Raw genomic sequence first — 144,179 nt, forward strand, 5'->3', positions numbered from 1 at the left:
ACAGCCCCAGTGTCCCTGACCCCAACTCCGTGTTTGCCCTGAGCTCCGCCGCTGGGAGTGTCGGGCCCAAGGCAGGTGTGCTGGCAACAGGGACACGGAAATGGTCCCATGGGATGGGAAGAGGAGCTGCAGCCTGGCCCCACCTGGGCTGGACATCCCACTGGACACGTGGGCAGATGGGGACTTTCTCTTCGCTGGGGCAAAGGCTCCTGATTCCCAGGGAGGAGCCGGGTCGCTGCTGCACCACAGGGCAGTGAGGGCTTCGTCCTGGAGCTGGGGACTTCCTGGGGTGCCTCTTGGCACTCACATGTCCTGTAATGAAAGTTACTGCAAACATACGACGGAAAAGGTAGGACCACGGCAGACTGAGAGCCTTTGGGACCGGGGCGGGGCTGCGTCCCCTGAGCAGCACCTCCCGCCACGGCACGTGGAGCAATGTCCCACAGAATGCCCTGGAAGGATGCCATGCACGTACACGCCCTCTTCGGCTCTTCCCGAGCCCCTCACCCCACAGTCCGGGTCGGGGGTCCCTCGTCATGCACCTGCCTCGCCTCCGGGCCAGAAGCAGCCGGGGTGGGTCGCAGGCACCGCCAGCGGGAGGCCGCGTGGACGGCGCGGGTGTGCCCGGGCGCGACCCCCCAGCACCCCTGGCCCCCGCCCCGGGCTGGGCGCCGTCGGGGCGGCTGGGAGAGCCGGCAGGGAGGCGGGAGAGACCCTCTGGCAACTGAGGGCGACGCTGCTCCCGACCAGGAATTCATCCCCGAGACTGTGCTCGAGGCTGGGCACAAACGCTCAGCCGCAGGCCGGGCCGCCGCGCTGTTCGTGGCACCGAGGGACCGAAACAGCTTACGTGCCTCGTGGGGGGTGTCTGAGGAAGCCGTGTCCTGAGTGTCCCATGGTGCTGCACGGGTGGCATGAAGCCTCAGCCCCAGTCACCACGTGAGACTGTGCCACAGTGCACGTGTCGAGTCACGGTATGTCCTCGAGTGAAGAAAGTAAGTGACAAACCCACAGGGGTCACACAATGCCAGTTTTATAAAAATTAAAAAGGACACATGCTATATGTCCTTCAAACTAAATATGGAAAAATATTCTCCAAAATGTGCACCGTGGTGGTGGGATTCTGGGTGGGTTCTTTTATTGATTGCTTTTTCTACATGAACACGTACTGAGGGTGTAAGTTCTAATAGTTATTTTATGTTATTATTATATATTTATTATTTTATATTAACTATTTATTAATATATATTATTATTTATTATATGTTATTTTTTTCAGAGACAGGGTCTCACTCTATTGCCCAGGCTGGAGTTTAGTGGCATCATCATAGCTCACTGCAGCCTCCAACTCCTGGGCTCAAGTGATTCTCCTGCCTCAGCCTCCCAAGTAGCTGGGATTACAGGCACACACGACCATGCTTGGCTAATTTTTAAAAATTTTTTTGAATGGGTGGGGTCTCAATATGTTCCCCACACTGGTCTCAAACTCCTGGCCTCAAGTGACCCTCCCACCTCAGCCTCCCAAAGTGCTGACATTACAGTCAGGAGCCACTGCACCCAGCCTATATATTTTACATATAAAATAATTATGATATTAAGTTATTACAGTAATTTTTGTGAAACCATGGATAAGTAAAAAATTCGTGTTATTTTTGACTGTGAATTCCATATTCAAAACCAATGTAGCACAGACAGCTCGAAATATCAACAAAGTGTTTGGGAAGGATGTGGCTAATGAATGCACAGGTGGTCAATAGTTTGAGAAGTTTCATTCTGGTGATTTTTCATCTTGAAAAGGAGCCACTTGGGAGACCTGAGACCAAGGTGGGTAATGATGAGCTGAAAGCTGTAGTGGAAGTGAATCCATCTCCACCTACACGTGAATTAGCAGCAAGGTTTGATGTTACTATTCCAACAATGTGAGGCATTTGAAACAAATCTGCAAGGTAAATAAGCTGGATAGATGGGTACTGCATGAATTAAATGAACATCAGAAGAGAAGTTGTCTCCAAGCTCACCTTTCTTTGCTGTCACGACATAAAGGTGAATCATTTCTACACCGTATTGCTACGTGTGATGAAAATGGATTCTTGTTGACAATTGCAAGAGTTCGGCACAATGTTTGGATAAAGATGAAGTGCTGAAACACAGTCCAAAACTGAATATTCATCAAAAAATACTAATGGTGTCTATTTGGTGGACCAGCACTGGTATTGTCCACTACAGCTTTGTGAAACCTGGTCAATTGATGACAGCAGATGTCTACTGCAACCAATTGGATGAAATGATGAGGATGAGATTAAGCAGCTGAGATTGGTCAATAGAGACAGGCCAATCCTCTTGCAGGACAATGCTTGACCACATGTTGCACAAACACTGCTCAAACTACAGAGGCTGGACTTGGAAGCTCTCTGTCATCCACCGTATTCACCAGACCTTGCACCCACTGACTACCACTTCTTCCAGGCTTTGGACTACTTCTTGCAAGGAAAAATATTCCATTCTCAACAAACTGTGGAAAACGCCTTTTGGGATTTCATCACCACTCGCTCTCTGGGCTCCTTCACTGCCGGCATAAACCAGCTACTGTTAAGATGGCAAAACTGTGTGGATAGTTCAGGTGCATCCTTTGGTTAATTTTACTGCTTCTTGTTTGAGATACAATAAACTATGCTTTTGATTCAAAATCGGACATTTCATATTTAGTGACTTGATAGTTGTGTTAAAGTCATGAGTGTGTATGTCATGTGTGTATGTGTGTATGTGCAACATGTGTATGTGTGTGGCATGCATGTTTATGTGGTATGCAAGTGTATATTGCTTTGTCTCAGTGTTTGCAAGCATGTGTATTGTGTGTGCATATGCAAGCATATGGGTGCCTGCATGTGCAGTGTGTGCATGCGTGGTGTGTGTGTCCGCATGTGTAGGCATATCATGTGGGGGGTATGTATGTGCATGCCTGTGTGGTGTATGTGCACATGCACACATGGTGTGGCTATGCATGCATGTGTGTGTTCATTGTGTGGGTACATGTGTGTGTATTACACACATCTCTGTGTTGTGTGTGTGTCCATGTGGTACATGTGTATTGTTTTGGGTGTGTGCATGCCTGCACATGTGTATGCATGTGTGAGTATGTGTGTGCATGCCTGTGTGGTGTGTGCATGCATGCATGTGTGTGTGTGTGTGTGTGTGTGTGTGTGCATGTGCTGCTCTGTCTGGGAGGGTACTAGCATCTCCACGTCCATCACTGTCTCACCTGGGCAAACAGTCCTGGTCCCCGAGGCCTATTTCCAGGGCCTGGGTGAGAGTTTGTCCCAGACTTGCTGGCCTGGTTTGTTCTAGAGGGAAAGGGGACGGGGAGGTGGGTTACCTTTAGCTGGGCCCGGGGGTGGAGGGTGGCCTGGGATGCTGGGAGCTGGGAGCTAATTTATAGTTCTGAGAAGGCTGGGCTGCCGATGAGCCAGGAGCAAGAAAACTTGCTTTTCTGTTTATCACCCCAGCTCGGAGGAGCAGAGCATGGAAGGGCCTCAGAAAGCATCCACCTCTACTGTGCAGATGGCGAAGCGGGGGCCCAGAGAGGGCATGAAACTTGGCCCATCATAGAGAGAGCAAGTGACACTGTGGGACATCTAAATATATATATTGTGTGTATATATATATATATATATACACATAAAAAAGGTTTTAAAGTTTTCATTTTAGAATTTTAGTCATGAGGTAGTAAAACATATAAACTCACCAGTTTATAAAAACCAGTTGGATCTAAATCATTTTTTCTGACAAAATGGCATAAGGTTAAGATTTTTTTAAGTAGGCCATCTTATAAAATCTGTGAACCCAATTTTGAGTAAAGCAGTTTGATTCAGTTATCAATATACTGGATTGTACAAACAACAGTTAACTGTGAAAATGTGACTGAAATATGTGAGAAGGCTGAAAACTTATGAGTTTAGAACTCTTATGAGTTCTTCTAACAAGGTCTGACAGTAGTTTCTTGGACTCATTCTTTGTCCTTGAAGATAATAATGTCACCGTTTCCTTTAGTATAGGGAGGGTGTCTTTATAGGAATTTTATACTTTACTTTTTAAAAAAGTATGAATGGAAAAAATATTTCTTAAAAAAAATCTGCTGGTTTTCAAGAGGGTTTATGTTTTTGATAAGCAGTCTGCCAGAATAGCTAAGGATTTTGTAAAAAGAAGAGGTTAGCTAAGGGAACGATTAAGAGGAGGAATTGTAAAAGGGGAAGAAGAAAGTTCCAGAAATAAGAGCCCAAGCTTGCTTTGAGATATTTTGTGGCCAGGCAATCTTTGGGTCTTGACTGATTTTTTTTTTTCAGCTTCAAGGTATCAATGAGATGTGCGTATCTTATTTAGAGTCTACAATTTTATAGCCATGGTCAGCAGAGAGAGACCAAAAAGCCACAGGAGTCTACCCCTGTCAGTTCCCTGTGACCCTTCCTATATGACAAACACCAGGTCAGGGACTTTAACCAGACCCAGGCCCAAATGCCATCACCCAACAATGGGAAAGCTGTCTATTGTTCCAAATCTTGGAGGATCATATTTTATTCTACTTCTCCACTGACAGCCTCTTTTCTCACCACTCATACTGAAAAGTAATTGTCTGCACCAGCTTTAGGTATTCAAAACAGAAACACATTTTCTGATAGAAAGATTTGGAAAAATAGACAGCTTTATTTAGAATCTGTAATTTTATAGCCATGGTCAGCAGAGAGTTCAACTGGCTGGTAACCCACAGGCCCAGGGGTGCCACCCTCAGAGAGCCCGAGGCAGCCCCGGGGTGAGCTCCGCCAGCCCACGTAGGGGCCCGAGTTGCAGCCACACATGCAGGCCACGCGGCAGCAGGGACAGAACAGCCCCGAGTGGCGCGCTCTGGAATGTGTCACCAAGGGGGGGAGGGGGAGGGGGGGCGGTTTCCCGCTGGCGGTTGGGCGCATGCGCAGTGACGGTTCATTCTCGTGCGCACATGCGCAGTTGCTTTAACGGTTCTGGCGGTGCCTGTGGTCGCTTGGCTGTGCTTGGCGCTGCCTGGCCATTTACAGCTGTCAGAAGTTGGAGACCGGGATTTCCCTTGCTGGAGGTCGTGGTCATATCGGGTTGTCCTCACTGCACTGGACTCCCGAGGCGGGGAATAGGCAGGGGTGGGCTGGGGTGGGGTGGGGGGTGAGAGTGGGCTGAGGTTCCCCCGAAGCCGGCAGCCGCCACCATGAGGAAGATCTTCTGCTTCGGGGCAGACAAGGGCGGGCCGCCCTCCGGCCCCTCCAGCCACCATGGCCAGACCAGAGAGGGCCTGGAAGGCGAGGCTGGTGACAGCGCCTTCCTGCAGCCACGGTACCACATCCGGAAGAAGGATCTCGGCCAAATCCACCAAGCTGCCAGCGCCGGTGACGTCGCGAAAGTGGAGCAGATCATTTCTCTGAAGAAAAAGGTCTTGAATGCCAGAGATAGAAAGAAGAGGTAATGGGAGTGGCCATCCCGGGTTGGGGGCCAGGCAGGTGGGGGGGAGACGCCCTTCCCAGACTGGCCGTAGCCCAGGGTCCTGCCGGCGAGGGCGCCCGGCTGTCCTGCCTGCGGGCTCCGCAGCACCTGGGATATGGCACCTGGGAGGGGTCCGGCGCCAAGGCCAGCTTCATGGGCAGCAGCACAAAAACAGGACTTCAGCTGCTTCCCCGTCCACTCATGAATCCCCTTCTAGGACAGCTTCTTGCCAATTTTAGCTACTTAACTAGCACAAGTATACAGGGTGTTTTATTGTTAATGTACACATTTTAAATCATTATGTTATATACCTTATAGAAAGGTACATAGTGAGAGGAATAATAAGTATACTATAAATAATTCTGTGCTAAAACATCTTAACAAGAAGTTCAATATCCATTTCATGCCACTGTACACCTATGAAAATGTGTTCTTTACTCAGGGAACTTAGAAGGAAAATTTGAAGTGGCTGTATGGTACCGTAGTCTTCAATAGGAAGACTCATTTTTCTGAAAATATGAGCTCTTTCTATTTTATCAGTTTTACATGAGCTAAATAAAAGTTATAAGGTTTCCAAATTTTTTAGTTAACACACTCTGTCTCGCTTTTACTATTGTGATGACATGAAGAAAAATTTTGTAATGGAGTAAGACTTGCTCTTCTAGGTATCCAAATGTGCTATGAATTTCCACAAATTAATCATTTATTAGCAGTTGAAGAGATAGATAAATGAATGGAACAGAATAGAAAATCTAGAAACACCCAAATGTATGAAAGAATTTAAAACTTGATGTTGGTGACAAATCAAACAAGATAAAAACTGACGCCTAATGTAAAATTGGGCAAAGTACTTTTTTTGCAGATCTACAAGTGACCTACAAACATAAGAAAAAATATTAAGTGTCCCTGCTAAGAGAAGGATTTTAAGTTAAAAGAGAAATGAGATAACGTTAATCTATCCACAAAGTTTGTCAGAATGAAGACATTAAATACTAATATTAAACATGGAAAATACTTATACTGGTGCTTACAGTTTATGTTGCTGATTTCTTTTCAAATAGACAACTTGGTGGTAACTACATACAAATGAGACTGACGCGCTGCCTGCCTACTGCACTAAGGAGGCAACTGGAACTACACATTTAAAAACTGTATATGCCCTTTACCCATCAATTCCATTATAGTAAAATATCCTCAAGAAATAGAGATCATACAATTTGTTTTTCTCAGCACTTAAAATAATAAGGTTTTAAGAGGAATGCATATGATGGATTTATAAATCAATTAGATTGTGTCCATAGATGGAATAATATGTCACCAGAGAAGGTGGCATAGATACATATGTGTGCTGATATGTAAAGAGTATTTAGGCATATCAAGTAAGAATAAAAGTCAATTTGATCATTATACATATACACACACACTGTGGTCTTGTGTTAGCTTAAAATATGTACACAATGTGATAAAATTTGTTATTTCTGGGCAATTAGTGTGTACGATTTAAAAGTTCTAGTAAAAGTTTGTCATCAAGGATAAAATCCCTGGGAAGAGCAGTAATATGAATCTTGCACAGACAGAAGTAATTTCTTAATTTCTGTGAATTTATTTTAAAATTATTTTGTGGATTGGAATATTCCACCAACTTTTATCCCTTCAGAAGTAAAGGGAATCTTCATCTGTGCTTGAAGATTTTATTACACAGTTTTTTAATGTGCATCTGTTTTGTTATATAATTTATTACTTACATGCAAAAATTTTAGATGAATCATTATAATTTAGGTGTATCATTATGAAAACGAAAAATAGCAAATATAAATGTTACTATTACAAAGGTATTACTTTATAGGGGTTTTCTTTCAAAATATTTAACTCTTGTACTCTGTTTTCTCAATGCATTTATTCATCAAACATACTATGAAGACCTGTTATGTAGCAGACGTATTCTACTAACTTTCAGGACACATCCATCCTTAAAACTTATTTACCTGACCAGGCTGAACAATTTGAGAAATTTGAAATTGGAGGATTAGGACTTAATTTCAGTTAAAGTCATTGTTCACTCCTTTCAGACAAAACCATTTGTGAAGGTAGAAAATTGTAAAAGATGACTTTAACTGCCCTTTTAAAATTTGTAACAGTATTAATTATTAACATTAAACGTTCAAAATATCTGATTCTCACACAGTGTATAAATCTATCTATTGAACAAATGAGGCATACCTATTCATTCGAGTCCTGAGTTTCTTTTGCTCTGAAGTTATTTGAAAATCAAAGTAAAAATTATTTGGTTTTAAAAATTTTGTTATTTCAACCTTCTTTTTCCATAGTACTTTTAAGAACTGAAACTTACATAAATGCCAGTGATATAACTAGAACTTCCATAGACCTATTGTATATGCCCTATTTCACTTAATGTAAGGCAGCATTGATTTTGTGATGTCCAATTATTTTGCTTATCAATGAGATAATTTTTCTGTGCTGCCCATTGTAGTTGAAATAAATCATGAATAAAAGGTGCTGTTCCAGTATCAGTGATGTTAAAATGTGAGAAAATGAGCACCCTAGCATCACTGAAATACAATGTTATCTCTAGTCTTTAAATAAACCACAAAGTAGGTATAATTGCATTATTTTGCTTAATTAAAATGTTATCTTTGTTAAGCAGTAGTAATAATTACATTATGTAACAGTCATTGAGCTGTTATTTGCATTAGGAACTGTTCCACATACTTCATACAGATTCTCATTTGAGCATCACAGTGATGTCCTATGAGATAGCTACTTTTTTTTTTTTGCCTATTTTATTGAAGAGGAAATGGAGGCACAGAAGGGCTAAGTGATACATAATAAGTTTTTTTTTTTTTTTTTTGAGGCAGAGTCTCACTCTGTTGCCCAGGCTAGAGTGCCGTGGCATCAGCCTAGCTCACAGCAACCTCAAACTCCTGGGCTCAAGCAATCCTTCTGCCTCAGCCTCCTGAGTAGCTGGGATTACAGGCATGTGCCACCATGCCCGGCTAATTTTTTCTATATATTTTTAGTTGTCCAGCTAATTTCTTTCCATTTTTAGTAGAGACAGGGTCTCGCTCTTGCTCAAGCTGGTCTCGAACTCCTGAGTTCAAATGATCCACCTGCCTTGGCCTCCCAGAGTGCTAGGATTACAGGCATGAGCCACCGTGCCTGGTCAATAGCTCATAATTGATAGAGCTTAAAGTAGGATGCAAATCCAAGTTGAACTGATACCAAAAGCCAATCTCTTTCTATTAAAATAGGCTGCTCTTTTATTAATCTAGTGAGGAATAGCAGCTAATAAATATTGTACTTTCTTCAGAAGAAAATTAAATATTTGCTTTAAAGGTAGAAGAAAACATGCTGTTTAATATTTATAATTACATGAATCATTGTATATTTTAAGGTAGTGCACTACAATTTCCTAAAAATCTCTCTCACTTTCATAGGACTGCTCTCCATTTGGCCTGTGCCAGTGGCCATCCAGAAGTAGTTACTGTCCTGGTGGACAGAAAATGCAAGCTCAATGTCCCCGACAGTGAAAAAAGGACAGCTCTGATTAAGGTATATAGCAGCCACCTATTGCAGCATGAGACGGATTTCATTTCAATATACACAATAAAAACAAATTTGTTTCATTTAAATGTAACTAGTCGGTGGAATCTTTGGAATGTTTCTTTTGAACTCTTAGAATTTATGATCTATTTCTTGATCTGATACTGATAGGCGGTACAATGCCTGGAAGAGGAGTGTGCCACCATCCTGTTAGAACACGGTGCCGATCCGAATCACAGTGACGTGTATGGCAACACAGCTCTTCACTATGCTGTCTATGGCGACAACCCATCGATCGCAGCAAAGCTCCTTTCACATGGCGCAAATAAAGAAGCCATGAACAAGGTATAGATCAATGAACTGTATTTGAAAAATATCAAACGTTGACATATGTAGCTGTCAATTTTCCATATTTGGAAGCTCAAACATTCCGTGAATGAAAATATTTTGAAATACCTTAATTGTCTTAAAATTTTACTTAAAATGTTTATACATTTAAAGAAGCATTAGAAGATGCAGTTTTTTTTTTATACATTCATGGTTAATATTTGTGAAAACCCTGCATTTGTTAAAGGAAAACTTGTTAACTTTTTTTCAAACAAGTGTTGTTTTTTTTTTTTTGTTTGTTTGTTTTTTCTATTTAGTATAAAACAACCCAGGGGAGCCAAATTTGCCCTGGAAATACACTTTATCTTAAAATTGATAACTAAAGCATTATATAGTAAATGGAATTCTTGCTGCTGCTGCAAGTTCCTTAGAAATGCAATTTATATCAAAGTGACTTATCTCTAATTGGCAAGTCGTAAGAGAGAGAAATGGAAAGGGAAAAAGAGAACAGTCAGAAATATGCTGGCCATTTGGAAATTAGGTAATTTGGGGAAAATACAATGAAGAGTTTTTTGTGTATTTACTTCTCTGTTTGTTCTCAGTTTATATGTTTAGACAAAGTGCTCTTCAGTTTTACGGAAAGTAATTCCTAGTTTGGGAAAGAGTGTTAGGGAGTTGTAAACTTGCCCAGAAATCAGTGTCAGGAGGACTCTGAGGAAAGCAGATTGGCAGTGAATAGGTGGTGAGGATGTGGGAAAGACTTGAGAAGAGGGAAGAATATCCTGCTCTTGCCCAGACAGCCACTTATCCTCCTCTTGCAGAAACAGCCACTTCGACAAGACTCTACTAGAATTTCTTGTTGGGAAGGTGGAAGGTACAAAACTTATAAATAGCAAAATCAAGTTGCATTTTGAGTTTCTTAGTCCCTGTTCTAACCCTGTGCAGCAAGACTAAATGGAGTTTTCAGCAAATGACTCCATCTCTCACTATTTCCTGTTTTGGGCCAGATCTCCAAGTGATAAAGGGCCTTGGCCATGTGAGAGAGACCGGACACTGAAGTGACTGCCTGCTGTGCTAGTGCTCAGCTAGAGCTGTGTCACAGTGACCGGGGAACATTTTTTAACAATCTAGAAGTCTAGGCTCAGCCCTGCAGATTTTAATTTAGTAAATCTAAGAAGGCTTGGATATGTATATTGAAACATTTCCTCAAAGCTGGATGCAGAAGTGTGTGCTTGTTGTCCCAGCTACTCTGGAGGGTTGAGGCAGGAGGATCACTTCAGCCCAGGAGTCTGAGTCCACCTGTGCAACATAGTCAGACCCTCTCTGTAGCCAATAAAAATACTTTTCTTGAGATTCTGATGCATTCCTACTTAACAACCACTGAATAAATAAATATAATATAGAAATTCCCGTGTTTCAAAAACATAAGAAATCTCCAGAAGAATTGGAGTTTGATAGATGCTACTTCCTTCAAATCTCTCCTTTCTAATAATATTAGCCGGACTTTATCTGCCTCTCTCTAGCTCTGTGGTTGAGCAGTTCCAAAGAATATTATTAGCAACATCTATCAGCTTATGGAATAACACCCTTTTCCTGCTGTTTAGCAATCATTCACTGCCAGTCAGAGGGTCTTTAGGAATCTGCTTATGGACAGTCTTTCAATAAGTACTAACGGGCCCTTTCGGGATTTCACATTTCTTTGTTATCATTCAGGTGATTAGTTCAACAAATGTTTACTACAAGCAAGGCGTTCTCAATTAGCACAGTAGCAAATCTTGAATCTTTTATTCAGGTACAGCTGTATTATGGATTATCTCAGTATGTCTGTTAAGTTCATACAGCTTTGACGTAATGAGGATGGCAGTTTTCAACACTTAAAAGCATGAAGTTTCCAAGAACATAGAGAGGAATTCTTTTAATAATTTAGTTTTAGCAGTCTATGAACTAGTTAACCATTTGGGTAACAATCTGGGAAAAATAAACACAAGTAGATAGTAAAGGAATAGATGTTTGAAAAATTCTTGTTGTGGGTATTATAAATCTTAATAGCAATTTTTATTCCATATTGGGGCTTGATATTTTGGTAAAACCTATGACACTAAAGAAAACAAAGATTTCACATGCAAGTACTTGCTTTATACATGATTATTTGGAAACATCATTAGTGAATTTTAGAACATGAGACTATAGTCAAAATGCAGCTCATAAGTAGGTTTACTTTGCCTCGATAAATTGAGTCCGCATGTAACATTTGGGAAACATGCAGGAACCTGGGTTTCAGGCTTCCCTAAAGAGTCAAGCCTATTGTCCCTTGAGCTCATATGTTTGCTGTGCTGTGCAGAATCTTCCCCCTTTATACAAGGTGTATGTTCTCCAGTTTGCTACTGTGCCTATCTAGGTATTTCACAGGCTCAGGACATCTACTTGCCTACCTAAGTATTTGAGAGGACAAAGCTTGTTTTTTAGTATTTTTTGAAATAATTTCGAGGTTTTCAAGACAGTTTATACTTGTTTAGAATGTATGTCATCTATATTATAATATACATTTATCCATTAGTAATATGGTTGAATTTTAGAATATAGAAATTTTTTTTAAAAATCAATTTTTTATTATATATACCATAAAAAATCATCATCCTATTGGAATACCTATAAGCTTTTTAGGTTACCCATGGTGAGAATGCCGAATCCTAACCACTAGACCACCAGGGAACTTTACCCATGGTTATAGTTGGCTAGGCTGTGTGTAATGAAGACAGCATTATATCTTTCTCCTCAGCATAAACTCTATAAAATGCAAATGATTTAATGGCTTCCATTGTGCTAGCAATAATCCATATAGATCAGTATTAGAACTCTAATTGATAAGCCATTATATTTTTATTTCTGATTTATATTTTGCATGAAGTAAAAACCAACTCGAGTACCAATTAAAATAGAAATCAGAATACAAGTGGATTAAAATAAAGCAGATAGGCATTAGCATCCCAGGATCATCAGGATAATTGAGGAAAAAAATCATAGTGAGCCTTCTAATAACTAAGATAAAAATCTGTCACCTTGTCACAGGAGAAACAACATGGACCATGAAATAATGAGTTGAAATTCATTTGAAACCTCTCTCTTTTATTCAGAGCCCATTTCCTTAGTGACCCTTTGGAGAAGGAGTACCTGACATTGGTACCCTGGGGTCCTACACTACTGTTAGAAGAGAATCACATGAGTTTGTATCACCTGGAGGAAACCTCCACATTCACTGGAAAGTTCTTAAAACTGTATCTCTAAAGATTTAATTCTTCACATGTTTACCAAAAAACCTAAATAATAATAATACTTGTCAAATAGAGATCAGGCAAAGCTTGAGAGATTTCTCTAATACTGGACCTATGATGCACAGTTTTGCAGTACTTCTCTAGCCTGGATGGTCATGGAATCTTTCTTTTGGGGTACAGTGTTTAACTTATGGTATCTAAATACTCTTTGGAATATCATTTAAAAAACATTGCTGTAGGTACAATAATTGATATTAATTCAATAAAAATGCTTGAAGCATTTGCTACTACATCTTAAGGTTTGGGAATATGGAGATAAAAAATACAGCCCCTGCCCCCAAGAAGCTCTTGGTTTAGATGGAAAACAATAAAATAAGTACAGCATATCATGGTAAATGTTGTGATAGAAACAAAGATTCTTAGAACCCAGAAACGTTTGAAATGAGTTTTGGAGATGGCAGGAGTTAGCCTGGAGAGGCAGAGGAGGGGAGTTTCTAAGGGAAGGAGCAGAACAGGTGAGTGAGTGGATGAAACTACCTTTCATTTACTTTCTGTATGATACATTTAAGTTCATAGGCTCTTACATCAAATGTTCAGTTCAGTTGAGAAATATGAAATTTTTTGAATGATAAATTGATTTTTCTGTATTACAGGATCACCTCACTCCACTTCTACTTGCTGTAAGTGGAACTAAAGAGGAAATGGTAGAATTTTTGATACAGAAGAATGCAGATATAAATGCAGTAGATAAAATGAACAGGTATAGTATTTAGTGCTTTTTTTAAAAAAATGTGAATGTTATTTTAGGGTAGTAAGAGTCACTCAAGTCAGAATTATTAAATGAATGAGGAGATTAACATAACTGTTGAGAGGATAGAGTGACAAATATCAACACAAATCATCACTTAGATAGAAAAGCAATTATTTGGACTGGGGAACCTAAAGAACAATATGCAGTAGGATTCATCATCTCTTATGATACTGACTGATATTTGTTATTTGTAATCTGATGTTTTTGATCATGTCATCTTATATCACCTAAAGAGGTTTCATATTAGTTTTATTGAAGTGTGGACTTTACCTTTTAGATCACTTTATGACTCAATATTGAACTTCTTAATCCTTTTATAGTATTTTTTTAACTTCTTCTTATAGAATTTTCCTTCAAAAATGCTATATGAAACATAAATAGAAGTTGAAAATCATTTTTTCTTTGGGACCACTCTTTTGCCTTAAGTGCTTTCTTTGAAAAATATTGATGTTAGGTGATCTGTAAAGGATTATTAATTGCTATAACTAGATACTGTAAGTTCATCAGTTGTTTTCCTTTTTCATTTCTAATGTATTTTGATTTTTTCTTTTTAATTGTTATGAGAAAAGGGAGAAAGACCACTTTAAGTGGATAAAATTTTTCTTTAATGAAGACAAGTCATAAGTGGATGATAAAGGGAAGAGACAGCTTTTCATTCACATAAAACCGGGTTTAAATTCTCGCTTTCCCACTTGCTAGGCGTGTGACCTTGGGAACACCACTTCCCACCAAATGTGTATTCTAATATGAGAAGGAGAATAACACTATGCCCTTCCAGGGTGGTTGTGTACAAGTAAGATTATATATAGAACATTGAATTCAGTCCCCAGCACATGCTCATCAACATCATTAACCGAAACTACTATGGCTACTATTTTCACCATTACTACTAATATTATTGTTTAAGCCTGCAGATAGCTCTTACTTAACTGACCCTTAGTTGACTCTGAATTACAGTCTATTATGTCAAAATAGGGAAGACATGGAGCATACTTCATGCAATGCTTTGCTTACTTTAGATAAGTGATCTCAGCAGAGAATGACCAACTTCTACTATGTCATACCTTAATGGGACAAGAAGCTACGTTTTTGTCCCTTCCTTTTAACCTAGGTGGTAATTTCAAAGAGGCACGCTTGAGCACCCAAGATGCTTGTGTCAGTTAGTACATATAAAAGGCTAATTCTATACTGATAGGCAAAATATTCAGCTGGCAATGTATATCAAATTAACATTTTAAATAACTTTATTAAAGTTTCCAAGGGTGAGGTTATCTCTTTGTTATTTTAGAACGGCCCTCATGCTTGCTGAACATCATAACTCACCAAGTATAGTACACCTTCTTGAGGAAGGTATGGATGTTTTTTCTGAAGATATCTCTGCATGGACTGTGAAGGATTATGCCAATACTAGTGGTTTTAATACGTAAGTATTTACATTAAAAAACTAGTGAACACTAAATCAAGGTTTAAAATAATTTCAAATTTTGTATCTTATACATCAGGTGAGATTTCATAGTGTGTTTCAGGTAGTGTTGGAATGGCAGTGAATTAGTCGAATTCATCAGCCAGAAATCAAACAAAAGGCTAAACGAGTTAGAAGTAGTAATGGGTACAGAATTCATCATCTCGAGACTTTCAAGAAACCTTTATCATCAGGGATGGTATCAGCATCACCCATTTCATTTGAAGAATAACTCTTGTGCATGGGATAATATGCCACATGTTTGATCCTTCTAATTAGTTATTTGGGTCTTGAAATGTCTACTTAACAGAAAATGTTGTAGTGTCTTCTGGGGGCTATTTCCTATAGCCTCCTCCTTGAACTTTTCAGGAAATGGAATGGTTCTCTAAATGCAAAGAAGACAGTTGTTTTTACAAGTCTGAGAGAGGGGAATGAAAGAACACTTCAATCATTCTGTTGTTTCATTTATTCTGTTATTCCATTTGACACTGGTCTTGCTGTCTGGAAAGGATTGACCTTTGCAACCAGGATGCCCTTACAGATTCAGATCCCTCAGTCTTCATATGGTGATCCATATTTAGACTTCAAGGCTACATACACATTTTTTGAGTTCGTGCACATATGCTCAACCATTGTTCCTAAATGACCAGTACCCTGCTCTGGCAGCTGGGCCTCCTAGCTATAGCCACACACATAGTGAGCAAAATGGCCCTCCCTCCACACTCAAAACCTTATGTGGAGCCCTCATCTCAGCCTAGACTTAGCCTAGGTCTTTATGGTAAGTTATCCTTTGATGCCCCTGATTGTCTTCCCTCTAGCAAATAGTTGGGATTGTTCTAAACTGTCAGAGAGTTTCAAATATCATTGTAGGAAGACATTAGAACTTCCTTTTTTCTTTGCTACCAATTTGTATGCCAAGGCTCCTTTTGCCTGTGTTTAGTGCCTTTTTTTTAAGTATTGGAAAGTCACATTTCATCCTTCTGCAGAGTAATGGTCACTAACTTGTATCTGGTCTCTCAAGTGATGTGTTTTCCATAATAATGAAAATATCCCAAGCTACTTGGACCTGTACCTGAGGTTTCTTAAATTCTTTCAAATTCTACCTCTTAGGGAAACCATTCATCAGAATTCTCTGAGCTAAAGGTAGGTTAATTGTTTGGCTCTTCTGTTAATACAATACATACATACAGGAGGTTGATTGGATTTAACAGGGCCAAACCTCATCCCTGACTCATCAGTGTCCATATAGGGCTTTGTGCTTGCTTCATCAGCACATATATGAAAATTGAAAGAATATAGAGAAGATTACCATGGTCCGTGCCCAAGGATGACATGAAAATTTATGAAGCATTCCATATTCTGTGCAGTCCTGTGAACATCATTTGACTATTTGCTGACTAGCTCTGAGGAAACAGTGTATGTCAAAGCAAAACAGGTGTGACCTAATATTAAGATTGTGAGTTTCACTAACAAGAAATTTGTGTAAAGTGATGTATGAAATGACAGTGGAGTTGAGTGTTGAGCAACATGTATAATGTCATATGCAAATATGTTGTTGGTACTGGTCTCAGACATGAGAAAATATGAACCAGAATCTCCTTCATTGAATCTAGTAAAAATAAAAGCAAGGTTTTGCCTTCCCCATCACTTGGAGAGAACATGGAGATTAAGCATCTTGCTAACGAAGATCTGCTGGTTCAGAGTTTGAGTAGGTAGAGAAGGAATAGTAGCAGTCCAAGGCAGGTCTTGACATTTATTGATTATTCTGCCTTTGGTGTGATTGATTAGCTCAGTAATGGGGGGAGAGTTATGTTATCTAATTTAATGAGATAATATATTTATTAATAAATTTGTCACAAATTATGAAATAGCTGAGATACCCTGAATTACAAGCCACAAAGAATAGGACAACTAATAATCAAAATTAGGACTTAATAACATTTTCTTGAAACTTCAACATTTCATTCAATATTGCAGCCTAGGGAAAAATGCAGAATGGGTTGTATTTGGGATTCTAAAATAATTTCAGCAATTAAATTAAAGAACAAAGTAATCCATTACTTGACTATTTCTTCAAGCATTGTAAAAATGTTATAGTATTAATATTAAATATTTATAAAAATGTCTATTAAGAGTGACACAAGGAAGAAAAATCGTCATGTTTTGAAGACATTGAGCCTAAGACAAGCAACTTTTCCATGAACAAATAGCTGTTGGTCATAGCACCTAAGACTTCTTTTAAGTTCAGGACACTTTTTGTTATGTCAAGCGTACTCTAGTTTGTTGACTGAACTATGCTGCTCACACTTCATGAGGACTTCACCTTAGTTTTTTATTCTTTAAATCAAAGCATAATAAGTTTGCAGCGCTTACAGATTTGAAGTGTGTGGGCTAATTAAAGTTCTGATATTAGCCCTGATTTTGTTGAAATACTCTGAGAATTTCACATATTTGGTAAATGTTTTCATATCAGCATTAAAATAGTAATATTACTTATTACATTTTTATACATAGCATTCACCACCAAATTTCAGAACATAAAGAAGAAAAGATAACTGACGATCTTTCTGAAAACAGCAATCCAGGTAAGACTTCTGATAGTGAATTACTCTTGGTCTTTCTACCATGGATAAAAAAATAAAGAGTAAGGAAGTTTTGAACACAAAAAGGGCAGTTAAAAAGTCAATGTGTAAATTGTGTGCATATTTTAAAAATTTGTTTCTTAGTAATCTAGAATTCGGAATTATGTAAGAAGTTAATTGTAGGGAGTTTATAATCACAAACAGTATTGTCTAAAAAAAGTCTTCATTTAATTATGGTCCCTAAAATGCTCTATGATATTTTTGTATAAATAATAAAATAGGTTTTAAAGTTAGTATGTTATATGTTTCCTCTGTGGTGACATTATAATCAATTGGATTTCTTATTAAAATGAGTTATTTATATTTTATAATAAATGTTTCTGTCTAGGAAATGAATATTAATTAGAGTTGACCTGAACATTGCAGGGGTTACGGGCACCAATTTCCTGTGTGGTGAAAAATTTGCGTGTAACTTCTGGCTCCCCCAAAACTTTACTAACAGCCTACTGCTGAGCAGAAGCCCTACTGTTAACTTAAGCAGTCAGTTAAAACCTTGTGTATATGTATCATACATTATATTCTTACAATAAAGAAAACTAGAGAAAATAAACCATTATTAAGAAAATCATAAGGAAGAAAAACTATTTACTTTCATAAAGTGGAGGTGGATCATCAGAAAGGTGTTCATTCTCATCGTCTTCACACAAAGTAGGCTGAGGAGGAGGAATAGAAGTTGGTGTTGTTGCTTCTGTGTGGCAGAGGCAGAAGAAAATATGCATATGAGTTGAATATGCATATGAGTTGACCCCTATACTTCAAATCCTTGTTGTTCAGTGATCAAGGGTATTACATAGTGTTTCCTGTCACTAAGGAAGTAATTATCTTTAATACTGGCAATTCAAAAATAGCTTTCTGGTGTGAACAAATAGCAATAAGAACTGTAAAAAGTAGCCAGTGTGCAGTAGTGTCAGAAGAAGATTCTTTTTTAAAGATACTGAGTACAAAAGTCAGATATTCCTTGTTGAGAAGCACAAGTTATCTTACATATTTTTATACTAACGTGGTCTCACTATTATCGACCTCATCCCAAATAAATTGAAACTGCATGAGATATATTTACTTTGTTAAAACAAGATATATATTCTTCTATCTGCCAGATAGCTATCATGATAACAGTAATTTTATTAGAATAGGATACCCTGTTACCATTAGGCAAAAGATTACCATAGTCAGTATTCCAACAGACTTACTTTGGGCTCAACAAATTGTAATAAAAGTACACAAACATTTCACAATAGCAAAAATGGTACTATTCTCCCTAGGTGTGACAACTTAAGCACCTGCTAATCTGAAGTGTACGAGACACCTTTAATTTAGTACGTCTTTAAGAAAGAGCCTTTATAAGTTAGGTTTTGCAAGTTGCAGTAGACAATGATAGATGTAGTTTCAGTCCTTAGGGTTCTCATAATAAAATAGAGCTGTCCTAGGAAGTAATGTCTGTGTTTTTTCAACAGAATTGTCAAAAATCATTTTCAATCATTTACTTTCTTGACCAATTGACAAATAACGCTCAAGAGTCTTTTAGGCAATAAGCATTTTTGTTATGTTACCAAATACAAATGTCTAAGAAATACACTCAAAAGCTTTATATTTTTATTGTCATTTTTATTATTTATTACTTTATTCAGTGCTTGCTATGTGTCTGATGCCCTCTGTGAGCTCATAACTACCATTTCTAATGTACTTACCATGTTACATATGTGCAAGGCAGTTCAAGTCCACAGCAAGGAATTCATGCTTTAAAAAATTGGGTAACATGTCAAGTAAGCATGCCAGGTAGAGTGGCAGAAGAATGATGCTTGGCAGAAGGAACAGCTGACAAGATTGCATGTTTGGCAGAAGGATCAGCAAGTGCAAAATCTGAGATCCATGTGTGAACTTTGCAGGGTGTGTGCGCAGTTCAGTTTTGCTTGTGCAAAAAGCATAAAATTGTAATGGTTGGGAATGAGATGAACACTTAGCTAAGACAAGATTGTGGAAGGCTTTTTAATGCTTCCACACTAAAAAGTAGAAATGGAGAGATCTTATTTTTTAGGCCATGGGAAATTTCTCAGGTTGAATGCATTTGGCTGCAAATAATAGATGACCTAAGGAACAGAGGCTGAAACAATAGGAACCAAGTTGTTTTGGTGGTTCCGTAATGCCACCAGGATCCACTTTGTTGTCCCTCTTTCAGGGGTGCTCTTGGCACTGTTGTGCTTATGGCTCCTTTCCTGGTTGGCTCATTAGCACCAGTTCCAAACACAATGTTCTTACAAGACACTATCTAAAGGTGGGAAGGGCTGCTTTTCTTCATATGTTTTTTGTAACTCAGGAGAAAAGTGGGAAGGATGCAGTGGTCTCCCTGTAACATTTTATCAGGTGGGTCACACCATATGCTCATTTTTAAATCAGTCACTGGGAAACAGATGTAATTACTGTGATTAGCTTAGAATAATTATTTTTCTTTTTGGAGCCAGGGAGGGATATTAAGATGATAAATATCCAAATAGAATTGTGTTTCTCCAGCAAGAGACAAGAAGGAATGGCTACTGGGTAGGGAGCCATTAAAGTTTGTTGTAGTGATTCATTGAAGAATATTGAGCAGGGGAGTCTTAAGTTGGGATTTCAGTTTTAGGGCATTTTGTATATGGTCTAAATCAGGCATGGGCAAGCTTTGTCTGTAAAGGATCTAGTATTAAATATTTAAGGCTGTGTTATCTCTTTCACATCTACTCAACCCTGCCATTGTAGTGTGAAAGCAGTCAGAAAATATGTAAGCAGATGGGCATGACTGTGCTCCAGTAACATTTTGTTTTACAAACGATATGGCAGGCTTGATTTGACCTGTGGGCTATAGTTTGCTGACCCTTCATACAGAGGATCCATAGAAGTTAATCTGGGAGACAAGGCAGCTTTTGCAGTAGTCCAAACCATAGTTTCCTGGTTACCAGTCCTTACACTAGTATGAACCTATTATGAGGCTTTCACCTGTCCTTGGTGAAGTAGTTAGCAAGGTGGGTTTATTCATTTTAAAATGTTGTATTTTTACTGGTATTAGACCTTTTTCATTTGTTTTGCTTAAAATATTTTTTTCATGTAAGAAATAGTAATAATTGTTTCTGGTTTTGGTTCTTCTTTTCCCTGTGAAAGCCATCAGTTAAGAACCCATGCTTAACCTGGAACTATAAACATAAAATGAAGTTAATTAAAACTTAAGAAGAATGATTTAACTTATATTTGCCATGGCAGTGAAAATATAAAGCAGAGACAGAAGGGAGGTACAGTTAATATGATTTAGTGATTACTGAATGTAAAAATTAGGGGGGGAGAGAAATCTCAGATGAGGCATAGGTTTCCGGGTTGGGCATTAACATTTAAACTGGATATGAGGAAGGAGTAAGAATTGTCAGGTGCATAGAGAAGAGCAGCAGATCAACAAGGAAGATGAACACTTTTCTATAAATGTTGAGTTTAATGGATATTCATATAGAGTCTTTTTAGTGTTTTCCAGACTCCCAGAAAGAAAGCCGCTCTTCAGAATAAGTCACGTTGTTTGTATGAAGAGTTTTTAGGCACAGTGTGCCGCTCTTTTCACTTAGGGAATGGTGGGAATCCTCTCAAGGCCAATGTCCCGGATCCCAGCCATGGGCCAGCCTTGCAAGCAGGCCTTCCTAAGGATGGCAGTCTCATCCGTGCTGTATAAAATCTGTTCTGCACAGCAGTTACACCCCAACTTAATTTTTGGTGGTTTTAAAATTTTATTTAATAGCAGATAATATAATGATATAGCATAACATGGTAGTTGTTTTAGTTGCATGATCCATATTAAGTTGCAATGCTGTTTACTTTTTTTTTTTTACTGTTAATGAATGTTTAACAGATATTTGCACATAAGTTACTATGACAATTCAGGCACTTATTATCTGTCCTTTTCATCTGATTAACCTTTCAGTAAAATTTTAGGTAACATAAGTATAATGATTTCAGATTTAACATTAGAATAAAAATTGTCTTTTATGTTAACTACAGGAATGGTTCAGGTTCAACACATCTTATATGAATTCATTGTTTATAATTATTTTATTATTTATTTTCTTGCCAAAGTTACAATTAAAATTATTTGATTTATGTATTTTTGCATATTTCAACTTGGGAGGTGATACACATATTCTGTAACTTTGATGATTAAATATCCCGAATTTTCAAGGTGACTACATTTTGCTACAATACTAATATATGGTAATAGCTGGTTCACTGAATCTTTTTTTTTTTTTTTTTCAAATAAATGAGTTTATCTTAAGAACACCTCTAGGTTCACAGTAAAACTGAGAGGAAGGTACAGACATTACCCATATACTACAGCCTCCTCCATTACCAATATCCCTCCCAGAGTTGCACATTTGTTACAATTGATGAATCTACATTGACACGTCATTGTCATCCAAAGTCTATAGATTATATTAGGATTTACTCTTGGTGCTGTGCATTGTGTAGTGTTAGACAGATGTATAATGTCATGTATCTCCATTGTAGTGTCATATATGGAATAGTTTCATGGCCCAAAAAATCCTGTATGTTGTGCCTTTTTATCCCTCCCCCTTCCCTCCTTATGTACCCCTGGCAACCACTGATCTTTTTGCTGTCTCCATAGTTTTGCTCTTCCCAAAAGAGTCACATATTTTTGAAAAATACCTTAGATATCTTTTTGAATTTTTAAAAAAGTAAAATTCCATGGTAATTAAAGGTATTCACTTAAGATAATTCTTTGTTCCTGATTCCTACCATTTTTTTTTGTTGTTGTTCATCAGTATGGGTTCTGATGACATATGCTTTATGTACTGAAAAAGCATGATTTTTATAGGCATTTGTCACATAATGGGGAGGGTTGAGAAGAATGACATCATGCAGTACTAATAGCACTAACGGGACCATCTTGCTCTGTGAGGTGGGTTCAGATAGACTCTAGCAATGGAAGACGACAATCTCACAAGGTTGTATTTTAGAAAACTGGGAAGACAAAGTACTTCATACTTACCATGGAATTGGAAATGAGACCCAACAGTGAATACTACAGGTGAACAAATATGTTCCTCCCTGATTCTCTTCCTTTGAGGGATGAGTTTGACAACAGTCTACATAATTATAACATGGCTCACAAACTAGATTATCAGTTATGAGGAATGCCAAGAGCGTCACACTGTTTAGCTTTACTTGTAGTGAAAAAGCACTTCTTTTCCTCCCACTATGGAGTTGGACAACTGTTGGCCCATTATTGGAGCTTGAGCAAGTTAACAGTTTTAGCTACATATATATTTTTTCACATCAGAGAGTACTCCTTGGCAACTTATCATCACCTCCCCAGTATTTTGTCTTAAGCTTTCCTCTGAGTATGAGATACAGCTCAGAGTGGATAAGCTCTTGCTTGAGGGAGTGATCAATCCAGTGGTTCTTTCGATGAGAGATAAAATGGCAGTTGAATTTGAGCCTTGCTTGCAACATACATAGGGCAGATAAATAGCTAGAACTAAGTATAAACTTACCAGCATCTGCCTCAGAGTAAGATTAGTGAGAGTAAGTACATTCATCTCTCTTGAGACCTTTTCAACTAGCAGCTGAAAAGTCTTTCAAGGGTCCTTGTCCCAGCCTTGTTTCCTGTTTTGCCTTGCAGAGGAGGTACCATGTTCCTATCCCTAGCTTCACTCAGTGGGGTGTTTTATCCTAAACTGAACAGTTTGAACTGAATCTGGAGAGGCTGTGTTGTGTGATAACAAAATATATACTGTAGTCCGCCCTTATGTGTGGATATGTTCTAAGACTCCCAGTGAATGCTTGAAACTTTGAATTGTACCAAACCCTATATATACAATGATTTTCCTATATATATACACATATATGATACATCCACACACATATATCATAAAGTTTAATTTCTACATTAGGCACAATAAGAGATTAACAATAATAACAATAAAATAGAACAGTTACATGATAGTCTGTGCTGTTATAAAGCCATGGAAATGTGGTCTCTCAAATTATCTCCTTGTACATACCCTTCTTCTAGTGATACAATGATACAATGCCTACATGTTGAGATGAATTAAGTTGAGTAACATAGCAGTTTTAGGCTACAATTGACGTTCTGACATCAGAAAGATGAGCATCTGCTTTGGATGATCCTGAATCGGGAAGCTGCAATGATATTGATATTTGGATTTTAGGAGCAGAGCATCTTGATGACTATTAGGTGGATGGAACATCCAGTTTGGATACACTGGACAAGCAAATGATTCAGGTCCTAGACAAGATGGAGTGGCATGGCTAAAGATTTCAACATGCTACTTACAATGGCATGATGAATGGCATCTGCATTCCACATTTCTAAAATTTTCTACCTAACATTTTGGAACCATGATTGCCCATGGGTAACTGATACCACAGAAATCAAATCAGGGGATGTGATATTGTGAAATATATATGTGGTCTTTGATCTGGTTTCCTGGCATACAACTCCCAAAATTTTTGTACTCTCCAAAGTGATTATCTTTTTGTGTGTGAAGGATTGACTGATGGCTGGCAGCCACCAGGTAGCTGCAGGATGGAGGCTGGTCATCACAGACCAAGGCATGATTAGAGGGTTGGGACTTCCACCCTATCTCCAACCTCCAGGGAGGAGAGTGGAGCTGAAGATAATGTGATCTTCAATGGCCCATGATTTAATTTGTCATATCTCTGTAATGAAGCTTTCATAAATAGCCAAGGACTGAGTTCAGAGAGCTTCCAGATAGCTGAATATGTGGAAGTTGTTCTAGGGCGGCCACCCCGGGAGGGTATGGAATTGCTCTACCCCTTCCCCCATACCTTATCCTATGCATCTCTTCATCCATATCTTTTGCAACATGTTTGCCTGAGTTCTGTGAGCCATTCTGTCAAATTAGTGGAACCCAAAGAGGGTATTACAGGAACCTGGATTGAATCTGATCATTCAGAAGTTCTGGAGGCCCACATTTGTTACTGGTGTGGGAAAAAGCCAGCCTTGGGAACTGAGCCCCAACCTGTGGGATCTGAAGATAGTGATGGAACTGGATTGGAGGACTCTCAACAGGCGTCTCCAGCAGAATGAATTGCTTGATTGTTCATGGGGAGCCCCTGAACCACCACCACATTTGGTCAAAGAAGTCCTTTGTGTTGATAATTGCTGTTGTGGTGTGAGAACATATAGCAGCAAGGGGGACTGCTGTATACTCTGTGATTACATCTCCCAGTCTGTTAGTCCAGAAATCATGCTGTTTAAGTTTGACACTGTCTTCTTACAATACTGACTCTGCTAGTGAGACCAGTTTCTGTCACTGTGGTAGGTTTCAGTTGGGATTATGATGATTGTACACAGCGGTTCACCTGTAGGTATCAAATTTTGAAAAATTCCAGTCTCCCTTGCATTTGATAAATCAAAGGAGGGGAGGCAACTGTTACTAATGTATTGATTGCCTACCAATAGTATCAATAATATTAATACTAGTATAGTCCTCAGGTATGACCCCAAAAGAATCCTTTGTAACAAAGCATGAGTCTTTTTCTTATTTTGGTCCAAAATCTAAAACATATACAAAAGTGTGCATTAATTATTTATGTTTTGTGAAGGTGGAGCCTTGCTGTGTCACTCAGGCTGGTCTTATTTCCGAACCCTTCAAAGGATCCTCTTGCCCCAGCCTCTTGAGTAGCTGAACATATAGGCACATAACACCATACTCTTCTATGCTTTTAATATTCTATATTTGTCTGTTGTTGATTTAAAAATACTTTACTTTTTTTTTAATAGTGGATGGAATTTCTGAAGACTCTACAATCAGGTAGGATTTTGCAGATTTTAAAAAATTGTATGTTAACTAAGGGAATGCAGAGAAAATAACCTAATTTTTCAGTGTTCTATTCTGGGCTGCAGACCACATTATGTGCTTAACATTTCATATCTTCTATAGTCATCACAACTGCTTCTCAAAGAATCCATGCTATTACTTTTTACTGATTAAGTAACTGTGGTCTTTGATCTGGTTTCCTGGCATACAACTCCCAAAATTTTTGTACTCTCCAAAGTGATTATCTTTTTGTGTGTGAAGGATTGACTGATGGCTGGCAGCCACCAGGTAGCTGCAGGATGGAGGCTGGTCATCACAGACCAAGGCATGATTAGAGGGTTGGGACTTCCACCCTATCTCCAACCTCCAGGGAGGAGAGTGGGGCTGAAGATAATGTGATCTTCAATGGCCCATGATTTAATTTGTCATATCTCTGTAATGAAGCTTTCATAAATAGCCAAGGACTGAGTTCAGAGAGCTTCCAGATAGCTGAATATGTGGAAGTTGTTCTAGGGTGGCCACCCCGGGAGGGTATGGAATTGCTCTACCCTTTCCCCCATACCTTATCCTATGCATTTCTTCATCCATATTTTTTGCAACGTTTGCCTGAGTTCTGCCAGCCATTCTGTCAAATTAGTGGAACCCAAAGAGGGTATTACAGGAACCTGGATTGAATCTGATCATTCAGAAGTTCTGGAGGCCCACATTTGTTACTGGTGTGGGAAAAAGCCAGCCTTGGGAACTGAGCCCCAACCTGTGGGGGCTCATGATTATCAGCCTGACTGGATCCCAAATGTGTTTGCTTGTCCTTTAGCATAAATCAAGAGAAACCTGTGCAGTATTGGCATCAAGGTACAGGTACAAATTAGATCAATTTAGAAAGTCAGATTCAGTTATATATTTATTCTCATCAAGAGTTCTTCTTAGAAGTCTGGTTATTCCAAGAGCATGTCCTGATGTATTTGAGAATGGCAGTGGTCCTTCTTTTTAATATCAAAGGTTTTAGGGCAGATCTCACTTCACTGTGGTTATAGGACCATAGGTTTTACATAGGCAAGACCAGGCAAGTCCTAGAGAAGAATTGTTTTACTTTAAGTGAAGGTTCTCTACATATAGGCTATGTTATGTTAATTATTTATTAGCTATTGAGAAGTTCTTTCTAATTGATTTTTCTACTTAATGACTTACCAGTTTAGTTTTCCCATTAGGCTGGTATCCTTGCCTAATCCCATGAACGTTTTTTATTTTCTTTCTAGAATCTTTTTTTTCTCTCATGATTTTCTATAATTTTGTCTTAATATTTTTTTACTTTCTACTTTGCATTTCTTGGTTTTTTATTGTTTTTTTTTTTTCATTTTTTCAAGTTAAATATTCCCTACTTTTCTAAACAGAGAATCCAAAGCACATAGAAATTCATGATTTTAAGGAATCTTAGGGACTAATAAAAACATCCTCTGGTACTTTAATCTGTGTTTAACATCCTGGTGAAGTAGTTGTTTAGATAGCATACCTGAAATTTTTTACTTTGGTAAATAACAAAGGATTGAAACCCAAGATATTTAAGTGATTTATTTGGATATAGTCAGAGGCAGAAATGAGATTTGAACTCATGTTTCTTCTTTCAAGCCCAGTACTGTTCCTTTTTTATCATCCTGTAGGTGAGTGTTTTAATAATAGAAATGGAGAGTAGATCTAGGGAACCCAATGGAAGAGAATAAGAATGAAATTAGCTGCTGAACCCAGTGGCAGTGGATAAGAGTGGAATTAGCATTGGAAGGCCAATTTTGAAGAAGAACAATGCTGGGTTGGAGAGAAATACAGGTTTAAGAAAACATCAGAATATTGGGGCTTCTGACAAGTTTGATAAAGAGAAATCATATGAATGAATGAAAAAGGATGTCGGGATTTATCTAGAAAGGCACATTAAAATAGAGGGATTGAGGGAGTTTTGACCAGGTTGCTGTGTTTTTGTTTGTTTAATTGGAGGAACTGGCAAACTTGAAATTTCTGTCAAAAGATGTTAAAAGAATTTGAGCCACTGGGAAGAGTCTCTGTAGCAGATAGTAATGTGGTATCATCTACTTCCACTCCAACCTACACAGGGGTGGCTTACAGCCCCTTGAGTACTAGGGGGCTAGCAGTTGCTGAATTACATAGGTCTGTGGCCCATGGCACGTGTCCCCTCACCTCTGTCTTTTTTCCCAATTCACTGATGTCTTTCCCATGTACATGTAGAGTAGAGAAAGGGGTAAGATTTGCCGGGAAATCAGTCATGGAGCTGGGGTAGCTGGTAATGTGCCTATCCTGGGAGAGGATGACTGAGACTCGTTTAGCCTGCTTATCAGGATGAGGGAAATAGAGGGTTTCTGCTCTTGGTCATTTGAGCCTATTTTTCAGGAACCTGTGCTGTATTAGACTGAAGATTAAAAGTTTGAAGACTGCCATGGAGTCCTCCAGAAGAAGGACCTGGAATCAGGAGCCCATAAGAAGGTACTTAGATAGTACTTTGGGAAATAGAAGTATGACTACCAGGATTCTCCTTTTCCAGTAGTCTCTCTCCTTGAGTATCTGAGTGTCTATGAAGGTTTTTAAGGGCTTCCTAGTTTATATAGAACTGAATAAGGAATGACCTGTATGGGCAAAATAATCGGGTAATATAATTTTTAATTTTGTACTTTTTCTTGGAAGAATATCCCCAATAACAACATATAATTTTTTTTTTTACTTTTGTACATTTGTCTTTCAAACATTTCAGATGTTTCCTGGAATTCCCTGTATGGTTTTAGAGTAAAGGGGAGATATAGGGCCTTCTTAGGTGCTTTCCTTCCTGAAGAAGCAAGCCTCCCGATTTTCTGAGTTACACAGATTAGTCTTTGAAACAGAGACATGTAATGGAGAAAGGACAGCAGATTTTTCTACCTTGTTTTAGGTTATCAGGTTTCTTCCAGTTCAGGTAACAAAAGTCATGTCAGTCACTAAGTGAACAGACAATTTGTGAAGACATATTATACTTGGGATTTGCTAATATATTGGCGGTCGATATCTGTTATGAAGCTAAAAGTAAGTCTTCATTGACTACTTCATAGACTGTGAGAGGTGGAGACAGAAGTAAGTAACTAGAATATGTCTTAAAACAGAGACCAAATTTTACTAATAATTATATCAAGAAACATTTAATATCTAGATAGCTGACCTTTCATGTTATTTAAATTATTCTGGGTGAGTGCACCTAGGTATAACCCTGTAGATGTTTTTATTTTAAGGAGATAACCTCATTTATTTTTGTTGCATATTTTTTCTCTAAAGGATGTCCACCTACCCAACTATTGATGATTTAAGCAGTGTCGATACCAAGGTAAAGTGGTTTCTTGTGAAATTAATTTTACTACTCTGAATCTCCTTTTGTATAGTATTTTCTCTTAAAATTTAGCTTTGGTTTACATATGACTTTATAATAGAAAATTGGTCAGAGAAAACCATTCTACATAAGTTTGATGAAACCCTTGTGTTACCTCTGACCTGTTGTCTTCATCTTCACCTCTTCCCAATGGAGTGTAGGGAGTTTGGTCCCCCAGCTTAAGCTTCAAGCTTGTGGACTGTACTTGTGGGTACGAATCCACTGCTCCTTACTAGCTTGAGATGGAAGGAACTGTGTTTAGCTATGGGGTTGTTCCTGCTGTCATTGCTTTTAGTTTGTGTGGAGGAGCCAGTTACTGAGGTAATCCTTTGTACCCACGGTAGGCTCTGGTCCACCAGGTGGGGTATACGAATGCCTTAAGATTTGGGAGGGGCTGTTAGCTTCCAGGTGTTGCTTGGACCCTGCTCTCTTCTTAAGTAGGGGGCGGAGCAAGATGGATCACAGCTGGGGTGCAATAGCCTGGTTGTGTGGGCTTCCATGGGGCTCAGAGGTTGCTTATCTGGCCATTAGGGGGAGCCACTGATACAGAGTTGAGAGTGGTCTCTGGAAGATTAGAGGGCTGCTCCTGATGGCAGGTGCCTACTCATGTGATTGCTGAGGCCTCTGGCCAGATTTTCCATTCCTATCCACAAACCTGGTCACTTTCCCCTCTGATTGGTCCACCTTTGTTTCCTCTCCACCCAAGGTGGGCTCTCAAGCTTCCCCACAGTTTGTGTATCTGGCCTGTTGGCATGTGTCTCTGCACGTCACTGGCAGATAGGGGGATCTCCAATTGTACACCGCTTTTCTGCCACTAGACCCCAACGCAAGGTGGGTGGGCCTCTCTACCCCCCAAAGTCACCACTAAAGTGATGCTCCCACTGGGAGAATAATGGCAGCTAAAGGAAATTTTGGTTCAAGCTTAACTCTCTATTAAAGTGAGTGGGGATAGGGACGGTTGCTCTGATTCAGCCTGTGGCACTCAAGGCATTTGGTTTCCACAGGAACCAGTACTTATGCAAATTGCGTCCCAATGGCACAGCCAACTCCAATATGGCACTTCTCAGTGGGGAAGGGGGCATGGGGCTCACCCATAGAACCCTGCTCTCTTGTGCTCCTCCACACCCTCCCAATGGGGATGGGTTCTCACTTGCCACCTGAACTTAGAACTGGATCTCTCCCCCATGGCCCCTGCCCTTCTGTCTGCACAATGAGCAGCTGAACACACCAAGCACCTGTAGGCAGGAAGATCACAAACTGAGGGCTGTGGGTGGAAAAGCGCCCCTGGCACTGAAGCGTGCTACTGAGCACAGAGAACTCCAGGGCTGCTATGGTTTGGGGAAGGGGCTGTGGACTTCCTGCACCACTCTGAAGTTTGGAGTGGCACCTGTCTGTCTGCCTCTCTGAGCCCTGGTGGCAGCTATGCTGACCCAGGCAGGCTCAGCTTGGAATGGGCTCTGGGAGTGCGCTTCTCTGGCCCAAGGCAGGCTCAGCTGGGAGTGTGTTGTTGTGTGGAACCAAGTCACTCAGTACAAGGTGTTTTGGTGGTTACTATGGGGTGGGTGCAGCCACATGGCTAGGAGTTGCTTGAGCCAAAATTACTTCCTGTGATGCCAGGAGTCGGGGAGTGCAGAGGAGATGGCATCTGGATGCAGAGATGCCAACTGCCTTGTCTCTTCTGGCACTCCCCTATTGGATGAGAACCCTGCATCTCGTTGCTGCCCTGAGGCCTCTGGGTGGGGGAGGGGAAAAGAAAACCCTTACCATTTCCCTGGGCTCCAGGACTCCCTGGAAGTAGTTCATGCCCATAACTCCCTTCTGTCTTCCTCTCTCAGCAGCTCAGTTCTTCTTGGTGGTGTTCCTGGACTCCAGTGGTATCTATCCCTGAAGTCTACTTCCAAGCGGTAATCACTCTCTGCTCTCCTCAGTCCAATCCTCAACTGTTCTGCTGGGATGGTCCAGCAAGCTTTTTCTCTAGTCAGCTATTTTGGCTTTCTCCCCAAGGACTCCTATGACTCTTATGTTAGGCCTTTTACAGAATCCCATATTTCTTGTAGGCTTTGCTTGTTCCTCTTGCTTATCTGCTCTATCTCTTGACTGACTTGTTCAATTAACAAGTGTTGTCTTCAAGTACTGAGAATCTTTCCTCTGCCTGATCTAACCTATTCTTAAGGTTTTCCACTGTGTTTTGTAATTCCTTGAATGATTTTTTCATTTCCAGAAATTCTGTTTGATTTTTTTCTTTAATATTTCAGTCTCCTTGGTGTTTTTGTCATTCATTTTTTGCATTGTTTTGGTCCTTTCTTTGTGTTGGGTTTCCTTGTTATCTTCTATTTCATTGAGCTTCCTTATAATCCATGTTCAAAATTCTTTATGTGTCATTTCAATATTCTGGTTTTGGTTGTTACCCATTGCCAGAGATGTGGTGTCCCCTTTTGGGGGTGTCCTTTTGCTTTGATTCTTCATACTTCTGGAGTTCTGTCTCATATTCCTTCTCATCTGGAGCAGGTATTGCTTCTTACTTTTGGATTTTCTTTTGTTTAGAGAATGACATGCCCAGTTTATTCTCTGAACCAGTAGGTGGTGCTTGGAGGTGAGCATCAATTACAGCCCATATGATGAGTCAGTAAATGCAGTAAAAGATGTACAAATTGACTTCACTGTTAGTAGGTTGTGCTTGCCAGAAGGAACAAGCTGCAATGCTTTTTTGAGGGGTCATGTGACCAAGTCTAGTCCCTCAGGAAAAGCACTCTCATGCCCCCAGTGGTTGGAGGAACCCTGGGACTTCCAAGTGTGCCCTTACTTTCTACCACAGCAGTTGTGGGTGGGGGAGTGAGGCTGGGCATGTTTGGCTTGGGTGGTGAACTTGCCATCAAGATGAAAAATGCTATTAACAGGGGTTGAAGATCTGCTCCCTACCTCTGGACAAAGCTGCCAGGGAGGGGCTGAAGTGGCCTCATTCAACCAGAAAGTCTGTGTGAGGAGGCAGGGCTATCTGAGTCCCTCAATCTGGCAGTCTAGAGCATACCTCACTCCTTTCCACCCTCCTTTATTACATGGTTTCTCCCAGGCCTCTGCCATTAAGCCCTCAAACCAGCCAAGCTCCCCTACAACTGTTGTGCAAGCCAGGATGTTCCCTTCCCAGGATCCTGGCCTCAGCTGGAGTGTGGTCCTCCCATGTAAGAAGGGGTGCCCTTAGAGCACACTACATCTAGGACCCACACAGCACTCTCCTCTTTGTCTGTCCCTGCAGGCACCCACATTTCATGACACTTATTCACAAATATTACTTCTGTGCCTCCAGGCAATATGATTGAGACCTGGGCATACATGATCTGGCATGTGGGCCCATCCCTGGGATCCAGTTCTTGACCATACCAGGGATGTGGATGCTGTTCACAAGTCATCCATGGGGTACCCAAGCTGATTCTATGTCCCCCCACCTTTGGTAGTTCCGTGCTTTGCTGGAGTTGCTGGGGAAATATCACCAGGGATGGCTGGCAGACAGGGAGCTCATGGTCTGTGTTACCCCTCTGTCCACTGCAGGACCAATAAGGAAAAGTGTGCACCCTGTTTCCTGTAGAGGCCTCCATGTGGTGGCCCAATTGTTTCTCTTGGCAGCGATGGGTTGGGGAGGGAAAGGAGAGAAGAAGAGTTTGGCTGGAGGAAAATCCACTGTGGTCATCTCCAGCCCTCTCTCCAGGAGGCAGTCTGTCCAGAATGATGGGGATGCAGATTCATGCAGATCACCTGGGACCCACAGGACCCCTGTGGCTCCTGTAGTCTGGGACAAAGTTGAACAATGTCTATGTGGGCGTGAGTAATATGCAATCTGAGGGGTTGAAGCCCTCTAGGGAGGACAAAGGTGTCTGGTGGTAGAGAAGAAATATGGCACCTACTGTCCAGCTCAGATCTGTGGGGTGTTGTTGGAATACAGAATTAAGAGACATGAAAAGTTTCAGGAGTTTTTCAGGGCTTTGCTTGAAGGAAACTGAGCATATTAGTTCACATACAAGAAGCTGCTTAGCAACAAGGGAGGCATTCCACTGACCAGGGGCGACTGCAAGGCTATGCCTGTCTTGAGGCCTGCAGGCCAGCACCTGGAGCTTGTGTAAGACGGAGCTCAGCATAGGGTCACAGGTTAAGGAAGTGATCAAAGGACGCCAGCCCAGCAGGCACCTGTAGCTAAAGCTAATTAGCCTCATGGACAGTTCCTGCTTCACTCTGGACCACATGTCTCAGTTAATGACAAACTAGATAAAGAAATACATGGTCTCTATATTTCTGTTTTAGCTTTATTGCTAATTGGTAATTTTATCTTTAACTTGTATACTCAGCTAGGTCTATTCTTAACTTAGTGCTTAAGAAGTTTATCTTAGAAAAATTTTGTAACCATTTGCTCATGTAGATAGAATTAATTAAAGGATCTCTTGAAACCTTTGGGGAGCCTTTAAACCTAAATGAATGATCTGTACACATATATCTGTAACCGCTAACAGCTAATTGCTGTACCAATAAATACTGATGCAGGATTTCACTCAGTGACTCCTGGCTCACGGGAATGCTGGAGGACCTCTGCCTCCCCCATCATTTTAAACTACACTTTATCTCTGTCTCTATTATTTCCAAATGTCTTGCGAGGATCCTGCTTGGAACCTGTATTTCTTGGAGAATAGCTGACTCCCAGCAGGGCAGGAGGTGTCCTGGGGGGCTGGGAGCCTGGTTTCCTGTTTTTAAGAAGCTCCTTGCTCACTGGTGGCAACATTCTCTGGGCGTAGGTGGGCAGAAGGACACTCCAGCAGCTCTGGAGCCCACCGACAGTCTGAGATGTGAGGGAGGGGGATGTTAACTCCTCCTCCACCTACCCTTCTTGTAGGTTTCCAAGCCTCTCATGGCTTAATTCCCACTGATGCATTTCTCCTTCCAGTGGTGTTTAGCAGCCTCTTCCTGTGGAGTCTCCTGTAGGATCAGGAACCCTTCCTTTAGACTGTCATTCAATCTGTGTTTGTTTGTCTGTTTTTTCTTTGTCTTTCATCTAAAGCTCCTCCTCCTCACAGAGATGCTCTGGCTAGTGGTGCCTCTGGTTCACCATCTTGCAGTTATTTATTTTAAACTTCTTGATCTGGGCTCCATTTAACATGACCTTCTTGGGAAGGCTTTCCAGATATTCAAAGGAAATTGAGTGTTGTTAAGTAACTTGTTGGTTACTACAGGTGAATCAGCACAGGGGGAACCCCACGTCCAGTAATGATATGACAATTGCTAAATCCCTGTAGTACTGGCTTGGTGGAGTTGGGAATGATATAGGAGAATTTCCTGGATTACAAGGAAAATTTCTCATTCTCTTTCCTCATTCTGTGTGCTGAGTTGGTGGAGTTGGGGGAGGAGCAATGTGGGCATTCCCTCATGGTCACCATAGCTAAGACTTTGCTTAGGTCACACTGGAACCCAGCCAATCTCAACAAAAGCCCTTGGTGACTGTTGCCTGGCTCCCTCTGATGTTTATGCTAGCCCAAGGGCTCTTTAGTCAGTGAGTTGTGAATCCTGCCAGGACTGGGTCTTTCCTTTAATAGCAGAGCGTATCTTTCTGGCTCAAGGTGATTCCAGGAGTGTAATTCATGGACTATGTTCTTAAATCCAGGGCCTTAGGAGTCTGCTATGTACTTTATTTTGCTGTTGGCATGCAAGTTGCAAAACAAAGTCTTCTGAATTTTTTCCTTTCCTTTCCTCAAATGGAAGAAGACTCTCCCTGAGCTGCACTGCCGGTGTTTGTGGGAAGGGTGACATAAGCACTGTCTTGGCCACCACCATTAGTGTATCTCTGGGTCATGTGTACCTCAAGCCCACTGGATCGGAGCCAGCACAGGCACAGGAACTACCCAAGGATGGTGTCCTTTGTGAAATCACTGCCTTATGAATTTATTTTAGGCCCCAGGCTGCTTTTTCTCAGCCAGTTGATGGACGTAGCCAGAACTAAGGTTTCAGGACAGAAAATTTCTCTTTGGCTGGGAGGGTCCAAATGCTCCCTCTGTGGGCACTGGCAGTATTCTGACCTGTGCTATGTTCCTCTGAAATTCAATACAAAGTCCCACAATCACTTCATTTTCTCTGACTCAGCGAAATGTATTCTCTTTGCTTGATGTGCTGGTGTGCCACTGCCTGTGGATGGAGGAGGGATAGTGTGCAAGGCTCTTTACTGCCCCAGTCAATGCCTCTTTCATTGATTGAATGTGAAACCTGGTACTGAGATCACTCACGTGATTTTTGGTTTTCCTGAAGGTGCTTCCTTGCGTGTCTAGTTGTTGAATTTGGTGTTCATGTGGAGGGATGATTGCTGCAGGTTTCTATTTGGTCATCTTGCTCTTCTCAGATCTCCCACAGGTGTCCTTTTTATAATATGACTTCTTTTCCTTTGGGTAGATCACCAGTTGTGATATTGATGAATCCAATGGTATGTCTACTTTTAGTTCTTTGAGAAATCTCCATATAGTTTCCATAGAGATTATTGTAATTTATTCTCCTACCAAAAGTGTATAAGCCTCTTCTTTTCACCACCTCCCCACTAGCATCTATTGGTTTGACTTTTTAATAACAACTATTCTGACAAGGGTAAGGTGTTATCGCATTGTGGTTTGGATTTGCATTTCTCTAATGAATAGTGATGTACAATGAATAGTGATGTGTTTTCATATGTTTGTTAGTCATTTGTTTCTTTTCTTTGGAAAAATGTTCATTTATTTTGCCTACTTTTGATGGTTTTGTTTCTTTTTTCGTGTTGATTTGAGTTATTTATAGATTCTGGGTTTTAGGCCTTTTTCAGATACGGAGCTTGTGCATACTTTCTGTAGGTTGTTTATCCTGTTGATTACATCTTTTGCTATGTAAAAGCACTTTAGTTAACTTAATTTCAATTTATTTATTTTTGATTGTATTGTATTTGCTTTTTGGGTCATAGACATGAATTCTTTACCTAACCCTATGTTGAGGATAGTTTTTTCTAGTATTTTTTTTCTAATTTTTTTTTATGTTTTCAGGTCTTACATTTAAGTCTTAAATCCATCTTGATTTAATTCTTGTATATGGTGAGAGATTGAAGTCAAGTTTCCTTCTTCTGTATATGAATATCCAATTTTCCTAGCACTATTTATTGAATAGGGTTTCCTTTCCCTAATCTATGGTTTTGTCTGCTTGGTGAATGATCAGTTGGTTGTAGGTATTTGGCTTTATTCCTGGGTTCTCTATTTTGCTCTATTGGTGTATGTATCTACTTTTATTTTAGTAGTGTGATTTATTGGTTAATATTGCCTTATAGTGTAAATTAACATCATGTAATGCGATGCCACCTGATTTCTTTTTTCTTAACATTGCTTTGGCTGTTTGTACTCTTTTCTGGTATCATATGATTTTTTTGGTTTGTTTTTTCTAATTCTGTGAAAAAAGTGACATGGGTGTTTTGGTATAAATTGCATTGCATCCGTAGATTACTTTGACAATGTGGACATTTCCACAACATTTATTCTTCTAATCCATAATCCTGAGATACTTTCCCAATTTTTTGTATCATCTAGGATATTTTTAAAGTAGTATTTTGTAGTTCTTCTTGTGGAGATGATTCACAATCTTGGTTAAGTATATCCCAGATTATTTATTTATTTATTTGTTTATTTTGAAGCTGTTATCAATGAGATTGAGTTGCTGATATTATTCTTACCTTGTTTGTTGTTAATGCATAGAAATGCTAGTGATGTGTATACATTGAATTTGTAACCTGAGACTTTACTGAATTTATTTATCAATTTCAGGAATGTCTTGGAGGTGTCTTTATGTTTTTCTTTGTATAAGATCATATCCTCAACCAACAAGGATAGTTCGACTTCAATTTTTTCTAATTTGAATACGCTTTATCTCTCTTTTTCCTCATTGTTCTGGCTAGGACTTCTAGTAGTGTGTTAAATTGAAGTGGTGAAAGTGGGCATCCTTGTCCGTTCCAATTCTGATGTTGGCAGTGAGTTTTTTATATATGGTTTTCATTATTTTGAGTCATGTTCTTCCTATGCCTAGTGTCTTGGGGGTTTTTGTCATGAAAGGGGTATTGGATTTTGTTGGATGTTTTTTCTGCATGTATCGAGATTAGGCTTGGGTTTTGTTTTTAATTCTTTTCATGTGGTGAATTACAGTTATGGACTTTTGTATGTTGAACCACATTTGCCTCTCTCAGGTGAAACCCACTTGATCATGGTAAATTATATTGTTGATGTGTTTTTTGCTAGGTTTTCTTTGTTTGTTTGTTTTTGAGGAATTTTTAAATCTATTTTCATCAAGGACATGGGCCTATAGTTTTCTTTTTTTGTTGTGTCCTTACCTGGCTCTGTTATCAGGATGATATTGGTTTTGTCAGGTGAGTAAGGGAGGATTCCCTCCTTGTTGTAGCACAATTTCTGTAGGATAGTACAAGTTCTTTTCTGTAGCTCTGGTAAAATATACCTGTGAATCCATCTCACCCTAGGCTTTTTTTTCCATGGGAGTTTTCTTGTTAATGACTCAATGTTATTATTCATTATTGGTCCATCCAGGATTTCTATTTTATCCTGATTCAAGCAGGGGACTTTGCATTTTTCCAAAAAATGTGTCCACTTCCTCTAGATGTTCTAGTTGGTGTGCATAGAGGTGTTTGTAGTAATCTCAGATTTTCTTTTAAAATATGTTTCCTTTTCCATTTTGGAATGAGTTTATTTGAATCATCTCTTTTCTTGGCTAATCTGGCTCATGGTCTGTCAATGGTTTTATCTTTTCAAAGAATGAATTTTGCATTTCATTGACACTTTGTATTTTCTTTTTGGTTTTACTTTTGTTTAGTTTTGCTTGGCTATTTGTTATTTCTTGTCTCCTGCTAGATTTGGCATTGGTTTGTTTTCATTTTTTCTAGTTTCCTGCGGTGTGATATTGGGTTATTAATTTGTTATCTTTCTCATGTAGATATTTTGTGCTCTTATAAACTTCCCTCTTGTTACTACTTTTTCTGCATTTTACAAAATTTTATAGCTTTTGTTGCCACTGTCATTCAATTGAAAAACATTTTTTCATTTCTGTCGTGTTTTCATCTTTGGCCCAAAGATCATTTCACAGGAAGTGGTTTAATTTCTATATATTTGTACAATTTTGAGAGTTCCTCTTGGAATTGTTTCTCATTTTATTCCACTGTAGTATGAGACAATAACTACATGATATGATCTTGATTTTTTAAAGCTTTTCTGAGATGTGTTTTGTGGTTTAGAATAAGTTCTATCTTGGAGAATGTTCCATGTGCTGATGAGAAGAATGTGCATTCTGCAGTTTCTTTGGCAGAATATTCTGCGAATGTCTCTTAGGTGCATGTGTTCTACCATCTTAAATCCATTGTTTCCTTGTTGATTTTTCTGCCTCAGTGATTTATCTAGTTCTGTCAGTAGAGTGTTAGGGTCCCCCACTATAATTATGCCCCTATTGATTTCTTTTCTTGGCAGTAGTAGCATTTGTTTTATGAATTGGGGAGCTCTGGTGTTAGGTACATATATATTTAGATTTGTTAAATCTTCTTATTGAATTGATCTCTTAATCATTATATAATAACCATTTTTGTATTGTCATTATTGTTGTTTTAGAATCTATTTTACCTGGTAGAAGATTAACTACTCTTGCTTGCTTTCTATATCCATTTGCATCGAATATTTTTCCAGACCTTCACTTTGATTCTGTGAGAATCTTTATGAATTAAATGTATTTTTTTGAGACATGATATTTTTGGGTTTTGTTTTTTCATCCATGCCACCAATTGATATCTTTCAGTGGGATATTTAGAAGGTTTACATTGAATGTTAATATTGATTAGTGAAATACTGTTTCAGTCTTGTTGATTTTTACCAGTAGCTTTGTATTCTCACTTAATTTACTATTTTGTAAGAATTTTGAGTTTTAACTTCTACTTATTTTTACACTGTATTGACTGCACTCTGATTTTTAGAGCACTTTTGAGCATTTTCTGTAGAATGTAGCATTTTCTGCTCTGTAGAGCAGGTTCAGTGCTGTGAGTCAGGGGAGAAGAGTCTGAATGGAGGAGAGCTGGCACTCTGGTCCTCTTTTTCCCAAGGTGTACCCTGCAGGGGATGCACTCTCCTCTTACTTGAAGGGAGCTCACCCTGTACGTCCAAGCTCTGGGATCACACAGTTCCCTCAAGACCCACCAGTGCCCTGTGGCTACTGCAATCTGACTGAGTATTAGAGAATATTTGTGTGGGTTCCAGTGTCAAGAAATGTAAAATGCTCAATTCCCCTGGGCAGGGCAAAGGCACACAATAGCTGGAAAAGCAGTATGACAACTTCTGCCTCACCTTGGGTCTGTGGTAAGTGTGAGTGATAACCAGTGGGCTAGAAGCCTGGTGCTGTATTGTCAAGAAGCTCTCAGTTCACTGAGGGCAGCAGTGCTGGGCTTATGAGGCTACAGGGTCTACCCAATAGTTTGGAGCCTTAGGACTGCCAGAGGTGTGAAAGGAGGAAAATCAAACACACCCACCTACCCTTTCCATGGGGCCACCAATTCCCTGGGGGTTCATTTCTTCTAAAATCTTGTTCCTTCTTGTTATTTCCTGTGACTTCTTTCCTTGGTGTCCCTGGCAGGTTCTGGCACTCTTCCTGCAGAATTACACCTGGGCTATGATTTCATCTGAAACTTTCTCTTCTTTCTGAGATGATCTGGCTTCTGATGTCTCTAGTCAGCCATCTAAGCTATATCCACTCCATGTTTTTCCTAGTTATTTAAATAATAATTTTATAACTCCTGTATTACTATGAGTTACTACAGTTTAGGAAACATATTTGTGTGTGTGTTAGAGTACGGAGAATGTAATCTGGCATGTATAAAATGTTTTAATGTATTTTAATGGGAATAAATGAATAGATAAATGAATTTTAGTGCAAAGAAATGTTAGAATATTAAGGTTATAATGGAATGTTAAAAGTAACAATATCCATAATATAATTAATAATTAAATCTATTGAATTTTTAAAATATAATTTAAATTTATGTTCCCCTTTAATAATTAGAATGTATAACTTCAGGAGAGTTATTATGAGAAAATATTTCATAAAAATGAACAAATTAGCAACATATCATAAGTAGGAAAGAGAACTATGGTATCTTTTCTAGTATCATCCAATTGGAAGTTTAGATTAGGATTTCAGATTAAAATTTCTTAAGTGTTCCTTATCTTCAACCGAAGTTCTATTAAAAAATGTCTTTTTAAGCAATACATGAATCTTTATAATTCTAATTACTAATTTTTTTCTCCAAGTACAAAAGAGATGGAATATTTCTTTTTCTTATTTTTTTATCTCTGTAGCAATAGTGTCACAGCTTCCACATAGTGGAAGATGATTATGTTTCAATAATTTATTGTTTTATGGTAATTAACTTAAATTGTTTCCTATAGAAGTATATAGGAAAATAAATTGTAGAGTAAATGTTAATCAATTATCAGTTTTATCATGGATAAACTGTAAACTAAAGTCTCTGTTTTATTCTCATATTTCTCCATGTACCTTATCATACAGAATATTTTTCCTTTTCTTCCATGGTTTAATCACATATTAGGTGGAGTGGTCATGTCTCTTTTTGTTTGTTTGTTTCTTCCTCCTCTTCCACCTTGCAAAAATGCTTTTCCCCAATCTAAATATTTCCTTGCAGAATGCATTTCCTCAGTGTGTACCCTGTCAGTGCCTCTTTGTTTTCATTGTCATCATATTTAGTGAAAGCTTTCTACTGAGTAGCTCTTTGTGGCTTTCATTCTTCAATGATTGCCCCACAAGGTTTATTATTATTTTCTGTCTTTCTTAGGAGAACCTGAATCTATACAATAATTTATTTTTAGAATTTTGACAAACATAATAGAAGTGATTGATAATATTTGCAAAGCCAACCCATTAAAATAAGTTATTACTAAAACCTAAACTCTCCCATTTTCCCTGGCAAGAGATAGTTAATCCAAATGTAAATCATGCAAACACATTTCACAATGTAACACAAAATCGATTAATTTAAGTATCTTAATGATAGTTACTTTAATAATCCTGTAAGCTGACTAGGTCCATTTTTGTCTCAGGCTATTTTGGCTAAGAATATAATCTAATGGATATTATAGCATTTGTAGAATAATCAATTATGGGCAAAGGGAGTAACAGTCTTAGGACATCTGTACCATCTCTCCTAATCTTCACCCCATGAGAAGATGTAAATTAGTAAATGACAGAATTGAGGTTGAATCTACATCTGAGTGACTCCAAAACCTCTTTTCTTTGCATTAGGTCATATGGTAATGGTGAATATTATAATTATTTTACCACTTTGATACTTGTTATTCTTAAAGCTATTGTTTTTTGTTCTAGGATGTTTCTGAACCAAACTTAACAAACTTAACTACTGCTTCTCAGCAATCCAGGAAAAATTGTAAGCTCTTTAAAGATTGCCTATTTTTGTGTTATCCACTGATTCTTCATTACAAATATCTTTATATATTATTTACTTTCTTTTTACTGTAGTAGAAGCAAAATATGCTACTGTGAGAACAGGTAAGGGAAACGTGTTTGAGGACAAGATTTCTGATCATCCAAAGGAAGATGTGTTTGAATGCTTTCCCACAACATCAGGCAAAGTCCAGGGCTTTTTAAATCCTTCCTTTCCACCACCTGAGCCTCAGCGCAAACCTTCCTCCGGGTCATTGGAAAACTGTGGTCTTACAAAGGCAAGTTATTATTTGAAAAACTTTTCTCCCCCATATTTTTATGTACCCCTCCCCCGTCCTCATAATGCTGACAAAAATACTGTAAAGAAATGGACCTCCTCAAGGCCATAGTAGAAAACAAATGTAATAACAAAATGAAGGATGGACAGGATTGAGATTTGTAAAAGTGGAGGGGAGTAAACAATTCTTAGGTTAGAAATTGTAGAAGGAAAGAATTAGAAAGCAACCCAAAGGAGCAGCTCACAAATGGGGAAATGAAGAAGGGGATGACAGGGAAGAATTCATGGAGGAAGGGCAAGATAAATACAAAGTTTGATTAAGAGAGTCAAGATCACACAAATTATTATGAAAAGATAACAGAAATAGTGGAGATAAATGATAGTGGGAACTCTCTGTATTGTAAGGCATGTTAGAAATTGTTTTCATGCAAATCAAGAAAAGAAAGGCAATGAAAAAGAGGCTGATATTCTTTTAAAAAATTATATATTGGTTTAATGAAAAACAAACAGAAAAGTTAAGGGTGGCTATAATTAATATATTGTACATTTAAAACTAGCTATAAGAGAATAATTCAAATGATTCTGCCATAAAGAACAGATACTATTTAACATGATGCGTATCTCAAGTACACTGATAAGATTCTAGAAATGTATCAAAATTTATGTCCCTTCAAAATTTGTACATCTATTATGCTCAAATAAAAACTATGTAAAAAGGAAAAAAATGAATCCTCATTTTTAAAAAATTATTAAGGTAATACATTTAATCTAGTAAATTATTAAAGTAATATATTTAATCGAGTAAAACCTATGTTCCTGGATAATGCAAAGTGAAATATATTTCAGGCCTTATCTGATATTATGAATTATTAATTTTTGACTCTTTCATTTCTTCTTTAAGGTTTATAACTTATCTTTTGCATATCCATAACTTACTTAAATAATTTGTGTTACTGTTTGGTATAATCTTGACAATCATTTTAGATCTGTTTGAAAATAGAGAAAGGAATAAACATTTTATTTGATCTTTTTAAAAATTTCAGGTTATATAAGGGAGGTTCTTAATTGGTATTCATTAAATAAGAATATAAATTTTGAGCTGCAACCCTCTTGAAGAAATAAATGCTACAATTTTTTTCTGGACATGTGATTTATCTTGTGCCAATAATTTCTACATATACCAGACACACATATGTATACATCACATGAATGCAATCATAATTGATTACTGTTCCCTAGAATAAACTACTTATTGTCATAGCATTATAAAGAAGAGGGGACTGTCAACAGAGCATACACATTCATCTCTGGAAGATGGTTGTTTACTTTTAAAAAATATTTCTAGCTTTGGGGACATTTTATTTTATTCTTAGGAAGCTTTATTAAGTTTAGTATTCATAGTTGTTATATCTTGCACATAAATTTTTTCATCTGCAAAACTCAGAAAGCCTGTAGACTTGATTCTGTAGTCCTCTCTCCACTCCTTATGTGAATATTGGGGCCTGTTTGACAATTGTAGATGTATTTGAAGATTCTTAAATCTTCAATTCGGGTAATCATAGCTTTATGTTCTTTATAGTAGATGCTCTCTCCAATTTTTAACTACCGTCCTATATGATGGAAATAGGAAATTAGAACTATGAGTATGTTGCTTACATGGGAGTAAGAAAACAAGGTGAAATTTAATGGAGGGCTTTATGTTTCTTTCTTACATGATCATAGTACTTAGAAATGCATCATAATTCTGCATCACATAAGCATTTCTCTTCTACAGTTTAAAACTTTAAGATTAATTTTATTTTTTTTAGTGTCATTCCTTTTTTATTTTAATTTTTTTAATTCAGGATATTTTTGGGGTGCAAACATTTTGGTTACATGAAATATTGTTTGCCTCACCCTAGCTAGGGCTATAAGAGTGTCCTTCCCCCATACAGTGTACCCCATTTCCATTAACTGTGGGTTTACTCCCCTCAGTCCTCCACCCTCCACTTGACCAGCACCCAGTGAGTATTACTACCCTGTGAGCACCTTAGTGTTTATCAGTTAGTACCAATTTGATAGTGAGTATATGTGGTGCATGTTTTTTCATCCTTCTGATACCTTACTTAAAAGGATGGGCTCAATCTCTATCTAGGATCACATAAGAAGTACTAGATCACTGTTCTTTTTTGTAGTTGAGTATTATTCCACAGTATACATATATCACATTTTATTAATCCACTCATGTAGTCATGGGCACTTGGGTTGTTTCCACAGCTTAGGAAAAGTGAATTGTGCTGCTATAAACATTTGATTGCAAATGTTTTTGTTCTCTTCCTTTCAATAGATGCCTAGTAGTGGGATTGTGGGATCAAATGGTATCTCTATTTTTAGCTCTTTGAGGTATCTCCAAATTACTTTCCACATGGGTTGTACTAATTTGCAGTCCCACCAGCAGAATAAGAGTGTCGCAATCTCTCGTATCCATGCCAGCATTTGTTATTTTGGGCCTTTTTATTAGAGGCCATTCTCACTGGAGTTAGGTGATGTCACATTGTAGTTTTGATTTGCATTTCCCTAATGATTAGAGATGTTGAGCACTTTTTTATATGTTTGCTGGCCATTAATCGTTGAGCACTTTTTTATATGTTTGCTGGCCATTAATCTGTCTTCTTTTGAAAAGTTGCTGTTCATGTCCTTTGTACATTTATTGATGGGGCTATTTGATTTTTTTCTTGTTGATTTTCTTAAGTTCTATATAGATTCTTATTATCAGCCCTTTTTCAGATGTGTAGAAAGCAAATATTTTCTCCCATTCTGTAGTTTGTCTGTTTGCTGTAATGATAGTTTCCTTGGCTGTGCAGAAGCTTTGTAATTTGATCAGGTCCCATTTGTTTATTTTTGTTGCTGCTGTGATTGCTTGGGAGGTCTTCTTCATAAATTCTTTGCCTAGGTGGATGTCTAAAAGACTCTTCCCAACATTTTCTTTCAGAATGCTTAAGGTTTCGTGCCTCAGGTTTGAGTCCATTATCCATCCTGGGTTGATTTTTGTAAGAGGTGAGAGGTGGGGATGCAGTTTAAATCTTCTGCACATGGACATCCAGTGTTCCCAGCACAACTTGTGGAATAGAGATTCTTTTCCCATATGTATGCTTTTGTCTGCTTTGTTGAAGATTTCATGACAATATGAGGATGGTTTTATGTCTGGGATCTCTGTCCTATTCCAAAATTCTATATCTGTGTTCTTGTGCCTATACCATGGTGTTTTGGTTACTATAGCCTTGTAGTAAAGTTTGAAGATACTTTCAGACCCAAGGTCAAGGGCTGGAAAACAAACTTCCAAGCAAATGGAAACCAAAAGAGAGAGGCCATAGAGATTCTGATTTCAGACAGCATAAATTTTAAAATAGCAAGACTAAAGAAAGACAAAGATGGTCACAAAATCATGGTGAAAGGAAAAGTCCAACAAGAAGGATTAACAATACTTAATATCTATGCATTGAACACAGGAGCACCCAGATACATAAAGCAAACCCTGTTTGATCTAAATAGCATGATAGACAGTAATGCCAAATTAGGGGGGGATTTCAGCACCCCACTGACTCAATTGGACAGATCCCCAAACAAAAAGTAAGCAAAGAAATAATGGACTTAAACAAAGCTCTAGAACAAATGAGTATAACACACATCTACAGAATATTCCACCCAAATAAAGCTGAATATACATTCCTCTCATCATCTCATGGAACTTTCTCCAAAATTGATCGAATGCTACGCCACAAATCAGACCTCAACAAATTTAAAAACATAGAAATTGTACCATGTATCTTGTCAGATCATAGTGGTATAAAACTAGAGATCAATTCCAACAGAAACACTGCTTCACAAGGTCATGGAAATTAAACAATCTCTTGCTGAATGATTACTGGGTCAAAGGAGAGATCCAGATGGAACTTAAGATTAATTTAAAAAATAGTCTTCTTGCAGCATCTTTAATTGGTACTTTAGAATTAAATCTTTTTATTCAATTTAAAAATGTATGTTATGAAAATATTCCAGAAATAAATATTTTCATATATTAGTACTATTATATCTCACATTCTTCAAATTTTTAAAGGTATAGTTGAAACAATTGAACCATATTTTTCCTCCTCTTGTTCTCATTTTCAAAATTTCTGAGTTCTGTATAGAATTTCATTATTTAATTCTACCATTTTCATATACTTTACAAATACTCATCCTTTTTCTCACATTGCCCTGTCTTGAAATGCTTCACACCCATTCTCAGCACTTTTTCTATCTTTCATAATGTGGCCATATATCTTTGCAGTATTTCCTGACCTTCCCAGGCAGAACTCACTGCTCTCTCCTTTGTGCCCTTACTGCCCTTTATTCACTTTAATTGTAGAAGCAGTGAATTATTCTTTTCCATCTTTCTTTCATACATCTCATACTCCTCTTGAATCTAGGGCAAAATCCATCCTTTTTTTATATTATCAGCTTCTGCCAGAATAGTGCCTGTGCTTTGATAGACAGAGTAATGTTCATTGTCTTATAGACTAATTGAGTGAGTGAGTGAGGGAATAAATGCAATGTTTTCTGAAGTCGGGATTTTTTTTTTTTAATAGGAAGGAGCAACAAAGCCAGCATCTGGACAAAAGGAAAATGGTATTGGTATTATTGAACATGCTCCACGAGAGCAAAAAGTAATGTCAATTTTATTTATGTGCACAAAAATAACAGAAGTGGTAAGTTAGCGAATATCTATGATACTCTTTAATCCTTAAATTCCATCACAAAAAAAGACATTTAAAGTATGCAGACCCAAATATATTATCCATTTCTTTTAAATATATTTCTTTTGCTGTCTTTCTTCATACTGTCTACTTTTTTCTTCCTAAAACTGGTTCAACCTTGAAATTATTTTTGCCATTAGTTTTATTTTATTGAAATAAAAATGAATGGTGATAGACTTGTATATGTATTTAAAATGTATGATAAAAATGTTCTCATGAATGTATCTGTGAATACCATTTTATAGACAAGATGTCTGCATTAGAGTCTGGAAAAAATGAAGATGCAGAATCACCTCAGGATTTGGAGGTACTGTCTATTGTTGTTGTTATTTTAAAATATAAGTATCAAATGATGTTAGAACCTAAAAGGAAATGTTTAGACTTTATGTTCTCAGCTCTGTTTATGCCCGTAAAGAGTTATTTTCTTGTATTTTCAGCTCACAATTAACAAATTGGTTATTATTGCATAGTACAATTCTTCTCACCTGTGGGATTCATTTAAGAAGCTACTATAGTATAGTGCAAAAAAATAAAGCTTAGAAAAGGAATCAGTTTGGGTTCCCAAGTTAGGTTTTTCTACAACAAAAGAATTATTCCAGGTCAACTTTGATCAAATGAATCATTCTATGTTATATGTGGGTGTGTAAAAGTCCTAATGATACTCAGAGAGAAACTGTTTGAACTATTGTCTTTTCCAACGTGGAACTTAAAAAGATAATATCTGCAACTTGAAGGTGTTCGTGTAACTGGATTGTTAAGTATAGATCTGCAAACAACATTTCCAGAGAAGGAAAAGTATGGGAACAGTAAATATGTAGGACTATAGTAACAACAGTTCAGTTTAGTGGAGTTTTAATAAGTAGAATTCATTTTTAAAAATAGAACACATTGGATATTTTTGTGGCATCCATGTTTGTACTAGTGTCAGCATAATATAATGACAGTGTACATTGAAGTGACAACTGTGGAAAGATATGGGAAGGGTCTGATGATAGAACAGCTGCTGCACAGTGGTACCAGCACTGAGTGGAAGCCAGAAGACATGTTAGTGTCCTGGTGCTGTCGCTTAGTAGCCATGCAATCTTGAAAAAAATGAATGATGTATCCTATTCAGATATCAGTGACCTTCTTCATAAATATGGTACTAACATCTATTCCTTAAGTACACGCAATGAACAAATGTGGTAAGAAACATAAAAACATTTTGTAAACTGGAGAGAGTGTTTATACCATTGAAGGACCAAATGATTACACTGATATTCACTGACTTAATAAACGCTGAAAGTACTTTTTGCAAACCAGAAGGCAGTAGTCCTAAGAAAAGAATGGAAGTTATAGCAAGCATATGGATTCCTAATTTTGGTTATGTTAAGTTTCCCAGCAGACTATTACCAGAGATGTCCTGTAGGAATATAGTGATTTGATGCTTGAGACCTTCCTGATGGGATTTTAAATGTTTTGACGTTGATTAAATGTCTGTTATTGAGTACCAACTACATGCTGGGAAGTAAGACACTGAATATACAAGATGAGGGAATATGCTATGGGGTAGGAAGAGAAAAATAAATAAACAACAAAGACCTATAGGTCATTATAAGTTCTGCATATAAAGAACACCGAGACTGGTTAGAAAATATTGAGGTAGTTTGTAGTTAGGATGGGGATGGAAATGTGAATAGAATTCTGTAGTCAGAGAAGATCTTTCTGAGAGTGACATTTACATCACCGACTTTCACATGACTAGGAATGAGCAAGCCACGTGAAAGTCTAGGAGGAGGACATTCTGGATGGAGAGATGAGTGGATCACATCTCTTCATTTTACCCTGAACATCCTGGAATGACCAGGAAGCAGGAAATGGGACAACCACCATCCTACTCAATTATTATTAAGTATAGAAAAAATGTACAAATAAGTGTCCAGCACCATTTAGATGCTTTATGAATAAATATTCTTATTATTCTCTCTTCATTAAGGTTTGCTATTCTTTTTTGCAGTTTTCTTTTTAATTGGGAAAGAGTTACATGTACTTTACTTTGTGTATCTCTAATATTTGTTTGCTTTACCTTGTACATGTGTAACATTTCCTTGGTTTTATTGAAATATGACATAAAAATATGTTTTCTTACTACTCCATCGTTTTATTCATCCGTTTATACTATCAGTAAAAATTTTATTAAAAAATATTTAGATATTTGCAAGCCCTTATTTCCAAAATGATGCAGCTTGTTAAATGTGCTATTCTTCCTGAACTTGACATACTCTGATGTTTGTTATCATGCTAGGTATCTTATTTTAACACTAAACATTTGTAAAGTTAAAATTATTCTAAATATTTAATTATGTAATTATTATAGTAGGTGTATTGTATGTATGTATATATATTAAATACTCTTCTTATTTTTGGTGGGGATTGTAAAGTACAATCAGGTATTTTGAAGTTACTTCCTTGTTGAAATGTGCATACCCATTAATATTTTGTCTGTGACTATATTGCCTTTTTCCTCCATTCTTGGTTTTCAGAGTCAATAGCCAGAAATAGATAAAAGGTAACCTTGAGCTGGATAACATATGTAAAGTTCCCTGTACAAATGTTTTGGTTTTCAATACATACTTCTCTTATTTTTCAGTCTAATTGCCTTTACAATAGGAAATTCAGGTAGTTTTAAGAATATGATTGGAAAATTTTGATGGAATTCATTATTTTCATTTTTTAATTGAAACTTATTATTGATATTAATTTTAACAGAGTGTCTCCACGAATCTCCCACAGAAGTATGGTGGTGATTTACGGTGGGCTGCAGTTCACAAACAAGAATACACCGTAAATGGACAAGTAGAAGGTAAGAACCATATTTTATTAAAAGAAAATCATTTAACAGACTGTTTATTTAAAAACATGTACACTGATACATTCTAAAATCCAAAGAATATCATCAAGCCTCAAGAAGCAGGCATATGTAATGGAGGGTGGTCAAATAAAATAATTCTTCAGAAAAAGGAAGAGCAGAGTGTTTGAAATGTGGGAAGCATATAAAGTGAGCTTCCAATACCAGAGTGTGTCAGAGAAGTATAGCAAACATTTCTCACTCTTCTTATCTCCCTCACTGTTGGGAAGGCACTAAGGATTGAGGCACCTAAGCCTGCAGCACTATCTTTTCTATACCACAGAGGAATAGAAGCATATGTGGTCAGCTGTACACATGCATAATTTAATGTGGTTTGAAATGTTCTTACTTCATAGGGTAGAATTAGTACTGCTCAAGATAAAAACTTTGGAAAGAAGAAGAGAATAGGGTCAGTTATGGAGAGATGAGGGAAGATAGAGGCTGATAAGCAGCCCATTAGAAACATTATGACTTGTAATACAATTTCATTTGTAGGGACATGATAGGGAGGAACATGAGGCTAGATTCCAAAAGGGTCAGTTCAGGTAGAGGAATGTGGAAGTACACTCAGTGTAGACCAGAGCGTCTCAAACTTTCATCAATCAGCTGTGTTAAAAATGCACATTCTGAGTCAGCAGCTCTGGGATTCTGCATTTCTAGTAACTTCTCAGCTGATGCTCCTGCTGGTGGGCCTTGGGTATAGACTTCTTTTTAGAGAAATATGGAAGAAGAGCCATTGGATAACAGTTTAAGACATTACAGGATCAGGGGAAAACATTATTTTGTTATCATTTCTGAGCATGTTTGTAGCCAGAGGGGAAGGAGCCAAGTGATGAGGAAGGAGAAATTAGAGATGTGAGGTACTACTGCTAAATGAAGAGGAAAGATGTGGTGGGAATAATAAATCAAAGATGTTGAAGGAGGAGAATAAGGGGCACAGATCTCTACATGACTGCTGTAAAGGAAGAAAGATTGTGAGGGGTGAAGGAAGGAGGAATGAAAGAAGTTAGGAAGGTGATTTTGGAGTTGATGAGGAAACTTGGGAGGACTTCAGATGACTTCATTATATTTACACTCAAACACAAGCTTAGATTCTTGCTGCTTTAAAGGTTAGTAGAAGCAGGAGGGAGTGCTAGAATTCGGGTGAACAATACTAATTTATTTTTCCTCCCCATAGCTGTCAGACAGCAAATATACATGTTGCATTAATATTAGTTAATCAAATGAGATTAATTTGAATATAGAAGCATCAGCTGCTTTTTTAAGATAGCTAAATTTTTGGTAAGGTAATTGTTTCATAAAAGTCTTTTAAAGACTACTTGGTAACCCAACTAATTTTAAAAAGAAAAAAAATTACAGAGTTCATTCCTTGAATACTAAATTTGTTATTTCAATATAGAAAATTTATTATACATTGTTTCTTAGATGTGGTGTTAAGGCTTTTTGTATGTGTGTGTATCAAGAAAGTTTAAGATGACTAACCCAGTGGATACAAGAAACGTAGGCATACCAATGGCCATATAACTAATGAAAAAGGTGAATATTTTCATTAACTAGCATTCTGCAAATGAATCCAAGCTGATCAGATCAGAATAGTTTTTCTGATGAAAGATGAATTATGCTCTCAACTGCATTGCAGCTGAGTACTTCTAAATCGTGGGACAAATTGAAGAACATGATAACTAATTATAGTATAATGGTACAAATGATTCTGCTGGGTTGTGTTACAGATATGCTGTAGCATTCTCCCATCAGCTTTGATGGTTACCCCCTCAGGGTCATGACTTTCTCCGCTGATTAATGATCCCTTTTCCCCTCATCAATCAGCATGTTCACACAGATCTATGGCCACTTTTCTGTTCAGTTAACAGACATAGCTAATAGTTAATAGAATTTGTGAGTGAATCTTTGAGATGTTGTATGCCTTGTACCAGGTGTCTCCCCAAGTGGTTTCTTGAAGTTTGGGTTTTTTTTCTTTTTTTAATTAGAAGTATTTCTTAAAGAAGTAAGTATTTCATCATAGATTTAGCTTCATTTAAACTCTAAATTTATACAATGAAAATTTTATTTTCTATCTATTTCTATAATGACTGTCTTTTACCTCACTCTTCTAACGAATCCAATTTAATTCAATGTATGGATTTTTTAGCAGAAGAAGACCTAGAAGTGACATCAGAGAATGAGCAAGAGAGTCCTGAAGGAAGTGAAAATAACCAGCCACCGGTGTGTAAAGATTTAAATTTAAATTTCTGGTTTAACATAATTTTCTTCATTTTAATAACATCATTTTGCACTAACCTGTTAGAGTAAATAATCATTTACTATTTTATAATTTTATTTATTTATATTTTTATTTTTCCAATTTATTTCTTTATTTATTTTCATTTTTCAAAAAAATTTCAGAATATTGTAGGTCTACAAACATTTTGGTTATGTGTAATGCCTTTGCATTGCCCAAGCCAGAGCTACAAGTGTGGCCATCCCCCATACAGTGTGCTGTGCGCTCATTAGTTATGAGTTTACCTACCCCCATTTATAGTAGTTATGCAACTGAAAATATTCTTACAATCTCTAGTAATTTATTGCTGATGTTTACCTTGGAGTTGAGGCACATGTTTTTCCAAATTTTGTTTACTCTTCCATTTTTACAACTTCCTTACATGATAAAGAGTGTGACATCAAATATCGAATTATAAGCAATAGAAATTATGAGTAATTTAAGAGTGATGACCACTGAGTTGTATTCATGTCAAAGGAATAACCATTGCCAGTGGTTCAGAATTTTCAGTTTTATGTTATCAATCATTAATGGCATGGTTAAAGCTTTCTTCTGCCTTGTGGTCTGTAATTGACTTCATCGTCTATGTCCAGGGTGAGAATAGGGTCATAAAGTCATCTGTACTGTCTGTTAAGGGACTCATATCTTTAAGAAGGGGTCCTTTGGTGTTAGGGTACAAACAACTTTCTAACTTGTTTTAATGTGGGAAATCATGAAATGTTATTATATTTTTAAATTCACTGTCATTAGGAGACTTTAGACTGTTAGTGGCCTCTGAATGGAGGTTTTTTCCAAGTTTTTGGTGTTAATCAGGAAAAGAATTTTAGGATGGACCATGAAAGTCAAGCAGGAAGCTTTATATTGAATGATTGAAAGCCACAGTGCACTCTCTCAAGAGTAAGAGAGTGGGAAGGCTTTGAAAAGAGCATCTGCATCAGGAGGAAGAGGTTTTTGGTGTTTTGAAGTCTTATTAATCGAGGGGAGGAGTATTTATGAGTAAGGGGCTGACTTTTGCTATGAATTTGGGTAGTAATTCCTAAAATTGGGTTTGCTCTCATTTTAATACTGTATATGGCTGTCTTTGAGCCATCATGGTGATTTCAAGGGTGGAGCAATTGTAAAACTCCAGTAATAATTGGCCTAAGTTCATGTAAAATGACAGAAATCATAATGACAAGCCAGCTGAAGCTGGTTCTTGCCTATGGTTAACAGCCCCTCTAGTCAGCTCCTGTCTAAGGGTTATTTACTGTAACATCTGCTCCCACTTTGCAAGTCCCCACATGTGATCTCAGCCCTGTCTCTGAAACTTCTCTTCTAACAAGACTATATTAGAACCAGTCTTAAGCAGATTGTCCATCTAGATTCGTGACATTATCATCTTATGGTATATCATTTGAATTAACATTTAAGAAATTCCTTTTCTTTCTAATTGGTGTGTTGATTTTGGATCCTAATAATTAAAAGTGTGACACTCTCCAGTTAGCAATCTTTAGAAAAAGTACTTAAGTGCTACCCTTTCTACTTTCTCTTCATCAATTGCCTGATCCATTCTGATTTTCTACTTATAAAAGTTCATGGGTAAGATGGAGTTATCTAAAGATATAATTGTATATAGAAATAGATTTTATCTGTTATCTAAATGATAGGAGTTCAGAATATTTTTTTCATAATCATTATTCCTTAATCAACCTGTTTCTCCATCACCAGTCTTCCAAGTGGCCTAAGGACTGGGAAGCTAATTCATTCATATGCCATATCATCTCAACAAGAATAAATGTAAAATAAGTTAATAAAAGTATGTAGTAAGGTCTAGGATTTTTTCACCCCCTAGTGACTTAAAGATGAATTGCATTGATTTGAACAATAAAATGAAAATACAGTGGGAAGGAAGCAGTGACTGAGAAGAGATAAATATGTGTCTAACCTTGAGATTTGCAACAAATATGCCCAGCCAAGTGAATCTGTTTAATGTGCTTTTATGTGTGCAAGATTCATCTATTTTATTCAAACTGTTGGAACTTAAAATTCCATCATAACCACTTTAAATATTATTGACCAGAAACATATATAGTTCCACATAGCTTTTAAAATCGCCACTCTCAAATGTTTGTGAAATCAGAATTTACATTATGTTGCAAATATGGTATAAGATTTGACAAGTATGATTTGATCATATGAGTAGAAAAATCCCCAGCCAAAAATACAGTATTTGACTCCAAAATGGAAAGGTGAGTTCTGTACGTTGAGTTTTAAAGCTACACAAAAATCTAGAGATACTCTTTTTTAAATGTCAATGTAGATGAGGCCTGCCCCCCAATTAAGGCATTTAGTTATTTTGCCAAAGTCAGACAGTTAATTTATCTGACTAGTTTTTGACTAGTTTAATCTCGTAATTTACCTGATTCAGCATGATGCAATTCCACTATCTCTTTTTCTTTTTTTGTCAGAAATTGCTAGGTAATGCCACTTTAGGAGCTTTGAATGAATCATTTAATCTTTCTCGGTTTTACTCCAGTTATCAGTAGGTGAAGGAGCTAAAATAGATAATTACTTTATACTGTACATCCTCCAACTGTAAAATTGTATGGCTACTGAATGTGAAATTTGGGAAGCATCTCATTTTTCAGGACTCCACACCAGCAACTGAGCACTTGCACTCTGCTCCTTGTGTGGTGACAAACTTGGTTCATATACATTTGTGTGTATCTTCATCTTTTGATATTTCTCTATCCAAATGAAAAAAGAATGATAAACGGCAGCGGCAAAAGATTAACTTGGTGCAGAAAAGGGAAAGCTTTCTCTCTGTTCCTGAAGCCTTACAATATTGCATCCTCTAAATCTGGCCATTTAACGTAAAATCCAGGTGATAAGACAGAAGAAGACGTGATTTATGTCTTTGTCTTTTTCTTTCTGTCTCTGCCAGTCAAATGGGGGTGGAAATTCCTGTTATCCAGAGAAGAGTGGATGTGAATAACAGCAAAAAATTAAGAAGGGCCCTTTTAGAAATTTGGGAAAATTCTGTTTCATTCACTCAAACAGAAATGAAGTAGACTTTATAAAAATTTCAATAATACCATAATAATTATAATTATATGATAATTATGTACAATAATATTCAAGTAAGCACAAAATATTTAATGATTAAAAATATGACAGTTAAGGTGAGTCAAGGGATAAAATCAATGAAAAGAGAAAAAGTTATTTTTATTGATAAGGTAATAACAATTATTCGTACTATCAAGCTTTCATTAAAGGTTGAAGAAAAGGAGAAGCACAAAAGCAATAAAATGGCAGCATCAGAAAACCTATGTGATGGTGCTGGTGATGACAGTGACGATGATGCATTACTTCAAGAAAGAAAGAGTAGAAAAACTGACAGTTGGCAATTTCCTAGGATGGAGAATGAAGTGTGTGATAGGTAAGCCTGTAGCAATATTTAACAGTAGATAGTTTTATTGTGCTATACAATTAATTCTAATTGGACTAATATTCATGATTAACAAATTTTATGCTTTCCGTAGGTATGTTCAGCCTTGCTCGGTGATCAGAAAAATGCACATTAATGATGTAACATATTTTCCAATGATACTGGCATTTTATTAAAAGATTAGCAGTGTTGGCAAATGTGAGGAAAATGCATTTTGATACACTGTTGGTAAATAAAATTGACAAATCCTTTTTGAAGTGTAATTTAGTAGCATGTATCAACACTTCAAATATGTCACTCCTTTGGCCTACCAGGAACTTAGGATCTGGGACTAGATGCTGCAGGAAAACATGACTTGTAGAAACACATGTAAACACATACGAGTTAAGGACATTTATTCTATATTGTATATAACATACAAGAAGCCAATATATTTATAAAATAGATAGCCTATGTATGTCAAAGATCTATAATATATGTGTGTTCAGAATATTTATACAAGTGTGTTACGTGCATACATGTATATGCATGTTAAAGATAGTTACTGTAACATCATCATCTCAAAAACTTCAAGGTAGTCTACATACCAATCAAGAAGGAAATAGTTACATTGTCATGTCCATATAATAATGTCATATGCAACCATTTAAACAACAAAGTTAGATCTGTAGTGTACTGATTACTTCACAATTGACGGATATTTAAAGCATATAGTTTGATGACACATCTTAAGCAAATTATGTTAGAATTCTTGTAATATCTGCTGAGGTTCAAAAGGATGCTGCATGCTACACTGCAGCTCTACCTTGTTCCCAACAGAATTGCTAATTATTGATTTGTTGGGGTTTTGTTCTCAATGCATGAGTGCTCACCTGCTGGATCCTCACATTAATCCAGATATTGCCAAGGGATTGCATATCCATATCCCATATAAACATTTTCATATTTTGGGTAAAACTTACTAAAATACATCAAAGGATCTTTAATCTACTAACCAGGTATTGGCCACCTCATTCTGTAGAAAGCCAGATAGTAAATGATTTAGGCTTTGTGAACCACAGGGCCTCTGTTCATTGTAGTCCACAAACTGTGATAGACAGTAAATAAATAGACATGGTGGTGTCCCAATTAAACTTTACTTATGAAAACAGGCAGCGGGCTTGACTTGGCCCCAAGACACTAATTTGCTGACCCCCGTGCCAACACCAAGGTGCTGCTAATGTGGTGAATCTTCTTTGTAAAGATAGCCTGAATTCATGGCATTAACCTTCCTTTTAAATATACGTCAGTATGCATCATACCGTATTTTCTACAGTGACTTTATATGTTACAAACATTCAGTTTAAAAATGAGATTATTTTGTGCATTTACCCCTTTTATTCCTGTCCTTGAATCAGTATTTTAGTATGAGTGATTGCTTTCTATATTTGATGAGTATAAAATATCCTGCAATTGGATGATGTTTCTAAAGGCAAAAATACTACTTTTGAATGTTTTGGTGTTTCTGTGGTCTTTTTTATAAGTATGGGCAAAAGTATAAGCAAAAATCAGCTTATATGATCTAGAAATGTTCATAGGATCTTGTAATTCTATAATTTTTGTGAATTTATTCTTTAATACCTTGGTCTGGCGTTTTTTAAAATGCCATATGTATACAATTTGGAAACATTTAAAGTGTGAAAATATACTATATAATTATTTTATAGTGATTGAAATATATAGCTAAACAAGAAGAACATTAGAGTGTCCATGATCATGCCACTTAGGTATGATGGCCTTGAAAAAACTGCCTAGTGTCTGCACATGGACTTGAATTTCTTTGCCATTCACTCTTGAACTCATTCCAGCAATTTTCACTCCCACCTCTAGTGCAAAATTGGTTTTCTCAAAGTTCCCACTGATTTTCACTTTAATAAATCTAGATATAATTTCTGAGACCTCATTTTACTCACTCTGTCAGCAATCTTTTCTCCAGTGAAAAACTCTCTCCATAATCCCTTTTACCCTTGACTTTCAGGATATCACTCACTCACCTGGTTTTTCCTCCTTCTTTTCTAGTTCATCCATCTTAGTCTGTTTTGTGTGTTCATCCTCACACCCCACCTTTCGCACATTGAAGTGTCCCAGGGCTCAGTCCTCAGGCTTCTTTCTCATGACTTTTACTACCTTGTGTGTGCTAATGATTTTCTTAATTCCAGACCTATAGACAAAACTGCCTACTTGACCTCCCTCTTTGGTTAGCTATTAGGTATCACAGCTTACGAGGTCCAAAATTGAGCTATTGATGTTCTTTCTTATACCTCACCCTCATCATGGAGTCTTTCCTACCGGAGTTAATGGGAACCCTTTCAGTTACTCTGGCAAAAACCTTGGTGTAATCCTTGACATCTCTCTCTCTCTCATTCTCTCTTTTTTTCTCCCTCTCTGTCTCTGACATCTCATACCAAATCTGTCAGCAAATCTTGTCAGGTCTTCCTTCAAAATAGATGCAGAAACCATTCACAGATTGGTGAAGCCACCACCAATGTCTAAGCCACCACCATCTGCTGTCTAGATGAGTGTAACGCACTCCTCAATGGTCTTTTTTTCTAGTCCTCTTTCCATCAGTGCTTAACCCAGTGCTCATGTTAAAACAAGTCAGAGGATGTCATTGCTCTGCTCAGAACATCCCAATTGCCTCCCATTTCAGTCAGAGTATATGTCACCATTCTTCTTAATACCTAAAAGGAAGCACATGATCTGATCTTTAGTCCCTCTGCCTTAATTTTCCATTTTTTTTAATCCCTTTAGCTCTGCTACTGCCTCATTGAACTTCTCACTATTCCTTAAACTCTACAGGCCCACCTCTGTACTTGGCAGTTCTGTCTATTTTAAATGGTTTTCCTCAGAAATCTTTCTGGCCTCCTTTTGTCTATTTCTTCAGTTCTTTCCTTAACAACTGTTTTCTCAGCAAGGCTTTTTCTAGACATGCTAACATTTCCACCATGCCTCTTCTCCAACACATAAACATTTCATTATCCTGCTTTACCTTTTCTCCTCTAACATATGATGCAGTTTGCCCAGCTGTTCTGTTTACTGTCATTGTGTGTTTCCTTCACTCTCATGATAGGACTTTTGCGTGTTCACTGCCATACCCCTGTGTCTGGAAAACAGCCTAGCATGTAATGTCATAAGGACCTACTCCATACACTTGTATTAACTGAGTGTATGGAGTTTACCCTGTGGGTATTGTTTTAATCATTAGACTAAATCTCATTTAAAAGTGTGACATGGGTTCATTGTGACAACTTTACCTAGCGATTATGCATTTTTGAATTCTTATGTACACTTTAATAAGCTATATTCTGTATATTTATTTGTTTTCATTTAGGGAGAAAAGCCCAATAATGTGTTTACTCAGTATTTACTCTTTTACTGTAATGATGATTGTTTTACATATGGTAAGACAGATCAAAGGAATTGCAAACTTCATTTGTGTTTATTAAGAAAAGTAAAATATAAGTGAGGTAATTTTAATGGACTTAACAATTCTTTCCAAAGAATGGTGAGCCTTCAATATCTGAAATAAGAAGATGAAGTTGGAATTTATTGCTTTCTCTAGTAAGAGAGCTATGCTGGTGAGGCAGTTTCTTCTGACAGAGCAGTTGCTGATCTTACACAGGGTTTTGGGAAGAGTGGCATTGAAGGACTGGCAGCCTTTCAGAGGAATACATGGGTTGACATCATCTGTACTAGCACGGTTATTTGAGTGACACAGTGGTTGAGTGCTGGGCACTCCCAGGCATGTTTATTGGAATGAGTTTGTGTCTGACTGGCTGTCTCTCAGAAGCAAGTGGCTGATACTGATTGGTGAATGAGGCCAGTGGTCACTGATGGATTGACTAGATTTAAAACTACTTGGGGGTGGCTATTTGTTACCATGGCTACAGATCAGTCATTTTCTAAGTGTGAGGACCAGACATTTTGTGTTGTAATCAGCCTTCTATCAACTATGTTCAAAATGAAAACTATTTGTTATTCTAGAATCGTAAACTTATTTTGCAGTTTGAGTCAAGAGCAGTTGTTTGATAATTGCTCTCAGGAAGATTTCTCCCCAACCCCCTTTTCTTTCTGGCCTGCTTAGTCTTAAACAGAACAGTTATCTACATGATTCATTTTATAGCTGTTACTTTTGTTTTTGTTTTTGATATATTTAAAGGCTCATGCTCAACTCCTAACATAATCTCCTGTGGGAAATTTTGGTTTCTTTGTAAATTCATATACGTATATGATAGTGATTTTCTTACACATGTGTTTATTCCACAAAAAAGTAAATACACTTTTCTGTTGGTATATCTTACTATTTACATTAGAATTAGCTAGGCTAAAAGTATATAAAAGTCAAAAAATTATTTTATTTTCAAACAAAATTATAATTCATCACAATATTACCATTTATAAATCCTATATAGAATGATATATAGGTATTCTAAAAGTAAGGATTTCCCCTAAGATATTTGCCGATTTCTTACATTCATGTTATGTGTGCTTCATGCTATTTCATAACTTTTGAAGTGAAACATTGTCATATTTAAACAGAAAACCAAAAATATAGCACAAATCTAATTATTGCTCCTATGCCTAAGAATCATTTCTTGTAGGCAGTGAGCTCCCAGCTTTCAGTGTAGGATTCAAGGTCAGCGTAGCGTTCACCTCTCAGCATTTGCTTCTATGTATTTTACACTTTTCCTTTCAAGTTCCTAAGAAACACCTAGACACCCTGTGCCTCATCTTGGTACTCACATTCTTTCCTTAAGTTGGTTGGCTTTCTCCTACTTTTTGCCTGGTGAGCTTCTTTTATGTATTTTGTCTGTTCTGTGAAGCCTTCCCTGGGCTCATGTAGAACTTTTCAAAAAGATTCAGTCTTGTGTATCACATTGTATCATAATTGCATTTGACCTCTTTTTTTGAAGCAAGGAATATGTATTTCTTTGCATATTGTTGGTGCTTCATAATATTTTTTTAAATTAACAAGTGAATTGAAATGGAGAAGATGTAGAAGTTTATAAAAAATTCCCTTTTATATATTGTCAATAGAATTATTAGAAAACATTATCTCTTTTATGTGTTTTTTTTAAAGTACTGGTCCTGCATTGCATATAAGGGAAGTAAAGAAAAATGAAAATGAAAAACAGACCTCAAACGAATCTGTGATGAGCAGTGTATGAGAAGGCCAGTTTAGTACCTGGAGGTGTGACTGATGACAGCGGCTGAAGTGAAATAGAATGAAGGAACATAAAATCTATAAGTCCTTTATGTCCTTGTGAAAGAATGTCAGCAGTGATTACTTTTACTGGAAATATAATAGTGTTGTCTGCCAAAACTAGAGAATGCTCAACTGTATCCATGCTGTGAAATGATTGATTAAGATGAGGACAAGTGAACTTGGACAAGGAGTAGAGCAGTAGTTTCTTTTCTTTTTTTTTTTTTTTGTATTTTAAGATAAGTATTATTATTTTTCATTTCAAAATATTAAGAGAGTACAAATGTTTTTGTTACATGGGTGGGTTTTGTAAAACTTGAGTCAGGGCTGTGAGTGTGCCCGTATCCTCTGAGCAGTGTTCAGTATACCCTTCAGGGCGGTCTGTGCCCCTTTCCCTATTTCCCCCTGCTTGATTTCCAATGACTTTCAGTTCCCTGTGTGTCTGTGTGTGCCCCTTAGCTAGTTGTAATTTATTATAGAGTGGATGGAACTAGAGACCATTGTCCTAAGTGAAGTAGCTCAAGAAAGGAGCAGTTTCAATAAATGGTTACCATGGAACCCTGACTGTAGTGGACAGCATGGACAGCTCTTGAGTGACATTTTCCTGGGAAAGGCAATGGAGAAATGGGTAATAACTGAAGAAGAATGTGGGATTCAAGGGAGTTTTATTTCTTTATTTTAAATTAGAAGCTTTTAGAGAATATATTTGTATGCTGTTGGGAATGACCAAGTAGAGAAGGAAATTTAATTTTGTTTACATGTCTGAGCACTAGAAACCTTCATACATTACGTTTTAAGCATTTGTAGTAAACTAATTGTCCTTAGAAGTTCTATTCATGTATGATTTTATAGTAGGATGTTATTTCTTCAGAACTGGTTCAGAAATGAAATTTTCTAATTGAATTAAAGATGCCAATGATGACTTAAAAATTAAACTGTAATAGATAGGATTTTTAAAAAGTGTAGTAAAAACACACAGACACTTAAGGCATATTTATTACAGTTTAAACATTCCTTTTTGACCATGTATATATTACAGTACCTTTGCCAGTAGCATAATAAATACCTATGATTTGGTAAGGTGCTCTAAAGTATCAGGTATATGTGTCAACTTTATAATTATTTAGATTGTGGGGAGGGCTTTCTTCATGTACAATAAAAAAGCAAACTATTATGATCTACCACAGATTATTACTTCTGGATTATAAAGTTCTAAAGTATAAAATAAAGTTTCATTGTACCAACAATGTCATTCACATGTATTACATGCTGAATAAGTATTTGTTGAATGCATGAATGAACAGTTGAATAGATAAATGAATGCTTGCTGATGACGTTCTGTAGAAAAAATAAATGTTTAGTTTATTAAAATAGGTTTCCAAAATTGGTTGAGTATAAAACCTTTTAAGAAAACATTTGTAAGGTTTAGAAATTATTATGTATGATTTTGGAAAGAAATGGAATGATAATATTGTTTCCTCTGCTATCATCTCACTTAAAACACTTAAAAATAAATGTTACTTTCACATCACATGGGGAAACCCATGCTCTGGAGTCAGAAATCTGGGTTTGAATGCTGGGTCTGCTACGGACAAGCTTTATGGGCTTGAGCAAGTTCTGTGGCCTTTCTGTGCTTAGCTTCTTCCTTTATAAAATACCTAATGTGTCACCTACCTCACAGGATTATGGTGAGGACAAAAATGAGTTTACCACATGCACAGTGCTTAAAATAATGCATAGTATCTGCATAATAAGTTCGGAATGAGCTAGCTAATACCATCATGAGAAAAACGTTTCCCTCATATAAGGACATAAGTATGATTTCCCAAATAGGTTTCAGTGCCAGTAAAAGCTTGTTTTTAGTGAAAAGGAGAATAATCACAATAAAAATACCCTGATAGATTTCTTTCTATCAAATAATGTAGCTAAGATGTGTTTCCTTTTGTTTTGAATGTCAGAAAGCTTGATCTAAATTTAATTCTTTGTTATATTATTAATATATTTTCTGTATCTCTTCATATTACTTTCTATCATTTAAACTTCCTTGTAAAAATTATTATATTTTATATTGCCTGTAAATATAATTACCTGTAACATTTTGAAGAGGAGAAATAAATTTACATATGAATTTTATCATATAAAAATTAGACATTTTATATATACAAAAGTTTTAGCTATTCTTTGTATTTCATATATTTATTGTTTGTCTGAAAGAAATTGTTTGTGTTTTTCCAGGCCTGCAAAGAAAACACCTAATGAAAAGAACAAGGTATTTAAAAATAAATTATCAAAAATATTGTTAGAATATGTATTATACAACATAAAATAAGAAAATAGTGGACATTTTGTTGTAAAGTCATTTGCTTTGAAAAAGTGGTAAGAAGCAGTAGGCATCGATAAAGGTATCCTTCGAACAAAAATCCATTTCTTTTAGAAGAACCTATGATTTTATTCATATAAAAGTTGGATAACTAGCACTTCTGTACATTTTTTTATGCTATGAGTATTTGGAGACATATTGAAGCAGTGTTATTTATTTTGTAGGTGAAAGAACAAATACAGTCTATGGGTGACCATGATGACTTAACTTGGTCATCTGCAACGGCCCCAGAGGATTGTGAGTTGCCTTCCTCTTACTATCAGCATTTTATCTTGCTTGTTGAACAGCTTGGAATGTATTGTAAAGGTAGAACCATTGTATAAATGTAAGACCTTCTTACGTATCCTAAGTAACATATATGTACCCATTGCTTAGCACTGCACCATACAGCACTGATGTGCTATAGTCACGAGTTCATCCCAGAAATATACTTTATGTTAATGTACAATTAGAACTAATGTATATTGTGCACTCTCAGCTGAAGAGTTATGATAATTCCACTGTGTTTTTCTCTGTGTGAATGGCATGCCCAGTCTTTTTGTTGACTCTGCTTCTCCTCCTACCTATAGCCAAGGGCAGGTTGCCATTAACTCCCACCTAGAATATTGGAATACACTTAAAACTGTTTTCCCTTCTACCCTAGCTGCCCAAACTGTGGTCTACTCTTCAACCATAATTATATATTTTGAAAACTCCAGATCTCATCATGGTCCTCCCTTGCTTAAAACGCAGCTATCACCTTTCATTGCTATAAGGTTAAAGATCTCAATTCTCCAGCATTATACTGCATAATTTTCTACCCTTCTTTCTCTCTGTGTTCCAGCCACCATCTTAGATGCTTGTCGCTCTAATCAATGGCTTTCATGAAGCATAATTAATATATGATAAAGACATAGATAAAATATACATTTTGATAATTTTGGACACATATGGAGACATTAAACCATCACCACTGTCAAGATAGTTAACATCCATCACTCACAAAAGTCTCCTCATGCCCCTTTATATTCCTTTATTAAGAAACTACTCAATTGTTTTCCAAAGTATTTGTACAGTTTTTCATTGCCATCAGCAGTATCTGACAGTTCTGGTTGCGCTGTATTGCCACAAACACCATGTTGTGCCATTTTTTAGAATTTTTAAATTTTAGGCATTCTGGTGGGTGTGTATTGTGCATATCATAATGGTTTCAATATACATTATCCTAATAACTAATAACCTTGAGCATCTTCCCATATGCTTACTTGCCATCTGTATGACTTCTTTGTGAACTATCTTTTTGGAGGTTTTTTAAAATATATTTTGGATACTTTTACTTTATTAACAATGTTTTTGTTTTTTTTTTTCTGCAAGGACTTTGTCCCAGTTTGTGGTTTAACTTTTCTTTCTGTTGGTAGTATCTTATAAAGAGAAAAAGTTTATAGTTTTAATGAAGTCCAATTTATCTATTTGTTCAATTATGGATTTTGATTTTCATAGCATGTCTAAAATGTCTTTGCCCAGCATAAGATCACAAAGACTTTCTCCTGTGCTTTCTTCTGGAAGTTTTCTAGTTTTAGGGCTTATATTAATATTTGGATCTATGGTTCCATTTTGAGTTCATTTTTGGTTATTGATATTCAATTGTTCTGGCACCAGACGGTATCTTTCCAATTATATAATGGAGTTTAATTATTTCAGTGATATTGTATAGTTTTCAGTGTATAGGTTTTCTTGATTTTACCAGTTTTATCTGTATTTCATTGTTTGATGAAGTTGTAAATATTTTTAAAATTTTAATTTGCTTGTTTTTTGCTAGTATGATTTTTTTCCCAGCCTGGCTCATGGGAATGGCCACTCTTCCTGGCTCTGTGTGAACACCAGGCATGGTTTCCTCTATTTCTTTTAGCTTTTCCCCACCCCCCACCCTTGGTTTAGGTAGTTTCCTAGCACACATGCACTGTTCGTTACTCTACTAAATACCCGACAGGGGATCTCTGCAGGTCTCCAGGTTTCTTTCCCTGTGCTATTCTCTCCTATCCAGTGTTCTGTCCTGTGATCTCTCTCTGCCTTGGTTTTACCAGACTCTCAGCTTCATCACCTCAACTCGGGGAGTCTGGGAGACTCTACCTGAGGTTCTTCCTCCCTCAGTCATGGCCTGGAACGTCTGTCAAGGCAGAGAGCTGAGGCATTCATAAGGCTTAGCTCACTTGTTTCCTTTCTTTCGGGGATCATGGTCTCCATTGCTTGAAGTCCACTGTCCTGAAAATCGTTGTTTAATGTGCCTTGTCTATTTTGTTCTGGTTCTTTCAGGTAAGAAGGTCAATCAGCACCTGTTCCTCCAACTTGGCTGGAAGCAGATTGCAGTGGAGCTTCAGCCCAGGCTGTAGAGTGGCTGGAATGTTTTCCTTCTCCCTTTGCTCAACTGCTTCCTTTCATCTTCTGTTTTTCAGTGTTGCCATCCCTTCCTCAGAGACAGTTCGCTGGGCTCAGTGTAGATCAGTTTTTCTTAAGTGCTCATAGAACTCTCTTTACTTATAGCATCTATCTGAATTTATAATTGTCTTTGTTCCTGACCACACTTAAAGTATTTAAATAAGAACAGAGGTCTTATCTGTTTTATCTTCAGAGCTGGGTGTAAGGTCCTCCACATTGCAGGCCCTCGCTATATATTTGTTCATTGTATGAATGAGTGACTGTTAAATGTGCAGTCCTTTATATCCCAAAAGTACTCATGTATTTTATATCTTTATTGTTTTCTCCCTAATACAGATTTTGTTATCCTATTGAAAATGCAAGATGCCATTCTTTCCCAGCAAAGATTAGTAGAACTTAAAAGCAATGAGTGTGAAAGACTCACAATAAAAATTGGAAAAATGGAAAACGAGGTTAGCGTTCTGCAAGATGAGCTCTATGAAGCCAAAAAAATAATGTCACAGTTAAATTATGAAAAAGCCGTATGGGAATGTGAACTCTCTACTTTGAGGTATGACATCCTAGTTTTAAAGAAATGTTTGCATGTACTGTTTACTTCACACTAAAGATCTACAGGAAAATTTGAGTAATTGCTACTTCCATTCTGGGGTTTAACAGGGGTAAAATCTGTGATGTTGTAGAGTGTGAAATTCTTCAAAGTAAGACAGTAAGTTATAAACTGTGAATATGTCTACTAATAAACAAATGCATATTCTTTTACTACTTAATGCTAATGGCTACATAGAAGTCTAAAATTTGGCAATCTCATTATTCCAGAAATTATATTTTGAATTTTAAAATTTTCTGTATTATAATCAATGCTACAAGGAACAGCTTTGATATAAATATTTTCCTACATTTCTAACTATTTACTTTGAATAAATTCTTCAATGTAGAATTTTTGGTGAAAGTATAGGAACTTTTAAAGAAAGATCTTTGATCAATATTGATATTTTTTTCTCAAGAAACTTCATATTAATTTACAATTGAACAGAATGTGAAATGGCCATTTTTCTCAACCCAGAATGAATTTTAAAAATTTTATATGCTTTTATTCTGAATATGCATGGAACAAAAAGTAACATGGAACATAATTACGGATTTGTTTCTTCAACATCACTCTCTCATACAGAGATAAAGTTAATTCAAAGTTCTATGTTAAAATACATATTATCCTATGTTATTTAATTAAATATTAGATCTTCTCTTGTTCCAAAGCAGATTTTAAAATTTTTTATGAAATATAAAATAATGAGCAAGATACACTGAACATGTTACCAAACAAAGAAATGCAAAAGGTGTGGGGTAATAGATACTGGACTCCTTAGGCTGTTCCTGGATCATGGTAATCTGTAGATACATGTTCTGTGAAAGACATGGGAAGGTGCTCTCCTACACGGTAAATTATTGTTAGGGATACCTGCAATATGTCATGAAGTTGACAATTTATTTCTACTGAATGTCTAAGCTTGTTTATAAACAGTGACTTTTTAAAACTTAGTTAACTTGAAATGATCTGCCCTAATTGAGGGGTAATTATGACTGTGTGAAAACAAGGAAACTTTCAACTTGTATCTTTAGTGGATCATTGCCAGTATTCTTTTCCATAATATTTACCAGAGGTACTAGTAACACAAACTTATCAGTTAGCAGATAGTTCTTTCATCAGTACTCTTTATATCTTTTGGAAGAGACTGAAATGAGAAATTAAAAACCTGAGAAGTAGGAAAAATATTCAAGAGCATGGAAATTTTATTAGGATAATAGACCAACATATGAAGAGGCAGATCATAAATTGGACTTTGTATTTTCTACAAAAAACTAATTTTAAAAGATAAGTGTATTTAATTGCAGATGTACCTTAAAAGAAGAAGGAGAGAAGAGAAGAAATGCTGATCTGTTATATGAAAACACTCGAGAAGAGATAAGAAAAAAGGAAGAGGAATGCAGGAAAGAAGTTGAAATGAAACAACAAGCTGAAGAGTCTGTCAAAACACTGAATGCAGAAATGAATATATTAAGAAACTATTTGTCTGAGGTAAATTGATCTTCGGTAAAACTTTCTATTTTTTTTATATTTCAGCTTATTATGTGAGTATAAAAGTCCAGGTTATATATATTGCCATGTCCCGCCCATCACCCCCTCCCCCGCCCCCGAGTCAGAACTTCAACCATGTCCTTTCCCCAGATTAACTTTATGTCAACAATATTGCTTACATCAATTTGGTAAAATATATGTTATGTAGGATTAAAACACAAGAAAAATGTTATCTTAAAAATGAATTATGGCATTTTTAGCTAAAATTCCTTATTATAAATATTGGCATCTGATAAGTGTTCAGTATATGCGTTCTGCATGGAGCAATGAAGGGAAAGTTGAGTTTAATCACTAATAAAAATGTTAATTTAGGCATTTTTATATTACAGTAAGGTCTATAGCTTTGAAACTCTAATGAAACTAGTTTAATGTTCTGTAAATTTTTTTTCACAGTACTATATATGTGTGTATTTAAAATTGTTGTTCTTTGATGAATTTAGCTGTCATTTATTCAATTAAAATTGGAGTAATTCTTGAGACATAAAAGTCCTTGTCTTCCATAAGCTCTTGCTTTTCACAGCTTTGTTAAAGGTTATACTCTTAATTAACTTTTTGGACTTTTTTCCCTGATGCTATTAGACCAAAACCTTTACTATATCTCTAGCTTGCAGAAAAGTACAACAAGAGTCAGAGGCAGCTATATGGAGAGCGGAATGCCAGACAGTTACAAGGTTGGATTCTGGCCAATCAACTTTACACACAAACTGAAACAGAAATGACTCTGAGGGAAATGGAATCTCAGGTATTTTCTTTAGTCATTTTCACATACGTGTTTGTGTGTGCTTGTATGTGTATATATTAATATGTAAAACACAAACTATATGCATCTTGGAAAGTATAAAGTATTTTAAGCTGCGTGTCTGTGTATTTATACATCTATGGCAGTGATGGTGGTGGCATTTTTGGCCCATTGGATAAAATATTGTTCTCAATTCAGTTACATTTCTCTGCCATAGTCCAGTAGTTATAGTCACAATGGCCTCATCCAAATCAGAGGCTTTTAATGTTTTCTGTAGGAATTGATGGTATTTTCATAATCTCAAATCCCTTGCTACTAAGAATAGATGTTCTAGTTTTGGGAAGTGATTCCATTCCCTTGATATATTAATGGAGAGGTTAGTTTATTACTTGCACTGATGGTTAAGGAGGAAAAGGACAGCCAGTTCAGAGACCATATTTGGGATGCCATGCTCCTCACTGTGGAGAGGAGTTACAATTTGCTCCAAGTAGTGTCTTATTTCAGTACAAAGAGGTTTTGCAAACAATAGTATGCCATAACATAGACTTAGTGAGAATTTTTTGATAAGTGTTTTGTTCCTAGTAAAATGATTGAGTGCATTTTCCCCTGTTCACACTGATTACGGTTTCAAACATTGTAACCAGGAGAAAATAAGAGCCATTGTGATGGCAATTCATGATTTTCTTAAGAAGAGCTCAATCAATGTTATCTTAGTTATGGTTGGTGTTTTGAAATGAAAGGCTTCCTTTGTGTTTATATGCTTACACAAGAGAAGTAACTGTGATTTGGTAGAGGTAGAATCAGAAGACCTGGGGGAAATTCTACAGCTTGCCTACATTGTTAACCTCTCCTTTTCAGAACTGTGATAACTAAATGAGTTTGTTGATGTATGTAGAAATGGTGTAGGACAAAGCCTAGATACATCATTTGTCCACGAATGTACCATACACACTGACTACAAATAGCTAGGAAGGTAGAATATCTATAAGGAAATTTTATCTGTCCAAATATATGCAAAGCTAAGTCTCTTCCTATGGGTAACGCAGAGGTTAGCTGTTACAGTGTAAACCCAATTTTTTAATGTAGTCAAATCTATAAATCTTTCTTCTTATGCCTTTGATTTTGTTGTAATTCAGGGAAAGGCTTTTCCAATTCTGAGATTCTTAAAAATTCTCTAATGGTTCCTTTTTCCTTTCATGGATTCATTTTCCAGAAATGAATGTTTGATGTTTTGAGAATTTATGCTCTATTATACAGTGTGAGGTTTTGATCCATCTTCTATTTCCAGTTGGATATCCTCTTATTGCATCATTTTCAATGTATAAATGGATAGGTTCTCCTTTATTTTAAGAAGAAATCATATGTCATTTCATTGAGTGCTAACTAAAAGTTCCCTTTGTTGTACTTAGATTTATCAGAGTTATGAAAAAGAACGATTTCTCTTGCGTACAAATGACATGTTGCATGAAGAAATAGCCATGCTACAAATGGAAATAGCCACAATAAAATATCAGAATGAGGAAAAAGAAAATAAGTATATCAACCACATTAAAATTGTGGAAGAAGTGAATGAGAACCTTCAAATGACCATGAAAAAGAATGTGGAAAAGTTAACAGACACAGTATCTCAGTATAGTGACCAGCTTAATGCTCTGGCATGTGAGAATGCCTTGCTAAATGCTCAACTACAAAATGAAAAAGAGAGCAAGGAACAACTGCAAGCAGAACTTGAATCCTGCAGTTCTAGACTGACTGCTGCAATACATGATCAATACGTTGATCAAATTCTGATGTCAGGAAGAGACGTCGAAATGTCTTTCCAGAGAGCAGGACATGAGTGGTTTTGCTTACGGAATGAAATAAATGTACCTGTGTCTGATCTCAAAGAAAACCATGAGATTTTTGGTCAAAACTGTTCTAAGGCTCAAAGTCAAATCGGTAGCCTGGAAGATGAGCTCCATAGAACAAGAAATGTTCTGAGAGATAACACTCTGTCTTTGGAATGTGTCCAAAGACACCTCTACCAAACAGAATGTCAAATGGAAAAGATCAATCAAATGTATGAAAATGAACAATATCAAGTGAAGAAATACATTGGACAACAGGAATATCTAGAGAAGAGAATATCTGAACTAGAAAGAGGAAATATGTTGCTTCGAGAGCAACTGGTGTACGCTCACAGCAGAGCAGAGCATAAAGAGGAGACACTGATGAATATGCGAGAGCAATTTCAAGATACTGTGAAAAACCTTCTAGCTGAGAACGGAAAGCAAACCCGTCTGCTAGAAGATAGAATTAAGCAGTTAATCGGTGAATGCAATCAGTTGAAAGAAAGGCTGTATCAAAATGAAAAAGGGAAACCAGAAGAAGTAAGTATCAAGAAACATAAATCTTTTTCAAAGTTCCTGAAAGAAAATTTAAAGTAATCTTTGTTTGTGACTATATGTTGAATCTAGTTGAATATAAACATATCTAGATGATAAATGTATTTGCAATATCAGGCTAGAAACATACCTTGTTTCCAGCTAATAAAAGGTATACATAAAAAATACTTTTTTAAAATTTATATTTTATTTCAGGATATTATGAGGGTACACACGTTTTGGTTACATTTTATGTCTTTGCCTCACCCAGGCAGGGTTTAGAGGCACGCTCTTCCCCTCTACCATGCTCACCATGTCCATTAGTTGTGAGTTTATGCCCTCCCCAAACCCCTAATTCCTGGAAAATATTACTACCGTGTGAGCGCCATAGTGTTGATCAGTCAGTGCCAATTTGATGGTGAGTACATGTGGAGGCTATTCCTCTGATCCTGTGATACCTTATTGTGGATAATGAGCTCAAGCTCAATCCAGGAAAAGTATAAGTGGTGCTAGACCACTGTCATTTCTTATTGTCATACACAATTGTGTAATATTCTTTGTATACATATACCAAATTTTAGTAATCCAGTCATGAATTGACGGGCACTTAGGTTGGAACAGAACATGGTAGACCGTGGTCAGGTTCAACAGTAGGAGCAGGAAATTCAAGAAAAAGCCACACAGTTTATTGCAGAAAAATTAGGAGAAGTCAACCTATTTTTACAGGTTAAGTGTGAACTGCACTTGCATTCATTTCCCTGCAGATTATATTGTCATATGTACATTGTGTGTGTTTTTTCTACTACACTTTTAGCAATTGGTTTTGTAGATTTCTAGAATTAGGGTGGCGTTTGTTTCTCCCTTTAACTTTTTCAGTTTCTATCGTCATTACAACTAAATCGATCTTTGAGAGTAGTGATGCACCTTAGAGAATCATTTGTATATTCAGGCCAGTTAGCATGCAGTTAGCATAAAACAATAGTACTAGGAAAAGAAAAAAAAAATGGGATTTAGAAATTCTACCATACTCTTGAATTGTACTTGTGTTACAATGTTCAGTTTTTAAAATTGTAAATTATTTCTATTCTTTAGATTATTAGATTCCTTGAGTACTAATTTATGAATGATTCAATTTTTTAAAACCCAAATTGAATGATCGATTTAGTTGATAATTGCTGATAAATATTTTAAACCTCATCTTCTTTTGTCATGTATTTAAAATTGCTCTCTGAGGATGGGTGTGGTGGCTTATGCCTGCCAGCACTTTGGGTGGTGGAGATGGGAGTATCACTTGGGAACAGGAGTTCGACACCAACGTTGGCATCATAATGAGACCCCGTCTCTCCAAAAATAATAAAATGTGCCAGGCATGGTGGTGCACACCTGCAGTCCCAGCTAGTCGGGATGTAGAGGCAGGAGGATCGCTTGGGCCCAAGAATTGGAGGCTGCCGTGAACTGCGACTGGGCCACTGCACTCCAGCCTGTGTGACAGGGAGATACTTTCTCTAAAAACTAAGATAAAGCAAAATCAAATAAAATCACTGTCTGATTCAAAAGTGAAGGAAACAAATATGCAAGAATTGTTTAGGTTGTCACTGCTAAAAATGTATCCTTTTAATTTGTTTCAGGCACAAGCAGCATCGGAAGAATACAGACGACAGTTGAGAGAGAATCATCTGGCTGCAATAAGCAGTCAGAGGGAATTCAGAATGAACAATCTTGAATCCCAAGTCTCCAATATGACAACTGCTCCAGAAGATTTTCATTGTATTGAACTGGAAAAATATAAACACTTCTATCAATTAGAGTTAGAAGACAGAAAATACTTGCCAAAGAAACTAAAAATGTAAGTCAAAATATGGAATGGAAAATAAGTTAAGATCATTAATTTGCCTTGAAAGCACGCCTTTTACTAAGACAGACAGGTTCATGAGATTAGTGGGAAGTGAAAGCTAGCTAGATAATATAATTTTGGAAAATTATATTAATAAATAAACTTGCCTTTAAAATGGGAGTGCAGGACAGTTTACATCTCTCCCTCTTTTCTTGTTTTATCTGGCTTTGTTTCTCCTTAATAGTCTCACGTAGTTAACCTGACCTGATAGTCCTTGAGCTAAGTATTTTGGAAGCTTTATGATTTAGAGAGGGATACTGTCATAAAACTGCTTGTCACCATCCCCCTAAATGAAAATATTAATGAGTTTGACTCCTTTTCGGAAGACTACAGCCCGAACCAAATAGCCAAGTACTGCAACTACTTCTGGTGCATTCTGGCACTCAGTAAATTATCTTGTTTATATTGGTTTACCAAAAAAAATAATTTCTACATTTTCTTTTTTTTTATTTATTCAGGATGTTATGGGGGTACAAACATTTTGTTTACTGAAAGGGTGAATGAATGACCTAAAGGACACATTTCACACACAGGTTATGTGAGAGCAATGTGGCTGGTTTATTCACCCGGGTGTGGGTGGGCTGAGTCAGAAGTGTCAACACAGAAGGGAGTTCAATCAGGTTTTTTATAAACCGGGATAGCCGACCCCCTCCCACCAGCTGTGTTCAGTTCTTTGTTTCTGGGCCACACTGGCAGGTGGAGAATTGCTTCCTGCTATGGGCAGCAGAGGACAGTGGGCACAACAGTTGTTTGTAGTACATTTTTCTTAAAATGACCAAGTCCTATGGCCCCTTTCCCCAGTCGCATCCATCCTTCTGTTCTGACATAGTCCTTATCAGGAGACCTAGGGAGGGATAGCCTTGGTCTCCATCAGGGAGGGAGCGGGAAGGAATGCTGGCTGCAACTGTCTGATCTACAAAGTCCGGGGTCTCCCCAGACTGCTGTGGCTATTGTTTTATGAGCCTAAGCTTTGCATTAACCACATTCTGTCCTATACATCCTTTTTGGGTTTCTACCTGTAATAAACCTAACGGTTGCATACAATGCTGTTTGCCCTGCCCAAGCTTGGGCTACAGGCATGTCCCTTCCCCATACAGTGTGCTCTGCTTCCATTAGTTGTGGGTTTACCCTCTACCCTTCCCCCCGACCAGCACCCACTCAGTATTACTACCATGTGAACACCATAGTGTTGGTCAGTTAGTACCAATTTGATGGCGAGTACATGTGGTGCATGTTTTCAACCCTTGTGATACCTCACATCAAAGGACGGGCTCGATCTCTGTCCAGGATAATATAAGAGGTGCAAGGCTCTTTCAGACATCAGCCTAGGCAAAAATTTTATGAAGAAGAACCCCAAAGCAATCACAGCATCAACAAAAATAAACAAATGGGACCTGATCAAATTAAAAAACTTTTGCACAGCCAAGGAAACTATCATTAGCGTGAATAGACAACCTGCAGAATGGGAGAAAATATTTGCTTTCTACACATCTGATAAAGGGCTGATAATAAGAATCTATATAGAACTTAAGAAAACAACAAGAAACAATCAACCCAAGGACAGGAACAGAAACTTTTCAAAAGAAGACAGAATAATGGCCAGCAAATATAAAAAAGTGCTCAATATTTCTACTCATTAGGCAAATGCAACTCAAAACTACAAGATATCACCTAACTCCAGTGAGAATGGCCCTTATCAAAAAGTTCCAAAACAACAAATGCTGGCCTGGATACGGAGAGATAGGAACACTTTTTACACTGCTGGTGGGACTGCCAATTAGCACAACCCCTGTGGAAAGTAATTTGGAGATACCTCAAAGAGCTAAAAGTAGAAATACCATTTGAGCCAGTAATCCCACTACTGGGCATCTAAACAAAGGATAAAAAGATGTTCTAGGGCCAGGCATGGTGGCTTCCACCTGTAATGCTAGGACTCTGGGAGACCGGGGCAGGTGGATCATTTGAGCTCAGAAGTTCGAGACTGAGCAATAGCCTGAGCGAGAGCAAGACCCTGTCTCTACTAAAAACACAAAGAAATTATCTGGACAACTAAACATAGACAGAAAAAATTAGCCAGACATGGTGGCACATGCCTGTTGTCCCAGCTATTCAGGAGGCTGAGGCAAAAGGATTGCTTCAGCCCAAGAGTTTGAGGTTGCTGCAAGCTAGGATGATGCCATGGCACTCTAGCCTGGGCAACAGAGTGAGACTTTGTCTCAGAAAACAAACAAACAAACAAAAAGACATTCTTTCATAAAGACATCTGCACTCCAATGTTTATAGCAGCACAATTCACAATTGCAAAGATGTGGAAATAACCCAAATGCACATCAATACATGAGTGGATTAGTAAAATTTCAGATATGTAACTATGGAATACTACTAATCTACCTTTTCATAGGGATAATCATTTTGTTGTGTGTATTTAAGGAGTATAAAATGATGTTTTGATATGTTTGTACATAGTGAAATAGCCATTATATTGCACCAAACTGATAAATTCACATTGTTCATTTTCACTTACTATTCCTTTCAATACAAGTGTTTCTTATGGCATCCACAAGAATCTTATAAATAGAGCCATTGCAGAAGGCAGCAATTATTACTTGTTAAGCCATACATTGCTGCATCATTGATAGACATTTCTCTACCCTCCTTACTTTATTTAAATTACTTCTTTTTCAGCAATTCCCCTAGGAATATATACACACACACACACACACACACACACACACACACACACACACACACTCACTCACTCACTTCTTTGGAACAATTGTGAAAGCGTAACTGCACAGAGTAGGCATGCTTTGACACATCTTCAAAGTTAAAACACTATTTACTGGGAAGTTCCATTTACTCTTATGGTCACTTTTTGAAAATGTAATCATTTAGGAATCATTTAAGAAAAAATGAAATACTAAACATTTGTCTTTTTGCAATCTTCACAGAGCTACTGAGAGGCCAGCAGCGTTCAGTAGCAGTCTTGTTGCAGAGACACAGGAGACCAGAAGTTTCTCTGGCCCTTGTACAATGAGCACAGAGTCAGCTTCTGCTGGAACTGTTGTTGATGGGTTAGGTCTTCACAGAGAATTTCCTGGAAGAGAATACTCACTGTTTTCTTCTTCCTGCCCATGGACTTTAGATACCAGCTTGAAGAATAACTTGAGTGAGGTTAGTTATATGATCTTCTTTCCTTTGGGTTTCAGATTTCTGATATAATTACTGTTTTTAGTTTGGTGAAATACTGAGTTGTTTAAATGACCTATGCATGATTAGTAACGGTTATAATTATCTGAGTTAATAAAGAGAGGAAAGAGAAAGTTTTCTATTTTCTTAAATTCCCTGCAGCTCTCATTTTCAAGAGATACCCAGATAGTAATGTTATTCAATACATGTAAGTAAAATGACACATTTTAGATTTGTTTAAAGGCTGCATTTAAGTTAGATGTTAGAGATTGAATTTTCTGTAATAACAGGAAGTATATTGAGAGGTCCTTTGGCTTCCTTCCAATTGATTTTAGTTTGGCTGTGGTTGTGGTTCATAACACTTTTGAAGTTTTCCTCTACCATCTCAAAGTTTCCACCCTTAGTCACAAGGGAATGATTGGCATCCAAACACTTAACCACATCTGGATATTTATTATTTATAGCAGTCCAAGAGAGGTAAGTTTTATGAATTAAATAAACCTGTAGTACTACAAAGATTAACTTCTCTTTTTAAATTAAAAGATTTGTCATTTCCTTACATAAAAGTACATGTTTAATTGCTAAGGTAATTACAGCCTTTTAATCTCAAGTTTTGTAAAATTTGCCTATTGGTGGGCAATTGCACAGCACTTTTTAGTTAAATGAGGCATGTACTTGAACTTTTAAAATGGCAGTCACTTTTGTCTCTCTATCTTGCCATCACTTGAATGATTGATGACTAAGATGGAAAATCTATCAAGACATTTTGCTGTCTTTTTTCCTTCTATAATCTGTGCCAGGCACTGTATTGCCCTTCAGGCGACAACAATTCTGAATTTCTAGTAAGGGAAATATGAGGAAAATGTGTGATTTAAGGGGAAAGTAAGAATAAAACGAAAGAGTCTTTTAAAACATTTAATATTTGACAGTCTCACTTGTCAATATAGATAAAATCACTCAAGCCTCCCACCAGCCAGGACAAAACTAGAAGCATCAATACTCCAGACCCTTTTCCTAAGCCTCTGGGTGCCCCTCCCAGAGCAGCTCCCTTGCTGGGATCTGGGTCCGTCCCTTTCCCTTCTGAGCTTTCATATGTAACCTGGGAAAAGATTATTACATTAATAGGCCCTTAGTTCAAGTCACGTTGCGATGTACATTTTACATAGTGTTTATTAATGGTAACGTAAGATTCTGTTGATAAAGCCTTCTCCCTTTATCTGGTATTGAGTTGTACTTTTACAACACCTGGCTGGTAATACTGTTATCAGATTATTCATTTGTTCATGCCTTTCTATGGTGGTGTTCTCACAAAAGTGTTCTGGAAAACAGTCTCTCAAAATACTGGGAAAAGTGTTAGTCAGACATTTGTGAAGGCATCAGATGTCATATTATGATTATCACCACAATATATTTATTAGCTTGAATATACTCTTTCAGGCCCCGTTTTGGGCATTTAGAGGGAGAATACCTTTTATACAAAGGAGTTAAACAAGAATCCTCTATATGAGAACATTTACAATACATTAATAGTTAGAAATGTTTTCACACATTTTTAGAAATAACTAAAAATTGCAACTATAAGCAGCCAGATGTTTCCAAAACCTGGTACTAATTTCTGAAAAGAAATAAAAATTACAATTCATGAGCTATATATTTTTGACCTCTTTTCTAATTCTAGAACATCGTGAATCAAAGAAACTAAGTTTGAAAACTGGCTCTAACCTATATTTATCCTTATTTCAAGCAAATTTTGGGAGATCTTAGTGTTCATATGACAAAATGTCAGTCATAAGACAGGCAGCACAATATTTTTACCTAATCTTAGCCAGTAGAATATTCACATGACTTTATGACAGTGCCATTTTCTTCATGTGTGTATTCATGATTCTGTGCTAAAATGTTAGTAGCATAGAACATACTTTAATATTTTAGTTTTATTAGAAGTGGAAAATAAAAATTTTATTTTAAGGAAAAATCAATTACAGTGAAAAAACCTCATCATGTTTTATAAAGGGTAGAGTTTTTCTAAGAATTTCAAAGTAACACATTCATGTGAAAATGTGATTTGAATTGTCCAACCTTTGTACTGATAAGAGAAAATGTCACCCTTTTTGGAGTCATGTATATTCAGTAGACCAATATTAATTGTACTTTTTTATTAGATGATTGTAGACAGCATCACACATACACACTCTGTTATCTAAATGTGAAATAAATAGGAATTTTATTTTATTATGTGATTATTTCTCTATTTAAGCAATCCTCAAGTTAAGTCTAGTCTCTCTAGCAATGCCATGAAAATATCTCTGGTTTACCTGAAGATTGTAAATAATATTTGACTTATTTCAGATGCAGCAGGAGTTGGAAGAAATAACTGTAGGACTAGAAGTAGGTATGCTGTCAAATTTTATGAATTAAATTGAGAGTAATGATTTGATTTCTGAAATCAACTGTAAGTAAGAAGTGGCATCCCTCTCTATTATTTGGTTAATAGATACTACATTAAATATTTCCTCTTACATGAATCTAGTGAAAGATGTGAAAACACTAACATTCATACTGAACAGTATACTTATGCTTCATGATTTCATTATCATATTCCATAGCTTCAGAGAAATCTCATGAAATTTATGTTTTGTTTTGTTATTTTCTGGATCTGCACTTTATTCACTCTACCATCCCTATGAACCTATTCATGCGTCAGGCAGCACACTGGAACTATTCTCAGAAAACGAAGGCATCATCAGCTTTCTACGTTTATGATAATGATTTAAGGCCAAAACCCCCAGACTCATCTAGTGACACTAAGCCAAGCAATTATAGTTCATAAGCAGTCACTTGACCTGTGACCTTTTAAATCCATCATCTACTTTTTCACTGGCATACTTTTGCCCTCAGAAAAGGTTCCATATTTCTTAGCATGGAAACATCACCCACATCAATGTGGTTCTTGTCAATTTTTTCAACTTCATATCTTGCCACATACCCTACACTGCCCCTCTGTTCTAGCATCTCAAAAACTAGACTACTTAGAATTCCACAATGTACCTCCTCACTGCCACCTGTTTTCCTTTACTTCTTCCCTCTATCTGATAATTGTCCCTCAGCTATCAAGTTATGTATCACTCCTACCAAAAAGTGTACTCTACTGATAGAAAACTTGGACAGATGGCCCTTGTCTGTGTTAAAAGAGTGCCCATTTTATACTTGTTATGGTCTCTCTGACTCTGCAGGGTGTTCCCTGCTTCTCCTCTTTGCATATTACAGTATACGATTGTTGAGGTCGGTCATGTGGACTGTGTCATCTTCACCTTGTCATTCCAGTGCTTGTCATAGTTCCTTCGCATGTGGTTGTTGAATGAGTGAAGGGAGCTGAGAAAACCAGATGCTGAACCACAATGATAATTAATTTAATGTGCAACTATGGGCAATAATATTTAATATAATAATAATAATATGATAATATAATATTAATATTACAATACGAGTTTTGTATTGCCTGTTTACATATATATTTATCATTCTTATTAACACCAATAAAGTTCTTGCCTCTTTCTTACTAGCTTACACTTATTTCCTACAAAATCTTTTAGGTAAAGAATATAATTCTTTACTTTTATTTCCAGGTGCTGCTGGATACAGTCCTCTAGAAGAGTTTCTCCTCTAGGATACATTAATGAGTCAAGTCTAAATGAATATATTCTTTGGAAGGCATCTCAACAATATATGCCAATTTTTTTTTTAAATTATATGATGTGAAAGACTTTTAATTGGATCTTGCCAATGAAAGCCAATTTTATATCCTCAAACTGTCAAAGTGTGAGCTCTTTCAATAACCAAACACGCAAGTTTTCATGAATACTTTAGTGAAGTTACTTGATTTCTCATTCGTCTTTTACCATTTTCATCACTATACATAATGATAAATTTACATTTAGACAGACATCATTTTGGTTCAGGTACTGTGGTCATTGTCAATGTTTGGAGGTGTTACAATTGTTACAGTGCCATCAGACTTATGTAATTTTAATTTTCAGCACAGATTTATATGGCTCTTTCTTCCTAGAGACAAAAAGTTTGCCTAACTCTTTTGATTTTTTCTGTTCATTCAGATTTAGATCATGTGTGTTTTGACAAGTGTATCACAGAAGTGATCCTGTGGATCTTCTCTTTGCATCCTAACGTGGGATCTACATCTGATTTGTCTTATTCCTGATGATGTTAGCATTGACCGCTAATGGTGGTATCTGCTGTGTTTGAGATTTGACTTGCTGAATGAGCCAAGCATAGTACCTGAAATAAATCTAACTCAGTCAGGTGTGTAATTCTTTTTACACTAACCTTACTTGCTTCAATTTCCTCATATTTTGGTGCAGATTTTATTTCTAAATTAGTGACATCCTTTGGTCTGTTGTTCTCTTTTTTTCTTTTGCTGTCTTTGTCTGGTTTTGATGTGAAGGTGATACTGGCTTTATAAAACTATTTGGTAAGTAATTGTCTTCTTCAATTTTTTAGGAGAGTTTGTATAACCCTGGTGTTAATTCCTTGAATGTTGGTTAAAATTCTCCAGTGAAACCCTCTAGGCCTAGAGACTTTGGGGAGAGGGAGCTGTTTTATTCCAAATGCCATTTGTTTCTTAAATAGTTACGGAGCTATTCAGGTTATCTATTTAATATTGGCTCAGTTTGGATAATTTGTGGTTCTTGAGAAATTGCTCCATTTGTTATACATAGTTAAGTTGATGAGCATGACATTTTTTGTAGCATTCATTAGTTATCATTTTAATGGCTGTAACATCTGCCTTTTTTGCTGCTCATGTCTGATATTAGTGATCTGTATCTTCTCTGTTTTTATCTTTCTCGGTCTTGTCAGATTTTTGTTGATTTTATTTATTTTTTTAAAGAACTACTACTTCTTTTCTTGATTTCTTATTATTTTTCTGGTTTTTCATATAATTATTTTTCTTCTTATATTCACTATTTCCTCGTCATTCTTATTTTCAGTTTCTCTTGCTCTTTTTTAGTTTCTTAAACTAGGACTATTGATTTGAACTTTTCCTTTTATAATAATGTAGGTACTTAGTGCAATAAATGTCATCTTCAGCACTGTTTAAGTGGCGTTCACATAATTTCATTAGTTATATTTTTATTTTCATCCAGTTTCATGTATTCTATATTCCTTTCAGTTTTCTTCTTAGACCCATGGCTTTCTTTGATGGGTACTATTTAATTCTCAACTGTTTGGAGAATTTCTGTTACCTTTCTCATTGATTTCCAGGTGTATTCAATTATTTTAAGTGAACGTACTTGTATGATTTCAATGGTTTTAAATTTCTTGAAGTTTATTTTGTGACTTAGAATATGGATTATTTTTGTGAATTCATCATGGATTATTGGAAAAAAAGTTTCATCTGCTATTATTGGGTGGACTGTTCTATGACTACCCACTTGTGGGGGCTGAGAGTGTTATTCACTTGTTCTACGCCTGTGCTGATCTTCTGTCTGTAGATTACTAGAGTGGGGTGGTGAAGTCCTCAGGTAAAATTGTGCATTTATCTGTTTCTCTTTTTAGTTCTATCAGTTTGTACTTCATGTGTACAGAGGCCATATTGTGTACACATTTAAACAGCTCTTATGTCTTTCTTGTTTGTTGGCCTTTCCATTATTGTGTGATGTACCTCTTTATGTCTAGTAATTGTTTTTGCTCTGAAGTCTACTTTATCTCATATTAACATAGCCATATTAGTTTTTAAAGAGAACTGAGGTTGCGTAGTTTATCACTTCCATCCTTTTACATTCTCTGTAACTATGCTGTTAAATTTGAAGTGCGTTCATTAACAGGCAGCATAAATTTTGTTGAATCATGCTCTTTCCCCCTCCACTTTGGTATTGTCTTTTAATTGACACATGCCCACTATTTGCATTCAAGGGAATTGTTATGTGCTTAAGGGTCAGGTGTGTGCTACTTTTTGATTTGTTTTCTGTTTGTTAATTATCTTGCTCTTTCCTCTGCATCTCTTTCCTTACCCTCCTGTTGGATACTTCAGGAGTTTTAGGATTAGATATTGATTTTTTTTACAGTGTTTTTGATAATATATCTTTTATAATTTTCTTAGTGGTGACTTTAATTATTATTATACATGCACAACTTATCAGAGTCCACTGGTGTGGATGTTTTACCATTTGAAGTGAAATGTAGAAACCTTATTTCCATTTAGCTTCCTTCAGCTTTTTACTTTTTAAAATGGAATGGTGCTAAGTGACGCCCCTGTTACACTGGATGCCACATCAAATATCATTCAAAAACGTATGGGAAGAAGCATATTTTATCCTCCCCTATTTTCCCATTCTGATGTTCTTCTTTTTGAGGTTCCAAGCATTCTTCTGATACCAGCTCCTTTCTGTTTAGAGAACTCACTGTATACATTGGTAAGAGGAGGTTTGCTAAGCACAACTTGTCTTAGTTTCCTCCATCTGAGGATGCCTTCATTCGCCCTTCCTTTCTGAGTGTGAATTTTGCTGGATGCAGATTTAGTGGCTGATAGTTCTTTTCTTTCAGCAATTTAAAAATGTTAGGCCTCTTCCTCCCATCCTCCATGGTTTTGAATGAGAAATCTGTCATTTGAATCCATATCTCTCCATCAGTCTACATCATTTCTCTTGGGCATGCTTTGAAGAGTTTTTAATCTGTCTTCATTTTTCAGTTTTCAGAAGGTTTTAAAGGACATGTCTTGATCTGGACTTCTTTGGGTTTATCTTATGTAGAATTCACTTAGATACTTGAATCTGTAGGGTTTTGTCTGCCAAATTTGTGATATTTTCAGATATTACTTCATTGAATATTTTTTCAGTCCTACTGTCTCTTTCGACTTTCTTTTTTTCCCTGGGTCTCTGATGATACAGATGCTGTCTGATGGGTCCCCGCGGCTGTCTTGTTTGTTCTGTTTTATATCTGTTTTTTCCTTTATTGTTCAAAATAGGGAAATTCTATTGATTTGCTTTGAAGTTCATTTATTCTATCTTCTCCCTTTTACTATTGAGTTTATCCCCCAAATTTTAACTTAGTTATTATAGTTTTAAAATCTACAATTTCCATTTGGTTCCTTGTTTTTATTTTGTATGTCGGAGTATTATAGGGTTACAAAGGCTTTGATTACATAATTGCCTTTGGCCTGTCCCAAAACAGTGCCCATTCACTAGGGAGTATGCACCATAGCCGCTATTTGTGGATTTACCTAATCCCTCTTCCCCATTCCTACCTGCTCAGCACCCTATCAATGTTTCTTCCCATATGTGCACATTAGTGTTGATCATTTGGTACGAATTTAATGGTGAGTGCCTGTGGTGTTTTTCCATTCTTATGATATTTCACTTAAAAAAATGGACTCTAGCTCCATCCAATATAATAGAATAGGTAGTTAATCATTTTTAATTTTTTTATACGGCTGACTAGTACTCCACGGTACACATCTGCCACATTTTTTAAATCTGCTCATGTATTGATGGGCACTTGTATTGTTTTCATATTTTTGCAGTTGTGAACCATGCTGCTATAAACATTCGAGTGCAGATGTCTTTTTCATAGAATATCTTTTCCTTTGGGTAGATGCCCAATAGTGGGACTGCTGGATCAAATGATAGTTCTACTTTTAGTTCTCTGAGTTATCACTATGGTACTTTCCATAGAGGGTAGTGTCAGTTTCCAGTCCCAGCAGCAGTATATGAGTGTTCCTATCTCTTGGTATCCACACCAACATTCGTTGTTTTGGGACTTTTTGATAAAAGCCGTTCTCACTGGAGTTAAGTGATATCTCATAGTGGTTTTTATTTGCATGTCCCTGAGGATAAGAGATGTTCACCACTTTTTAAAGATGTGTGTTGGCCATTAGTCTGCCATTAGTCTTTTCTTTTGAAAAGTTTCTGTTCATGTCATTGACCACTTTGTATGGATTTGTTTGATGAGTTCCATATAGATTCTGGTTATCAGCCCTTTATTGGATGTGTAGCATGTGAATATTTTCTCCCATTCTCTAGATTGTCTGTTTGCTCTCATGGGAGTTTCCTTGGCTGTGCAGAACCTTGTTAATTTGATAAGGTCCCATTTGTTTGTTTTCACTGATGCCATGATTGCTTTTGGGGTCTTCTTTATTAATTCTTTGCCTAGGCTGATGTCTGTGAGAGTTTTTCCAACATTTTCTTCTAGAATTCTTAAGGTTTCATGCCTTGGGTGTAAGTCTGTAATCCATTGTGAATTGATTTTTGTGAGAGGCAAAAAGGGCAGTTCCTGTTTGAGTCTTCTGCATGTGGCTATCCAAATTTCCTAGTACCACTTATTGAATAGGTATTCTTTTCCCCACTGTGTGTATGTTTCTTGTTTATCAAAGAGCAGATAGCTCTATCTGGATGGTTTTGTATCTGGGTTTTTAGTCCTGTTCCACTGGTCTATGTCTCTGTTCTTGTGCAAGTACCATGCTGTTTTGGATACTCTAGCCTTGTAGGATAGCTTGAAGACTGCTAAATTGGTGCCTTCCATTTTTTTCTTTATGCTTAAGGTTGCTTTTTCTATACGGGGGTCTTCTCTTGTTTGATATAAAGTGTTCATTTATTTTTTTGAGATATGCAAAAAACGTTGTTGGTATTGTAATAGAGATTGCATTGAATCTGTAGATCAGTTTGAGCAGTATGACCATGAGCATGGTGTGGCTTTCCATCTGTTTATGTCCTCTGCTATTTCCTCGCTCAGTGTTTTGTAGTTCTCCCTGTAGAGGTCTTTCACCAGCTTAGGTGAATATATTCCTGGGTATTTTATTTACCTTGTTGCCATTGTGAAAAGTATGGAGTCTTTGATTTGGATCTCTGTTTGACTGTTGTTTGCGTATATGAATGCTACCAATTTATGTACATTAATCTTGTAACCTGAGACTTTGCTGAACTTATCAATTGCAATAATCTCTTGGCTGAATCTTTGGGGTCTAGATAAAATATCATATTGTCAGCAAAGCACAGTAGTTTGACATCTTCTGCCCCCATTTGTATTGGCTTGCTTTCTTTCTCTTATCTAATTGCCCTGGCTAGGAACCCAAGCACTATGTTGAACAGAACTGGTGATAGAAGGCAATATTGTTTGGTTCCAGTTCTGAGCAGGAAATCTTTCAAATTTTCCTCATGCTGTATAATGTTGGCAGAGAGTTTGTCCTATACGGCTTTTATCATTTTGAGGTAAGTCCCATCTATGCTTATTTTGTTAAGCGTTCTTATCATAAAAGTGTTCCAAATTTTATCAAATGCTTTCTGTGCATCTACTGCGAGGATCATATGGTCTTAGCTTACACTTCTGTTTATGTGGTGAATTACATTTATAGATTTGTGTATGTTGAAACATCCCTGCATTTTTGGGATGAAGCCCTCTTAATCATGATAGATTATTTATTTGATGAGTAGCTGAATTAGATTTGCTAGGATTTTCTTGACATTTTTTGAATGTATATTCATAATGGATATTGGTCTGTAATTTTCTATTTTTGGCGAGTCCTTTCATGGCTTTGGGATCAGAGTGGTGTTGGCTTTGTAAACTGTGTTGGGGGGGAATCCTACCTTCTCAATATTGTGGAATAATTTCTGCTGTATAGGCACCAGTTCTTCTTCGTAGGTCTGATAAAATTAAGCTGTGAGGCCGTCTGGTCTGAGACTTTTATTTTTAGGAAAGTTTTTATTGCTGCTTCAATTTCAGTACTTGATATTGGTCTGTTCAGGAATTCTATTTCTTCCTGATTGAGCCTAGGGAAGCATTGTCATTCTAAGAATTTGTCCATTTCCTCCACACTTACAAGTTTACCTGCATAGACATTTTCATAGTATTCATACATGATATTATGTATTTCCATGGTATGAGTTGTAATTTCTCCTTTTTCATTCCTGACTGAGCTTATTAGCACCCTGACTTTTGTGCTTCTGGTTCTAGTGAGGATCTTGCCAATCTAGTCAGGATCATGCCAATTTTCTTTTCTTTTCAAAGAATGAACTTTCTGTTTCATAAATCTTTTGTATAGGTCTTTTATTATTGATTTCATTTAGTTCTGCTGTGATCCTTCTTATTTCTTTTCATCTGTTGGGTTTGGAATTGGTTTGCTCATCCTTTTCCAGTTCTTTGAGATGATTCATTAGATTGTTGGTTTGTGATCTTTCTGTATTTTAGAAAAAAGAATGTATGACTATAATTTTCCTCTCAGGATTGCAGTAGCTATGTCCCACAGATTTTTGATAACTTGTGTCCCTGTTATCATTTAGGTCAAAGAATCTTTTGATTTCCATCTTAATTTCCTTCTTGACCTGAGTATCATTCAGAAGTATGTTGTTTTGTTTCCATGAATTTGTGTAGAGATGATTGTTTCTGTTGGAGCTGATTTCTAATTTTATTCCATTGTGGTCTGAGTGGATACATGGTATAATTTGCATTTTTTAAAAAAAATTGTTGAGACATGTTTTATTGCTTAGGATATAGTGAAGCTTAGAGAATGTCCCAGTAGCTGATGAGAAGAATGTATACTCAGCAGTTTTTGGGTAAAATGTTCTGTAAATGTCTGTTAGGATCATTTCTCATAGAGTTCACTTTAAGTCCATTGTTTCTTTGTTTATATTTTATTTGGAGGATTTGTTCTGTTCTGTGAAAGGGGTTTTGAAGACCCCAGTTATTATGGTGCTGCCATTTATCATTTTGCTTAGATGAAGTAGTATTTGCTTCATGAATATGAGTGCAGCTCTGTTGACCATGTAAATATTTAGAATTGTTATGTCTTCTTGTTGAATTGTTCCTTTTACCATTATATTATGACCATCTTTGTCTTTCATTACTTTTGTTGATTTGAAGACTAAGTTATTCGATATGAGAGCTGCTACACCAGCTTTCTTTTGGTTTTCCTTTCCATGGAATATTGTTTTCCATGTCTTCAGTTTGAGTCTGAATGAGTCTTTGTGAGTTAGATGTATTTCCTGAGGATAGATGTTACTTGGCATATGTATATGTATTCATTCACCTAATTTATGTCTCTTCAGTGGGCAGTTCAAGTCATTCATATTTATTGAAATATTTGATAAGTGGGTCAGATCTGTTCATCCTGTTGATTAGATTTCTGTTGCTTTGTTTTATCTCTGTGCCATTGTGGTATCTGGCCTTTAACCTTTAGTTTTTGGGTAATTTTACACTGATGCGTTCTATTGTGCTGACCCATGACTAATGCAGTTCTGAGTACTTCCTGCATGGCAGGTCTTGTCTTGAACAACTCCCTCAGAGATTGCTTATCTGAGAACAATTTTATTTCTCTGTCATATATGAAACTTAGTTCTCCAGGATACAAAATTCTAGTTGGGCCTTATTTCCTTTGAGAAGAGTGAGAATAGAGCCCCAGTTGTAAGGTGTCACTTGAGCAGTCTGCAGTTAGTGTGATGTGTTTCCCTGGGTAAGCTACTTACTGCTTTCCCCTTACAGCTCATAAGAGCACCTCTGTCATGTTTAATTTCTCCACTCTGATGACTATGTGTTGTGTTTTCCTCTTCATCATGGCTCCGCCAGGGGTCCTAGGAGGTTCTTGTACCTGGATATCTAGAATTCTAGCAAGGTCAAGGAAATTTTCCTCAATCATTCACTCAATTAAATTATCTAACCGTTGCGTATTTTCTTCTGCCGCCTCAGGAATGCCTATGATTCCTATGTTAGGCCTCTTATCATAGTTCCATATTTTTGTATGCTTTGTTTATTTCCCTTATTTCTCTGTTCTCTCTCTGTGACTGACTGATTTAATTGAAAGGTGGTATCATCAAGCTCTGGGATTCTTTCTTCTGCCTGACCTAACCTGTTCTTAAGGCTTCTTACTGTGTTTTGTAATTCCTTGAATGAATTTTTCATCTCCAGAAGTTCTGTTTGATTTTTCTTTAATACTTGAACTGCTTTAGTGAATTTTTCATTCATTTCCTGCACTTTGGTTTTTTTTGTGTGTTGTATTTCCATATTTTATTGAATTGCATTGAGGTTTCTTACAATCCATGTTCAAAATTATTCACCAGTCATTTCAGTGTTATGATTTTGGTTGGTATCCATTGCTAGAGTGCTGGTGAAGCCTTTCCTGGGTGTTCTTTAGCTTTTATTTTCCATACTTCTAGAGTTCTTTTGCTGATTCTTTCTCGTATGGAGCAATTTTTACCTCTTTGGAGGTAAAACCTTTCGATTTTCTTTTGTTTCCATAATGACATATACCAAGTTTAATATCTGAGCCCTGAGGTCATGCTTCTGTGTGAGAACTGACCGCACCCTGTATGGTGAGTCAGTAAATGTAGTAAAAGGGCATGTAAACTGACCTCCCTATCCGTAGGTGTTGCTTGCTGGGAAGAACAAGCTTCAGTGTTGTTTTTGGTTCCTGTGACCTCGTCTAGTTACTCAGAAGAACTCTAGTGTCCCAGGTGGTGGGTGGGGCTCTGGAACTGGCAGTTGTGTCCTTATTTTACACTTCAGCAGGTCCAGGTAGGGGAGTGAGGCTGGGTGTGGCTTGGTTTCGTGAACCTGCACTAAAATTCCACAGAAGTTTTAGCAGGGGTCAAATTTCTGCTACCTGCCTTTGGGCAAAGCTGCCAGGGATGGGCTGAAGTAGGGCCTACTGAGCCAGAAAGTCTGTGTGTGGAGGCAGGGCTGTCTGAGACCCTGAATCAGGTAGTCTGGAACAAACTTCACTTCTTTCCACCCTCCCCTATTCTGTGGTTTCTTCCAAGCCTCTGCTGGCAGGCAGGACCTCAAGCCAGCCTTGTTGTACTATGACTGTGATGGGGACTGAGAGTTTCCCTGTCCAGGATCCCAGCCAGAGCTGGGAATGGGGCCCTTCTGGGGGAGGAGGGGTGCCCCCACATGTACACCATAGGTGTGAACCCAAACTGCACTCTCTCCCAATCTGCCCCTGCAGGCATCCACAGCTCATGAGAATTATTCACAAATATCCCCTCTTGCCCCTGGGTTTTGTGATTGGGACCTGAGTGTACTGGATCTGACATGTGGGCCCATCCTCTGGGCCCTGGAGATCAATCCCTGAACATAGCAGGGAGAAGCATACTGTTCCCAAGTCCCTCCTGGGATGCTCAAGCTGGATCAATGTCCCTCCACTTCGGGCTGTGTCCCACTCTGCTGAAGTCACCAGCAACAGTACCAGGGATGGCCAGCAGGCAGTGCACTCACAGTCCAAGCACCTCTTTTTTCTGCTACAGGACCTCCAGAGAAAAGGTATGAGCTCCATTCCCTGTGGGAGCCTCTGTGTGGTGGCTCAATTTTTTCTCTCAGTAGCCATGGGAGGGGGAGGGGAAGGGAAGAAAAAGAGTCTAGGTGGAGGAAAGTCCACTCTCTGGTCTTCTTCAAACCTCTCTCTGGGAGGCAGTCCACCCAGAATGACGGGTGTGTGGAATCACTCTCATCATCCAGGACCCACTGCACTCATGTGGCTCCTGCAGTCTGGGCCAGAGTTGAGAAATGTCTGTGTTGGGATGAGGAAGATGGAACCAGAATGTTTGGGGCACCCTGGTGAAGACAAAGGCAGCAGGTGTGTCAAAAAGCAATGTGGAATCTCCCATCTTGCTTGGGTCTGTGCGGCATGAGATGCACTAAGCGGTGCTGGGAGTCTGGTGGCCTTTTTGAAAGCAGCTCTCCACTCACTGGGAGCAGCGTTGTCTGGGCTTGCATCAACAGAATGTCTCTCCAGCACCTCAAGAGCCCAGGAAGAGTCTGAGATACAAGGGAGGGGTATGGTACTGGATCCAGGTACCTTTCCGCCTGGACTCCTAGCCTCTCTGGGCTTAATTCCCTGCCGGTGCCTTTCTCCTTCCAGTCTTGCTCTTCCTCTTCCCCTGGAGTCTCCTGTGGGTTCAGGAACCCTTCCTTAAGCCCCCTTTCTGATCTACATTTGTCTGTCTGTTTTTTCTCTTTCATCTAAAACTTCTCCTTCTATAGAGATGCTCTGGCTGGTGGTGCCTTCGGTCCACCATCTTACCCCCCATAACCATTTGGTTGTTTCTCATAACTTCTTTTCCTTTCCTGAAATTTTTAAGGTTTTCATTTGTTTCCAGACAATTCCTAATTGCTTATTGGCATGACCTCACTCAGTCTCATTGTAGCTGGGGCAGCGTAGAGGTTCAGTTGCCTGCTGGGCCCTGCTGACAACAGAAGTATGGGAAATGGAAGTGCAGATTAGCCTGGACTCTACTATCTTGTCAGTGTGTTGATTCTGGCTTGCAGTGGTGGCTCAGCTTCCTACTTGTCTCCAGTGACTCCAGGGTAGGGAAGGTGACACTAGCCTTGCCTCTCAGTGTGTGGGACTTTTTATTATTGAGTTGAGGTGGAGGCTCAGCTTCCTGCTGAACTCCAGTGCCATCAGGGCTGCAAAGATGACACTAGCTCTGCCTCACACTGTCTTGGTAAGTCTTTTTCATCCTGGGTGGGTGTGGGGGCTCAGGTTGCCTCTGGACCCCATTGATACTACATTGTCAAGGGAACTGTAAAATTATTTCTTTTTGTCAGGCAGGGGATGGAGAACAGCTTCCTACTTTGTCTGTTGCTACCACTCCAAAGTGAAAATCATAATGCCTACTTTTGCCAGATGGGAAATAGAAGATGAGCTCCTTCATTGGTGCCAGTAATACCAGCAGGCAAGAACATCAAAGCACGGCTGCTTCTGTTCAGTGGATACGAAGTAGATAATCTGCTCCCCAATGGACTCCACTGAAACCCTCCTTGTATTTCATTGGAGTTGGGTGGGTATTGCCAGCAAGGTTTTCTGCTGTTAGGCCATTCTTTTCCAATCCTTTGGTTGGGAGAGCAGGCTTCTTGTTTTGTTTTGTCTGTGCCTATTAGTGGTCCTGATTGGAGGCTTCCGCAGCACTCTCTCCAGAGCATATGCGAAGAAAATGAAGACCCAAGGAACTCATCATTGTGTTATTCCCCAGTAAGTGCATCTTCTTTTCACCTTTCAGATTCTTCCTATGCTTGCTTGTTGTGTTATATCCAGGGTCCAGGGTTTTAGTTGGAACAGGGCAGACATGGTAATGCTGAGGCTTCTCCAACTTGGCTAGAACCAGATTTTAATTGTCTTAAAGTTAGAATTTGTGTGTGTGTGTGTGTGTGTGTGTGTGTGTGTGTGTGTATTTTATTCCTTTTTAAATCCTTGAATCTTCTGGTGATTAGGTTGGAGAGAATTAGCATGCCACCTGGGGGAAAAAACTGTCATTTCCACAAGTAAAACAATAGTCCTCCCATGTGACAACTTCATTTGATTATCCTAACAAATAATGAACTGGAGGCACAGATATAATGAGTGTTAATAGGGTCTCATTTGTGATTATCAACATAGTAAAACTGTTTCACAGCCTATTAAAGTCCTACTATTCTTCTATAAGTAAATGGGAGTCTGTGGATAGAATTATGCTATATAATATAATGGCTTTAAAACTGAATCATGGTCAAAGGTTAACCCAACAAGTTTGGGGGAAAGATCTCAGGAACTAACTCCATCACTGTGGAGATGAGCACAATTTTCCAAATACGTTGATGCCTTTGAGAGAACCTGATGTCCCATGGCCCCAGTTCACTGAGTTCCCTGAGTGCCACCGACCAGACACGAATGGCCTAGTTCTAAAACTCATGAGGTCCTGCGCTAAAGATGTATAAAGACTAGTGTACTAGTTTTCTGTTGTTGCATAACAAACTACCACAAATTTAGGGGCTTAAAACAACACTCATTTATTAACAAAGAGCTCCCAGTTTGGGTGGATTCTCTGCTCAGGGTATCAGAAGACTGAAATCAAAGTGTTATCCAGGTGGGTTTTTTGTCTGCAGGCTCTATGGAGAAGTCTGCATCCAAGCTCATTCAGGTTGCTAGAATTCAGTTTCTCACAGTTTTAGAGATGGGGTCTATTTCTTTGCTGGGTGTTAGCCAAGGTCCAATCATGGCATCTTATAACTATCTGCACTCCATCTCATGGGTTTTCTTCTGTCTTCAAGCAAGCAGTGATGTGTCAGGTCCACTTGTGCTTTAAATCTTTTTGACTTTCCCTTCTGTACCAGCCAGAGCAAGGTTTGTGTTTAGAATTCCTCCTCCCACAGCGAACCTTCATGAATCTTTTATCGACAGAGTCTACACTCAGGTCCTTCTGGGAACTCTCAGAGGGACCTTCGTGGTGAGACGTTCTAGTCAGTCACCACATGGTGTTCACATCTTGATCCTTTTCCTCTTCGTGGGTCCAGCAGTGTCCTCCTGCTGGTGCACACTCACAGGTCCCATAATCCTCCTAAGGTCACCACCACTTTCACCTGGTAAGGCTGAAAATTCCACCAGTGCCAAAGCAGGAGATTCTTTGAGGTGCTCCACGATGAGGGATGGGATGGGGAGAGACGGTCATCTTCTCATCTTTTGTTTATGTGATTTAAAAGTAGTGTTAATATTTCAAAGCTTTTAGTGGTGCAGTGTTTCCTTTTGCTTTTTTACATATGATTCTTTGTCCCTTCCTCCATGGGTCTCAGGCATCAACCAACAGCCCTGGGCTAGGTGATGAATCTAATGATCAACCGCCAGCATCTCATCCAGACAAGATTTCTGCTAGGGTATCTAAGCTTTGGTCTCACTTTGACTCATGACCAGTAACTTCATGAAGGCATTCAGTGTTGCCCCCAAATTCTAACATGTTCTCTAGTCTGGTGATGCTCCCATGTTATTTTTTTTTTTTAATATTTCACAGCTTTTCTTCCTGCAAACCTCCAAAACCTCCAGTTCTCACTCTTTGGTCGAGGTCCTTTTTCCTATTGAGACTGAGAAAACAGAAACAATCAGAAGGGATCTTCCATATTTCCTCCACACCTGTCCACCTGCATGCTGTGTGTGTCTATGCCCTGGCCTTCTCTCCTGATGCCATAGGCATGCTCACTGCCCGTGCCCCTTTCACACCAAACCCTCCCCCTTGCACTAGAATCTCTCTACCATCTTCTACACATGGATATACCTCTAGACATTGACCAATGCCCCCTCATGCACTGAGAATTTCTCCTCACTATTATTTTGTAATTTTTGCTTCTCAAAAATAAATATATAATACCTCTTTTTTTTTTTTTACCATATATTCTCCTCAAGCCACTCTATTTCTCTTTTCCAATTTATATCAATATTTACAGTTTTCAATTCTTCTCCAATTCTATATAGAACTCATACAAGCCATCTTCCCCTTCTACCAACTTTGCCATGGTCAGTCACCATTGGCCTCTTCCTAGATCCAAAGTTTAATTCTTAGCCTTCATCGTAATTTAATATTGGAGTAATCATTGGCCTTGTTCATCCCCACTCTTGTCTAGTTCTAAAGCTCTCTTCATTTGTCTTCTAGAACACAACATTCTCTCATTTACCCTCCTACATCAGGAACCATTTCTTTGCAGACTCCTTTGATGGTTTGTTTTCATTCTTCTTTGTTTTTATTTTCTAAACTTATTTCAGAGGGAAGTTTATATAGTCTGATGACTTTAAATAACATCATTGTGCTGATGGCCCATGAGTTTATATATCCAGCCTGGACCCACACTCCTGATCTACAATCTGGCATGTCCAGTTGCCTGTGGGGTCACTTAGCCTTTGTACCTGGGAGTCATTTGGAATCACTATTCTCCCAGTCTTCTGCTTTGCAATCTCCTCCCTCTCCAATCTTTCTGTTTTTCAGTTAATGGCAACCACATCATACCAGTAGCTTAGGAAAGTGTTCTTGCTGTCATCCCTACTGTCTCTCTTTCACTTAAAACCATATGTCATATATCCACCAATGCTGGGGCCCTAAATTATACTTTTATCTGGTATCTGTGAGGCCTCACTGCCTCTCCACGACTGCTCTCACCCCAATAGCATCACTTTTTGCTGTAGTTTTTGTTGTCCTTTTCTATCTCAGATGGCCTCTGCTGCCTTAGTCCTTGCCCATCCACATTTTATTCTCAGAAACCAGAAGAGGGTCTTGTCTTCAAGACAGTGCAAGCCACCCCTCAGTTCAAACACCTAAGATGGTTTCAGGTGACACATCAAAGCCCAGATTCTTCCCCAGGGCTAACAGATCCCTCCTGCGACTCCCAGTGCACCTCTCTGACCTCATCCCTGTCTTCTCTGCCTTGTTGGTTTTGCTGTTATGCTTTTCCCTGAACATGCCAGCATCTTGCCTCAGTTCCCCTCTATCTGCTGTTCACTCTGTCATCAGGGTTTTGTAGACATGGCCCAGGCTTGGCTTCCTCTTTGCTGGAGATACAGTATGACAATGGTGTCAGAACTTCTCTGACCTCCCTATGAAAACAAAAACCCTACTGCTCTCCTCCATACTTTGCAGAGTTTATTCTCCTCCATGCTTTATTTAAAAATATATTTTGAAATAATTTTAGATTTAAGGAAGAATTCCAGAGACTGCACAGAATTTCCACATGTCCTTTTCTTAACTTCCCCTAAGGTTTACATATTATTTAACTATAATACATTTAACAAAACAAAAAAGATAAATAACATTGCTATGATACTATTAACTATATTGTATAATTCATTAGAATTTTACCATTTTTCCATTCCTATTTTTGTCTGTTCCAAGATCCAGTACTAGATACTGTGTTGTATTTAGTCATTATGATTCTGTAGTCTTCCCAAATCTTGACAGTTTCTCACTTTTTCCTTGTTTTTCATGACCTTGACACTTTTTATGAATACAGATTATATATTTATAGAATTCCCCTAGTTTATGCTTCTCTGTATAGTTTGGGGGTATGGATTTGTGGGGAGAATAACACAAAAGTGAAGCAACCTTTTCCTCACATCATACGGGGGCAAGATATCACTGCTGACATTAACCATGATCACCTGGTTAAGGTGGAGTCTGCCACGTTTCTCCAATGTGAACTTACTATCTTTCCCTTTCCACACTGTGTATGTTATAATTGCATCAGACTAACCACAGCAGGTAGTAAATATGTGGTTAAATATATATTGAGGTTTTACAAATCTCTTGTTTTCAGGTTTCACCCAATAATATCGATCCGACTTTGGATCTTGCCTGCAGCGACTACTGCTGTGGTGTTCTAATAGTGATTTCTATTTCCCCATGTTTTCTACATAAATTATTGGAAACTCTTCCATAGGAAAGATGATTCCTCTCTCCCATTTATTTATTCATCATATTATTTTTATTAGTATGACTCATGTATATTTATATTTCACTCTGAATTATAACCCCCCAATATAACACTATTTCTTGTTGTTGCTCAGATAGTGCTAGCTTTGGCAATTGGTAGTTTGTTCAGGTAAGCTCCATGCCTCTTTGACGTGCCCTCTCATTTTGTTCTTGGACACATTTTTAAATTTGTTTTTGGCACCACAGGATGCTCCAGGATCATCTCGTATTTTCATTGGCCTGGTCCTAGAATCAATCATTTCTCCAAAGACCTGATTCCTTATAGTTGAAAATGTTATTTAGAATCCAAGAAATAAAAACAACTAATAAAATGAAAGATAAAAAAATAGAAACGAAGATTTATTTTCATTGCTTCTTGGCAGTCAGAACTAGAAAATCTGTGTGTGTATGAACCCATGGTTATACTTATATCTCTATATAATCTGTATATTCATGTCTTTATATACTGATATCTCCAACCTTCATCCAGCACCACAGGATTTTTGCACTTTCAATGTGGTGAAGTTGAACACTATAAGTGAGAGATTCAAGAAAGCACAAGAAAGGTATTGTAGAAAAATTCAAAGAAGTCAATCTATTTTTACAGGTTAGTTAAGTGTGAAATGCACTTACTTTATTTCACTGCACATTATATTTTTGATGTGTACATTGTGTGTGTTTCCTCTGTTTCCATTACAGCAATTGGATTTGTAGATTTCTAGAAGGAAGGTTGCCTCTGTTGCTCCCTTTAGCTTTTTTAGTTTCTGTCATCATTGTAACTAAATGGATCTTTGAGAAGGCTGATACTCCTTAAAGAATCATTTGATTATTTAGGCCAGTTAGCATAAAAGAAGACTATTAGGAAAAGAAAAAAATTGTGATTTAGAAATTGTACCATATTCTTGAATTGTATTTCTGTTAAATTGTTCAAATTTTAAAATTTTAAATTACTCCTATTTTTCTTTGGATTATCAGATCACATAAGTAGTAATTGAGGAATGATTCAATTCTTTATAAGCCAGATGAAATTATCAATTTAGTTGACAATTGATGTTAAATGTTTTAAACCTCAGCTTCTTTTGTCCCATATTTAAAATTGCTCTCTGAGGTTGGCTGTGGTGGCTCATGCCTCCCGGGGTGGTTGAGGTGGGAGGATCACTTGAGGCCAGGAGTTTGATACCAGCTTGGGCATCATAATGAGACCCGATCTCTACAAAAAGTAATAAAATGTGCCAGGCATGGTGGTGCACACCTGCAGTCCCAGCTACTCAGGAGGTAGAGGCAGGAGGATAGGTTGAGCTCAGGAATTTGAGGCTTCAGTGAACTATGAGCCACTGCACTCCAACCTGGGTGACAGGAGACATTGTCTCAAAAATTTAAGATAAAATAAAATAAAATGGCTGTCTGATTTAAAAGTGAAGGAAACAAATATGCAAGAATTGTTCAGGTTGTCACTGCTAAAAATGTATCCTTTTAATTTGATTCAGGCAGAAGCAGCATCTGAAGAATACAGAGAACTTCACTTAGAAGTCAGATGGAACTCAGAATGGAAGATCTTGAATCTGAAGTCTCCAACAGGAAAACTTCTTGAGAAGTCTTTCATTATATTGAATTGGGAAAATACAAGCACCTCTATCAATTAGAATTGGAAGATAGAAAATACTTGTCAAACAAAATTAAAAAGTAAGTCAAAGTATGGAATAGAAAATAAATTTAGTTCATTAATTTGCCTTGAAAACATGCTTTTTAGTGAGACAGGTTTATGACATTAGTGGGACGTGAAAGCTAAGTACATACTATAATTTTAATGGTAGTCCAGAACAGTTTACATCTCTCCATATTTTTTGTTTTATTATGACTTTCTTTCCCCTTAATATTCTCATGTCATTAACCTGACCTAATAGGCTTTCAGCTAAATATTTTTGAAGTCTTATAATTTAGACAATGATGCTGTTATAAAATTGCTTGTTACCAGTCCCTAAATGGAAATATTAATGAGTTTAACTACTTTTTGAAAGATTACAAAGTAAACCAAAAGAGTCAATTACTGCAACTACTCTTGGTTTTTTCTGGCACTCAGTATATTAACTTCTTTATACTGCCTTACTAAATACAATAATATCTACCTTTTCTTAGTGATAAGCATTTTACTGTATGTATCTAAGGAATACAATGTTGTGTTTTGATCTACTTACACATAGTGAATGGCCATTATAGTCAAGCAAATAACATATTTCCAATAGGTTAGTAATGTTTCACTTACTAACCCTTTAAATACAAGTATTTCTAATGACACCCTCAAGAATCTTATAAATAGACCCATTCCAGAAGGCAGCAAGTGTTACCTGTTAAGCCTCACATTATTGTTAGAGATTTCTCTCTGCTCCTTACTTTATTTGAATTACTATTTTTAGACATTACCCTAGGAATGCTTATACTTCTTTAGAACAATTGCAAAACTATAACTGCACAGAGTAGGCATGCTGTGACACATTTTCCGAGTTCCCACTATTTAGTGGGAAATTCCATTTACTCTCAAGGTCACTTGTTAAAAAATATAATCATTGAAGAATCATTTAGGAAAAAAATGAACTACTAAGCTTTGTCTTTTTCAGTCTTCACAGAACTACTGAGAGACTAGCAGCATTCAGTAGCAATCTTTTTGTGGAGACAGGAGGCCAGAACTTTCTTTACCACTCATGGACAGTCCTATAGTCACCTCCTGGTGGCAATCTTAATAATGGTTTAGGTCTTCACAGAGAATTTACTTCAAAAGAATACTCAACGTTCTCTCTTTCCTGCCCATGGACTTCACATACCAGCATGAAGAACAACTTGAGTGAGGTTAGTTATATTATCTTCTTTCCTTTGGGTTTCCAATTTCTGATATAATACTTGTTTTTATTTGGTGAAATACTGAGTTGTTTAAAGGACCTATGCATGCTAAGTAAAGGTTATAATTTTCTGTGTTAATAAAGAGAAGAAAGGGAAATTTTTCCATTTTCTTAAAGTCCCTGCAGCTCCCATTTTCAAGAGATACCCATGTAGTAATATTAATGCTATTCAATATATGTAATGAAAATGACACTTTTTAAATTTCTTTAAAAGCTGCATTTAAGTTAAATTTTAGAGATTGAATCTTATTGGCCAATAACATAAAGTATATTGAGAGGTGCTTTGGCTTCCTTCTAATTGATTTTAGTTTGACTGTGGTTGTGATTCATAACACTTTTAAGGTTTTCCTCTACCATATCAAATTTTCCGCCCTTAATCATAAGGGAATGATTGGCATCCAAACACTTAACCACATCTGGATGTTTATTATTTATAACAATCCAAGATAAATAAGTTTTATGAATTAAATAAACCTGTAGAACTACAAAGATTAACTTCTTTTTTTAAATTAAAAGATTTGTCTTTTTCTTACACATAAGTAGTAATACATCTTTAATTCCCATGGTAATTACAGCATTTTTATCTCAATTCTGTAAAATGTGCCTGTTGATGGGCAATTGCACAGCACTTTTTAAATAGTTAAATCAAGCAAATATTTGAATTTTTAAAATGGCATTCACTTCTGTCTCTCTGTGTTGGTATCATTTGAATGATTGTGACTATGATTGCAAAGACCATCAAGAGTCTTTAAACAACAATGATGACCAAACAGAATCAATTATATTCTTCCTACCCAGAACTCCATGGAATGCCAAACATGGTGCCCATGTCCCCTGAAGATGTAAGAAGAGCATCCCAATCCAAAATTTGATTTCACCAAAGAATCTATTTCTGGAAAATCTCAAAATGAATCCAACAATGAAAAGCTATGGTATTTGTAGAGCTGTTTAGGAAAAAAAAAATAGTTCAAGTATACTTGACCCAGTTTAAGATATTTGTCCAATGTTTCACCATTTTTAACTAGGGGGAGAATTTTAAAGGCTTGGCACGGTAGTGCATACGGCAGTGCCAGCTACTTGGGAGGCTTAGGCAGGAGGATAGAGGGACAATATCTTTTATATAAAAGATTCAAATAAGAAACTTCTAGATGAGAACATTTACAATATAGTTTGAAATGTTTTCACACATTTCATAAACAAGTAGATAATTGCATCTACAAGTAGTCAGAAGTTTCAAAAACTTGGTACTAATTTCTGAAAATAAATCAAAGTAACAATTAATGAACCGTATATTTTTTGCCTTATTCTAATTCTAGAAGATCATGAATCAAAGAAACTAGGTTTGAAAACTGGCTGTAATGCATATTTATCCTTTTTTCAAGCAAATTGTATGAACTCTTTGTGTTCATATAAAAAAACGTTAGTCATAATACAGACAGCAAAATATTTTTACTTAATCTCTGCCACAATATTCACATGACATGATAGTGCCACTTTCCTCATGTGTGTATTTAAGATTTTGAGCTAAAAAGTTAGCAGCATAAAGCATATTTTAAAATTTTAATTTTCTAGAAGTGGATGATAGCAATTTAATTTTAAGGAAAAATCCATGAAAGTGAGAAGAACTCATCATACTTTTATATAAAAGGCAGGATTTTTCTAAGAATTACAAAGTAACACATTCATGTGAAAATGTTACTTGAATTCTCCACCCTTTGTACTAATAAGAGAAAATATCACCCTTTTGAAATGATGTATATTCAATAGACCAATATTAATTGTGATTTTTATTAGATTAATGTAAGTAGCATCACACATATATATTCTCTATTGTCTGCATGTAAATAAATAGGAATTTTATTTTATTTCTGTGAGTATTTTTCTATTTAAGCACTTCTCAAGTGAAGTTTAGTCTTGGCAATCGTCTCATGAAAATATATCTGATTTACCTAAATATTATAAGTAGTATTTGACTTATTTGAGATGCGGCAGGAATATTATGAAGAAATAACTATAGAACTGGAAGAAGGTATCTTGTCAAATTTTATGAATTAAATTGAGATTAACAAAATGATTTCTGAGATCAACTGTAAAAAACAAGTGGCTTTCCTCTCCATTGTTTGGTTAATAGATACTACATTAAATATTTCCTCATCCACACATGTAATTAAAGATGTGAAAACACTAGCATTCATACTGAAGAGTATACTTGTGCCTCATGATTGCATCATCACATTTCATAGATTTTTACAAATCTCATGAAGTGTATGTAACTTTTTTTTTCTGGCTCTACACTTTATTTACTCCTGCCATCCCCATGAATCTGTCAGTGTGTCAGCCAGCACACTGGAACTATTCTAAGAAAACCAAGGCATCATCAACTTTCTACCTTTAGGTTAGCAACTTAAGGCCAAAAGACCCCAGATTCACTAGCAACATTTAGCCAAGCACTTGCAGTTCATATGCAGTCACCTGACGGGTGACATTGTAAATCAGTCATTCACTATATCATTGGTGTACTTTTGCCCTCAGAAAAAGTTCCATATTTCTTAGCATGGGAAAAAGCACCCATATTAATGTGGTTCTTGTTAGTTTATTCAGCCTTATCTCTTACCACGTACCTACTCTGCCCCTTTGCCGTAGCATCTCACTAAACTCCACTACTTAGAATTCTACAGCATTCCTCCTCACGTCCAGCACTTTGCATTTGCTGCTGCCCTCTATCTGGCACACATTTTCCTCGTCTCTCAGCTATCAACGTCCATATCACTGCATCAAAAAGTTTATAGTGTTGGAGAGAAGACTTAGACATATGGCCCTTCTGTGTGTTCCAATTGTGCCTTCTTTTAAACTTGTTATAGTCTCTATGACTCTGCATGGAAATTGCCTATTTGTCTGTTTTGTTTTTCATAGTATACTATATGATTATTGAGGTCAATGATGTGGTTGTATCATCCTTACCTTGTATACCAGTGATTGTCATAGTACCTTAGCACATGGTTGTTGAGTAAGTGAATGAAGACTCAGAAAAGCAGAAGCTCTGATACCTAACCACAATGACAATTAATTCAATGTGCAACTACAGGCAAATTATATTTAATAATAATTTTATATTACATTTGTGCATACATATTTTTTATTATTAACATGCTGATAAACTTCTTGACTGTTTTTTACTCATCTTCACTTAGTTCCAATGAAATCTGTTAGGTAAAGAATACTCTGTCTTTCCTTTCCAGGTGCTGCTGGATACTCTCCTGTGGAAGAGCTTCTTCTCTAGATTCACTGATGAGTCAAATCTAAGTGAAGACATTCTTTAGAAAGCATCATGGAAATATGTGCCAATTTTTAAAAAAAATGTATACAATGTGAAAGACTTTTAAGTAGATCTTGCAAATGAAAGCCAGTTTTACATCCTCAGACTGCCAAAATGTCAGCTGTTTATAATTTTAATTTTAAGCACTGATTTATATGACTCTTCTTGGAGAAATAAAATTTGCCTAAGGCTTTTCACTTTTTCTGATCATTCATTCCTTCATTTGTTTATTTCTGATTAACTTTTGGAAACAGTCTTAAAGTTAGAGAGAAGTTTCAAGTTCCAAATGCTTACACAGAACATATCTAGGCTCAATCAGAAAGAAATAGGATTCCTGACCAGACCAATATCAAGCACAGAAATTGAAGCAGCAATTAAAAGTCTTCCACCAACAACAAAACAAAATGTCCCAGACCAGATGGATTCACATCTGAATTTTACCAAACTTACAAAGAAGAACTCATGCCTGTACTGCAGAAATTATTCAACAACATTGAGAAGGATGATATCCTCCCCACCTCATTCTGTGAAGCCAATATCACCTTGATGCCGAAGCCAGGAAAAGATGTAGCAAAAAAAAAAGAAAACTACAGATGAAAATCTCTTATGAATATAGATGCAAAAATACTCCACAAAATTTTAGCAAACCAAATTGAAGAGCATTTAAAAAGTAATTCACCACGACCAGGGGGTGGGGTCACTTTATCCCAGGGATGCAGGGATGGTTCAACATATGCAAATCTATAAATGTAATTTACCACATAAATAAAGCAAGAATAAAGACCATCTGATTCTCTCAATAGATGCAGAAGAAACATTTGATAAAATACAGTGCAGTTTTATGATAAAAACCCTTAACAAAATAGGCATAGATGGAACATTCCTTAAAATTATTAAGGCCATATATGATAAACCCACAGCCAATATCATACTGAATGGGGAAAAATTGAAAGCATTCCTACTTAGCACTGGAACCAGACAAGTTTGCCCACTATCTCCACTTCTATTCAACATAGTGCTGGAAGTGCTTGCCATAGCAATCAGACAAGAGAAGGGAATTAAGGGTGTCTGAATAGGGGCAGAAGAAGTCGAACTCTCACTCTTTGCTGATGATATGCTATTATACCTAGAAAATCTCAAAGATTCAAACAAGAGACCCCTGGAATTGATATATAAATTCAGTGAAGTCTCAGGATACAAACTAAATGCCTACAAATCAATGGTGTTCATATATGCCAATAGCAGTCAAGCCAAAAATCAAATAAAAAATGTAACACCTTTCACAATAGCATCAAAGAAAATTAAATATTTAGCAATATATATAACAAGGGAGGTGAGAGATATGTATAGGGTGAACCTATGAACACTGAGAAAGTGTAGAGGATGTGCACAGATGGAAATCCCTACCGTGTTCATGGATTGGTGGAATCAATATTGTTAAAATGTCCATTCTACCTAAAGTGATCTATAGAATTAATATAATCCATATCAAAATTCCACCATCATTCTTTACAGATTTAGGAAAAATAATTCTACAGTGCTTCTGGAACCAGAGAAGACCTTGTATAGCCAAAGCAATCTTAAACAAAAAGAACAAATTGGGAGGCATCAGTCTGCCAGACTTCAATCTTTACTACAAGGCTATAGTAGCCAAAACAGTATAGTACTGGCGCAAGAACAGAGATACAGACTTTTGGAATAGGACGGAGATCCCAGATATAATACCATCCTCATACTATCATCTAATCTTCGACAAAGCACACAAAAGCATACATTACGGAAAATAATCTCTATTCAATAAGTGGTGCTGGGAAAACTGGATATCCACACATAGAAGATTAAAATTAGATCTCCACTTCTTACAAAAACCAACTCAGGTTGGATAAAAGACTTAAACCTAAGGTATAAAATCTTAAGAATTCTGGAAGAAGTGTTGGGAAGTCTCTTAGACATTGGCCTAGGTAAAGGATTTATGAAGAAGACCCCCAAAGCAATCACAGCAGCAATCAAAATAAACACATTGGATCTGATCAAATTAAAAAGCTTTTGCACAGCCAAGGAAACTGTCATTAGAGTGAATAGACAGCCTACAAAATGGGAGAAAATATTTGCTTTCTATACAACCAATAAAGGGCTGATAACAAGAATCTATATAGAACTTAAGAAAATCAACAAGGAAGAATCAAACAACTGCATCAATAAATGTGCAAAGGACATGAACAGAAACTTTTCAAAAGAAGACAGAATAATGACAAGCAAACATATAAAAAAGTGCTCAACATCTGTAATCATCAGGGAAATGCAAATCAAAACCACAATGAGATATCACTTAACTCCAGGGAGAATGGCATTTATCAAAAAGTCCCAAAACAATAAATGTTGGTGTGGATGCAGAGAGATAGGAACACTCATACACTGCTGGTGGGACTGCAAATTAGTGCAATCTCTGTGGAAGGCAATATGGAGATATCTCAAAGAGATCCAAATAGAGCTACCATTTGATCCAGCAATCGCATTACTGGACATGTACCCAAAAGAACAAAAGACATTCTATAAAAAAGACATCTACACTCGAATGTTTATAGCAGCACAATTCACAATTGCAAAGAGGTGGTAACAACCCAAGTGCACGTCAATACATGAGTGGGTTAATAAAATGTGGTATATGTATACCATGGAGTAGTACTCAGGTATAAGAAACAATGATGATAATAGCACCTCTTGTATTTTCCTGGATAGAGCTGGAACCCATTCTACTAAGTGAAGTATCCCAAGAATGGAAAAATAGGCACCACATGTACTCACCATCAAACTGATTTCACTGATCATCACCTAAGAGCACATTTGGGAATAATATTAATCGGGTGTCGGGCAGATGTGTGAGGGGAGGGGATGGGTGTATACATACATAATGAGTGCGATCCACACTGTCTAGGGGATGGACACAGTTGAAGCTTGGACTCTAGGGGGGCGGGGAGGCGGGCAAGGGCAATATATCTAACCTAAACTTTTGTACCCCCATAATATGCTGAGATTAAAAAAAAGGGGAAAAAATAAAGGTAGTATTTAAGAAGCAACATAAATCTCTTTAAATAGTCCACGGTATTTAATAATCTAACTGTGGGTGCAACATGAAAAAACATGCTTCATTTGGAATAAGAAGGGGACCCTGAAAATTCCTTTCTCTAGGTGCACTTGAAACTAGAAAAAGTTTTGTGTTTGATTTAATGGTTGTTTCTGATAGCATTAGGTAAAGTATCATGTCCTGGGTCTAAGACAGAGTGAAAGAGAGAGACCAACTTATTCAGCATCTGCTGTGTGTCAATCAAGCTGATCACTGTGCTATGTATTTTACATACCTCAGTTATTTTGTCTCTCATCACCCAGCAAAGTGATCATCATCATCTCTACTTACAGATGAAAAAATTGACGCGCAAGTTCAGAAACTTATTCATGGTATCATGCTGGATTAGTAGTTCTTGTCTTAGCTGTGCAATTCACATAGTATCTCCATGTCTCATTTTTCTCCTTTTTAAAATGAGTAAGTTGGACTAAGGCTTTTGTGTGTTCTGGAAGGAAGGTTCTGGATTCTAATATTCAAGCATTTTCTGTAGTTTGTGAGATCTTTTCCAAGACGGATAAATTAGACCAGCTGAAGTGGTCCACAGAGCCTGCAAACCCACCTGGCAGAGCAGGTTCCCATGGTCCCCAGCATCCTGGAAAACCAATAGCGTTATCTGGAAGTTCTGTTAAAAACTGGGGGAATAGTGGCAAAGACTTGTCCTGCTCTGGTTGGAGAATCTGAGGGCTCAGATTACCATTGTTTCAAAAGTATTCAGTTAAGGAATTCCAAGTTACTTTGTGCAGAAAACATAAAAATGTGAGATTTGTGGTCAACAAGGGAAGTAACTTCTCTGTCACCTCTCTGATGCACCCACCTCCCTTTCCTACTTGCACAGAGTACCGCATCCTACTTAATTCAAGACTTTTTAAAAATAGCTTAACCTCACCTCTGCCTTTTCTTATTTCTTTCTAGCCTTCTCCCTAAAAATTCCTCTTACCTCTGGACTCACTTATTTTGCATAAGCCTCTTCTATGAATCCCAAGATTACTTTTCCCGTCTCTTAAGACTGTAAACTGGGTAATATGCTCTGAATGAAAGGCCATGGTGGGTTACTCTGTGTGAGACATAAAAGCAACATCATCTGGCATAACCCACTCCTGGAACTCCAGATCCTTGGGTTGTGAGTGAACATTGCAATTTCAAGCCCTGGAGTAAATTATTTTAAAGTATATTTTCTGCAAACACTATGGCTTTTGTTTCTGGCATGCTCCTCTTACAATCTTCAGTTCAGAAGAAATACTGAACTCAGCTTTGAGCTTTTCTCTTACCCGATCCCTAATATGTTATCAAATAGCCCTGTCGCTTGTGTAATCAATCCCATTTATTTTTCTTTAGCTCATGTGAGGATTTTCTCTTAAATTGGAAAAGTAATATATTTATAGATTAAGTCATTTGTGATTTTACTAATTTCTGGGTCAGGTTCTTCTATCTTTTATAATACACTGGTGATGCTAAGAACTTTCCAGCAATGTTTCAAAGGAAAAAAACCTATGATCTCAATTGCAAAGTACACATTGAAGACTTCTAACTAGATACTGTATTGGGTGCCACACAGAACGCAGACAAGCGTTGTTTATCCCCTCAAGGAATTTATATTCTTGTAGGGAAATCCGCAAATTGCTGCTGTGAAAGGCATACTGATGTCGTGTTGCTGGAGTTCAGAGTTAGGAGGACTGCAGGTGTTGGAGTCCTGCGGAGGTGAGATCATTAGCTGCTTCCTCTCTCAGAGAGCTGCTGCCTGCAGGGACATTACGCTCTGTGGAGACTTGGGAATCTCTAAGTGTATCCATATTTTTCTTGCTCTTGCTATCGTAGAGGAAGAGTTCACGCTCCTATCGAAGTCTCCTGCCTTCAAAAGTTCAGCATCCAATCTCTTCATGCATTGAGTAGGAATAAAGGAATTAGCAGCTTTATGGAGGTGAAATCGACTTTATGTTCACCTTTTATTTGGTTTCTCTGTAACGCTGATGTGGTTAGCATTCTCTGCTCCTGGGTGAGTCTCCGGTCATCTTGCCTGCATGCATTACCCCTCGTGTGTGCCCCTTCCCCTTATGCTGCCTTTCCTCTGTCCGCATTGAAGTTTCCTTTTCTTTCACCCAACCCCAATTTTGGGATTTCTAAAGACCAGGAACTCGGCCGGCCTCTTTTCTCTCCCATTTTTTCCCATTCCCTAGGCAATTTAATCAATTTTAATAATTTTACATGCCACTTCATAATGATAGCTCCCAAACTTATCTCTCTAAGCTAGATCTTTCCTTTGGGCTTTCATCTTACTTATCCAATTGCCTAGTTACTATTTCCGTTTGTATATCTCACAGACACCTGAGACAGAATCATCCAAAATGGAATGTTTGTTTTCCACCTCCCCCACCCCACTGTTGCTGATCTCAGTATTGGCTCTAACAACCAACCGCCCAGTTGCTCAAGTCAGAAGTTGAGGTCTTAACTGTGATTCGTCCCCTCCCCACATATGATCATCAGTGATCCTGGTGGATCTGCCCAGTGAATGTCTTCAACCGGACCATTTCTCACCGTCTCTACTTACCATGCCCTTGGCTGTGGCGCCATCATGATCATCATCTAGATCAATGCAACTGCCCTCCCTTCTCATACCTCAATCCACGCTCCACAGCAGCAGTGATCCTAGCAGGTGAATCTCACAGTTCCATTTCACCCTACATAAATCCTTTCCATGCCATTCTTTCTCCTGTATCCACCCCTCTGTATTAGCAAAAAGGAAAAACAAACTCTGTTTTTTGTCCGCTTTTTTCCCCATGTGCAGACACTTAACAATTCCTCTTTCTTGTTTGGGATTCTGCTGTTTTGATTTTCTTCCTATCTCATGAAGTTACTAAGGGGTTTTCCAAAACAAAGACAACTTTCTCTTTGAGGGAGATTTTGAATATTTTTTGAATAATAAAGTGTTCATCTCATCAAAAATGGGAAGGAATTGTAAAGGTCCTTTAAAAGGTGGTGAGCTTTTTGACAAACTGAGATGCTCAGGAATCATGTCACATGGAGAGAGATTAACCAGGACTGACATTTGCAAGTGTAATGTTGGTTTGAGGAAGAATGAGAGGCTTTGGCTTAGCTGGGAGAATAGCGTGCATGTGGGGTACATGAAGATCCCTGGAAGAGTAAATTGTGCCTTACTGTGGCATCCTCCCTGACTGAGAAATTTGAATCAGGTACAACAGGAAAAGTTGGAAGCCACTAAAGAGATTTTGAGCTTAGATATGATGCAGTGAATGTTGCACTTTAGAAATGCCAGGCTGGCATTATTGGCAGGGATGCATTGGGACAGATTGGGATGGGGAAGTCGGATGGTAGGGAATTCAATAAAGAGACTAGTCCACCTATACAGGTGAGAAATACTGAAAGCCTAAGCTAGAATGGCAGCCGGGGTCACTTTATTTGCTTTAAATATTATTATGCTGAGCTAAGTACCTGTTTTCATTGATCCACTTCTTCCATCTGGTTTAATACTGATGCTACCAGCCCTTCAGATACTTGCTTTAGATTAAAAATTCCCGGATACTACAGCCTTTCTTCACATGCCCTCCCGTTTCCATCTGTCCCTCTGGAGGCCACCTGTTTGTCAATGTCCTGTCTAAACTGTAAGGCTCAGAATTAAGCCAATTCTTTACATGTGGTCTGCCTAGAATAGGCTCTCACAATTACTCTCTCCACATAAATCGTATTATGTCTCTGATCACCTCATCTGCTATGTGATATGGATATGTCTATATGGAAGCGATATTCTTGATAGACAACAGCTGCCCAGCAAGGAGGTAAGAATTATCTGCTTCTCAATCATTTGTCATGACAACTTAGCTAGTGTTTTCTCTGGCTTTGCTTGTCTTTTCTACTTGCTGCAAACCATCCTGTCTTCTGTCTCTATTTTACACGTTTCAGTTTGGGGAGCACTAGCAGTGTTTGCCTTATGCAAAATCTAGTGTTTATAATAAATTCATTCAACAAGTTGCTATCAATTGCCTACCACATCCAGGTACTGTTCTTGCGGCCTGAGATACATCAAGAAACGTAATATTAAATGTTCCTGCCTTCCATTCACCACTGTTTCATGGGTCACTCTCTGGTTAACAAGTACCATCAGAGGAGCATTTATTCACTACAATAATGATGTCAAAGCTACTGGTTCTGATGGAAGGTGTTTCAAGGGCAGCAGATTCTGTAATATGAGTGAAAACTTCTTACCTTTGGTTCAATTCTCCCTAATATTGTCCCTTTCCTTCATTTAAATTTCACCATTCTTGGGGTGGGGAGGAAGAAGAGGTGTTAGCCTGGCTCTCATATGGAAATTAATTGATGTTCTTCCTCACAGTGGGCTAGATAATTTAAAAATTAATATACTGTGCAGAGAGCAGTACCTAAAGGTTGCAGAGGCTGACTGGTGAGCTGTAGGCATTTGAGTCTGCCAAGCAGAATGAGAAATAGATAAAGCTAATTAGAGACCTAGTAAAAATGAATTAGTGGTGTTGAAAAAGCAAATTAAGATGCAGACAATCAATCTAATTTCAGGGTCTCTGGTGAGTGGTAAAGCTTAATCCTTCTTGTGTTTGATGAAGGCATGTATTAATTAAAAATATTTATATAGGCCAGGTGAGGTGGCTCATGCCTGTAATCCTATCACTCTGGAAGGTCAAGGCGGGCCGATCATTTGAGCTCAGGAGTTCGAGACCCACCTGAGCAACAGCGAGACCTCATCTCTACTAAACATAGAAAGAAATTATGCGGACAGCTAAAAATATATATAGAAAAATTAGCTGGGCATAGAGGCCCATGCCAGCAGTCCTAGCTACTTGGGAGGCTGAGGCAGGAGGATTGCCTGAGCCCAGAAGTCTGAGGTGGCTGTGAGCAAGGCTGACACCACAGCACTCTAGTCCTGGCAACAGAGTGAGACTTGGTCTCAAAAAAAAAAAAAAATTTATATAAAAACAAGTCCATATGAGGTCTTTATGACCAGAGGAATCAACTTCAATTGGTTTGACTGTCAGAAGATGGCCATGATTTTGTGGTGAAAGGTGAGACCTGCCTTCACACATCTAAATTAGAGCCTATTTTCCTAAAATATATTTTGCCAGCGAGAGAGAATGTTTGCTTCCCTTCCTTTCAGTTTTGTTTTCCTTCATTTTCTCTTCTGGCTTCCTGTGACCAATTCCAAACCATCCATCCTGCTTCCTTTCATTCCGTGGTCCTCGGTGCAGAGGTGGTAGCTAAGCACCAAAGCAGAGAACAGAGCTGGGTATTGGAGAGAAAAGAAGTCAAATGAGCAGAGAGGTCACGAGCTAGGAGAGGGCAAGAGGCACTTACAGTAGGAGGCAGAGACACCTAGTAAAAGCACAAAGAAGGAATAATGCAAGGATTTGGAGTCCTGTGAGTGTCAGCCACTGTGAAACTTCTAGATCAATGAAAGAATGGGTTATCGTATAATAATTGACTATCTGTTAGCATTGTGCTTCTTTCTACCCAATGTATTGGGTAAGAGGATTACTACACAGTAGGTTTCCCCTTTTCATGTCTCTCCCTCTTACCCAACCTCTGACAGGGGCTCAGAGAATAACTCACCGGGGAGGCCACAGGGAGCTGCATCCTGTGCACTGGCCCTTCTGGAGTTAAAGAAAGTCAAATAGTTTTGCAGCACTGGAATAAATGGAGCGCAAGAGGCCAGTCCTGCTGCTGTATCTCACTGCCCTACTTTACAGCAGAAATGGGATTGAGTCAGAGGCTGGAATCAAAGCAAATCTTCCTGGCCGGCTGCAAGTCTCGCTTGAGTCTAGCTGCTACTAATATTATAATGGTGGCAGGAAGAATGGTTGATAGCAACATGTAGACTTTTATTCTGTCAAACTCATTTTTTTAATTGTAAATGTTATACAACACACAGGAAAAAGTAAAAAAAAGAAGAACTTAAAAAAAAAGTAGATATATAATGAAAAGCCAGTCTTCCTTTATTCTCTCAATGCAGGTTTGATATCCACAGATGGAAGATGGTTCACACAGGAGACAGAAAGGGAAATAAATAAGAAAAGTGACATGTAGCCCTGGGAAAACATTGAGCATCTGCGGTTCAGGGTGATCAGTGTGATAGGATGCGATCAAAGTTGAGGAGGCTTTCATGTTCTCCTGGGAACAAAGGGCTGTCATTAGAGCAGGACAGAGTCCTGGCACGTTTCTGGTCACCACCTGTGGCAATGCTGTTAGGGAAAGGCCACCATTCGTGTCTGTCAGTTGTCTCTGTCTCTGTAGAAGTGTTGGACATACTTTACCAGGTCGCCTCCTCCTTGTTCTGTGCCCCAGGATTACAGGCAATGGAGGTTTCCTACTCTGTGAATTTGACACCTGAGCATTTTCAGTTTAGCACTTTATTTTATACTTAGTTTATGTAACAACAACTATGAACAACCCAGCAATTATTTATTGAAAGCCTGTTGTTCCAAGCTTATGTATATGTGTGTTCTGGCCTATTTTATGTTTATACACACACACACACACACACACACACACACACACACACACATACACACACATATGTATATATATTCCTCCAAGGCAGAGTTAGGGGTCCCTGTAACATGTCCCAGAGAACTGTGTACTTCCCCTCTTGGCATTTATTATGCTGCATTTTAATTCTCTCTCTCTCCATGTATACGTGTGTGTGTGTGTGTGTGTGTATACAGTCTACATATAATACAACTGTATGTTAATATATAGTATATATTAGCGGTCCCCAGCCTTTTTGGCACCAGGGACTGGTTTCAAGGAAGACAAGTTTTCCATGGACAGGGGGTAGGGGGGATGGTTTCAGGATGATTCAAGCACATTACGTTTATTCTGTACTTTATTTCTATACTTACTACATTATAATATATAATGAAATAATCATACAAACCTCTCTGCTAATGATAATCTGTATTTGCAGCTGCTCCCACCATTAGCATCACAGCCTCGGCTCCACCGCAGATCATCAGGCATTAGATTCTCATAACTGGCAGCAACCTAGATCCTTCGCATGTGCACTTCGCAGTAGGGTTTGAGCTCCTGTGAGAATCTAATGATGCTGCTGATCTGACAGGAGGCGGAGCTCAGGCGGTGATGTGAGCAGTGGGGAGAAGCTGTAAATACCTGCCACTCACCTCCTGCTGTGTGGCCCGGTTCCTAAGAAGCCACAGACAGGTACTGGTCTGCAGCCCGGAGGTTGGGGACCATAGATATATATCATACACACGCACACACACAAACACACACACACACACACACACACACACACATACATATATACATATAATTAGCACCTCCAGTGCTTCTCATTTGTCCTCATGGGTCTGGGGGGATTATTTTCTTTGTCTCTCACAGCACTTAATTTACCTGGGAGAAAGGCTTATTCCCTGTGCAGGTCACAGCCCTTGTGTAGAGTCTGAAGATCTCAGGCTGCTTTGCCCACTGTATGTCTGGAAGTTCCCTCTGAGACGGGAGCCAGTGCAGATGAACAGTGTGGGTGGAATAACCCTACAGATGAGCCACACTGCTGATGGACCACAGCACTATTTTTATGTTTGTGTTACTTTTATGCCTCTTTATGTATGCATGTATGTAAATAATGCTACTGCTCTGGGTCAACTCTGAGATGTAAAGGTATCTGCCAGGAGATTGGCAGATGACTCAAGAACCTAAAACTTTTTATTTTGCAATTTCCCTGGGGCCTTCTACAGCTTTAGAGCAGAAAAGAAATACGGTTAATATCAATGCACAGGAAACATCCATCCTGAATTGCTATTTAAAATTTAGAGATGGCTGCAGCCTGTTTTCAGCATTGCCAAGTGTCTTGCAGTTTGCATTACTGCTGGAGGTGGGTTTATGTACCACAGCATTCTGCCCTTACATCCTGCTCTTTGCTGCTGTGACGACCTCATATATTTCTGTAGCTCTGCTTCTTGGGCCACCACGTCCCCTTCAGTCAGCTAAGTCTGATGATTCCTACAGAGAATTAACCAGCCTGAGGCAGCCAGTGAGTTTCCTTTGTTCCTCCAGATCCATTATTTCCCCTGCCTTTACCCTAGGAAGCTGACCTTGACAGATTACACAACCTCTGGACGCTGTTGCTCATTGGTTTCCTGTTGGGGCCACTAGAGATGTGAGATCATTGGGTGGGAAGAGAGAGGCTGGGGTCACCACAGCCACAACAGGGCGGTCTCTCTCCTGTGGTTCTCCCTAGCATCTGACAATGTTCCCTCCTGCCCCAGCCTCTCCAGCGACTTCCCACTGCTGCTAAGCCTGGGGTGCTCCATTGACCCTGACTGGCTTCCTTCAATCAGGCCCCACGTCTGTGAATAGTCCTTTGATTAAACATCCTTTTTTGCTACAATGAGTATCCATCTGTGTCCTGCCAAGGCCCTGAGTGATAATTACTCCTTAGGAAATTGACTATGTTGTGGCTTCCACGCAGCAGCCAACTCCAGAACAGAATGAATAAAATCCATAAAACAGTACGAGGTCTTGTCCTCCTGAAGAGTCCTGAACTAGGACCTCTGATGCCCTCACATCTGGATTTATGATTGAGATTGTACACACACACACACACACACACACACACACACACACACACACACACACACAGAGTTTTCTAAGTACAGTCAGTTCTGATTGACCTCTTCCTCTGCTCATTCTCTCTTGCATGTAATTATGTTTCTTTCTTGTAAGCCAAGCTCGGAAGCCCTGATATCATTTTGCTGTAAGATAATATCCAGGGGCTAGAGGGGTGGGGGAAAGGGAAGTTATTTTTTAATGGGTACAGAGTTTCAATTGGGGCAGATGAAAAAGTTACTGTGATGGATCATTTCACAACAATGTGAGTGTACTTAATGCTACTGCATTGGATATTTAAAAATAATTCCATGATTTAAAAATGATAAAATAGCAAATGGCGTTCAAAACCCAACTCACATTATAACCTGTGATACAAAGAGGGCTACTAACCCATCAAGAATTCCAGTAAAACCACGGATTTGGTTTCTCATTGTGACTACATTATCTTTATCAAGTGAGTTTGCGGGGGCCATTTACCCTCTTTATGCCTCAGTTTTTCCACCTACAAAGTGAGACAAATCATTTTGGTGGATTGATGTTTCCTGGGGTGGTAGGAAAGTCATGCTGTGGCTTGGCTTTGTTACTGAGGCATGTGCTGTTATGCAGATGGCCACTGCAGGGTCCCAGTCCCCACCCACCATGGCTGGTTTACTCATTGACTCTTATTCCTCAATGAACCGATCATCAGAGGTCTGTTTCGTCCTATGACCATCAAATGGCACTGTAGGGACATGCTGTATTGGAGAATGTCAATCATTGGCAGTCTGTTGAGTCTTCCCAAGCTCACCCACCTGGTTTTCCTGAAGCAAGACTTCTTTAACATCAGGCACACAGAAAAGAAATCCATTTATTGGAGCAATAGACAAAAACAAACAAACAAAAGCAAAAAGGCAGAAATGATCTCTATTTCCAGAGCCTCATTTCCTGGTTCCCAGCTCCCTTGGGCAGGGTTTGGTTCACTCCAGAATGATGTGGCTTTCAGAGGAGGACAAGATAATGCTGCTCATAACCAGGATTTGCATACATTGAGGGTCTCCATATTTTCCATCCCAGGGAGTGCTGGAGGAATAAGACAAGGTCCTTGGGCTAAGTGAAGAGATGGAGTTAATACCAAGTGCACCCAGCCGAATCTGTGTCTCAAGCTCAAAATTTTTACCACATTTCTTTTAACTGTTGTCAGTTGTCATCAAAGCAGATCTATTTAATAGCTTTTCACTGGTCTTTCTCTTTCATGGCTATTACATTGGCAGTTGGGACGTAAACCTGTGTATGTGTATTTCCTTCTAAGACTTACAGAGTGGAGAGTGGAAAAGGCAGGAGAGAGCACTGATGACTATTGGCCCAAATGCCTCATGTTGCTTAGAAAGACAAGTTGGAGACACCATGTTATTTTAATTAAGCTCTATTGCCCCATACAAAGCTGTTTTGGGATTAAGGATTTTGAGAGAAAACTAAGTAAATTCTGAACATTAGATATTTCCTCTATTTCTCCTTGTCTTTTCTTCTTCCTTCTTCCATTTCCTCTTTTCACATTTTTCTTTTCCTCTTTCTTCTCACCTTTACTCCTTCTCCTCTTTTTCTTCTTGTGTATTTTCTTTTTAAAAGGGAGCAAAAACCGTGTGTAGACAAAACATCTCAAAACACAGTTGAACTCTGCTTCACTTCTTTTTCTCCCTAATCCCAATCGCCGAGGTTAGATAATCACACATAGACTTTCAGGAAATATCTGCTGCATGCTCTCACTCTCGAAGCTTTTCTGCTTTATTTGCCATATTGAGATATGCGCATTGCTGTCGTGTGCTCAAAATCATCCTAATGCACCAACCATTCAGCACAGGCACTGCTGGTGTTCATAGGCAGCAGTGGCTCATTGCTTCACATCATCTCCAGTAGAAATAAGTGTGGAGTTCAGTTTGAGTGAGTGCTAGCTTTAGCTTTAAGGACTGGATCACTACTAAAACACAGATTAAATATCGAGCAAGATTTGGTGTCTCTGAATAACTAAATAGATTTCAGGTTAACTGGCAAACTCAACAAATGTTTGAATAACTATTACTATGTGTTAGTTTAGTTTCTAAGGCTTTGGCTATAGCAATGAAGAAAATATAGTCTCCACCCACATAGAACTAAGAGCAGAACCTGTGTATCTTCTACTCAAGATATCTCATTATCGAAGATAAAAATACATCTGTCTGTTAATACATTAAAGGAAAAGATAAAATTAGTTAGCAACGGCCCTGTGGTGTTCTCTGAAGTGGTGTTTTTGCCCAGATGCCAGGTCTAATTCTCAGCTCCTCTTCTGATAGAGCAAACACAAAGGAGGTAGCAGGGTAGGAGTCAGCAAGACAGGGATGTTGAGATGTTTGATGTTTTCTGAAAAAGCCATTGGAACACTTGGGGATAGAGAGTTGGCAGGAAAGGGAAGATATAACCAAAACAAATGGTCAAAATTGTATAGTGTATAGAAATTCATTGTCAGTGTCCCAATTTTTACCTATCTAACAGACGGTGATGCCGATGTCAAAACTAAAGTTACACCAGGTTAAGTGACTTTTCCAAAGCCACAAGAATAATATGTGGCAGAAGTAGGTCAAGAACTCAAGAATCTCTGGGTCTAGCATGAGTCCCCTTTCCCTAACACCATAACACCTCTCCTTCAGCTGTTGACTTGAGAACCATCAAGAAAAGAAATAATAGGAACTGTTATGCTTTGTGAGATTTCATTGAATTGACCAAGTAATCAATACAAATATTTTATTTTGCCTTCCTGATCTATTAAAATTATGCAATCTATTAAATAGGTAGAAAAAAACTCATGACATCTCAATATGTACTGACAGGTCTACATGGACGTACTTAAATTTCTTGAAGAATTCAGTCTGGAAAAATTCTCCTAGTAGCAACAATTCTGCTCCAAAAATTTTTCTCATCAGTAGGTTATAAACACAATGATACAAGAAGGCTAGCTACATGTGACCAAATATTAAATCTGAATTGACCAAGAAGTCCTTGAAATTCTCTGAGAAAACCCAGAAAATGACCATGTCAATTGTCTGATATCATGTGGAAATTATCACTCTTAATCAAGGGCAACTTAATTTTAGTTTTAATACCTTTGGGTTTTGTGCACTATTGTGATTTGAAAAGTCATGTATAGTACATATTTGACATCACATGCCTTTACCCTGAAATAGATCATATGCACGTAGCAGACTAAGTACATCCATACCCTCTTGGCTTAGCTGGGAGGTCCCCAAGTTCCCTGATGTGTTAGCTGCTTTCTGTATCTCTCTATGCTTTAGCAGGTTCTCTGAGCATGAGTTGTCCTCTGTGCAGTGTGAGACAGATACGCTGGGGAGTTTACATCCCTGAGAGCATCCCTCAACAGAAGCTGTTGAATAAACACTGCCCATGTCTTTTCTATTTATGGTACAATTCTGAGGTCTAATCTCTCAAGAGTTCCTGATGAAATTGTGGCTCTGTTGCCTTCAGCAGTAACTCTCTTATGAAAAAAACCCATTATTAGCTTTTCCTCTTTCTCATTGAACTTATCCACTCTTCCTAAAAACACTTCACAGTAAAGTACTTGCACCCACATCCTTGTCTTAGAGTCTGTTTGCAGGACCCTAAACTAGGACAACCAAGTCCCAGTTAGTCCATCAGACTGTTAATCAGAGGTCCAATTGGGTCTTTTGAATGATCAGTATTAGATTGCTCTGAAGATTAAGAGATACATCACATAGAAAAACTCAACACATTCATTGAGTAAAGCCTCAATAAATTCCAGAGAGAGACAGGAAATATGTACTCTTGTGTATTCCATAGGAAAGATTCGTGGGATATATATATATAAGAAGAGGGTGTCTACAATCATAGTTGGAGAAGGAAAGTCACTAATTTTAGTTATAATGTCATAAAAGCACCACATATTTTGAATGATGAACAGGCTCTCAAAAGCCTTTTAGCATGTGCTTTATCTGTAGAAAAAAAAAACTGACTAATGATTTTCCTTAATGCTTTGATAGAATCTTTTTTGTGTTTCTAGCTAGCAAGCGATGATAAATGAAAATTAAATGGTCGGCACTTTTATTCATATCCTATTGCTACTATAACAAATTATCACAAATTTACTTGCTAAAACAACACAAATTTATCATCATAGATTCTGTAGTTCAAGAGTCTGATGTGAGTCTCATTAGGCTAAAATCAAGGTGCCAGCAGGGCTGTGTTCTTTTCTGAAGTCTCTAGGGAAGAATCTTTCCTCAATTTTTCCGGCTTCTAGAGGCTACCCAGATTCCTTAGGTAGTGACCTCTTCCTCCATCTTCAAAGCTAACAATGCTATGTCTTTGTGATATTTCCTTAGTCATACATCTCTGGCTCACTACATCCAGGAAATGTTCTCTGTTTTTATGAAATTATATGATAGATTATAACCATCTGGATAATCCAGAATAATCTCAAAATAACCTCAATTACCGTGTAAAGTCTCTTTAAATTTTTAACTAATTAATCAATTTAAATTGCAAATAAAATTTGTATATATTTATGGTGTACAATATGATGGGTTTTGATATATGTCCACATGGTGTAATGTCCAAATCAAGCTAATTAACATATGCATCACCTCACCATAGTTTTGTTTTCTTTTTTTTTCCTTTTGGTGTTGAGAAAACTTAAAATCCTCTCTTTTGGTAATTTCCAAGTATATGATACATTGTTATTAATTATAGTCACCATGTTGTACATTAGATCTCTTGAACTTATTCCTCTTAACTGAAATTTTGTATCATTTGACCCATATCTTGCAAAGTCCCTTTTGCCATGTAAGGTAACATTATCAGGGTCCAGGGATTTGGAGGATCATTATTCTACCTACCACAGTACCTATTACTAGTAATTTAAAATTTGTAAAGAGTCGCAGAGGATCTCCTTAGTTTGTTGATTGCTCTTATTATTTTCTTTTAAGGAATGTAGAAAATGTGTATGTTTATTTTTTTATTTTATTTTTGAGACAAGGTCTCACTCTGTGCCAAGCTAGAGTGCAGTGGCATCACCATAGTTCACTGTACCTTCAGACTCCGGGGTTTAAGCAATCCTCCTACATCAGCCTCCCAAGTAGCTGGGACTACAGGCATACATCACCATCCCTGGCTCATTTTTCGGGTTTTTTTTTTTTTTTTTTATAGAGATGCGGGTCTTACTATATTGCTCAGGCTGGTCTTGAACTTCTGGCCTCAAGTGACCCTCTTGCCTCAGCCTTCCAAAGTGCTGGGATTATAGCTATGAGCCATGTCACCTAGCTGCAATTGTGTGTGCTTTTTTTAAAAGGCTTTAATAGGTTCATTCTCAAGTTGAGCATCCCAACTCTTTTTTAAGCATTTTTTTGTTATACTCTAATTTATACTAAGTATACAGCTCAATGAATTTCCAAAAGGTGAACACAACTGGAAACTGCCACCCAGATGAAGAAATAGGACACGTCTAGCATCTTGAAGCCCTCCTCATTCCCTCCCCTACTCATGAGTCCCTATTCCCCCAAAGAAACCACTATCTTAATTTGTATCAGCATAGGTTACTTCTGCCTCATGATTTGATACAAACAGAATTGTTCAGTATGTATTCTTTAGTGTCTGACTTCTTTCACTCAATTGTTATGTTTGAGAGAGTTTTCCATTTTATAGTGGACAGCAGTAACTTGTTCATTCTCATTGTTATATAGTATTTCATTTTATGAACATGCCATAACTTATTCATCCATTCTATTGTGGACATTTGTGTTGTTTCCAGTTTTTAGCCATTAAATCTGTAGCTATTGTGAATTTTCTAATATAACTTTGGCAACTATATATGTACGTTTCTGTTGGGTACGGATCTAGAGGTGAAATCACTGGGACATAAGGTGTGCCTTGGTCCAACATTGAAAAACACTGCTGAACAGTTTTCCAAGTGTTTGCACCAGTTTATACACCGTACACCAATCATTAATGGGCATCCCAGTTCCACAGCCTCACTAACACTTGGCATGGTCAGTCTTTTAAAAAAGTTTTAACCAGTCTGGTGACTGCGTACTGCTATATCTCTCCGAGGTTTGTTTGTTTGTTGCTGTTGTTAAGGTAGAATTTATATGCCGTGAAATGCACAAATCCTAAGGTACAATTCAATAATTTTTTCAAACCTAAACTTGTTTGAGTTTTAAGGTTTTGAGTTGTTTATGAATTTTTCTATCAAGAGGGTTTGGGGGAATTAAATCCCTTGTGGCTGAAGAGGGAAAACTGTATTTAGTTTGTGCTCCCAGCCCCTTCCTTCTGGTGACAGGAGTAACACACAGGCACTGGCAGGTTATGCAAGCAGGGTCTCTGGACTGCTGATTGTCCCAGTTAGTATCTGTTACCTGCCTCAGAGGACACTTCCCTACTCACCTGAGGGGCAGTGATCCAGAAAGAAGAAAGGCAGACCACTAGCTTTGAGTCTCAGAAACATTATATAGTAGCGCAGCCGCAGAGAGTCTGCCTGTTCTGCCCTGAGCTCTTGCTGCTGGTGCCACACAGCAAATATGTGACAAGAATGAACCCAAGAGTAGTCAGACTTCAGAGTAGCCTCTTTCCTGCTTCTCATTGCTTTTGTCACATTCCTGTATGAGTCATGCACAGTTAGGTGTTTATGCCATGGTTAAAACACATTCTCCTCCGTGCCCAGGCACATACAATTCCTTCCTGATGCTTCATACTTAGTTTCACCACAGGAAATGTACCAACCACTTGTAATTTATCTGCAAATAAAGAAGATGGGGAAAAAAGCCAGTTGGCTTGTACAAAGATAGTGGCTTGGATGTTCTTTGTCTAATGAAACATCCTCAACTTTCGTTTCAGTAATATATGTCAGTCATTCACGGGGGCTAGCTGGTGTGGATAATTGGCTCTGGTAGGATTAGGCAAATTAAGCTGAATCTTGTTTATTTTCACCTATAAAAGAGAAAGCATATGGTGCAAAATTTTAGCAAGTCTGTTTCTTCTTCCTCCAGGAATATTCTTACTAATGATGAAATGACACTCATGGAGCTACGAGGAAAGATTCAATGATCACAAGCTACAAGTCTGACTGATGTAAGGTCTCCCATTTAGAAGGCTCAAGGGACTGTGGCCCCCAATAACCCTGATACTTTCAGTATTTCTACCCAAGAAGACAGAAAGTGGCCTGGGCATTGGCAGGGACGACACTACTCAATTAAGGTTTGATGTCCACACTGATGTGACCCAAGTGCTGCCATTCTCAGATCATAGCTCCCAAGGCCACTGTGGTCATCACCTTCTCCTTGTCCAAAGGAGAGAGGGCCTATGGAATCATTATGGGACAGGTCAAGAAGTGGAACATTTTGTTATATCCCAATCACATTGGCTGCAACTCAGTCAGGTGGCCACACTTACCATAAGGGAGGCTGGGAAATATAGTCTAATCTTGTGTCTGGGAAAGAGGAGAATATGGATTTTGATGACCTTGTCAGTCTCATATATAGATGGCGCATAGCTTGCCTCAGGGTAACCTTTTTCATGTTCATGGGATTTATAGTAGAAGCCATAGTAAGGCAGCAATGTAGGTAAAAATTAGAGGCTCTAAAGTAATATTCATCAAGTACTTTTAGTCCTGTTGCTTAAAATCAATTTCTAGCCATCTTGAAAGCATAGACCCTGTGGTAGGCATTTATTCAGTCCATTTCTCAATTTACTTGGCAATCTACCTGGACTCCTAAATGTGACTAGATCTTTTTATATCCCGGTTGGTCACGACCTGGTTTCAAAAGTCCAAGTGGTCCCCAGACACTTGAAGGGTGAACCCATCCTAGGGTGGCCTGGCCCCAGAGTTAAATCTTGAGGTGGTTCTAGGGTCCTGGGAAGAATACATTTTCTAAGATTCCCAGGGCTTGTGGCTAAGCCCTTCTGATATTGACAATAACAGAGGTTCACCAATGTGGCCCATAAGAGGTGATAAGCATTGGGTCTGCTGGGGGACTGGATCTCTCTAGCCACAGCAATCTTAAATGTAACACACATAAATCAGCCCACAATTCATATGCAAAAAATATGATTTTGTCTTCAAATTTAATTTTAATTTTGAAGACACGTCCCCGACATTCCCCCAGGTGCTTGAGATAATATCAGTTCATTGGTCTAGTTACCAGGAGTCATCATGAAATCAGGCTACTCTGGGAACAGCAGGCTTGAAGAATGACAATGTCTGTGGTTATTGAGATTTGCTCCTAAGCATCTTCTCATTGTTCTCTCTTTCCCCTTTCAGCTGTAGGAGCTTTCTCTCTGCTTTTCCTGTGCCACATGGGAAGGCAAGGGATCATTCTGCCCCCTCCTTCTCAGGCTAGGAATAAGAGATCCCTATATGTCCGGCTATGGCTCATCCACCTAAACTCCCTCTGCAGCTGTTTCCCCTTGCCAGGGGGCCTCCCTCCTCTTAGTGGCACTGCCTGGGAAGCAGAGCAAGACCTTCCGCTGTGGCCCACCTGTGCCTCTGCTCATGACTTCTCTTCCAATTGCCCTCCTCGCAACCTGGAAGCTTTTCTTCTAGTTCCCCAGGAAAATCCCTTTCTCCTAAAGCCTGCTGCTGTCACTCATGGGTGCCTCCATGTTCCTTCAAAGGCTTCACTTTTAGAAGACAAAGGTCCAAGGAGGTTAGTACTATTTTTTTATTTCTCTGTATTCTACTCTGTAACTTCAACCTCCTAGTAGAATGAGAATAAAGTTTAACAGCAAGGAAAAGCAGTGAAGGAGAAAGTGATAATCCCCGCCACTTGATATATTACAATAATATTCTACAACAATAATTCACCTACCTACCTGTCCGTCCTTACAACACACAAACACATACACACAGAGAAAGCAAGCAAACGTATTGCCCTGCTATGGCATTTAAAGTGGATGTGTGTGAGCCTCCACATTTCAAATTGTTTCTATTCAGCTACATGGACACATAGGCTGAAATACACAGTAGATAAATTTGTAGGAAAAATTTGCCCACGACTTGGAAATGGGAATGAAATTACAAGAGTCTTCTCAGTGGAGGACAAAACATAGTCTACTGAACTCTTGGAGGATCATCAAATACTATAGGAGTATGCAACTTTTCATTGATTTTTCTGTTGACTATTTTACAATTCTGTAGGAATAAAAGATAATGTGTAGAAAACTATTCTTGTGGATAGCAATGCAAATGAATTTTTACTGGTAAAGGTACAATTGATTTCTGTCAATTTGACAGGATAACCCTAACACCATTATATTGTATTTTCCAAGAGTACGGTATCTATGTTCACATCTATTAATATTAGAAAATCCATTTCTTCATTCCTGTCTCTCTATATACATATATCTACATCCATCTATATTTATTCCTCACATTCTGCTTTGACTTAGTCTTTACATATTACTGTTTATTAGTTAATAAGTTGAATGAAATGTTTGATCTGTTCATTTTATATTTATATGAAGGTCAAGTTTTTTATTTTTTGAATATTATGCATTAGTCATTTATAGGATGAGCTATTCTTTGGTATCTAAGTGGCCACTCTCATTCACTCTTTCACCCATATTCCAGATAGTTTCTCAGGGTGTTTCAACATTTCACTTAGTCTTCACAATTGTCTTCACCATAATAGGTAATTAAATTTCTGTTTTATGCATTAAAGCTGAGGTTTCAAGAATGGTTTAGCTGTAGTTCAAGGTAGTTAAAAAGCATTCAGTAATAGAGCTTGGATTTCAATAAATTTCGAGCTTCCTTCCAACCCTTTGTACCTCCACTGTATTACTGTGGATCATTTTAAAGTCTAAATTCCTGAAGACTATATAGTCTTCCTATAAAAATTAAAGTATTGGAAGATCTTATGCTCCTCATTTTACGCCTTTTTAAGGAAAGGCAAACTGTTAACTTTGGAAGTTTAAATTTAAAGCAAAATAAAACAAGCAAAACAAAAAAAAATCCCAACTAGTGCAATCCCTGTGGAAAGCATTATGGAGATACCTTAAACAGATTCAAGTAGACCTACCATTCGATCCAGCAATCCCATTATTGGGCATATACCCAGAAGAACAAAAGTCATTCTATGACAAAGACACCTGTACCCCAATGTATGTAGCAGCACAATTCACAATGGCAAAGATGTGGAAACAACCCAAATGCCCATCAATCCATGAATGGATTAGTAAACTGTGGTATATGTATACCATGGAGTATTACTCAGCTATAAGAAATAATGGTGATACGACATCTCTTTGGGTCTCCTGGAGAGAGTTGGAACCCATTATGTTAAGTGAAGTATCCAAAGAATGGAAAAACAAGTATCACAAGTACGCACCAGAAAACTGGTTTCCCTGATCATCACCTAAATGCACATCAGGGAAGGATACCAATTGGATATCAGACTGAGACGGGGGGTGGGGGCAGGGGATGGATGTATGCCTGCATGATGAGTGCATTGCGCACCGTCTGGGGAATGGTCCTGCTTGAAGGTGCTGACTCGGGAAGGTGGGGGGTGGGGGGAGGGGATGGAGGTATGACTACATGGTGAGTGCCAGGTGCACTGTCTGGAGAATGGACACGCTTGAAGCTCTGACTCAGGGGGATAGGCGAGACATGGACAATGTATATAACCTGAACTTTTGTACCCCCATGAAGAGCTGAAATAAAAAAAATAATAATAATAAAAAAAAAAGAAACCAAACCAACAACAACAAAAATTCAAAGCAACGTTTGGATCCTTATCATATAGAGGATAGGCTATAGGATGTTGAATATGGATGTCAGTTGCAGGAAAGAATATTTGGTATTTAAGAGGCTAATGATCACCAATCTAGTGGACGAGATGGAGACAAGGCATGGACTTGTAAAATTAAAAGTATCCACTATATCAAAATATTTGAACAGCATTATTTTTAAAAACTAATAGATAAATCATCATGATTAATTAGTAATTGGTGATCAAATGAATTATTCTTCTGCTTGGTGGAAAGGAAAACCATAGAAGATAATGTTTTATAACAGACTAGTATTCAGGTTCAAAGGTGGTCAAGTTCACCTTATTTTCCTTTTTCTCACCTTTCTGAACCATAAGGCAGCCATGATTCAAAGTCGAATGCCTCCAGCACTGTTGTACTTATTATGTACATAAGCATTCTTGCTCTCTTCAGACTGGCTTGACTTCCATTGATTTTTTTTTTCTTCCTATCTTTAACTGTTGTTTCATGACACTTTGAAGAGCTGCTATAAATATATTTTTCTTGGATTTCCAAACCCAGTAAGTGTGTTCAATGGGTAGAGCTAAGGGCAGGACTAACTTTGTAATTTGCAGACACAGTACAAATGAAAATGTGGACACTATGTTCCAACAAGAAACAACATCATTAGCACCCCAGAACTTCCAGCCTGTCTCTTGCATTCCCAGCTTTCAGAAGGAGAGCTACTATCCTGACTTCCAACAGCAGAGGTTAGCCTTGCCTCTTTTCAACTTTATATTAATGGAATCTTGCAGGATGTCTGGCTTCTTTTGTTCAATATTATGATTGTGAGACATTTCCATATTGTGTATAATTTTAATTTGTTTATTCTTATTGTTAAATATCATTCATTTCCTAAAATCTTAAAATTATTACTACTAGTATCATAGTAAGTTTCCTTTTTCTTAAATCATTCACTCACACAGACACACACACACACACACACACACACACACAGACACACACGTTGTGATGAATTGAGTCTGCTCTGAATACAGATGGGAAAGATAGGGTTGTATATTAACTGGGTTTTGACCTTTAACTAGGGTGTCAGTTATCCAGTAACTGTGATGAGTTAAATTTCCAGAAGATATTGCTGACACACTTAGTCATATCATATTCTTTTCCAAATGAATATTTTTTTTTCTTTCAATGAGTGAAATAATATACATAACTTTGGTTGGTGACATATCAAATGTGTATTCAACCTGTTTTTCCAATTCTGGGAACCTGGCAACTTTCTCTAATTCCATTTCCAAGTGGTTGGTTTATAGTTCTTGTCATGTTAGTCTGCTGATGATAATCAAGATATCACACATACATAACATATGAAAAAACTCACAGAAATAAACCACAAGCAAGATGTGCATTCATTATACCTTAGCTTGTTTTGAGTGCAAAGATGTGTTATCAAACATTTGCTTGTAATGTTTTTGAGGTTTTTAAGACTGTATTTCATTCTTTTTATTTTTTTTATAAAAGTGCATTATTGACATATAATTAATTCTCATTCCATACAATTCACTCAAAGTATATAACGCAATAGTATTTCATGTATTCACAGAATTGTTCAACCATGACCCCTACCAATTTTACAACATTTTTTCACCCCAAAAGGATATCCCATACCCTTTAGCAGCCACTGCCCATTTTTCTCAATCTCTCTTCCCCCCTACCATCCACTGCCCTCTCCTAGGCAACCACTAATCTACTTGATTTTCTATAGTTTTGTCTATTCGGGACATTTCATGTAAATAGAATCATACAATATGTGTATTTTTGTAAATGGCTTCTTTCACTTAACCTAATGTGTTTGAGGTTTTCCCACTTTGTATTATGTGCTAGTACTTAATTCCTTTGTATGGCTGAGTAATACTCCATTGTATAGATATACCACTTGTTACCATTTGTCAATTGATGGATGTGTGGATTGTTTCCACATTATGGTTAATATGAATAATGACAATGTTTTATGTGAAAATAAGTTTTTATTGTCTTGAGTATACACCTAGGAATAGAATCTTTGGATCATATGGTAACTCTATGCTTAACATTTTTAGGAACTTCCAGTTCCTAACATTTAGAAACAATTGTCCAAAGTGGCCACACTATTTTATGTTCCCACTTGGCAATGCACGACAATTCCAATTTCTCCCCAACTTCAATCACACTTGTTATTATCTGACTTTTTTTTAAAGCCATCCTTGTGGGTATGAGGTGGTATCTCAGTATGATTTTGGTTTGCATTCCCTGGTGGCTAATAATGTTGACCATCTTCTCATCTGCTTATTAGCCATTGGTATATCTTCTTTGGGGAAATGTTCATGCAGATCTTTTGGCCAGTTTTTAATTGGGTTATTTATCTTTGTATTATTACATTGTAGAAGTTCTTTACATATTGTAGATATTAGAATACATTCAAAATTCTACATACCTGTCCCTTATGAGATATATAATTTGCAATTTTTTCCTCATTTTGTAGGTTGTACTTTCACTTTCTCAGTGGTATCCTTTGAAGCATAAAAGTTTTTAATTATGATGAAGTCTAATATATCTGTTTTTCTTATTTGTGCTTTTGGTGTCATTGAACTTTATTCTTAAATAACATAGCAAACATTTTTGAATTGTTAATGCTTAAAAAATTGTTGTATTTTTTTCCTGGAACTTGTGTTTACTATCATCTTAGAAAAGGATTTCTGGTGGCAAACCAGTAGATGATTTTTTATACATTTTTGGAGGTTGGAATTCATACTTGTTGCCTAGGGCTGGTTTGAATAGAAACCCTTTTTAAAAGTAATTTTTTTTCCAAGAAGGGAATCAAGGGTACCCAGGAGATGAATGGCCTTGGAATAAACCACAGGATAAGAATGTTTGGTGGCTGATTGACATCTGGTTATCTTGTCAGCCAAACCAAGACGATCCTGAGGTAATCAGTCTAATAATGTGTACTTACTAATTCTGGGTCCAAGGCTGGACTAAGCACTATGAGAGGCTGACAAGCAATACAGGACAAACTCTTTTGTTGTGGATCTTACAAGCTAGATGGAAGACACCCACCAGAAGCAATTTATGCATGCAGAGGAAGCAATTCATGAAAGATATTTCTAAGGCCCAGAGCATCCAGTTTAATGCTCTTCAGTAAGTCCTCAATAGGTAACAGAGAATTGGGTATTAAATTACACAGCATAGACTGTAAGCAAGGTGTGACGTTAGGCTAGTCACTTCACCTTTCTGTAAATGGGAATGGTAAAAATCCAGCTCAAGGAGTTGTAAGAAAGGGAAAATGTGAGAGGCACTGCCAACAAGTGTGCATGTGACTGTCAAGGTTCACACCTGCAATGGATACAAGAACAGAGGCAGGGCAAGGAGGAGTGGTTCAGAATATGGGTTTTGAAATTCAACTGAACTGGATGAAAATTTAGTAGCTCTGTGCTCTTGAACAAGTCCTCATCTGTAAAACCGACTTTGCAGGACTGCGTATTATTTTAAGTGTGTGTATTATTTTTAATGAGTTAATATGTACAAAGACTGAACATGGGATGATGTTTTAGGTGAAAGAGGCAACAGGTGCAAAGCATAAAAGTATGCAGTTCTCCCAGGATGAGAAAGTGTGTTGGGAAGTAATAAAAACATAGGGCTGGGAACACGTTGGGGAAGAGAATGAAAAACAGAATCAGAGAACTTAAACTTGGCCTGATAGGAAATCACTGAAAGACTTTAATGAATATCTATTTTTTGGACGCTTATTTCAGACCAGGGACAAGGCAATCTGCTATGTTGCAAAAAGCCTGCTGATGGTAACTCCTGGACCCGGGTTTAGTTCTAGCTTGTCACCAGTTGGCAGTGTGTCTTAGACCAGTCATTTGACCCCCCCGGGCCTTGTCACCAGATAAGTTTATTCTGAGAAATAGTAAACTCCAAATTGATAGATCTCGCTTTCCTAATGGTGCCATTGCTGCTAAAGTTTAGAAAACAAAGAACGTTGTTCACCCTGGACTTGGGTTAATTTTCTAATATCCACAGACTTGGTGCTTTGGAACAGCTGTGATGACGTACATGAAAAAAATATGTGAGCATAAGTAGACATCTAATTCCAACCAAGTGATGCTTGGCAAAATGTTCCAGGTTGTTCGTGTTTCTTCCTGCAGGGAGACTGATGTTCCTGTGAAATTCCTACAATGCATTTCTTGAACATTTGTTGACATATAACATACATAGAGAGAGTGCTCCAGTCTTCAGTGTCCTGCTCTTTTAGCTTCACAAACTAAACACACTCAGCAATCAGTTCCTAAGAAGCAGAAAATGACCAGGGTCCCAGAACTCTGTTGCTTCCTCTTCTCATTACTACCACCCCCAAGGCCAACCACTGGTTTCTAGTAGCATGGAATAGTTTTAGAATGTTGAAACACTCATTAAGAATAATGATTTCTGAGTTTTTATTTAAAGATCTTTAAATGACGTTCAGAAGTCTAATTCTTTGCTTGTGCCTGGATAAGTAGGTACAAACACCTTTGGAAAATAATTTGGTGATACGTCTCAACATCTGTTAATACACTTAATGCTATTCTGTTCTTGGAAATTTATCCAAAGAAAAATCAGCTCAACAAAGAATCATTTTGCGTTTATGAATATTTTCACTTCACAGTTATCTTTAATTACTAAACCAGAAAGTAACCTATTGAAAAGCAGGTGAATTAGTAAGTAGTGTATAGATACAAACCATAAAACATTAAGCAGCCATTTAGAGGGAAAGTGCTTATAATGTTTTGTAAAAATTAAAAGCACAAAATTGCAATGTGCCAAAACCACATCTATAAAACACAAATGCATAGGAGCAAGATCTGAAAAATATTTATGAAGGGATGTTGGTTGCTTTCTATATCTGTTCTGTTATAAAAGTGTTAATGCAATAAAAATATGATGGGGAAAATAAGGATATGCAAACATTTATACTTAAAACAAAGAATCTTTAACAATAATCTATTGTGCATTTCAAAACGGCCAGAAGCGAATAATGTGAGTGTTCCTAGCATAAAGAAAATGTTAGTATTTAAGGTGACAAATATCCCAATTACCCTGATTTGATCTTTACACATTATACAAATATATCAAAATATCACAGGTACCCTGGAAATATGGACATCTATTATGTATCTGTAAAAATAAAAATAATAAAATAAAGAATATTCTATAATACTGTAGTTGGGACTTTTAGATTACAAAGCAATGAGGATTGCAAAGCCTTTTTTTTAAATCTATAAGTCAACCAACTATTAGAATGACAAAAATGTTAAGTACAGCAACATCCAATATTGGCAACGACTCAAGGAAAAAGGTACTTTCCTTCATTGATGGTCAGTGTATAAACTGCTATAATATTTAGAAAACAAACAAACAATAACTGATAAAATAAAAATGCACGTGCCCTTTGACCCAACAAGCTTGCTTTGGGAAATCTATCCCATGTTAGTAACAGCACCAGGACTCGAAGGTATTTGTATCAACTTCACCAAGTTGTCATAGCATTGTTTGTAGTAGAAAACATAAACAACCACAAAAAAGCAAGCAAACAAAAAATACCTATACACAGCCTGAATGTCTCTCTATCAGCTATGCAGACAAACTGTGGTACAACCAGAGAATGAAACATTTTGCAGGTATGATAAATGACTGCAGAGCTCCAAGACTTGGAGCAATATTCATGAATGATTGCTAAGTGAGAAGAAAAGGTTAAAGGGTAATGTGAATAATACAAATTCGTTCTGTAAAAATATTACAAAAATCACACATATTTGCGGAGTTGTGGAGAAATATATGGAATGATTCTCTGGTTACCTAGGAAACAAGGGCAATAAATATAAACTTTTTCTTAATGTATCTTTGCATCAGTGAGTTTGAGTAGGTGCTGTGTAATTTCTGAAAAGAAATTTAATGAAAAAGTTATAACTTCTAAAAAGTCAAAGATTTTCCCAAAGCAATTATACTTGAATACTGAACAAAAAATTCTCTGACATAAATTGAATTAATCCTAATGAGGCTTTATAATCTAATACCAAATGGCATGCATATACGAGTCTACACATGATTCCACTTTTGTAGTTTTATGAAGAATCTAAACACTTCTGAAATAAATGTAAACCAATGAAGAATACTTATTTTTATAGAATGCTCATTTTTTGGTACACATGAAGAATATTTTTGTTTGATTTTTTTTTAAAGTAGAATTGTATAGCATCCTTAATTTTTTCTTCCTAACTGTAAGAACCTTCTCTTGATTTCAGACATTTACAAATGCCTGAGCCTCACTTTCAGGTAGTGAAATGCTGCCACCCCTTCCTCTGTTTACTACCCATGGGGCGGGACAGAAACTTGAACCAGCTCCCAGAAGTGGCTACTGGCATTCCCTGATTGTTAACCCTGTTCACACTGGCCCTACTTGCTCCGTGGAAGGGGCTGAGCTCCCATCAGTCTCCTCCTTAGCAACACTTGTATCACAATGACAGATGAGATAAGAGTTCTTGGTTCTCCAGGAAGAACAGCATTGGAGCCATAAAGAGAACAGAGGAAATACTTCTTAGATACATGGAAATCAGATGTCTGACTCTTGAGGTCTGTCACAGGTAAAGGTGCTAAGAGTCATATGTTCCTCTTGCCAAAAGATCACCTAAGAACCTCTTGCAGTCAGCCAAGGGGGGGATGGAGCATCTTTGGTGCTCTGGAGAAATCAGTACCTACGGACACAAACTCAATTATTATTATTTTTTTATTGTGGCAAAATCCCTAAAACATGAAATTCACCCTCTTAACAAAGTTTTAAGTGTATGAGTTGGTTAAACTTTTTTAAATTTTCCACCTATTTTTCTTTTCCAGTGTTTACTACTCAGGTAGTCAGGGCAAATCGATAGACTCTTTAATAGATTTAAACAACAACAACAACAACAACAACAACAATCTTATGCAGAAATGATCAGGTGGCATAAGCAAAGCTTTTCACAGAAGAGAAAATAGACTGTCTCAAAGTATATGACATGATGGTAAAATTCATTTGTAGTAATAGAAATTAAAGTTGAAACCAAAATAAGGCACCCTTGTACACCATATTTTTGATAAGGTTTAAGATGCATGAAAATGATCAGAATATGCAGGACCTACAACTTTCATCTACTGTTGGTTGGGCTGTAACAGTATAGTAACTTTGGAAATCAGGTTAGCATCAAGTAAGGTATGGAACCTGTTTTATTTTTAATGAAAAAGAACACTACTGTGACAGCAAGTTCTATGCTCTTAGAGTAGTCTAGAGGAAGAGATAAGAATAAAAAAGCAAGAAACAAGATGAGACATAACAGTAATATTTACTAAAATTAAAATGTAGACACACATTATAACACTATGCATTTTGTAAAAACTCATACAAAATAAAAGACATACATTAAACACATGATTTCCTTTGGGGGAGTTTAGGAAAAGAAGGGAGTGGGCAATTGGAATAAATAAATAACACAAGAGAGTAGATTTTGAGGGATCCATGAGGATGCTGTGCTTTGATGAACTCAACCCTCTGCTGCTGAATTTCCCCACCAACAAAAGACATGCTCAGAATAGTACAAAAACCCACAAACTTTCATCTTGAATTGAAACCAAAGAAAGACGACTGTGTACAAAACTTCTTGGATGTAGAAGATCATGAGTTAACATATATATATGACATCAGCTCACCATTTGATCCTATTAAATATTTCTAACTCTAACAAATATTTGTTGAATGCAATGTGAGTACAGTGTAGTGTGTCATAGCATGATTTTGCAAATAGTGAAAATAAATATCATTTCTAGGAGATCCCCATTGGTCAGGAGAAAATAATGCCTAAATCAGTGAAATTAAAGGTGTGGTCTGTAGACCACTGCTGGCTGGTGCATATTTTACTACTGGCCTGGAATAGGATTCATACAGCAATTGAGAGCAATGGTTTAGAAACTTTCACTGCAATTTGACTGTGCCACAGTATTTACGAGAACTTGCTTTATGCAATGGGGATATAGACCAGGTCAGATGTTGCCAAATTTACATGATGAGTCACAAATGGCAGGCACTATGTAATTGCTGAGCACTGTAGGGCCATGCTCTGGAACAATTCCTCAGATTAAGAAGTTTGTGACAGACTGTAAATCATATAATGTTTTCTTCACTAAAAAAAGTCTTCTTAAAAAAAGGAAAAATCTAGAGGTAAACATTGTGCTTAGAGAAACAGTAAAACATATCCATTCTAGAAAGGGTAGTAAGTTTCATCCAAAATTTTTTGGTAGGTAATAATGTGGAAGCTGATCAAAAGCAACTGTTAATGTATGTGGAACCATGTGTTTACTGAGAGGAAAAGTTCAGTGGAGAATGTTTGAACTATGGAATAAACTCAGCATTTCCAAGGTAAGCAGCCAATTTGATACTGATTTTAAAATGGAATTGGACAATCAGTCTCGCTCATTTGTGTAAAACTTTGGGCATTTCAGTGATTTTAATACTGCTTTGCAAGGAAAAAATTAAACATGTCTTTTTGGGGCAGATAAAGTCAAAGGGCAAAAGCCCAAGTTAGAAGCATGCTATGTCTGCAGCTAAGTTCTACGACTTAGCAACAATTATTAACAAAGTAATTGGTGATCTAGATATTGCACACTTGCAAAAGTTTATGACCAAAAAACTTAGAAGTTTACAGAATATTTTGATGTTTTCTAGCAAAAGAAGATTCATGCCTAATATTCATGTGTCCTGATCTCCCCGCAGCCACCCATAGCCGGGGGCCACCCCGACTGGGAGGGGGACGAATGCATGTCCCAACTCTCCCTTTGTGCAGCCTTGGCTCTGCGCTGGCAGCCAGGGGGGCTTTGTCCTTGCTCAGCCGGTCAGGGGCCACGGTGTTCCCAGCCCCAGCGCCCCCTCCGGGGCGCTCCCGGACTCGCCCGCCGCAGCTACCCGCGGGCCCCCCGCAGTTGCCGCGGCCACCCGCTCCCGCTTCAGCCGCTGGGCCCGGTGCCCGCTCCCGTCTGGGCGGCGGTGGCGGCTCGCCCAGCCCCGGAGCCGGGGCGGCAGGACTGCTCGGAGCCCGTGGTCGCCAGGGCCTGCTCGCCATCTGGCCGGCAGGGGGCGCCATGGGCCGGGCGCCCCTTCATTTTCTTTTCAGTGTTGCTGGCACCCAGGCCTGAGCTGGGGAGAGGCGGGGGAGGGGCGGCAGGGCCCAGGGTTCTGTCTTTTGGGGTGAACAGATTCCCTGAGTGGAGTTAAAGAGTCCTTATGTGTGTCTCCACTAACACATCATTTCCCATTGTTGGAAATTGTTGTTGAGTGAAACACAGAGGAAGGACACAGTTTGAGTTGTTTTTTTCCTAGACTTGTCACCCATAGGGACACTGTAACAAACATGTATAGTTTCTGAAATTCTGTTCTTTTTCCATGTTATATGTGTCCTATGTGTCTAAATTTAATTTTATGTTTGCTGAATTTTTCAATAAAAAATTTTGATTTCTAGTGTATACTTTTGTGTATTTTTACTTCTCTAGTAATTCCTTTTTTTTTTTTTTTTTTACAAAAGTATTTATCTGCAAAGGACTGGAAATAACAAGCTGGTCCTTACTACAATTATCTTGAGAAGGTATCAACCTAAATATTAAATAACTTGAATAAACAATACATACGATTAAGTGTTATGGTATATGTAAAGACAAAGGCATATGGAGGGCGGAAAACCTTACTACTTGCGTGACTCTTGAAAAATGCCCTGTATCTTTATCTCATTTGAAACTCTAGACAAGGCCATGAGATAGAGATCACCAAGCTCTGACAAGCTGTCTCCAAGGCTTAACCATTAGCTAATTCTGATAAAGGGTAACACTTGCAGAAGGCTACTTAGACCTGCCAGTGTACAAAGAGGGGGTCAGTTCTCCCTCTTGGGAGTTCTGCCAAGTAGCTTATGCTTGCTTCTTCTGGAAGGTTTTCAGATATTCTTTTAATGGAAACATGACTTATTGAAGAAGGAACAATTTTAGATTTTAAATCTCTATACATACATCCCTAACTTTTACACCAAATATACAAGGTTTGTTGGTGTGTGGGAAGTGGGTGTTTTTTGATGCCCATCTAAGTAGTATCCAAGGAGAGTACAGATGAATTGTGACATACGTATCATTTATTGCAACAGGAGTGAGCCAGTGTTTTGTCCTTTGAGGCGAACAGATTCCCTGAGTGCAGTTAAAGAGTCCTTATGTATGTCTCCACTAATGCACCATTTCCAAGGACTGTAAGGCAGCAACTTAGACAGATCAAGGAAGTGATGACAGTGGCTTAGACTAGAGTAGAAGGGATAGAAAGGGAGAGACACGGGTGGCCTTGAGCGAGATTCAGGAGGTGGGCTAGCAGGAGCAAGTTACAGCACCACAGAAGCAAGATCCAGAGAATACCATCATGTAAAACTATATTTAAAGTTTATGGACACACAAAACTATTCAATATATTGTTTAAGAGTACAAAAGAGTTGAAGTCAAACTACAAATAAAGGCAACTGACGAATATGCAAAAACTTAAGGATAGTGGCTGCTGAGAGGCTGGCTGTTTGGGGCATTGGCACACAGAAGGCTGCTAAGGTAACCCGTGCTCTATTTCCTAAGATCAGTGATGGCTACACTGGGAGTCCTTAAGTAATTCTCTTTCTGCCTCGCATCTGCATTGTATGTATTCCCTACAGTGACTCAGATATTTATTTTCTTAAGATGGGGAAAAGTAAGCAGACACAGAAACCTTGACTTAGACTGATAAACGTTTTTTTATTTCAGCTTATTATGGGGGTACAAAACTTCAGGTTATATATATTGCACATGTCCCCAATACCCCCGAGTCTGAGCTTCAAGTGTGTCCATTCCCCAGACAGTGCACGCTGCACGCATCATGTAGGTACACCCATCCCCTCCCCCCTTTCCTATAAGAACTTTCTACTTAAAAAAAAAAGAGAGAGAGAAATAAAAACAAAACAAAACTGTTTTTCCTGAATCTTATTTTTTTTTTCAACTGGAAGTTCCTCTGAGGGAAGAACCGTTGCCCTGATCCTCACATTTGGAGCCCAGCCCTCAGAGCCTCTCCTCCTCACACCCAAGCCCCCAGGCTGTGCCTCCCCAAAGCCCAGCGGGCACCTGGGGGCTCAGTTTCTCCTGGTTACTACTCCTCACATCTATGGTCCAGGCTTATTTACTGTCACCCTCAGAACTCATGGGCGTGGCGGGGAAAGTACTTCAAAAGGGTGGCAGCAAATACTGGTGGCAGAATCAGGACAACGGAAAGGTCACAAGTCTCTGACCCCTCCCCACCCAGTGTTTTCTGAAGCCTTTCCGCTTGGCTCCCGGGGCCCAGTCACCCAGCGTCCTGGGAATGAGCCTCAATCATGAGCCGCCTGAAAACCTGGGACATCTGGCTCCGCTGGACCAGTGGAGGCGGCTAGGCGAGAGGGAAGGCTCCAAGGACATAAGCGGTGAAGCCGGGTGGGGGCCTCTGGCACAGGGACAGCGAGAGGAGGACGTGCCTCCATGAAATAACAGGTGGGTGGGGTCGGGGTGGGGGAGCGTGAGGTCACAGGGGTCACATTGTGACACACCTGGAGCAGAGTGGGGGATTGGCCAGGCAGGCAAAGGGGGGTGATGAAAGCTGCTTGCCGAGCTTGAGTGCAGCAGAGCCGGCCTGGACTTGAAGGGCTGAACTCCGGCTCCAGCGCCCTTTGGCTGTGACCACCTTCCTGTGGTCATCTCTCAAGGTCACCCTCTCGCCGGCATCTTCCAGTGGGTCTCAGCTATTCTACAGCTTCCTGCCCTCTGCTTCTGAATCCTCCAGGACTTCTCAGTTCCTGGCTGCCGCAGTCCTCCACTTTGCCACTTTGATTTCCAGAAATTTCGTCCGGAGCCAGCCCTGCTTTACAGAGTCGTCGGCTTACCCGCTCATCCTCCCTTGTGTGTCCTGTTTGCCTGGATGTCCAGATGACTGCAATGGAGACGGCCACGTGAGTGTTCCGGATCGCTGTGCCTGTGAGAGATGCGTCCTATCAGCGAGGACACAGAACTTCATAGCAAGGTCGGTTTTCTTAGCGAGAAACCCCACGCAGTTCCCACTGTAGCCTGGGCCGCAGAAAGAGAATTCAGGTGGTGGGAATGAAAGTGGCCACCTGAGAGGGGTCCTTAGAAATAAACCATCCGAGAGCTCAGCTTGGATGGCCAACTCCAGAAACATTCACCAAATGCTTTCACAAAGAGACCATCAAAAACCAGGGTGGGGTCGGGAATGGGGGCTCCTTGTTCCTCACAAAGAAATTGGGAAGTTTTCTGCTATCTCTCAATGATGTCCCGACTTGTGAGGTCTTCCTCTTCTGGAAATGGAGGGGTTGGGCTTACATCTGAGGTAAGGCCTACATCTCGTCCTGGTGAGTCCTCAAAAGTGCTCAGTAACTTAATGACCTCTGAGCTGGGCCCTCTTTTGGCCACATCTGTAGCTCCAAGCAGCCTGAATTCTTCTGGAGGGAGGAGTGATGTTTTTGACATTGATGCCTCTGACATCAAGTTTTTCCTGCAAATGCCAAGCATGATCTCACTTGCTAGAAGATTCCCCCGCCATGTAGCCCATTTATTTATTTATATGTTTATTTAATGGTAAAATTTTATTTATTTTTATTTTATTTTGATAGAATAGGGTACAAGTTGAATTCTGTTACATGTATATATGATATAGTGAAGTCTGGGCTTTTGTACCCATCATCTGAATAGTGTAAATTGTACCACATAAGTAATTTTCATCCCTCACCCCCTCCTGCCTCCCTCCTTTTGAGTCCCCATTATACCATTCTGTGTGCCCTTGTGTAGCCGTAGTTTACACTTATAAGAACATATGGCATTTATTTTTCTGTTTCTGCTTAAATTTATGGTCACATGATTTTTTAAGTTATAAATGAGCTTAACAACTCTGTAGGATGCAAGATCAAACTACAAAAATCAATTGTGTTTCTATATACTAGCAATAAACAAAACGAAATAAAAATTTCTTTTAAAATAGTATGAAAAAGAATAAAATAGGAATCAATTTAGCAAAACATTTGTGAACCTGTGCACTGAAAATTATAAAACATCATGGAGAGAAATTTAGAAGATATGAATAAGTGAAAAGACATTTTGTATTCATTGATTAGAGATTCAGTATTGTCAAGATCACAATTCTCCCCAAATTAAAATCTAAATTCAAAGCAATCCCAAGAAATATCCCAGTAGATATTTTTATTGGAATAGACAAGTTGATTTGAAAATTTATATGGAAATGCAAAGGACTTAAAATAATGAAGACAATTTTTTATATAAAAGAATGAAGTTGAAGGACTTACGTACCTGTTTTCAAAACTTACTATAAAGCTCCAGTAATCAAGACATCATGGTGTTGCCACAAGGTCAGGTATATAGATCAATGAAAATTATTTGAGAGTCCTTAAAAAATGTTAAATTTATGGTTAGATGATTTTTGACAAAGGTATACATACAGTCTTTTAACAAATGGTGCTGAGACAATTGAATATCCACGTGCCAGAAAAGCATTATTACTTCACACAGTACACAAAAGTTAACTGAAAGTGGATTATAAATCCAAATGTAAGAGCCAGCCATTTAAAATTTCAATAAGAAATAGGGAAAAATATGCATTACCTTGTGTTGTAAAAAATGTTCTTAGAGACAACATCAAATGTATACTCCATAAAAGAAAACATTAAAATGGAATTTATAAAAATTGTCAAGTTTTGCACTTCAAAAGATACCATTGGCCGGGTGTGGTGGCTCACGCCTGTAATCCTAGCACTCTGGGAGGCCGAGGCAGGTGGATCACTCGAGGTCAGGAGTTCGAGACCAGCCTGAGCAAGAGCGAGACCCCGTCTATACTAAAAATAGAAACAAATTATCTGGCCAACTAAAAATATATATAGAAAACTATTAGCCGGTGGCGCATGCCTGTAGCGCCTGCCTGTAGTCCCAGCTACTTGGAAGGCTAAGGCAGTAGGAACGCTGAAGCCCAGGAGTCTGAGGTTGCTGTGAGCTAGGCTGATGCCACGGCACTCACTCTAGCCTGGGCAACACAGTGAGACTCTGTCTCAAAAAAAAGATACCATTAAGACATTAAGAAAACTAAAACACAAGCCACACACTGGAAGATGAAATCACAAATAATATATCTGATGATAGACTTGAATCCAGAATATATAAATAACATGTAAAACCCAACAATAAGAATACAACTAAAAAATGTTCAAAAGAGTTGTATAGACATTTCACCAAAGAAGATATAAGAATGGCTAATGGGCTTATGAATGATGAGCACATTATGATAATACTCAACATTATTGACCTTTAGAAAAGTTCAGATTAAAACCATAATGATAGACTATTACATACCCACTAAAATGACTGCAGTAACCCAGAAAATAGCAAGTGTTGATGAGAATGCAGAGAAACTGGAATCCCCACATGTTGTAGGTGGGAGTGTAAAAAGGTACAGTTACCTTGGAAATCAGTTTGGCAATTTCTTAAACTTACCTCACAACCTGGGAAGTCTACTTCTGGGAATCTATTTAAGAGAAATGAAAATATGTTCGTATAAAGAAATGAACGTGAACGTTTCTAGCAGTGTTGCTCATAATGGCTCAAACTGGAAGCAATCCAAATATCCATCAATTGGCAGATGATTAAGTAAATGTGGTATATACATACTATGGAATACTATTCAGTAATTAAAAGCACACTACTCATAAGTACTAAAATATGGATGAAACTTAAACATGCTGAGTGAAAGAAGCCAGACCAAAAAAGTCTGCATATAGTGTGATTCCATTTACATACAATGTCTAGAAAGGAGCTTTATAGAGACAAAGCAGGTCAGCATTTGTCTAGAGTTGGGGGTAGGAGAGGAGATTAACTGCAAATGATTGTGAAGGAACTTTTTGCAGGTGATGGAAACATTCTAAAACTGGATTGTGGTGATGTTTGTGTAAGTATAAATTTATCAAAACAATTTGAGATTTACACTTCCAGTGGGCACATTTTATGGTATGCTAATCATACCTCAATGAAGCTGTAAATGTGAAAAGGAAGAAGAAAAAGTGACTAAGTGGTGTATCTTTTGGTAGACACTTACAAGCTTAATTACATAATAAGTTTCTGTTACTATAGTTAGGAGCTAAGAAGTAATGGCTTTTGGTTCAACTTCAAAAGAGTTTACTTTATTGTATGATTCATGTTAAAAAATCAGCTTACTATGTAAACATAACATTAGAAACACTATTTTTGTTTGTTTAATAAGAGGGTAAAATTTCTCATGACTTAAATTTTATAAATTTCCTATATTGGATTTATAAGTAAATTACTACTGATCTCATAACTGCTTTAAACAAAAAATTATATGTATAAACTTATATTGAACTAAATGAAATGATAACAATGGATGCCATTTTAAAAGTTTTAATTTTACAATATTTTTACAAACTACAAATCATAGGGATTTAATGTATTAGCTATATTATAATTTCCCTATCCTTATATCTACCTTTAAGATCTTAGATAAATCATTCAGTTAATTAATAAATTTTGAAAGCCTGGAAAGTTTTTTAGTAAAAAAACTGACACAAAACACTTATAAATAATGATACTATCCATTCTTGTTATTTTTGAATGGCAATAGATTAAGGACAAAACATATATCCTCCAGTTGTCCTCAGAGGATATATATATATATATACACACACACACACACACACAGAGCGTATATTTAAAATTATACAATAGAAATAAGTATGTATGTGTGTATATATGTATGTGAATATGTGTATATTCATCTATTTCAATTGTTAATATGTGTTGATGGAAAAAAAATAGTAAAACAATTCTTGTTTTTTTATTCTCTACTTCTTTATGTCTGGAAAAAGATAGTTATTTTGATTAAAGATGATATTTAATATAAATATTATATAATTGCATTTATAATATACAAATTATAATGTTTTATGATATATAACAATATATTTTATAATACATTTATATTTCATATAAAGACATTTGATTTAAATAATTATGTATGATAATTATAGAAATAAAAATATGTATACAAGAAATTAGATATGATTTCCTTCTTATTTAATAAATTAGTAGTTTATCCATAGGATAAATTTAATGTGATATATATGTACTATTTAATATGCTCCTTAGTTAATTATTTGTAGGGAATTTTAATTATTACTAATTTTTATATTTATATATCTGTGTATGTCTAAAAATATAAGTTGTTTCCTCCAAATTATTATATAAATAGTTATAAAACAGAAAGAAAATGAGTGACCTTTTTATTTAAATATGACTGGCTTATTTTATGCTTATGTGGAAGTTTCTTCTCGTAAGTCTGTTAAATTTTGGTTATTATGTTTTATACTCTTAAATCAGTTTTTTTAAAAAAGTCTTGTTTGCTTTTCATAATTTATTTTCAATTACCATTGTTATTTACAGTGTTTTTAAAATGTTGTCTAAAATTATCTCTGACATTAGTTATGATTTATACCATGTCTTCTGTAACTACTATTTTTTGTTTTACCCTTCCAAAATTCAGAACGGTAATTTTTCTCTACAAAATAAAGGAAAATAGGAATAATTAGGTTTGTTAAAACTCTTCAGGTTTTAAATAATTCAAAACTGTTATGAGAGGCATTGTCCTTCAATCTTGGTATTTAAAAACAATAAAAATCTAAGTTTTACTTCCCTCTGTGCAAAAAATAAAATGCTCCAAACCTGGGTCCCACCGAGGGCCTGGATGGAGCTGAGGCAGCTATCCACACGACCCCAGCAATAATGGGGCAAAATAAACGTTTGGCCCTCAATGATGCTTCTGGAACATTTTGGCCAAAAATGGGGAATTCTGAACTAACATAAAATCTTAAGCCCCTCAGCTGACTAAATGTACCCTCTCTTCACCAAGTGGACCCCCCCAAAAGAACTTAAACCTGAGTTTCTGGCCATGAGAAGGGAGGTCAGACATGCTTTATCATGCCCCTCCCCCCTTTTGGAAATATTATTCTTTATATCAGTAAGATGCTAAATCATTAGCAGGAGTAAGGCTATACAAGACAAAGCTCAACCACACCTATAGGCCATCAATTTACTTAACAGATCAGTTGAGTTTCGGTAAATGTTGGGTGGCTTGTCTCTGATTAACATATATCCTTATCTTAAGTTAAAACTCTCCATGTGTTTAGACAAAGCTTCATTTCTTTAACCAATACAAATCAAAGAATCTTTAAACCCATCTATAACCTATAGCCCCCCTCCTTCCTGCTTTGCGATGTCCCGGCTTTTTAGGCCAAACCAATGTACACCCCCCCTACCATATACTGACTTAGAGTCTTACGTGTAATTCCTGTCTCCATGAAGGTATAAAAGCAAACTATAACACAGCTACCGTGGGCACATTTTCTCAGGACCCCTGGAGGCCATGTGCTCTGGGCTGGCACACATTCAGCTCAGAATAAACCTTTTGAAATCATTTTACAGAGGTTGGGTCTTTTTCCGTTAACATCTCAATGCAGACAGAAATATGGACATTGTCTAAACCATATAACTGATGAAACACCTCTCTCTCCTAGATAATATGAACAACAATGGCTACCTTACCAATCACAGCTTTAACCTCACTTCCTCCCAAATTCTAGATAAGATTTTTTAAGATACCCAATCATAGAGTTAACACCTCTTCCTGAAAGCATCAACTTCAGAACAAAGATTCAATTACTCAAAATTTCCCCTAAAGCACTATTAAAGACTGAATGTTTGTGTTCCCCCAAATTCAAATGTCAAATGCTAACTCCCAAGGTGATGGCATTAGGAGGTGGGGCCTTGGGAGTTGTTTAGGGCATGAGGGTGGAGCCCTCATGAGTAGGTTAGTGTTTTTATAAAACAGGCCCCAGAGAGCTCGCTTGCCCTCTGTCTACCACTTGAGGATACAACAAGAAATTGGCAGTATGCAACTTGGAAAAAAGATCCTCCCTGGAATCCAACCTTGCTGGCACATGACCTTAGACTTCCCAGCCTCCAGAACTGTGAGACATAAATTGCCACTAGTTATGAGTCCCCTAGTGTGTGGTACTTTGTTACAGCAGCCTGAACTGCTGAAGGCAAGAACCTAAGTCAAGCCTCGGATCCTACACTGCTCTTTCTAACATGCTCTTACTGAGAGACCCCGCAGTTCTCCGTGGTGTTTGCCCTCATTTTAATGAGCAATAAACTCAACTTGTTCAGCCACATGTCTGTTTCTCGGGGTGTGTCCTTGAAGGGCTCTGATGACACAGAATAAAGAATCCTTCCAGTGTTACATCCCTGGATACCTAGTTAGACGTGCACTTCCAAGGACCATGGTTTAAACAAACACTGAAACTACCATGTAAAGAAAATGACCTCAAGTTGTGACCTCCCATGGATTAAACTCCTTATTTTAGTTTATGTCCTTTTCTTGTGTAAATAGTTAGCAGTAAATATTTAGACTATTATGTTGGTGTCATTTTTTTTAAAAAAAATTTATCAAGCCCTGAGGTGACTCTGATGCAGAGGCCAGGTTGGGACGCCCTTGTCTATGTCAATGAGATGGAGGTGACGAGAGTCTGACATTTACTGAGAGCCCAGTCTGTATCCTGCACTACTCTGCACTCTGAGGACAAAATAGTGGCTCACGCCTGTAATCCTAGCCCTCTGGGAGGCCGAGGCGGTTGGATCGCTCGAGGTTTGGAGTTCGAGACCAGCCTGAGCAAGACCTGTCTCTACTAAAAAAAAAAAAAAAAAAAATAGAAACAAATGATCTGGACAGCTAAAAATATATATAGAAAAAAATTAGTTGGGCCCGGTGGTGCATGCCTGTAGTCCCAGCTGCTGGGGAGGCTGAGGCAGGAGGATCGCTTGAGCCCAGGAGTTTGAGGTTGCTGTGAGCTAGGCTGATGCCACGGCACTCACTCTAGCCTGGACAACAAAGTGAGACTCTGTCTCAAAAAAAAAAAAAACCCTAAATCCATGGCCTCCCCGGGCATTTATCCTCGTGGGGGAGTCGGTGAATAAGCCACACACAGTGTGTACATTTTGGGGGGGCTGCAAGAGGAATGCTTCAGAGGGCAAAATTTTAAATTAGGAGGCTTCTTTGAGAAGAGGACTTTTCATTAAAAGTCTGAGGGAGAAAGCGGTAAGAAGAGCTGTCGGAGGGATTCCAAGCAGAGGGAAGGCGGAGTCCAAGGAAATGGAGGAGGCAGAGGCGCTGGAGCAGTGTGAGGAGGGTGAGCCCTGGGAACAGGAGGGCAGATCCTAAGGGGCTGTGAGCAAAGCAAAGATGACACCTGCGGTGGGCAATTATCTACAAAAAAATACAATAAAAATACAGAAAATATGTGCATTTGTAAAATTGTTATCATTTTTTAAATTTTCTGTTCCTATTTCACGAGCTTCATTATTATTAATAGGAATCAACATCCAGATTATAATCATTTAGATACACCCACCACATCATGGAATAGATGCGATTTTCTCAAGCTCAGTGCTCTGGTGTGCACAATGTAACTTATTGTTTTATATAACTAAACTTAATTTCTAGTTAGACAGCCATGAATCCCTGTTAGTTCCGGGTAAATTTAATCATGCAGCTTTTTCTAAGGCAGTTCTGGGATTTCACATTCAATTTGGGATTTCCCCTGCTTCTTCTCAGAGTGGGTGTTTGTGCCACTTCTCCCTCCCTCCCTACTGCCATTCACATGGGTGCACGTGGGTGTCATCGCTGCCCCAGGCTAGGACCACTGAAATAGCTGAATTTCAAGCTGGTTCCCTGTATTCTGGGGTCCCCAGATCTAAGGGATCTCCCTTATGCCTCTTCCACCTGGGCCTTCCCCCTGGGTGAAGAGTAACCAACAGTCTAATTCTCTTGACTTTCCTGAATGATTGTATTTCCCATTGGCTGTGGAATTTTTGCCTAGGCAGGCTGGAGCAAGGAAGGAAGCTTTTGGCAGGTGTTTTTTAATGTTTTCTCCTATGTCAGTTGTTGAAATGGGGATCTTGGCTCCAGATTCTTCAAGCATTCAGTCTCAGGTTTCTCAGAGCCTTTTCTCTCAAAGTTGTTGTCTCTACCATGGGCTTTGAAGCTGTCTGGTGTGTGTGTGTGTGTGTGTGTGCATGTGGCATACCTATAATGGAATGCTACAATGAAAAGGAATAAACATAAACTATGGGTCAATAAAATAACATAGAGGCTGGGCGAGGTGGCTCACGCCTGTAATCCTAGCACTCTGGGAGCCTGGGGCAGGTGGATCATTTTAGCTCAATAGTTTGCGACCAGCCTGAGCAAGAGCAAGATCTGGTCTCTACTAAAAATAGAAAGAAACTCCCTGGACAACTAAAAAGATACAGAAAAAATTAGCTGGGCATGTTGGTGCATGCCTGTAGTCCCAGCTACTCGGGAGGCTGAGGCAGGAGGACTGCTTCAGTCCAGGAATTTGAGGTTGCTGTGAGCTAGGCTGATGCCATGGCACTCTAGCCCTGGCAACAGAGTGAGACTCTGTCTCAAATAAATAAATAAAACAACATAGATACATCTCAAATCTTATATGTGCTCACATACTATTTGACTGCATTTGCATAAAATTCTAGACAATACAAAAAAATTTATAGAACAGAAAGTAGATCAGTGTTTGTTTAGGAATGGGGCAAGAAGGAGAGATTTGAAAAGGTCAGGAGGAAGCTTTTGAGGGTGAAATATATGTTCACTGTTATGATTGCGCTGATAGTTTCACAGTGTCTTCATATGCTAAAACAGCGAATTGCATATTTGAAACATATTCAGTATACATTTGTCACTTATAACTCAATAAAGCTGTTAAAAATGGGATGCT

The 144,179-nt window shown here is 37.8% G+C and overlaps 2 protein-coding genes, 3 long non-coding RNA genes and 1 other non-coding gene across 9 annotated transcripts; all 6 read left to right on the top strand.

Annotated features, from left to right (window-relative positions):
* The first annotated feature begins 5,442 nt into the window (after positions 1 to 5,442).
* Positions 5,443 to 9,393, top strand: LOC123627215. The gene is made up of 3 exons (XR_006731185.1): positions 5,443 to 5,480; positions 8,957 to 9,071; positions 9,234 to 9,393. It is a non-coding gene; the product is annotated as an uncharacterized LOC123627215 (long non-coding RNA).
* A 6,796-nt stretch (positions 9,394 to 16,189) lies between these two features.
* On the top strand, positions 16,190 to 16,296 carry LOC123627397. The gene has a single exon (XR_006731272.1). It is a non-coding gene; the product is annotated as a U6 spliceosomal RNA (small nuclear RNA).
* A 1,158-nt stretch (positions 16,297 to 17,454) lies between these two features.
* Positions 17,455 to 41,803, top strand: LOC123627216 (ankyrin repeat domain-containing protein 26-like). Its single transcript, XM_045536669.1, has 6 exons — positions 17,455 to 17,519; positions 25,375 to 25,405; positions 27,809 to 27,901; positions 28,718 to 28,766; positions 41,226 to 41,286; positions 41,379 to 41,803. The coding sequence occupies exons 3-6, from the start codon at positions 27,855 to 27,857 to the stop codon at positions 41,690 to 41,692; spliced, it is 471 nt and encodes a 156-aa protein (XP_045392625.1). The 5' UTR covers positions 17,455 to 17,519; positions 25,375 to 25,405; positions 27,809 to 27,854; the 3' UTR covers positions 41,693 to 41,803.
* Positions 41,804 to 46,605: 4,802 nt separating this feature from the next.
* On the top strand, positions 46,606 to 79,115 carry LOC123627273 (ankyrin repeat domain-containing protein 26-like). Its single transcript, XM_045536740.1, has 14 exons — positions 46,606 to 46,662; positions 49,104 to 49,197; positions 51,392 to 51,465; positions 54,763 to 54,938; positions 62,425 to 62,458; positions 62,734 to 62,806; positions 65,321 to 65,534; positions 66,878 to 67,061; positions 67,726 to 67,863; positions 69,270 to 70,229; positions 71,852 to 72,069; positions 75,069 to 75,291; positions 77,656 to 77,698; positions 78,933 to 79,115. The coding sequence occupies exons 1-14, from the start codon at positions 46,606 to 46,608 to the stop codon at positions 78,971 to 78,973; spliced, it is 2,529 nt and encodes an 842-aa protein (XP_045392696.1). The 3' UTR covers positions 78,974 to 79,115.
* A 356-nt stretch (positions 79,116 to 79,471) lies between these two features.
* Positions 79,472 to 89,956, top strand: LOC123627217. 4 transcript variants are annotated; one of them, XR_006731187.1, is made up of 5 exons: positions 79,472 to 79,623; positions 79,766 to 79,792; positions 88,253 to 88,566; positions 88,762 to 88,879; positions 89,854 to 89,956. It is a non-coding gene; the product is annotated as an uncharacterized LOC123627217 (long non-coding RNA). The 4 variants fall into 4 exon arrangements; XR_006731186.1 differs by having other exon boundaries at positions 88,253 to 88,879; XR_006731189.1 differs by having other exon boundaries at positions 88,253 to 88,879; positions 89,933 to 89,956.
* Positions 89,957 to 89,963: 7 nt separating this feature from the next.
* Positions 89,964 to 100,815, top strand: LOC123627218. Its single transcript, XR_006731190.1, has 6 exons — positions 89,964 to 90,086; positions 90,187 to 90,277; positions 94,999 to 95,074; positions 95,996 to 96,191; positions 97,124 to 97,352; positions 100,642 to 100,815. It is a non-coding gene; the product is annotated as an uncharacterized LOC123627218 (long non-coding RNA).
* The last annotated feature ends 43,364 nt before the right edge of the window (positions 100,816 to 144,179 follow it).

The sequence above is a fragment of the Lemur catta genome, chromosome 24 (genome assembly GCF_020740605.2).
Source record: "Lemur catta isolate mLemCat1 chromosome 24, mLemCat1.pri, whole genome shotgun sequence".
NCBI lineage: Eukaryota > Metazoa > Chordata > Mammalia > Primates > Lemuridae > Lemur > Lemur catta.

Bases quoted from the DNA above. Each gene is read 5' to 3' on its own strand.
- LOC123627273 (XM_045536740.1), top strand. From the start codon at position 46,606: ATGTCTGCATTAGAGTCTGGAAAAAATGAAGATGCAGAATCACCTCAG. The intron at 49,198-51,391 runs GTAAGAACCATA...TGGATTTTTTAG, and splicing joins CGTAAATGGACAAGTAGAAG to CAGAAGAAGACCTAGAAGTG. The intron at 67,864-69,269 runs GTATTTTCTTTA...TGTTGTACTTAG, and splicing joins TGAGGGAAATGGAATCTCAG to ATTTATCAGAGTTATGAAAA.
- LOC123627216 (XM_045536669.1), top strand. From the start codon at position 27,855: ATGGAGTCCTCCAGAAGAAGGACCTGGAATCAGGAGCCCATAAGAAG. The intron at 27,902-28,717 runs GTACTTAGATAG...TTTTCTCTAAAG, and splicing joins AATCAGGAGCCCATAAGAAG to GATGTCCACCTACCCAACTA. The intron at 41,287-41,378 runs GTAAGCTCTTTA...TTTTTACTGTAG, and splicing joins TCAGCAATCCAGGAAAAATT to TAGAAGCAAAATATGCTACT.